Source organism: Pinus tabuliformis, chromosome J (assembly GCF_031772625.1).
Source record: "Pinus tabuliformis cultivar Carrire ecotype Pingquan chromosome J, CPIR1, whole genome shotgun sequence".
Taxonomy (NCBI): Eukaryota; Viridiplantae; Streptophyta; class Pinopsida; order Pinales; family Pinaceae; genus Pinus; species Pinus tabuliformis.
This window is the reverse complement of record NC_142295.1, coordinates 1,455,801,229-1,455,945,407: the sequence shown is the minus strand read 5'-3', so window position 1 is coordinate 1,455,945,407 and position 144,179 is coordinate 1,455,801,229. Positions and strand designations below refer to the sequence as shown.

The 144,179-nt window shown below is 38.7% G+C and overlaps 1 protein-coding gene and 2 pseudogenes across 1 annotated transcript; all 3 read left to right on the top strand.

Moving 5' to 3' along the window:
* The first annotated feature begins 51,569 nt into the window (after nucleotides 1–51,569).
* On the top strand, nucleotides 51,570–52,760 carry LOC149232860 (uncharacterized; annotated as a pseudogene).
* A 23,761-nt stretch (nucleotides 52,761–76,521) lies between these two features.
* LOC149232859 (pectate lyase-like) lies at nucleotides 76,522–106,557 on the top strand. Its single transcript, XM_089382022.1, has 7 exons — nucleotides 76,522–76,686; nucleotides 77,479–77,667; nucleotides 104,835–104,917; nucleotides 105,080–105,725; nucleotides 105,873–105,976; nucleotides 106,103–106,241; nucleotides 106,339–106,557. Exons 1-7 carry the CDS (start codon nucleotides 76,522–76,524, stop codon nucleotides 106,555–106,557), a joined length of 1,545 nt encoding a protein of 514 aa, XP_089238148.1.
* Nucleotides 106,558–114,893: 8,336 nt separating this feature from the next.
* Nucleotides 114,894–128,415, top strand: LOC149232858 (pectate lyase-like; annotated as a pseudogene).
* Nucleotides 128,416–144,179: the final 15,764 nt, after the last annotated feature.

Sequence of the window (144,179 nt, the reverse complement as noted above, 5' to 3'; positions counted from 1 at the left end):
GATCCTGCCACATGGATATTACAGATGGAGCAATTCTTCGATCTGAATAATGTACAAAACACACAAAAGGTACATATGGCAACTTTATATTTGGAACCAAATTAGTTTGTATGGTATCAATGGCTTTGCTCTCATAAACCATTTATCACTTGGGCAATTTTTATGGAAGAATTGATAGCACATTATGAGGATACAAAAAGAACACTTTTTTTAGCCAATTGATAAGTCTCAAACAAAAGGGTTCAATAATGGAGCACATTGAAAAGTTCCAAAAATTGAACATAAGGGTAAAAGATATTCCAGAGGAGCATAGGATTGATGTGTTCATAGGTTCTTTAAAGGATAATATCCAACATGATGTTCGCCTTTGGGAACCTGATTCATTAGAGAAGGCATTCAAGTTAGCAAGAAAAATGGAAAGAAAAATTATGGCAACCAGGAAGCATACCACTCACAACTATAAAGACGGAAGAGTTGTTTCCCCTAGTCTTCCACAACCTATAAGGTTGACACCCCAACAATTGGAAGAAAAAAGAGCAAAAGGGCTTTGTTACAGTTGTGATAACAAATACACTAAAGGTCATAAGTGTGTTGAGAAGAAATTATTCTACATAGATTGTGAAGAGTAAGAAGAACACGAGCAAGAGAGGTCAAAAGAAGAGGATATACTCTAGGAGCAAAGCCTAGATGAAGAACAAATAAATCCGACCATATCTTGTAATGCATTGGTGGGAATTACCACTCCTCAAACCATCAAGATAGAAGGACAAATCAAGAAGAAAAAGGTAATAGTGTTGATTGATTCAGGAAGCACCCACAATTTTATTCATTGTAAGGTAGCAAAAGAATTGAATTGCTTCCTATACCCAGCACCAGAGTGTCAAGTGATGATTGCAAATGGAGGAACAATAAATTTCTCTATAAAGTGCCATAATATCAAGCTATCCATGAGATAATATGTATTGACTAGCCCAATGCTTTCCATTCCAATCGGAGGTGTTGATGTTGTACTAGGAGTCCAATGGCTACAATCCGTGGGTACAATAGCTTTTAATTTTCAAGAACTTTTCATCAAATTTTCTATGGAAGGAAAGGAATTTGAATTAAGGGGTATTGCAGGGAAACCAGGAAAGATAATCAGCTCTAGTAGTATGACAAAGCTTCTAAAAAAGGAGCAAAGAGGTGTAATTGCACAATTATGCTCGCTTGATGTTTCCACATCGGAATCATCTATTTCTCCAGATCTCCAAAAAGTCCTGGATAGTAATTCCAAGGTATTTGAGACTCCCAAAGGTCTCCCACCTATGCGTGATCATGATCATGCTATTCATCTGATTCCAGGAAGTGTTCCTCCAAACATCAGGCCGTACAGATATCCCTATGTCCAAAAGAGTGAAATTGAACGTATGGTTGCAGAAATGCTATAGGCTGGTATAATTCAACCGAGTCAAATTTCTTTCTCTACTCCAGTAGTATTGGTGCACAAGAAGGATGGATCATGGTGCATGTGTCCAGATTATAGGGAGCTCAACAAGCTCACTATTAAAGATAAGTTCCCCATTCCTGTCATTGATGAATTACTGGATGAATTGCATGGATCAATTTACTTCACCCAGTTGGATCTTCGTTCAGGATATCATCAAATCAAAATGAAGACTAAAGACATTTATAAAATAGCATTTAGAACTCATGAGGGTCATTATGAATTTTTGGTCATGCCTTTTGGCCTTAACAATGCACCTTCAACATTTCAAAATTTGATGAATTCAATTTTCAAACCATTCCTTAGAAAATTTGTGTTAGTATTTTTTGATGATATACTAATCTACAGCAAGTATTGGAAGGATCATAGTGAACATGTTGACAAGGTGCTACAACTATTGAAGGAGAAACAATTATATACAAAAAGATCCAAATGTTTTTTTGGAGTCCAGGAGGTGGAATATTTCGGTCATATTGTATCTCATGAAGGAGTTAAGGTAGACCCTAGCAAAATTAAAGCCATTAAGGAATGGAAAATCCCCACATCCATAAAGCATTTGCGAGGATTTCTCAGGTTGACAGGGTATTATCGCAAGTTTTTTAAGAATTATGGGAGAATAGCAGCACCTCTAACAACATTATTGAAGAAAGATGCATTTTCATGGACTCCGGAAGCAGCAAAGGCCTTTGAACATCTTAAAGAGGAAATGTGCCAAGCACCGGTCTTAGCTACACCGGACTTCACAAAAGCCTTTATTGTGGAATGTGATGCTTCAGGAAATGGAATTGGTGTTGTTCTAATGCAAGATGAAAGACCCATTTCTTTTGAAAGTCATCCAATCAAGGGAAAGTTTTTAAGCAAAGCTATTTATGAGAAGGAAATGTTGGCAATACTCCATGCACTTAAGAAATGGCGACCCTACCTAATGGGTAGACACTTCAAGGTAAAAACGGATCATGATAGCCTTAAATACTTTTTACAACAAAGATTATCCTCTGAAGAGCAACAAAAGTGGGTCACAAAGATGTTGGATTATGACTTTGAAATAATCTACAAAAAAGGGAAGGAAAATGTGGTGGCAGATGCACTCTCAAGAAAGGATGACGATGTGGAAGCATTGTTGTGTGCCATTTCTATTATCCAACCAGATTGGATAAACGAAGCAAGGGAGGAATGGAAGAATGACAAAGAAGTGTGGGCACTTATTGAAAGTTACAACAAGATTCCAGTACGTCTGGTACATTTAGCTGGCAAAATGATTCGTTATGGTACAAAGATTGCTTATACCTCTGTAAGAATTCCTAGCTAAAACAAAAGATTCTTATGGAATTGCACACTTCTCCCTTAGGAGGGCACTCAGTATTTTTAAAAACTTACCACAGGGTTAAGAAGGAATTTTTTTGGGATGGCCTTAAAATAGATATTCATAAGTTTGTGGCTGAATGTTTGGTTTGCCAACAAAATAAAGTTGAAACAGTTAAGACACCGGGTCTACTACAACCTTTATCCATTCCAAGCCAACGTTGGGAGGAGGTTTCAATGGATTTTATCACAGGTTTACCCAAGTCTGAGGGAAAGAGTGTCATCATGGTGGTAGTTGACAGGCTTACCAAGTATCCACACTTTTGTGCATTATCACATCCATTTAAAGCCAGTACAGTTTCTACTGCATTTATGGAAACAATTCAAAAGCTGCATGGAAACCCAAAGATTATTGTAAGTGACAAAGATCCCATTTTCACTGGAAATTTTTGGACAGAATTATTTTCTTGTCTTGGTACTCAGTTAGCTCATAGGTCATCTTATCATCCTCAATCTGATGGGCAAACTGAGATAGTAAAAAAGTGTTTGGAAGGATATCTTCGTTGCTTTGTATCTGATAAATAGACACAATGGGTCAAATGGTTGCCTCTGGCTGAATGGTGGTATAAAACTTCCTTCCATACAACAAAAAAAAATGACCCCATTTATGGCACTTTATGGGTATCAACCACCATCCATCACATCATATTTAAGAGAAAATTCTAAGGTTCAGGCAGTGGAACATCACATCGAACATCAACAACAAGTCCTCCAACTCTTAAAGGATAACCTCGTGTTGGCACAGAATAGAATGAAACAACAGGGAGATCAACATCGCAGTGAAAGAAGTTTTGATGTAGGTGATTGGGTATTCCTACGGCTATAACCATATAAGAAAATGTCCCTCAAGCAAGCTAAGAAGGATAATAAATTATCACCAAAGTATTATGGTTCGTACAAGGTGTTACAAAAGATTGGTACTATGGCATACAAATTGGAGCTTCCTGCAGCTTCTCGATTGCACCCAGTTTTCCATGTTTCATGTTTAAATAAGGTTATAGGCAACAAGCTCCCAATTCAAACAATATTTCCAGAACTTGACAAGGAAGGAAAAATTATATTGGAACCGAAAGCAGTCATAGAAACAAGAACTCGATAGCTACGAAATCATTCAATTTCAGAGTATCTTATCAAGTGGAAGAACTTATCCGCTGAAGATTCCACATGGGAGGATGAGAATTTTATGCAGAAGTATCCAGAACTACTCAAGCGTTGAGGACAACACTTTTTTGAAGGTGAGGGGCATGTTGGGTCCCTGTAATACTAGTGATTACCCCATTACTATTGTAGTTATACCCCTTATGAATATTGTTGTGCCCCTATTACCCCCATATTGTTATTACTGTGCCCCATAGAATCCCTCTATTGTTATTTTTGTGGCTTTATATTATTATTGTTAGGTCTTCTGGATTATATTGTGACTCCTTAGACTCCTATATATAGAAAGGAGGTTTTGTCATTTGAATCATCCAAGAATTGTTTATTTATGTAATGTAAAGGAGGTTGCCCCCTCAAAGAGGCTAAATTCTAAGGCGTTGATCTATCTTTTCTATCTTTTCTTGAGCTAGTTTCATAACATTTCTCCATAACTATGAGAGGTAGAGAACATCATGTATAAGAAACTTAGGGGACTAGGCAGTTTGAACCTGATGGTGCCAATCCTAGATGGCATGAGTTTTGACTTGTCTACAAAGTATACTACTCTATCGACATTGTCATTGAATTCTTCAAAGAAATCTCTTTGAAAGGTCATGTTGCAAGTTGATCCTAAATCAAGCAACAATTCATATTTCCACAAAAGAAGTGAAGCATTAAACAAGTCTTTTGTTACTCCAATATTGAAATGTTCCACAATATAATGAGTGGATTTGGGTTCTTTACCTTTCCCTTGATTTGGTGATTTTCCTTTCTCTTCATTCCTTTCTTGTCTAATTCTGTCACAAGAGAGCTTACATGTGGAGGAATCATGTCCATTTATACTTCACCATACACAATGAATATCATGACTTTCTCTTTGGTAATGATCTGATAATAACCCTATGAGTGACCTCAGTTAAAGATTTATCGAATCAAGGTATTACAAACTCATGTGTTGCTGTGTGTTCCATGTTATTTAAGCAACAGATCGATCAGATTTCCAATATAAAGACATTTAAATGGAAAGATAGCAGAGAAATACAATAGGCAAACCTAAAGACACAAGAAATTAATAAGGAGTTCACCTTATTCTCCAGGGCTACATCTCCAGTCAAGATTTCAGCGGTGATCTTGTTTTATTGTGTCTTAAGCAGAGAATTACAATGCAGGGACTCAATGTGAGTTCTCCTAAAGCAGGTTTTGCTTGGTAGGGTGGTTCTTGGATTCACCAAGCCACTGGAGTTCACAGATTTGTTTTGCCTACCAGCTCTGTGACCTTCTGGTCTACAGTGGAAAGAGCCCAATGTGGTGCTTAGTTCGGATAGATCCTCTCTACGATGGCTTGTATCTCTCAAGCCTCTAGTGCTCGATGCTGCCTTTGGTCAGCTCGTCCCTCTATCTTCTACTACTTCTGCTTCACTATCTTTTTCTCTGTGTGTTCCATCCTCCTCTCAGGATTCTGGTCTCTCTGTCTCTCATCCTCCTCTCAGGATTCTCTCTTGACTAACTAACTGTGTATTCTGTCTCTCTTCATGGCTTTTAGCCATTCGTTCCAAGACTATTCAGTTCCTCTGCCACCTCTATCAATTCGCCTTCTGTAGCTTTTCTTGGAGTTCCCTGTTTGGTGTCAACATCAGTGCTCACATATGTTATAACTTCAAATCTCACTCTTATGGTTTGTGATGATGTACTCATGGCCTAGGGCAACCCCTCCTTCCAGACCTGGTCCTAAAATTTAAAAAACAGTGTTTTATCCCTTATACGCGACATTGCCCTGAGTTAAATGCGTGTATACGCGAGTATTTGTATAGCCAACCCACGTGTATGTATTAAAACACTTAAAAAAATATAAAACTCCTCATTTTTGGGTGGAGATCGCGGGTTTTACCTGCTGATCACCTGTTAGTGCCCGTGGGCGAACTGTTCCCAACCAACTCCTAACTAAAAAACTACTTTGGAGATGGTATAAAAAGACCTCAAAGGGAAGGCCTAAAGGAGGAGAGAATAGAGAGAAAGGTTATTCTGCTGAGATTTTTCCCTTGACCAGGTCTGAAGTCCCTTGTGCCTTCTGCACTTCCCCCATTTTGTACAGGAAACCTTTGTTTCCTTGTGTGTTGATGTTCATCCACCATTTATGACATCATGGAGAGAGGCATGGAAGGAGTTTTGTTAGAGGCTTGAGGCTGGAATGGATCCGGAAGGAAGCTTTGCTTGGAGCCTGCTAAAGGTGATTCAGGTGAACATATTCCTTTTTATGTACTTTATTTGTCTATAATAAAAGAAACACATGTCTTGGCTCCCGAAATGAATCTTCTTTATGTTAATGATAGTCATGTTTAGAATTCATATGTAAATGGTTGTTTGGATTTCATAACTAACTACCTTTCTTTATAACATGAAGATGGTTTCTTCATAAGTTTTTTCCATGTACTGTTGTGTTCTTTGAATTGGTTGTTTGCAGGACAAAAGAGAAGAAGGGAACTCCAAGAAGGGTTTGGACCCTAAAGGCCTTCTCAAACGTAGGACCAAAGGTACGTACCCTTATCATAGAATTTGCTTACTATAGCATAATGGTTGTATGAATGTATGTTTCTTTGAATAGATAACTTTCAGTCTGCTAGGGTTTCAACCCAAAAATCCCTAGGGGAGTAATTTCCTCTATCAGAATTGGTGACTCCACTGGGGACAACACTCTTGTTGTTCCTAGTTTGGGTATTTTTCAAGCCAATCAGGGCTCAGCTGCCTTGTCTGCTTGTTGTTACTGTCTGGTCTATTCTTGAACTTTAAGCTTTGCCAGTTTCTTCAGTTTGTTTTTTATTTTTCTTGAAGCTTTTCATACACGCTGTTTTTCTTAGATACAGAGGCGTATATATGCTTGTTTCTTTGAGTGAACCCACGTATACGCAGGTTTCCTCAAACACAGTCGTGTATACACGCAATCTGTACTTAAGTACAGTCGCGTATATATTGCAATTTTTGAGATTTATAAATCTTTTTAGTCTCTGAAGGCTTTTCTAGTGGTTTTAGTCAGTCTGAAACAATCATTTTCCAGTATCAGTTATTTGTTTTACAGCAAGCATCTCATTCTGAATTCTCTCTGATTATAAGGAGTATTGGTCTTGTTTTTTGTTGATTGCAAGCATCATCATTTTTGGCTAAAGCATGCAAGATTTCTTGATAGGAATCTTGGCTGCTCTGTTTCATCAGGGTAGGGAGATTGAATTCAATCTTTGTGTTAATCTTGCTTTTGGTGATTTTTTGTTTGCTTGACAAAACCGCTTTTTGTGACCATCCACTTCTTTGTTTCATGAATGTTGTTGATTGACACTTTCTTGGAATTTGTCTTTTTGATCTTTTGGTTTTTTTTTTTTTGCCAAATCTTTCATTGCTGCTTTTGATTGTTAAGAGCGATTTCAAGCACATTTATTTTTGTTGAATTTTCATCCATTGAGTGGTGTTGATTCGCAAAAGTGTTTAATTGCCTATTCTTCGATCACAAGTTTCAATGTTGTTGAGAGCACTTTTGAAAAGACTTTTTTGTTTGATGCTTTGAAGAAAATCTTTTGAAAATCCTAGTTTTGCTTTCTTGAACTTGCTTTTCATTTGGTTTCCTTTTAGTAAAGTGAAAGTGCTTTATGTTTGTCTTAGAACTTGTTTTTAGTGTTTAGACGAAATGAATGGTAACATCTCATATTCCATCTAGGCATTGTAAGTGGCAAGACAAAGATTGATAAGCAAGCAACTTTCATTTTTTTTTAGAGTAGTTTTAGATCTTGCATCCACATATAGTTGTTGCATTAGGATAGATTTGCATCCCCTTTTAGACATATATAGCTTTGTTAGCTTTTGTGAGTGTGAAGTGTGCATTAACGAAAAGAAAAGGAAAAATTTGTTTTATTAGAAGTACCTCTGAACCCTATAGAAATTGCTCTTCACCGAAAAACGAAAAAGTGCATGTGCATATAGTTAAGTTTTTTATTAATTTCTTTTGCGTCAAAAAACACCACTAGTTTCACTTCCGTTACCTTGTGACTTAAAGAACAGCCTAATAAAATCAAGCGCTAACTAAAATTCACTAGAACATTTTGTTTTAGTCAGTTACACCAACAATATTTGGATTTTAGGGCCTTGGATTAGGCAAGTGGAGAGTTAACTCTCCAAGGCCATATAAACGTCAAACATAGGAGTTTGAATAACGAGAGAAAATCCAATAGCGTTAGGAAGACCAGGAAAGCTCCGGATCTGGGAGTTAAGCACGAGGGTCTGTGAAGATAGGGAAGAGAGATACCCCCTCTCCTACTTGTCTGAACTTACCTCACGACTGTTCCACCTGGCTTCTGCGACGAGTTGGTATCCATAGTTGCTACTCCTTGGGAACTACACAAGTGGCTGCGGAGGGGAATCCCGTGGCACCTGAGGTTGACGTTGCATCACTCTCGACAGTACTACTGGAGGGCACCCTTACGAAGCTTGGGGCCTTGCGAAGCTTGGGGGCTTGCACCGGCGCAGGCTATTGTTAGGAGGTTAGCGTAACTTCCTATGATACCTTCGCTGATAGGACTGGGCCCTCATCATCCCAGACTATCTTCGGAAGGCCCCTTATTTCACTTTCTCGTATTTTGGTGTCCGGTCTTAATCACCCGGAGCGGAAATACTTGGAAGTTGTTTGACTGGCTGTATCTTTAGGGACTTTATAGTGTGTGCTCTGTGCTCCTAGTTGGCCTAGCCTTCATTTTTTTGAGTCTTTAGTTAGATCATAACAAAAGATTCAAAGTGGCTGACCGATCTCCAAGACGGTCTTGAAGACTTCGTGGTCTCTCGCCACCAAGTTTAGAGCCTTCTCCTAGAAGGCGCAGAGGCAATACTACCGGTGGGTTCCGTCCCACGCCGGGTGACGCATCGGGGATTAATCCTCCTCTCGGGGGCATTAGCGGCCAAGCAAGGCCTAGCACTTCTGAACAAGAGAGGGACACTCCAGTCCTTTCTCGAGTTCTCTTTCAAGCGGAGAATAACATGGAGGTAGAAGAACTTTTAGAGTCGTTGGCAGCTCAAAATTCTCCACTACCATCTAGTCATCCAGATGTACTGCAATACGTTGGGACTCTGATGCATAGACCGTCAAGTCCAGGTTATGCTACACGCTTACCATCGATGACCACTACTGGAAGCATGGCTTCTACGAGTGCTACGACTATGCAAACCCCAACATCGGTGCAAGGGGGAGGAACCATTTCCATCTCCTCTGCTTCCTTGTTTTGATCTTTTGCTAGCACATCTATAGTTGGGTCTACCTCCATTCCGTCCACGAGTGGAAATGCCCAAACCAATGCTTTTGGTACTGGATTCTTCCCATTTGGCACCCATTCACAGGGTATTCCATCGGTTCCGTTTAGTGCCACTACGTCCATGATGGGCGGATCGGCTTCATTCCAGGGTTTTCCTTTTGGAAGTGGTCATATACCACATTCCAACCTGATGGTAGGATCCGTGCCTTTTTCTTCTGTGGGACAAAGCAACAATCCTTTCCAAGGTTGGAATAACCCTAGGGTTAGTAGCGCGGGAACTGGGAATCCATTTATCGGCCAACAAGGGAATAGACCGTACTCCACGGTTAGTATGTTTCAAAGTATTCCTCCCCTTGCTTCGGCTTGGAATCCCTATCAGGGGTTGTCAACTCCCTTAAATCCTTTAGGAGGAAACTCTGCTGGTTATGGAGGTTATACGGCTGGAGTTGGTCAAACTTTGAATTTTGCTGGACCACAAGGCTTGCCTTTTGGTTCAGCCGGTTCTACTGGTTACTTCGGGCAGCCTGGTGCCTCCCAAATTCCAGGACAATCTTTTCAGAGCTTTGGGAGTTCTGCCCAGTCTGGGTGGAATCCCCAAGGTCCTCCTAGGCTTCCGTTTCTGGCAACGTTAAACTTGCCAGATCTCACTATGTCAACAAATGACCCAATCAAGTACAATTTGGCCTGGCCTTCGGTCCCAACCAAACTCCCTTCAGACATTCCAAAATTCGAAGGGAAGAGTGGCGAAGACCCAGGCGACCATGTAACCACATTCCATTTGTGGTGCTCATCTAACTCCCTTATCGATGACTCGATTAGGTTGAGACTCTTTCAGTGCACCTTGACTGGTAATGCGGCCAAATGGTATATAGAGTTGCTAGGGGGCAACTTTACATCGTTCGATGACTTAGCCAATATTTTCTTAAATCACTTCCAGTTGCCTGTCCAGTATGATGCCGGAACTGAACTTCTGGCCACCTTTTGTCAGGATAAGGCAACCCACATTTCTGACCATATTCAGGAATGGAGATGGAGAAAGAGGCTCATTAAAGCCGAAATCCCTCCAGAGTACCGTCTCGAGTGGTTTTTGAAGTATTTACAACCCGAGATCTCCAAGGATGTCTCCATGTCTGGGGTCTATTCTGAGGAGCAAGCCATTTTTAGGGCCTAGCAATTAGAATTGATCTACTCTCAGTCTGGGATCCTACAAAAGTACTTGCCAGATGCTCCTGGATCTAAGGTTGATGTAGCTAAGTTGAAGTCAGGTCCGCACGCGGATGGTATTGTCGGGTCAGTAGACACAACTACCGTGAACTTGTTGAATCAATTGCAGTAGTTGTCCTTGCAAACTGCTTCTAACAACCAAGTCACATTGTCTAATCCCCACGCTTCCCAAACTTCTTCAATAAATGCCATCCAATCTGATAACCCCAAAGGAGATCAAAATTCCAATGGGAAAAAGAAAGGACGAGGTAAGAAAAAGCACCAGGACAGGAAGCCTGATGCAAATAAATCTGACAACAACACTGGTGGTGGTAGAAATGAGTCGAGAAAGAAAGTCAAGTTTCGCTGCAAATTGTGCAGTGGAGACCATCTGACCCATCTCTGCCCTAAGATTGAAGACGCTCAGTGCTTGTTAGGAAAGCAAGGGACTTCTAGTTCTCAAGCTGTGTTAACCAACCCGTTTCCCCAAGGGCAGCAACTTCTTGCTGGCGCGAGTTCAAACTCTGGAACCTCCGCTGGGGGTAACCAGGAAGGGGAAAAATCGTCAAATGTTTTCATGATGGGTTCTAACGTCCATGTGGCTACTCGGTCACGTGATTATGGTGAAGCCTAAACTTCCAAGGACAAGACTGTTCCCGGAAGTACTAACCTTCATATTGAGCGACCCCCTGTCGAGACTATACCACGGATACCGAAAGGTTTTGCTAAACACGCGATGATTAATCCTAATGCTAGGGCCACCCAGAATTACTCCATTGTGGAGGATCTGGCTCAGAGTCCGTGCGCCATGTCCGCTTTAGAGGTTCTCCAGTCATGTCTGGCTCAGAGAAGTGCTTTACTCTCTGCAATTGGAGCAGTCGATCCAGCTAACTCTTTAGTGCTCACTTTTGACATGTTAAATGTCAAAAAGCGACTCCCTCATCATATGGCTTTCCAAATAAAGTCTACATACTGAAAAATCAATATTTTTCGCACCGTGATAGATGAAGGAGCTTCCACATGCATTATGTCGATGTCATGCTGGAAGGCTATTGGATCACCCTCGGCTGTTCCTTCACCCACCATTTTGACTGCATTTGATGGTCATTCTCGTAAGCCGCATGGGATTATCCCGGCCTTTCCTATATGTGTTGGGGGAAAGGTCGTCAATATTGAAGTAGAGGTCATAGACGCTAACCTAGACTATAATCTCCTATTAGGAAGGAACTGGGTATACAAGATGGATGCTGTCGTTTCGACTCTGTTTCGTGTCATTTGCTTTCCTCATGAGGGGAGAATAGTTAAGGTTGATCAATTGGACTATTGTCTAGTCGATCCTCAAGCAAGCTCTGACTCTACTGTCCCTTTGGTGGATAACCCTCGCCCGCCAACTGAGAATTTAGGAGCAGGGATGTATTCCTCATTGATGGGTACAATTAATCTTCCCTCTCCTTTCGCTAAAATCAATGCTATTTCATCATCTAAGGAGTCTCCTTGAGAAGAGTTCTTTCGAACTCGTTATTTTTCAAACCCTTGGACCTTGCCTTCACCTACGACCACATTAGTTGAAGCACAAGTGAATGGAATGGCATTCCCTATATCTGTAGCTGAGCTTAGATATCAGTCTATCGTAGACTCTGCAGACAACCACTCTACTCCTTTTTCCGAAGAGGAGTTAGATGGTCATGTGGCCCCGGCTTGGAGCCTTTATTGTACCTCTGCCTTGGACTGCTTAGATTTGGTTCTACCTTTTGAAGAAGCAATCCTTGAATTAATGATGGGTATAGATCGACCTTGGGAAGACTTACACCATCGTTCATACTTTCTTCCTCCATTGCAGGAAATAGAATCTAGATTCTCCGAGCTCTTCACTAGTGATCTTTGTACAGTGTCAAACCCTTTGGCTCCAGCACACATTCGTGTCGAAGGTAATATGTTGGTAATTTCAAAAACGATACCTATAAACATCTCTAGGGACCCTAATGTCATCGAGAATATCTTCATCGGAATTGAGTGTTCCCCTGAAGAAATTCAAATCTACACCGACCTTTTTAAGGAATATCGTGATGTATTTGCTTGGTCTTATGAGGAAATCCCTGGCATTGATCCTTCTATTGTTCAACATGAGATCAAGACGTATGAAAACGCGAAACTGGTTCGTCAAAGGCTTCGGCCGGTTAACCCTGGGAAAGCAGCAGCTATCAAAGCTGAGGTTGAGAAGCTGCTAAGGGCGGTTTTATATACCCTGTTCCTCTTACTGACTGGGTTTCTAATCCAGTCCCTGTGGACAAAAAACAAGGAACAATCCAAGTATGCATCGATTTTAGGGACCTAAACAAGGCTTGTCCGAAAGATAATTACCCCACGCCATTCATTGATCAGATTATCGACGAGTGTACGGGTAATGAAATTTTTTCCTTCATGGATGGTTTTTCGGGTTATAATCAAATCTCTATCTGTCCTGAAGATCAACATAAGACAGCTTTTATATGTCCCTGGGGTACCTTTGCATATATAAAGATGCCTTTTGGTCTTAAAAATGCTGGAGCCATTTTTCAGCGGGCCATGTCATATGATTTCCACGACATCAAACATGTCATCGAGGCATACTTGGATGATCTCGCTGCTCGTTCTCGAAAGAGAACTGATCATCCTAGTCATCTTCGATTGGTTTTTGAACGTTGTCGTTTTTATAAAATCTGGTTGAATCCCAACAAGTGCGTTTTTCGCGGTTACATCCAGTCGGTTGTTAGGGTTCATTGTGTCTAATGAAGGGATTCGGGTTGATCCCTTCAAGGTTGAGGCAATAGTTCAGTTTCCTCCCCCGTCCTCAATTCGACAACTTCAAAGTCTTCAAAGGAAGGCTAATTTCTTAAGACGATTTATAGCAAAATATGCTGAGATCACTAAAGGGTTCATGCATTTGCTACGAAAGGGAGTTCCATTTGTATGGGACGACTTTGCGCAATGGTCGTTTGATGCTTTGAAAAGGGCATTAGTCTCTGCCCCGCTTTTGAGTCCCTCAGATTATGGTAGAGACTTCCTTTTATATCTCGCTGCAGTAGAATCAACCATTGGTATGGTTCTCATTCAGGAAGACGATGCTCTCACCGGGCACGTGATTTATTATTTGAGCCAAGGCTTAATAGGTCCTAAACTTCACTATTCTCCGGTTGAGAAGTTGGCCTTGGCAGCTGTTCACGCTATCCAGAGGCTCCGTCATTATATTTTGCTACACAAAACTTTTGTCTTAGCGGCGGTCAATCCATTTCAATTTGTCCTCAGTAGGCGAGTGATTGGGGGCAAATATAATAGATGGATAGTCATTTTGCAAGAATTCGATCTCGAGTTCTTGTCTGCCAAATCTAAGAAATCCATGGTTTTCGCGGAGCTAATTTCTGAGCTTCCTTGTGGAGAGGATACTGTTTATGAGGAAAGTTTTCCCGACGAACATTTATTCCTCATCTCTTCACTTGACCCTTGGTATGGAGATATCATTGTCTATCTCCAGACTTCGAAGTTTCCCTCTACTTTCTCCAAGGATGAACGTCGAAAATTACGTCACCTGGCTAAAAACTATGTTATCATTGGTGACACATTATATCGTCGAGGGGTTGATTCAATCCTTCGGCGCTGTTTAACCTTAGAGGAAGCAGAGTCTGTGCTCAATGACTGCCACAGTGGAGCTTGTGGTGGTCATCTATCAGGGCTTGCTACAGCCCAGCGCATCTTACGTGCTGGCTATTTTTGGCCTTCACTCTTTAAAGACTATGTAGAAGCGGTCAAACACTGTCACCTGTGTCAAATTTTTACTTGGAAGATGCACGCGCATCCAGCTCCCCTTTTTCCTGTTGTCACCATCGGTCCCTTTACTAAGTGGGGTATTGATTTTACAACTTGTAATCTGCCTTCAGCGGCGAATCACAAGTACATTATCGTGGCTATAGACTAATTTACGAAGTGGGCCGAGGCCATGCCTACTTATAAGAATGATAGTGACATGGCAGCTTTGTTTCTTTTCAATCAGGTTATCTCAAGATTTGGTATCCCAAAAGAGATTGTCACTGACCATGGCAGTCATTTCTAGAATCAACTAATGTCCGAATTGGCTCTTAAATTAGGTTTCCGTCAAGAGCATTCGTCCCCTTATTATCCTCAGGCCAATGGATAGGTCGAGGCAGTCAATAAAACTCTTAAGACGATACTCCAATGGACAATTGATAAAAATCGGTCCAATTGGCACATTATGTTGTATTCGGCTCTTTGGGCATACCGAACCTCCGTCAAAACAGCTACTGGTTTTACTCCTTTTCAGTTGGTTTATGGGATGGAATCTATCTTTCCGGTCGAATGTCAAATTCCATCTCTTAAGTTGGATGTTGAGTTTCTTCCTGAGACTTCGAGTCTCGAAGAACGCCTAGTTCACTTGGAACATCTCGATGAGCAGCGTCGAGATGCCGCCACGATGAATGAGGCCCATAAGAAAAGGGTTAAAACACAGTATGATAAGTATGTTCGTCCTCGAGTCTTTTCTGAAGGTGACCTTGTCCTGGTCTATGACCAAGATAAGGACGCCTTGGGGGCAGGCAAATTTAAGCCTATGTGGTACGATCCTTTCATTATTAAACAAGTTTTAGAAAAAGGATCGTATGAGTTAATTGATTTCGAGGGAAACAAGCTGGCGGAGCCCCGAAATAGGCTCTACCTAAAGAAGTACTTTGCTTAGTTTTGACCAGGCAATCGCTTCTTTGTATTTTATGTATATTTGTACATATATCATCGAGATTTTTTCTGATATCAGCACTTTTTGGTCTGCTTTGGCAGGTGTTGATGAATGATTTGGTCTATTTTGGGTTCGCCGATGGTGCTAGTCGCCACACTCGGAATCTTGCTTCTGTAGCTTGGGTACTCTATTATCCAACTGGTCAATTGTTGGTATCAAGAGGTGTGTGCATCGGTCCTGCTTCAAACAATATGGCCGAGTATACTGCTGTTATTAATTTATTATCCGAGGCAATCTCTCATGGGATCGACTCGTTGGTAGTATATCTTGATTCTCAATTGATAGTGTCTCAATTAAATAACATTTATCAGGTACGGGATCCATCTTTATATCGCTAGTATTTAAGGGTGAGGTTGTTGCAAAGATCATTTACTCATATTAATTATTTGCATATTCCAAGATCTCATAATTGGTTAGCTGATTCTATCGCTAATCAAGCATTAGACTGGCATATTAATCATTCATCACAATAAAATCAAGCATCAAAATGTCAAACTGTATATATATATATATATATATATATAGATATATTGTAAAACATCTCGAGTGTACATATGTATGTCCAAAAAATATAAAAAATTGCGACTAAAATGCCCATAATCATGTCCGGCATATCTCATGCCTCGGCTCGGGATGAACGTCTAAGTATGTCACCATAGCATTGGCCACGCGCCGAAAGATGCGAACCCAGTCACGTGGCATGCCAACCACATGACGCTGCATATCCTCAGGAAGGTCCTCTATGATGGCCATCGGTACTTGGTAGCTCAACCTCGCCAAGTGTCGCTGGACGTTGTTCAGATCCCGTTCTGTATCAGCAGCCGCCTCTTCGGCTCCTCGGCCGCTCCGTCCATGCTGCGAGAATCCATCTGGTCGTACCAGCCCGATGTCTGGAACGTGATCACCATATCAGTCATTTGGATCCCATCAAAAATATTTTTCAAAATTCATTTATTTGAAAAATCCAAAAAATCATAAAATCAAAAAATCTTACCAATCTCGCCCCATGCTGCATTCGGTGGTAACACTAGATCAGGATCTCCTCGGAAATCCAGCCCAGCATAGGGGTATTCCTCCATGGCGATGATCTGCTGATCCCACCAGGTGAAGAAGTCATCATCGAAAGCAGTCCTTGGGACCTCCCCACCCCCCAGACGTTTCATCAGATCAGCCCACCGTCCCATGCGTGGATCGCATGGGGTGCTGATGGAAACAACTACCCTGGGGCGGAGTGCGGGAATATTCTCGAAAAAGAAAGTACACAAGATGCTCCCATATCCAAAGTTTTTAGTCTGACCCCTCCTGATAGAAGTGAGCTGGCTCTTCATGATGTCTGGAAGAGGAGTACACCAATCAAACATAGTAGTGAGACAGTCAACTGCCACGCTCATGTTTTGCCATGACGCCTTATGCAGAGAGGATGATCCGTTCACCCGAGCCATGGTAAACAGGATTATCCGAAGTGATAAACTCGCCACATGTGTGATTGAAATCTAGCTCCCAACCTTTTTGGGATGTCCTGGGCAGTATATTTGTACGTAATCCTCTATCGAGAGGGCACTCCATGTCCTGCCCCGGGACTGTACTACCTCTCCCCTTCGGGAAAGGCCCGTGATAAAATAAATATCCTCCACTTCTACCCTAAGCGGCATCTGATCGATCATAAAAGCTTCCTCATCGACATCCCAATAATCAATGAGCATCTCACGCAGACGCGTGTTCGCTTTCATATTTGGCAATTTGAAAAGTTTAAGCAAACCGCATCCCCGTAGGGCATCTAATGCTTCTAGATTGTTCATAACTTCATTGTCTACCGCTGCGTGCTCTCTTTCACGCCACGTGACAGGAATCTTGAGAAAAAATTGATTCAAAGCCATTAGTTTTCGTTTAAAATGGTTCGCGGCGTATACGCGGGTTCCTGTGCACACAATCGCGTATAGGGCCTGCGTGTATGCGGGTTCGATATTACCAACCCACGTATACGCCGTGAGGAAATTTTGGACAAAAGTTCAATGGTGAAAACTCAATCAAAAATCCTAAAACTTGTCACAATCAATTGCAAGCTAAGTATAAGAGTTACCTAGAGGTTTTCGACGAATTTGAACGGTGGAATCTGGCTGTGGGAAGTTTGCTCCTTTTGCTCCAAATATTTTGCTCTCAAACTCAAATGGTAAAAATGGTGAGTCCAAAATGCTTTTTTTAAGTTTTGAAAATGCAAAATTTTTTCAAAATTTTATTTTGTTTGGCCTCATGTGAATTTTAACTTGGGAGCTTGGAATGTCGAGATTGGTCTGTTTTTCAAGACATTTTGGACGATTTTCAATTTCGAGACGGTTCCATGACTGCTGACCCGTCATGGCAGGTATCGTGTTCCCACTGGCATATAGGTTAGGGACACCATTTTTCCGTTGCATTATGCATACTAGCCTCCATTTTACCGATACATCTGCCAGACGATCGATCCCATCGTGTTATGGTTCGTCAGCCATTTTCACTCGCCGATTCTTTAAATCATGACACGATGGTAAAGCCATCCTTTACATGGGCATCCTAGTTAGCACCTCACTGACGTTTGTTGCCCATGCTGCTCCGTTTTGAGTAGGCTCGGGAGTCCTCTGTAGTCCCGCCATGACTTATGCGTTGAAGACTCATTCCTCTTAGCTTCTCCGCTTTGTTCTGGCCATATACCCTAGAGGCTCCTTTGTGTTGAGTTGTACTACTTCATTGCATGTTGACCACTTGCACCTTTTGGCCTAGAGCCGGCTTCACTTGGACTCGTGTTTAAGCCAACTTTTGACCATGACATCTGCAAAATCAACCTTGCATACCCTTGACTTCTGTAGCTTGACACACCTTGACCCGTGGAAGGAACATACCTTTGAGTGTCACTGACCAATTTTCACCTCCCTGCATTGAGCATAGGAACGTTCCTTTCCCAGGAACTAGATCATCTGTTTCACCGACACTCATTCTTTCCACTGTACCATAGCATTCTTTTATTATTTTTCCGGCTTAACAGAAAAAGACAAAAAAATTAAATATTCCAAAAAGAGCGGGAAGGGAACATTATTTCCATTTATTGTTGGAAGCTAGAGTCAGTTGTGTCGCCCTTGAACAAAGCACTCAAAGCAAAGTCTCCTCCGCATGGGTGGGATTTAGTTTGACTTAGGTACGCCATAACCTTTTTGTTGAGTCAGTTCTCCACCGATTGGTTATCTCTTCCAATCATATGGAGGGTTCGTTCGTGCCTCCTGCATGGCGAACTTATACAGAGTCATCATATGCTGCCACATAGTCACATTGAGTCGTGCTTTTGTTCAAGGGAAGTTAGCCTGAGTCGGCCTCTCTGCGGTGTCTCTTGACTCATTTTTCAGTCGGCCATCCCTGGTTGTCAGTGTCATGTCTATCATCACATCAGTTATATTGGTCCTTTACTCGTGCCGGTTTGAGAAGGTCCCCATTGACTTCTTGCTGGCGGGTCTTGTCCTTATCGACGACGACATCTTGCTCTGAGGACAGGCCTAGAGCTGCACCCTGGCCCTATTTTCATTATTGATAGGTTACCTTGTGCTCAGCATCGATCAACATCATGGGTCTTTGACTGAGTGGTTTCCCTTGTGTTTGACATCAGCTTACATTGTCACACATTGGGATTCGTGCAGTACCTTGGTTTCCATTTGACCCTATTGGTGGATACCTCGCCTCTGTGTCAGCTTTCATTATTGGTTGGTTCAGAGGGTTTCTGCCGTGCGCTAGCCACATCTTGTGTATGCTGGAAACGTACTTCGGTTGGGTTACTACATCTTTTTCGTCCGATTCCTTCCACATTATTGGCCTACGGGTTACACTTGCGCTAGATTGATGAAGGATGCCTTAATGCCTTCCTTCTAGCGGATCTTTCCCTATCGACTCTGACTCATTGCTCTGGGGCCAAGATCTAGAGTCCATTTGGCAATACCTTGGGGTTTGCAGTCATTAGTGGCAGATCCTTCGCTATCGACAGTGGGAAACCATCATTGTCTCCTGATCGGTAGATTCTTACCGGTGTTTGACTCCATCTCATCTATTCACACTTGTTAGATTGTACTGGGTACCTTGATGCTCATTATCATTATCGGTGAGTAGTCTCGCATTTGTTAACGGTATACATTAATGACCGGTAATCAAATGATTTCTCAAATGGTCGACTTCAGATCATTTATTCCCATGCTGTAGAAATGTACCACGGCGGTCGGTGAAGACCTCAGGTTGTATCAGCATTCATTGGTTCACTTGACAGTTGCTCCTGTTGCTGCTTCTTGATACCACTCCACTTTATATGTTGCAGTCAGTCATGGCGACATTCTATATGCTGGCACCTGAGTTTGCAGTGTAGTACCATCCTATTCCATCATGTTCAGTTGGTACCTGTTTGGGATCAGTCTTTGATATCAGTGATCCGTTCCATCTTTCAACATCATTGACAGTCTTATATGTGATATTCAAACATGTACTTGTTCATTATGATCTGATGATCCATTATGTATTTTTCAGTTATTTATACTTGTCTACTTAGTGGATCCGCTTGTACTTGATATGCAGACATGCTTCACTTTTTCTGAGCATGCATATGCCCGCCTTAGACAGTGTTTCTTTCTGATCTCCTTTGGTGGCTTGGCAAGCTGAATTCTGGTGAAGTCCTCCTCGGTTTTTGATAGACTTCCTTTCCATGTACTCGCATAATATATTTCGGCCATCATGTACCCCTTCTGACCTCATATATTAGGGGGCATCTGTTATAGCTCCAAATCTCACTCTTATGGTTTGTGATGCTGTACTCATGGCCTAGGGCAACCCCTCTTTCCAGACCTAGTCCTAAAATTTAAAAAACAGTGTTTTATCCCTTATACGCAACATTGCCCTGAGTTAAACGCGTGTATACGTGGGTATGTGTATAGCCAACCCATGTGTATGTATTAAAACACTTAAAAAAATATAAAACTCCTCATTTTCGGGCGGAGATCGCGGGTTTTACCTGCTGATCACCTGTTAGTGCCCGTGGCCCAATTGTTCCCAACGAACTCCTAACTAAAAAACTACTTTGGAGATGGTATAAAAAGACCTCAAAGGGAAGGCCTAAAGGAGGAGAGAATAGAGAGAAAGGTTATTATGCTGAGATTTTTCCCTTGACCAGGTCTGAAGTCCCTTGTGCCTTCTGCACTTCCCCCATTTTGTACAGGAAACCTTTGTTTCCTTGTGTGTTGATGTTCATCCACCATTTATGACATCATGGAGAGAGGCATGGAAGGAGTTTTGTTAGAGGCTTGAGGCTGGAACAGATCCGGAAGGAAGCTTTGCTTGGAGCCTGCTGAAGGTGGTTCAGGTGAACATATTCCTTTTTATTTACTTTATTTGTCTATAATAAAAGAAACACGTGTCTTGGTTCCCAAAATGAATCTTCTTTATGTTAATGATAGTCATGTTTAGAATTCATATGTAAATGGTTGTTTGGATTTCATAACTAACTACCTTTCTTTATAACATGAAGATGGTTTCTTCATAAGTTTTGTCCATGTACTGTTGTGTTCTTTGAATTGGTTGTTTGCAGGACAAAAGAGAAGAAGGGAACTCCAAGAAGGGTTTGGACCCTAAAGGCCTTCTCAAACGTAGGACCAAAGGTACGTACCCTTATCATAGAATTTGCTTACTATAGCATAATGGTTGTATTAATGTATGTTTCTTTGAATAGATAACTTTCAGTCTACTAGGGTTTCAACCCAAAAAGCCCTAGGGGAGTAATTCCCTCTATCAACAGAGTGGCCACATGTCCTCCTCTAAACAACACCAGCTTGCTTCGTTGGTTCGTTTCTTCAGTTACATTGTGGATGAAGTATTTCCCCACTATGGTGGTCAAATGGACCTTAAATATTTACAAATCATAGCTTATTCCTTCGTCGATTCCACTTCCGCTATCAGGTGCAATCTCAGCCATTATATCTAGGGCCTCCAGATCCGACGCCATACGCATGTTTCACATGGTTGACTTGCTCGACCATTAGTGCGTGATTAGTGGCAGTTTTCTCTCACCTATACTTGCCACACATTGATCATTGAGTGGGATCGCTTCGCTTCCATCCAAAACTGCTTACCATTTGAGGGCGCCCTGATCAATACCATCGGTTTCTAGAGCATGGGTCCCACCTTTTTCCTTTAGCGCTTTTCGCTTTTTTTTCACCCACAGTTCTCTGGCCCCCCTTGCGTCTAAGTGCTTGAGCTTCCCCCGTTTCGGTCCTGTTCACCCAGTGATGCGCGATTAGTGCTAATCGCACATCAAAAATAACCTTTGTTTCCCAATCTGGGGCTAATTTGGCCTCCCGCATTGTCTCCATGGGCCTTGGTCAGTGCGCTTTGACCGAGGTCCTTGTTGTTCCACGTTGGTTGCCATTTCCACTGGTTTAGGGTGTTTGATCTTTGTTTTGGAATTCTTTAGAGATTTATCTTGACCTAATACAGTCATGGTTCTTGGATAGTTATTTATGGATCCAATTTGGATCATGGCCTTCCCACTGAAAAAGCTTTTGGGCCAACAAAAGTTGGTTTTCAAGCATCGACTAAGTGAGGGTATTGATGTCTCACTTGTCCAATCTTAATCGACTTTTCACCACTTGGCTTCGAACCTTTGAGCCCAATCCTAAGGTACTCAACATCTCCCCTGCGCATCGTCGTCACCTTCTTGTCCAACACTATGTGTTTATGCAATTCATTAAGATTTTTAGGTAGCAGGTCATCAATAGAAGGCAAGTGACTCTGCTCTTCAGGGTCCTCAATCATTGAAGGTTCAAACAATCTCAAGCAATCTGCATTTGCAACTGAGTAGATGTGCTTGTAAGTTGGTAAATCAAGGTGAAAAGAATTTTCACCAATCTTCTCAGGTATCCTAAAGTGGACATACCTGATAGGCTTTAGCTTTTTACCTTCACCTTGCATCCTGACCTTACTGATATACAGCCAAACTTGGTCTCCAACTTGAAAACTATGCTCCATCCAATGCTTGTCATGCCTAGCCTTGTACTTGGCTTGGCTCTTTTCCAGCTATTCCTGTACTGCCTAGTGGATCTCCTAGATCTGTTCAATGAACCTAGTTACCTTGTCCACATCACTGTGTCCATCATGGTATCTTTACCAAAAAAAAATCCAAAGGATACCTTGGTGTGAAACAAAAACAGGTCTCAAAAGGAGATATCTATATAGAAGAGTGTTTTTCTTTGTTGTAAGCATGTTGCACATAACACAAGTGTTCATCCTAAAGCTTAGGATGTTTGCTGCAATATCCTCTCAGTAACTGGATCACTGTCCTGTTTACTACTTCTATCTAGCCATCTGTTTGTGGATGAAAAGTTGTGCTTTTCTTCAATTTGGTGTCCATCAGTGCCCACTGACTCGACCAAAACTTCCACACAAATCAGGTGTCTCGATCATATACAATGGAAGTGGGTAATCCAAAATGAACCCATACATGTTCAAAGAATAATTTTGCAGTTTGTTCAGCTGTAATCTGTTTACTACAAGGTATTAAAATACAGATTTTTCTGAACCTATCCACAACAACATATAGATAGTCATGACCTTTCCTAGATTTAGACAGTCCTCCAACAAAATCCATGGAAACACTTTCCCAAGGGTGATAAGGAACGTGCAATGGAGTGTGCAAGCCTATTTTTCTGTTACTGGGCTTACTTTTAGCACACATAGCACACCCTCTTACATATTTAGAAACTATCTCATTCATTTTTGGCTAATAGAAGAATCTTTGTAGCTGTCCAACTGTTTTACTTACCCCAAAGTGACTTTATATTAGAGAAGTGTGTGCTTCCCTAATTATATTTACTCTCTCAGTTTGTGGAATGTAGAGTTTCCCACAATGATATAAGAGTCAGTCCTTCATATGATAGTCTGATACTTCTACCCTTTTGCCTTGACTCAAAGTTTCATATACATCTTCAAAGTCTATATCCTGATCATATTGTTCAATGTAGATTTCATCTAGTACATAATTATGCTTAAGTATGGTAGATGCATTTATAATGGGTCTAGATAACATGTTTGCAACCTTGTTATGTATGCCCTTTTTATATCTGATGACTAAATGAAACTATTGTAGAAAACCCATCCATCTGTAATGTCTTGATTGCTGCAACTTAGTTTGGGAGTGTAGATATTGAAGTGGTTGATGATCAATATGCATTACTCTCTCTTTGCCCATTAAGTAATGTTTCCACTTTTTCACACTCTGAATTAATGCATACAATTCTTTATCATATGTAGGATAGTTAACTACTGCAGGATTAAAAGTCTCGCAATGATAACATATGGGTTTACCATGCTATGTCAACATTGCTCGCATGGCATAGTCACTGGCATCAGTTTGGATCTCAAATGGTCTTTGCAGATCTGGCAATGCTAGTACAGGTGCTGTACTAATCTTTTTTTCTCAAGGTGTCGAAGGATTTTTGATGTTTGCCTCCCCATTGAAACACCTTATTCAATCCTGTTAAAGCATGTAAGAGAGTTGCAATTGAGTAAAAGTTAGAAATGAACTTCCTCCAATATTGTGCTACTCCTAAGAAGATTGTCACTTATATAACAGTCCTGGGTTTAGGCTAGTTCATAATGACTGCTACTTTAGAGGGATCTATTTTCAATTCACCTCCCCCTACTATATGACCCGAGTAGTTTAGAGATGTTTTTCCAAATTCATATTTTGATAGTTTAACATAAATTTTTTCTCTTTTCAAAACATCTAATGTTTGCTTAACATGCTTTAAATTTCTTCCCATGTTTTACTAAAGATCAGAATGTCATCTAGATACACAATAACAAAATCATCAAGAAAAGGTTTGAGTACATCATTCATTAATCTCATGAAATTAGCACGAGCATTAGTTAAGCCAAAATGCATAACCAACCATTCATACAATCCTTGCTTTGTTTTCAAGGCAGTCTTCCATGCATCTTGCTCTGCAGCTTTGACCTGATGGTATCCACTTTGCAAATCCAGCTTGGTGAAATAAACAACTTCCTTTAATTGATCTAAAAGATCATCTATGTGAGGAAGGGAATAACGATTTTGATTGTTGCCTTATTCAGTGCTCGGTAATCAATGCACATTCTCCATGAGCCATCTTTCTTTCTCACCAAAACGATTGGTTACCCACATGGTGATGTGGTAGGCCTGACAAACCCTTTCTTGAGCAACTCCTACACCTGCTTCTTGATTTCATCATTCTCTAAAGAATACAACCTGTACATCCCAACGTTAGGCAATGGAACATCTTGCTGCAAAATAATATCATGTAGTATTCCCTTTTTGGGTGGCAAACCTTTAGGTTCTTGAAACAAGAAATCATACTCTGAAACAACCTTTTCTATATCAGCTTGATGTTCAGCATTACAACCCTCAAATACATTGGTTTTATCAGGTTTCTTTTCCTTTACAACCATCAGTAAGAATTGTTTGCATGAATTTATCATTCTTTTCATCTTCCCCGAGTTTATGATAGTATAATTATTATTGAGCTTATGAGCTCTTACAAAGTATTCGATTCCATCTTTAACAAGTACATACTTGTTCTCATCTCTATAGAAAATAGCCTTTCTATCATACAAGTAAGTACTTCCTAAAACAATTCCACATATATCCAAAGGAATTATGTCTAACTCAACCTCATCTACAAATACTGACCCAAAAGAAAACTTGAGTTTGCACTGTCTAGTCACTTGTAGTTGTGCTTTATCATTCAAACATCCTAATGAGTATGGTTTCTTGTGAGGTGTAGTTGCTAATCCCAATTTCTTTACAATTGCTTCAGAAATTAGATTTACTTGTGAACCACTATCAAACAAAGTATCAATCTTTTGATTTTTGGAAATAACTCGAATATGGAAAAGCTCATGTCTTTTCCTCTCATTCTCTTCATCAATAACAGATTGAGCAGAATTACTAGTAGATGCTTCAAAATTCTTACCTTTTATACCTGTAGCTGCTATAGTTGTTTCATTTCCTGATTCTGATCCCAAATCTTTCTGAATAGCTGTAGCAGCCTTATTCTTCTTGCCCTCGGACTTCTTAGGTCTCAGCTCTGGATGCGGAATCCAAAAATTCTCATCATCATGCACATCCTTTTTATAGTGAGTGCATGAAGCTTTACTTTTCTATGCAGTGTTAGCCTTCCTTTCTTTCCACTTCTGCTTTCTTTTCTCCTTGCTCTTGCTTATAGTGGGTTGGGATGGTCCCCCAATGTCTGGATTTCCATTCTTTCCTCTAACTTCTAGATGAGTAGCTTGTACAGATACCTCATCTATACTAGTGGGATTAAACATGAGGATGGTATGCCTCATGTAGCTGTGTATACCACTAATGTACTTCAAAAGAGTCTCTGGTGAGTCTAGTGAGATACCCAACATCAACGCTTTCTTTATGAATTCTTGAGTATACCCTTGCACACTTTTCCCTTTCAGCTCTCAAAGAGTTTGCCAACTCATCATGGCCTATTGCATGTAGGCCAATGGATAGAACTGCTTTTTAATTGCAGCAACAAATTCACTCCAGACAAAGATGGTCTTACCATTTCTTTTCATATCAGCTTGGGTTCTGCCTTCCCACCAAACCAAGGTAGTGCCTCCTATGCGTAGGCTTTCCAAGTGAATCCTACTCTTGTCTGAGTCTATGTTCTGTACCCTGCAATACACATCAATTTGTCTAATCCAATTGTCCAACTTTTCAACATTTAGCTCTCCATCATACATAGGCAAATCAAATTTAACATCTAGCTTAATCAAAGATGCTTTCTTATTATGCACAGGGCTATTAGGAGATGTGAGAAAGATTTCCTCTTTCCCCTTTCCTTTGGAGTGGTCATGGAAGTGAGACTCATCTTCTTCTTTATCTTGTTTAGAGCCTGATGAATCTTCAACCTTATGCTTTCTGAAGTTCCTATACATTTCTTCTACCATAGACTTTATAGCTAGGAAACTTTCTATGAATTGAGGGTCTAGCCCCACAAAACCTTTCTCTGACATTGCCTTCCGAGGATAGACTCTCCAAATTTCAGGATTAGTTTCCACCAACTCTCCTTCTCCTAATTTGAGCTTTGATCTAGCGAGAATTCACAGCTAAACCAACACAAGCTTGTCTAACCTTACAGCCCTGAGCTCTGATACAACTTGATCTGATAATCACCTTATGAGTGACCTCAGTTAAAGATTTATTGAATAAAGGTATTATAGACTCATGTGCTGATGTGTGTTATATGTTATTTAAGCAACGGATCAATCAGATTGCTAATACACAGACATTTAAATGGAAAGACAGTAGATAAATACAGTAAGAAAACACAACGACACAAGAAATTAATAAGGAGTTCACCCTATTCTCCACGGCTACATCTCCGATCCAACTTTCAGTGGTTGCCTTGTTTTATTGTGTCTTAAGCAGAGAATTATAATGCAAGGACTCAATGTGAGTTCTCCTGAAGCAGGTTTTGCTTGGTAGGGTGGTTCTTGGATTCCCCAAGCCACTAGAGTGCACAAACTTGTTTTTCCTACCAGCTCTGTGACCTTCAAGTCTACACTAGAAAGAGCCCAATGTGGTGCTCAGTCTAGATAGATCCTCTCTGGGATGGCTTGGATCTCTCAAGCCTCTGGTGCTCAACACTACCTTTGGTCAGCTCGGCCCTCTCTCTTCTATTGCTTCTACTTCACTATCTTTTTCTCTGTGTGTTCCGTCCTCCTCTCGGGATTCTCTCTTGACTGACTAACTGTGTATTCTGTCTTTGTTCATGGCTTTTAGCCATTCGTTACAAGACTGTTCGGTTCCTCTGTCGCATCATCGATTCACCTTCTACAACTGCGCTTGGAGTTCCCTGTTCGATGTCATCATTAGCGCTCAGGGAGTGGCCACATGTCCTCCTCTAAATGGTGCCAGCTTGCTTCGTCGATTCATTTCTTCAGTCACATCATGGATGAAGTCTTTCTCCACCATGGTGGTCAAGAGGACCTCAAATATTTACAAATCACGGCTTATTGCTTTGTCAATTCCACTTTCCCCATCGGTCGCAATCTCGGCCATTAGATCTGGGGCCTCTAGATCCGATGCCATACGCACATTTCACATGGTTGACTTGCTCCACTGTTAGCACGCGATTAATGGTAGTTTTATCTCACCTCTGCTTGCCATGCATCGATCATTGAGTGGGATTACTCTGCTTCCATCCAAAACTTCTTACCGTTTGAGGGAACCCCAATCAATGCCATCATTTTCCAGAGCACGGGTCCTGCCTTTGTCCTCTAGCACTTTTGGCCTTTTTTTTTGCCCGTGGTTCTCCAACTCCCCTTGCATCCGAGAGCTTGGGCTTCCCCCATTTCGGCCTCGTTCACCAAGCGATGTGTGATTAGCGCTAATCGTGCATCAAAAATCACCTTTGTTTCCTGATCCGAGGCTCCCAGGGGCTAACTCGGCCTCCCGTGGAGTCTCCAAGGGCCTCGGTCATCATGCTTTGACTATGGTCCTCATCGTTCCACGCTGGCTACCATTGCCACTGGTTCAGGGTGTTTTTGATCACTATTTTTGAATTCTTTAGAGATTTATCCCAACCTGATACAGTCATGGTTCCTGGACAGTTCTTTATGGATCCAATTTGGATTAGGTAATGTCTGCCCCCCTACCTCTATTATTATTCTTTCCAAGTCCTCTTCTACCACCTCTTCCTCTTGAAGAATCTTGTGCTTGATTATTCTATTTCTATGCAAGACACATAGCGTCTTCAGAAGATTAAGTATATTTCTTCTTCTTCCCAAAATATTTCTCTCTTTCAACAATCTTCTCCACAAGAGAGTCAAAAAAATTCTCCTTAAGTTTGTCACTGGCTTGTAATGATTGAAGATAAATAGAATGAGTGGGATATAGTTCCTTGATGAAATTTGTGATAGGAAAATATATTTTAACTATGATAGCCTCTATATAACACATAATATCTATGAATTAAGAGGCTAAGGCAAGGAGATAATAATCTTTTAATTCAATATTGAACAATTTGATCATAAACTGGACCACTTCAAGATTAGAGTGTGATTCATATAAGTACTTCAACTTCTTTAAAGTTTCAAAGGAATTTTTAAATGATGCAATATGATGACTCACCTATTCATTGACTGATGCTACAATTAAGGAACGGGCCTTGATGTTCTTATTCTCCCATATCGAGAGCTCTTTGTTTGAAGTGGGATTTTCAGGAGGATTGCCACCTTCTCCTTCACAAACTCGTTTCCACAGCGCATTGAAAATGAGGGTATTATTTATGATTCTAACCACTCATGGTAGTTCTCTTTTCCGGTGATAACTACTCCAACTATAGAAATAAGAGAATTCATTTTTTACAAAACTTCTAGACTGGACCTTGAATAGATAAAATTCTTGCTAACAAATTCTCTTAACAAAGACTCATCATACATGTATCTCTTCAAAATTTAATCAAAATAAACCAACATATATTCGAATATATATATGAATGGTTTTAATATATAGCAAGGAATTTAAAACCATTTCAACATTGCATATATGTAATTTAACCCCAACACTACATATAATAATATGAATCATTTACCAACCATTTACCATTTACCAATGAATATACAAGAACCATTTACCATCACAACACATATATGATGCCAACCTATTCCTCAACACATATATCATATTCCATCCAATATATAAATTGACCATCAATTACTATATACCATAAAACCTTCAAAAGGAACTCAATGCACATATCGTAATCAATTCTTCAATGAACCATATGTGTTATAAATATGACATACCAAAAATAACTTGTAGGGGTTATGCACCATTGAAGTTCGATTCCATGCTCATCAAATAATTTAACACACAAAGAAATGTACACACCAGCGTACAGACCAAACAAACCAACATACATGTAGTGATGAACCAACACATTTTAATGGACCAATGAACCAACTTACACAACTACACTAGCTCATTTCTTTAATCAATATGATACCACAAGTTCTCTGACCAGCATATGTAGAGACTTCATTTCGATATATGGACTTATTATTCTTCCCTTTAATTCCATATGGTTGTTTTCTTCAACGAACCAAAGATACATCTAAAGCTTGAATGCACAGGACTTTGAAACCTCACAGAGATGAAATGACCATCAAATCTTCAACATATAGAGAAAACAAACCAACATGGGTTGGATTCATGCTTACACTTGTTCATGAAGATTTAATGAAGATGTTATTCAACAAATAATGCTCTATTCAAACATAGAGGGACAAAGGATAATGGTAGGGAAGATAGTAGGGGTTAGGAGTTAGTAGAAAAAAATGCTAAATTAGGACCTGTTGCTATGGTACCATGTTAGGTCAAGCTTGGGTGACTCCAAGAATGAATCATTTGCATTGAGAGAAATTTGATATATACATTGAGAGGGAGACACTTGAAATTCATATTCTAGTGTCTCTTCACCTTCTCATTTTCTTATTTACAATATTTGCAATTTTACCAATCCCAAAGATTAGGTTTCAACACAAAACCTCTTCATTACCTAAATTATTGATAACATAAATTTCATTATTAGAAAAATAAATCATTTAAATGGGTAATGAAGCCGAAGGAGGATGAGATATTATAGAGGTGACTATTTCCTCCTCCGAGGCTTGATATTTTCCTTGCCTTACATTTGAAAAGGAGACAAAATTTGGCATGGTGAAAGTAGAGATAAGATCTGGATGATTTGTGACTTGCAAATTACCAAAATCATTTGATGAGTGATTATCAACACTCATTTTAGATTTAAACTATTCATTAGAAATATGAACCAACCATCGAAAATTTCCACACAAATGACTCTGGTCAATGTCTCTTTGAGGAGATTAATAACAAAGATGGATAAATATATCAACAAAATCTTCCAATAATTCATCAAGTTTCATTTTAAGCTCATTGATCTTTTTAACCAAGCTTTGACAATCATTCTTATCAAACTCATAATGTAACTCCTTAACGAACTATTTAAAAGAATGGTAAAATGTAACTAGTAATGTTTTGCACCATTCTTTAGCACGACCTTCAAACATAAGGGTGACAAGTATGCAAGCAACATATTGATAATGCACTTCACAAATTTGAATAAAATGAAGCACATGTTCCAATGTAGATATTTCACCCTCTCAAATGTTCCAAATGTACTTTCAATAGTAAGGGGGTCTACCCAATGTCAAGTCATAATTAGACCTCACATTGTTTGGGATAGGATCCCCATCTGGTATGTGGGATTAACTACTACGATGTGTGCTTTCTCTTCACTATCAAATGTAGATAACTTAATGCATGAGTGTGGTGCAGGTAAATTCTCGGTGCGGACCCAAACAATTCCTCTAGCCTAAGAGAGCAGGTCTAGACACAAACAAACAATCTGTGGAAAATATCCTTAAGCTAGAAAAAACTAAGATGGCCTACCTCTTAGAACATTGTTCCGCTTGGTGATGATCCTGCTTCCTCACTCTAGCTATCTTCTATTCCTTCCTTCGAATACCTAAAACAAGCAAACAACAACAACAACAAACGTGACATCATGCAATATTGTGTTTAGCCTACTTAATAGGTCAAGGAACATTAAGCCATAAAGATGTAAAATGACGCTTCATGTAGGAAATCAATCAATAGTTTCATTAATATAAATCAAAAAGAGATTATAACCAGTGCCTTGAAGTTGTTGGTCTCCCCCAACGTATATGGGTTCCCACATTTTTGCTAGCACTTCATGGGTAGCCCCAACAAATGGAAGTTTAAGGCCTCTTTCCCTCTAGTCTCAAACCAAACCAAAGTCACACTATTCTCCCTCAAACACACACTAGAAAGCTATAAGCTATAGATGACTTGTTGGTTATTCACACTTTCTCAAAATCTACAAATAGCTTTTGCTTGGGAAAGGGAGAGGCTATATAGCTTAGATGGATGGGAGATGGTTCCTCTCATCATGGGAGAAGGTATTATCTCTTAAGTTTGTTCCATCCTAATATGGGAAAGGATCCCAAACTGATTGCCTTGGCTCTATCCGGACCAACCATCTACCAGACTTCTATTACAAATCTTATAGACATGGAAGCTTCAGCTCCTTATTTAAAAAACCATCCAAAAGAGGATCAGTGCGAGGGTTAGTTTTAACCTCTATAAATTGGCACAAGGAGAAAATTGGTCAGTAGTGTCGATCTTGTAAACTGGGATAGAAGGAAGATTCTTGGGAAATGATGCAAAGGGGAATTATTCTGCTCATGGAGAGGGACATACAGGGAGTTTCTTCATGATGGGAAAGCATGTCAGGTACACTATAGAGGTCCTCCAGGATCATGGATGGGGAGTATAGGGATAGTGACAAAATGGTGTGTAATAGGTGCCACCTAAAGTGTGAAGGCTGATCTAGAGTGAGGGGTGAAATGCTTTATAAGTGGAAGCGGGGAACTGGAGTCCCTCATCGGAAAACCTACAAGCAAGCATAGATACATATACATCATTGAAAACTCTGAATAATGATACATGAATCATGGTATGGATGCAACCATTCAGAGAATGATCATGTAAGTCGATCCAAGGTATGGGCGCAGCCATCCGGTAGAAAGGATCACAATGAAACTAAGGTATGGTCACAACCATCCAATAATGAGAAGGATCACATATAACAACTCATGGTATGGTCACAACCATCCATTTGAAAGAGACATGTATATCAACACAGCGATGTCAAATTGCCTTGCAAGCTGGACTTGCATAATCTTAGCCCAAGGTCTTGCGCTCCAAACGACCTGATCAAAGTACAAATCCTAACATGTGAATGAATGTGTTGAGGTCGAACATGCTATGAAGTCTCTTGATTACCAATCAATTATGTGAATCGTTAACAAGCGTGAGAGAAACCACCAATAATGACAATGGCTCTCAAGGTATTGGTAGTATAGTTCATGGAATGCGAATAAAGGAACTAATGTCGAACACCTGTGAAGTCACTCAATCGAAAGCCAATGATGTGAACTTGTCATCGAGTGCGAAGAACTTTCCATTAGGGTATGCAAGGTCTAAGGTACTTGAAGGGAGTCTCTTGGCTAGCTTCATGGATGACGAGCTGAAGTCAATAAGAAGTGACCATGTCAAAGGATGGCCATGATGTATCCCACATCAATGACAGGAGACAAAGGGATGCAAATGATTTTTGATGATACAGAGAATTGGGAGTAAGTGTAACTACAGAAGGACTAAATATTAAACATATTGGCAACACGATTTTGGAGTTTGGCAGCTATTGGATCCATAGGATCGGTGGTCATGATGACGTGGCATAGATCAAATGGAAGGAAAAAATGAGCGGCGCAACCCAGGAGGTCAAATGAAAAGGAGGATACCCTGTCCTGACACGAAGCAGAAAGTGTCATGTTCAAGAGTGAGCTACCGACACGACTAACCAAATTTCCAAAATTTTCCCCACCATTTCTGGCAGGTACCCCAATTATTTTTTATCATAAGCTTGAAGGGGATAACATATGATTGCACTGTGAGTTCATCCTTCGAACGCATCCGACCTAGTAAGTTTAATGAGTGCTAGGAAGGAGAAGCTCACGTTAGTCATGACGATGAATACAATGTTTTTTCATGTTTTAACAAGTCTGACAAAGGTGTAACTTGGTATCCTTTTCATTTTTAGATAGTTTGGAAAAGACACGGAAAATAAAACTCCACATGGTCCCTTTTCGTACATTTGTGTCTCTTGAGCCTAAAAAGGTAGAAAATTATACTAAAGAGAACCACTTGACCATTTCAGTCAAGGAGTACCATTTTCATAAATCGTGCATCCCAGCCCGAAAATAGGGTAAACATATACTGGGTGCATGACGTTTCGTAGCCTTTTAATAGTTCAAAAAGTTAAGAGATTGGCAATATTTTCATGTTTAAAGAGTCGGAAAAGAGCTTGAAAGTAGACCCCCCCCATTTTATTCTCTTTTATGAGTCAAAAAAAGGAAAAATACCTGGGGATCTTTTCATTTGATATTTACGAGTCGAGAAAAGAGGTGAAACATGACTCTAGTACCATCATTGACAATCCATCACCTGTCATTGCACAAGAAAGGTAAATGCATTATCCAATTCTAAGGCAAAATAGGTCAAAAAACACTCAAAAAACCTAATATTTCATTAAAAAATGAATAAAATGGGGCAAAAGTAATTATGTTTTTACCATTTACCATTTTACCTTTGTCTAAAAAGCTTGTTACCCACTTCTACCCTAATTTCTTCGGAGCAGATTGCGGGAGATCCGAGAGGTCATTCGCCAATTCATCAGTTGCAGGTAAGAGCCAAGACCTTAAGCTCCATTTTAATATTGATTTCATGGGGGGCTTTTGGAAAACTTTTTTACCCTTGGTCGGTGCAATTTCCAAGCACGAAATCATGTCGATCGGGGGTTGCTAAAACTTTCAACCGTGCTGTCAGTGCCATTATTTTTAAAATAGTCATGTTGATGCCATGAGCAAAGAATTTGCATGTTCTTTTTCTCAATTCAGTCATTTGAACCCAAATTTTTCCCGCCAAGGATGTTCATTGACTTGATTATATGGTTTTTTGTAGGAAGAAATTGTGAAAAATGGTGGATTGGAAAGAACGTGAGAATGAGTATATTGATACTGCAATAATGGTTGATCCAAATTGCTTGCAGGCCTCGAGGAACTGTGGTATCTTCAAATTATTTCTTACACTAGGTCTATGGGCCAAACCCAAGTTTCTACGGTACCTGATCAGTCTCTGGGATGTGAATCGAGAAATTTTCATCATCGGTGACCAAGAGCCGGAGTTGGAAACTTCATACATTTATTTCATCACAGGACTATCCCATAGAGGGGAAACAATCAACCTATATGGGTCAAGGCTGATTGGAGCAAGTGTGACTATGCCACTTTCTGAACATTGCCTAGAAGCTCTCAAATCCAAAAGTGGCAAGGTCGAGATTATGATTGTTCAGGATCTTTTGTTGAGAGTCCTACTATTGACCATCAATAGAGTGGCTGGGTCCCAAGCGTTGGATGAGACCAGCAAGTCGAAGTTTGAGTACGCTATCAACTGGATGACACCCACCATCCTTAGCTGGGCAGAAGCTATTAAAATCAACATGAAGCGCCAGCTATCAAAAGCTAAGGTGGGAAAGCTGAACCAATTTTGATTTGGATCTATGCTAGTGACCTTCTTCTTAGAATGGGTGCCACTGTTCCAATAACAGCTAACCAAGGTAGATCTGTTGATGCCATGAGACCCATGGATGGTCTGTTGGAGTGATTTGATGCCCAGGGTTATGGGGGGGCAACAGATGTCCTATAAGCCCACCTTTTTCTCGTGGCTATAAGAATAGCTAATTGTAGTGGAGGATTAGCCTTACAGCGGTACTGAGTTCCGCGAATATCTAGATATGCCGCTTCGAGAAGGGGAGGATTTTGATGATGGAGGTAAAAACAAACAATTTTTAATTTTTTGATGTCTTTTATTGTTTTTGAGATATATGTGTTCATGACTCTTCGATTTTATGAATGAATATTGTTAGGCCCCTATAATACTAGTGATTCCCTCATTACTATTGTCATTGTATCCCTTATTTTTATTATTTTTCTCGTTTGTCCCCATATTGTTATTAGTATGCCCCATAGAAATGCACTATTGTTATTTTTGTGCCCTTTTTTATAGACATTTTTGGGCACTACAACCCCAATCATAAATGTACATACACCAACGGCTCCTAAGTCCCTAAAAGTGTTGTTCCAACCCCTAAAAGAACAAGGTCAACTAATTACATCATCTCCCAGAAGTTCTCCATGAAAAACTACTCAGAACTGGTCAAAATTGGACCATCTCACCTGCTCCATGGTCAAAGTGCACTGCATCCCACCTAAATGCACACGGGAGGTGCGACGCATACTGAAAAGCCCTTCTATGGGGTGCGATGGGAGAGAGTGGACAAATGGCAGGGTCAATCTACAAGGTGGCGGATCATGGAATCTTCCAGAAACTTCTCCTGTGACACTTGCCTCTCTGCATTCACCCAGGGATGAGTAAGAGATCATCAATCTCCAAGTGGAATCAAGAACTATCAAAGAGAGGACACTAATCAAATCTCAAAAGCTGACTCACCCCCCTTGCAAACATCTATATATGGATCCCTCATCCCAAGGATCCAGAGGCTGGAATTTTGTATCTTGTAAGGAAGTGCTGCTGGTTTCTTGGTGTAACATCATAGTGTTGGGTGATCTAAGCTTTTCATGAGGTGAAGAAGGGATTTCTTGCTGAGAGGATGATGCTGGGCCAGAAAAATTGATTGTAATCCTCTTTGCTATTCTTGATTATTAATAAAGCTATTCAAGTTTTCCTCCACATTCTTGTATGATTGATGATATATGCATTTGTGTGGTCAATATATATCTGGTCCTATATTGTTTATGATAGTAGATCTCTGTTCTTGGATAGTGTTATGCTGCTTTGATTCAACAGGTGCTCTTTGAAGCTGGGTAGACGAGGAAGCGAATGGAAAAGATCTATCAGAAGGGAGAAGAATCAAGCAAGGAACCAAGCGCAAGACAGAGGTTGGTCTCGTTTGTTCCCCTCTTATCTACTTCTCGTAAAGGAAAACGAAAGTGGTTTTAGTTTGTTTGTTTCTAAGGTAGCTACCAGCCTTAGTGGGACTAGCAGCTCTGCATAGACAGTAGATTACCCGATAACGAAATGGCGACTCCACTGGGGAGCGAATAGATTGTTTGTTTGTCTATATTAGTTTGCTTTATAAAATTATAGACGGAGCCTGAAGTCAAGCTAGCTAGCCTTCGAACTGCATTTGCTATGCAAGTGAAAAGTAGATCAATGTTGCTTCAGTCCATCTCTAGGTTTTGTTTATAAACTGAACAATTGATTTACAAACTCTCTAATTTCCCTTGTGGTGGCTCTAGTAACCTCCTTAGATCTACCCCTGTGATTTATTTACTGATTACCACTTGCTCGGCCTAAATCCCTGAACTGTGCTGCAAACTGTGATCAATAACTAGATCAAAAGTCTCGCACTGTACCATCGCACCCTCTCTTCAAGGATATCAGTATGCATCACACTTCCCATGTGTTGTAGGTGGGATGCATATTGGAATACCAGTGTAACAGGTGTGTCGATCAGAAAGGGCTAATTTTGCCTCCAAACTTTGGTTTTTTCACTCTTTTCAGCTCTATTCAGGAGTTTTACTTTCTGTAGTCAGTATACCTCTGTTGGAAACCCCCTTCCTTGCCATTATTCTGCCTCCATTGTGCAAAGAACTGTAAATTTTTTTATGTATTGTGAGCCATTTCAGTTCTCTTTTACAAAGAAGTAGCGTAATTGAACTGTCGTTTTTTGATTTGGAAGTGTCGCAAGTGCCATTTTCAGTCATAGAAGAGAATCTGGTTGTTCTTGATAGTCGATTACACTGTTACTCTTGTATTTGATTTGAATGAGTAGTTTTTCAAGTGTTGAAAGCAAGTTTTCAATTCCAAATTGCAAAGTGTCATCATTGTCTTCATTTTGTCTTGAAAAGAAACTTGTTAGTAATGTCACTTTGAAAAATAATTTGGATTTGTGCTTAGCTTTCTTTTTATCATTCACACATTAAGAAGGCTGAAAACAAATACATGCTTGTGCATTTGCATTTAGACTATTTTTTGGTTTGATTTAGGGCAGTGCATATAGTGTGTGCTCTCTGCTCTATGTTGAAAGAATATCATATCTCTTTCTTTAGTAGCTAGGATTTTCATTGCAAAAAGAATATTAAATGATTGTTTATCATATTAGATTGTATTTTAGGAATTGTATATCTACATCACACGGTGAACCTGAAAGGAAAATTTCTTAAGCAAGATCAACTATAAAATAAATTTAATGAATCTAAAAATTCTTTGGAACCTAACGCACAACATTTAGAAGTCTAGGCTAGAGATGTATTTCGGTGTCGTAAAGCCTGGTAACTGTTGTTTTCATTGCTGGTTGGGTGATTCCTCCACTTTGAGACGATAAGTGCCAGTACGGACTTGTGCTCCCACGTACCGTCGAGTATATATTGGGAGACCACAATAGGCTTTATCCTTTATCCATAGGAAGCCATGTCTACCGCCCTATCGATTGCAATGCATTGAACACAACATTCGGGAAGATTGACTGCCGTACCATAAAAACTATTCTGCAGTTTTGTGATTGGTTTGGTAATCCCTCTGTCTAGATTTCCAGAGTAGTATATTTCATTCCTTTTCAGACTCCTTAAAGGAAAAGGTCCATCTGAGCACTTGTCACTTCAAGCTCATTAAAAATCGAAGGCGACTAGAGTCATCTTTTATTTTTTCTTGACTCTTAAAAATTGAAAAAACAAGTTGTATCAAAGCGTCTAAAATTTATTTTAATCGGAATAAACATTACCTTTCCTACGTTGGTCTTAGATTGAGAAAAATGGAGTCCACCAGCCAATGATTTCCCCTCTGAGGAAATCCTAGTCCTTTCTCCTCTTGGGGAGATGTTGGTGCACCCCATATGGCCAAATTGTCTCTTCCAGGATTGACAATCAGCTTGCCCGTATGGATCTTCTCGACCACTGTCGTTCAGAACACCGTGATTCCTGAACAATCAAGTCAGCAATTAAATGACACCAGAGTTAGCCCCAAACCTTCTACTTCGTCCAATTCACCCTCTTCTCCTTCTTCCTCACTTGATGAAGCTGGTAAAGCCAAAAATCAAGTAACTGAGAAGAAGAAGGAGAAGAAGAAGAAGGAGCCAAAGGCGAAAAGGGGCGACCAGGCATCATCTAGTGAAAATCCACACACTGCACCATCCAGGCCTAAATCGCCATGTGTCATTTGCAAAGGAGACCACTATCATCGAGATTGTCCTTGCATCCCTCAGATCTTAAGGGACTAGTCTCCTCATTTTCACAATCCAGTGTCATCAACCTCTGATGATCATGTTAAGAATACACCATCAGATAGTGAAAGTGAAGTCCATGGACAAAAAGGAAAATATAAGTTTCCTTGTAAACTGTGTGAAGGCAATCACACCATCCACTGTTATCCCTTCTTAGATGAGGCTAAAAGTGTTTTGGACGACTGTCCGGTTCCACTGTTACGGCTTCCTCCAGGATATAAGAAACTCTTGCCAAGTCCGTCACTAGTTGAAAATCCAGGTGACACGCCATTGTGGTTAGCTGAAGCATCTATCATTGAAGATGAACCCTCTGAATCCACACCAGATGAAAGTCAAAAGGTCGAGGTGGCAGTTGACCCGGTCTTACCTTCAGAAGGTCCATCTTCAAATGATACAGTCACCGGAGAGAACAAGAACGACACCGTTCAAATTCTCCTCGTAAGCATAGACTCTGATGAACATGGGGGTAGTCTACCTGTTCCTTTTCCGCAGGAAGGAAGTTCGTCAGAGTCATATCTGGCCATCTATTCGGTCCCACCTCCAAGAAACCTAGTTGTTTCCTTCGATTGGAATCTACTAGGCAGACCTCGTTTACCGGCTAGTGTACCATTTCGAATCATTGCTCAAATATATAGAATGGTCATGGCTAGCACCATCATAGATGAAGGGGCTTCTGTGAGTATCCTTTCCTCAACTGCTTGGGAAGCGCTTGGTTTGCCATCACTTTTGCCTGAAATGAGAAATCTAATAGGCTTTGACAAAGGAACCAGTCGACCGTTAGGGATCCTTCCCAATGTGCTGATAACATTGAGAAGGAAAACCGTTCACATGAACGTAATGGTAGTCCAAGGACCGCTGGATTATAATCTACTCCTTTGACGTGACTATATTTATTGCATGGGAGCCATTGTCTCCTCACTCTTTAGAGTAATGTGTTTTTCGCATGAAGGAAGAGTGGTCAAGCTCATAGACCAGCTTTCATTCCCCAGTTCACACATAGCAAATAGTCAAATACCATCCTTGAATGATATTTTCATGCAAGAAATGTCTCATCAATCCCCAGTCCGTCCACCTGATGAGCGCGAGTGATTCAGAGGACATGACTCAAACCCAGGGGGCATGCACCCTGGTCTATTTCGACAGGAAAACCTTGGGTATAGGGTAGGTTTCCGTGAAGGATATATGACTGGTTTATGAGATTAGACTGGAATAACATTCCTTCGTCAAAGTTATGTGAGTGGAGCCCGTTGCGCCACTCACCTTTGTTTATTTCAGTAGACATCGCCGAGGAAGTGTTTTGTCCGTAGTGCGGATAAAACAATCTTTGGTAACATGGAAATTTTTCGCTATACCTGGGTGCATGCAAACCTTTTGGCATGCAAGAAAAGAGTGACCATTTATTTTTTAAATTTGTAGGTCCTCTAACCCTTTAAACTCATAGGATTGATCGTTTCCTAACTTGCATAAAGAAAGGATGTGGGGCAAAGCTTTGAAAAAATGCCGTCTTAGATGAGACATCCTTATTATACGACTGGATCGAGCAGTTTTAATGCAGAATTCAAGCTCGTTAAAAAATAAACATAAGCAATGAGCAAACGTTCCCCCAGAGTTTAAGCTCATTAAAAAATGAACCATTTTCCAGTAAATAACTATCGTGAATGTATTATCATAAACCTTTGAAGCCTTGGTCGTGTTCTCATCATCACCTCCACTCTGTATTGGCCGATCATTCACCTCCATTTGATTGTTTACCCTTTTTGAGGAACAACTGCGAAGAGTGGTCCTGTTAGCCATCCTTGTGACACTGCCGTGATTGGAAAATTCCAAACCTTACCTGGAATTAGTTGCTACCCAAATTTATCACTCGTTCCTCAAAAAATGAGTCTCCTTTAAGCTCTTTTCATCTGACTCATAAAATATGAAAAGATTGCTGAAAAATTGGCCTCTCCAGCTCGTTAAAGTGACCGGAAGTGCCATCCATCCTTTAGATTTTAATCTTTTTGTACCTGAGGGATTATTACAAAAAAACGATCGAGCGCTTGTTTTTTTCAACTCGTTAAAATTATCGAAAATTCATCCCTTTTGTATTATTTTGTACTTTTTCGAACTTAAGGGATTATATGACGAAAAACGATTGTTGGAGTTTTCTTTGCATCCCTTTCATACTTTCTAAAATTTAAGAGGATCGAGTTATCTTTGTCGTTAAACTCGTTAAAACTGAATAGCAACAAACTTGTCCATACAGACAAGAACGAGTTTCACTATCGCTAGGCTCGTTAAAACATAGCGATGGGTTTGCCTGAAGGGAAAATTATAGAACAAGCATATGTTATCCTCCTCAAGCTTGAAAAAAATAAAGAGGTACTGGTCAGCAATGACTGGGGAAAAATTGGGAAGAAAACTTGAAGAAACTTTATTGGTAGCAAGTCGCTCTTGAACATGACACTTTCACTCCACATTCGAGTCGGGTTGGGTTGTTCCATTCACTGGTCATATCACCATTGGTCCATCACACCATCCATATTTCAGGTTAACGCTACCCATCCATCATGTCAGTGTCGCCGATATGTTCAAGAGAAGTCGCTCAAAGAATTCACCTGTGTCTCATCCACTGCAATACATTTACACCCTATTCTTTCATGACCGCCACCTTGAACCTTATGGCATCAGATCGTTTTCACCTCCATTAAAATCATTTTCTCCGTTCTGTGTCATTGATGTGGGATTCACTAAGGCCCTCCTATGATGGATCGCTTCTTGTCGACATCAGCTCATTATCCAGGGAGTCGATCTAGGAACATCCCTTTCACTACTTTGAAGCTTGCATGCCTCAATGGCAAGTTTCTCACTTCTGGCAACAGGTTTACATCAATGGCCTTCGACCGAAATATTTTGTGTGGTGTTCGACACCAAGTCCCTTATTCAAACCATGTGAATTGTATTGTAGTACCTTGAGGGTCATCATCATTATCGGTGATTCCTCTCTCGCCTGTTAACAGCTTACATCATTGGCTGGTAACCAGGCGATGTCTTTCCATGTTCGACTCTAGAACATCTCTCACATGGATCGACTTGTACTTTGAGTGAAGATCAAATGAGATTGAAGACCCCGGATCTAGTTTCATCCATCCGGGATGTGATATATATTCAGGAAAATAAAGACATCAAATGTACATCATTGCTGCACAGATAATCATCCAGCCCAAGGGATGATGGCTCTACCAGAATCATTAGTCTGTACACAGACGATTGTCTGTATTATGTACATGAAAATGAATTTATAAAGCTAAGAATGGGAATTCCTGCCTCATCTAGATCATGAAAATATTATGAAGATAATGTATTGTATTGTATCTTATTACAGGTCGCCTCCCAGCTTGAAAAAACATTGGATCCTCATGATAAAGCATTTCACCCTACATCAAAAGATTAATGACCTCATGCTTTAGGGGGCAACTGTTATAGACATTTTTGGGCACTGCAACCCCAATCATAAATTTCCATAAACTAAGGGCTCCTAAGTCCCTAAAAGTGTTGTTCCAACCCCTAAAAGAACAAGGTCAACTGATTACATCATCTCCTAGAAGTTCTCCATGAAAAACTACTCAGAATTGGTCAAAATTGGACCATCTCACCTGCTCCATGGTCAAAGTGCACTGCATCCCACCTAAATGCACATGGGAGGTGCGATGCATATTGAAAATCCCTTCTATGGGGTGCGATGGGAGAGAGTGGACAAATGGCAGGGTTAATCTGCAAGGTGGAGGATCATGGAATCTTCTAGAAACTTCTCTTGTGACACTTGCCTCTCTGCATTCGCCTAGGGATGAGTAAGAGATCATCAATCTCCAAGTGGAATCAAGAACTATCAAAGAGAGGACACTAATCAAATCTCAAAAGCTGACTCACCCCCCTTGCAAACATCTATATATGGATCCCTCATCCCAGAGATCTAGAGGCTGGAATTTTGTATCTTGTAAGGAAGTGCTGCTGGTTTCTTGGTGTAACATCATAGTGTTGGGTGATATAAGCTTTTCATGAGGTGAAGAAGGGCTTTCTTGCTGAGAGGATGAAGCTGGGTTAGAACAATTGGCTGTAATCCCCTTTTCTATTCTTGATTATTAATAAAGATATTCAAGTTTTCCTCCACATTCTTGTATTATTGATGATATATGCATTTGTGTGGTCAATATATATCTGGTCCTATATTATTTATGATAGTAGATCTCTATTCTTGGATAGTGTTGTGTTGCTTTGATTCCACGGGTGCTCTTTGAAGTTGGGTAGACGAGGAAGTGAGTGGAAAAGATCTATCAGAAGGGAGAGGAATCAAGCAAGGAACCAAGCGCAAGACAGAGGTTGGTCTCCTTTGTTCCCCTCTTATCTACTTCTCATAAAGGAAAATGAAAGTGGTTTTAGTTTGTTTGTTTCTAAGGTAGCTACCAGCCTTAGTGGGACTAGCAGCTCTGCATAGACACTAGATTTCCCGATAACACCCTTATGTTATTACTGTTATGTCAAATTGATTATATTGTGACCCCTTAAACTCTTATATATAGAAGGGAGGTTTAGTCATTTGTATCATCCAAGAATTTTTCATTTCTGTAATGTAAAGGAGGTTGCCCCCTCGAAGAAGTTGAATTCTAAGGCGTTGATCTATCTCTTTTATATTTTTGTGAGCCGGTTTCGTAACATTTGGTATCAGAGCTTTGGATTCTATGGTTTCGCTGCTCCAAACAGGTCATCGTGGCATTTTCCCTATAACATTTTTTTGTGACATTTCAGAAGCTAAAAGAAACGCCCATTTGAGACAAAATCGTTCTGAACTTCAGATCCAAATTTCAGAGCTTGTATCGCTATATTTGCGGAGATATGATCTGAGCAAGTTAGGGTTTTTTCAAACTCCCGAATTACATTACAAACAGGTGAACTGGGAAAAATTATTATAACTTATGTTTTGAGCATCAGATTAAAATTTCATCAAAAGTTGGACAATGTGTAGTTTTTTGTGTATCAATATCAGGTACTAAGGTCGAAATAGTGACATGTGGCATGACATACAAGTTTGCTCTACTAAAATAGTTTATAATTAGGTCACCGTGGGCAATTTGGCATAACTCTTCCTTGGAGAATCCAATCTTGATCAGAATTATGAGGTTAGAAAGAGGACTCAAAGGGCTACCGCACAAAGAGATTTTAGATATTCGAGATCCGTAGTTACAGATATACAACAGATTCAATATCGAGCTCTTACAAAGTGAAAAATAAAGGTGTGTAGTTTTTTTTTAAATTTTATATAAGATTGGTTTGAAAAATTAGTTTGAAGGAATTCAGAGGGAATAGTGAAAAATTATTAGCATTAATTAATGCGTCGAAGAAAGAAAATGGAAACACCTAGTAAGCAACAAGAAAGTTCTAGCATGACTCGTGAAGAAGAGGAAGAAATGAAACATGATATATAAAAAGTACAAGACCAAGTACAACAAATTTCACTCTCACTAAAGGTAAATGAAGCCAAGATGAATAGTGTGGAAGGTAATATGAATGGCATGCAAGTTTATATGGAAGCTAAGATGGATGGTGTGGAAGCTAAGATGGATGGCATGGAAGGTAAGATGAATGGCATGGACGCTAAGATGAATGACATGGACGATAAGATGGAAGAATTGAAGATAAATTTGAATAAGTTTCTACAAGAAATGGTCACTAATGGTGAAAGGGTAGTAAAGGAAACTCATAATGAGAACAAAAGAAATGTTAATCATGATTTCATAGACTCTAATGTTGGATTTAAGACCCACCATGTTCCAAAAATTGATATGAGGAAGTTTGATGGCAAGGATCCCGGAACATGGATACTATAGATGGAGCAATTTTTTGATCTCCATAATGTGAAAAACACACAAAAGGTATGTATTGCAACTTTATATTTGGAACCAAATCAGTTTGTATGGTATCGATGGCTTTGGTCTCGTAAACAAATTGTCACTTGGGCAATTTTTATGGAAGAAATGATAGCACATTACAAGGATACAAAAAGCAACAACGTTTTTAGCCAATTGATAAATCTCAAGCAAAAGGGTTCCATGATGGAGCACATTTAGGACTTCCAAAGATTAAACATAAGGGTAAAAGATATTCCAGAGGATCATAGGCACTTTAAAGGATAATATCCAACACGAGGTTTACCTTTGGGAACCTGATTCATTACAGAAGGCATTCAGGTTAGCAAGAAAAATGGAAAGCAAAACTACGGCAACTAGGAAGCCTACCACTCACAACTATAAAGATGGATGTGTTTGTGCCCCTAGCCTTCCACAACCTACAGGGTTAACACCACAGCAATTGTAATAAAAAAGAGCAAAAGTGCTTTGTTACAGTTGTGATAGCAAATACACTAGAGGTCATAAGTGTGCTGAGAAGAAATTATTCTACATAGATTGTGAAGAGGAGGAAGAAAAAGAACAAGAAATGTCAAAAGAAGAGGATATACTCCAAGAACAAATCCTAGATAAAGAAGAAATGAATCTGACCATATCTTGTAATCCATTGGTTGGAATTACCGCACCTCAAACTATTAACATAGAAGGACATATCAAGAAGAAAAAGGTAATAGTGTTGATTGATTCAAGAAGTACCCATAATTTTATTCATTGTAAGATAACAAAGGATTTGAATTGCTTCCTATATCCAGCACCAGAGTGTCAAGTGATGGTTGTAAGTGGAGGAACCATAAATTGCTTTGCGAAGTGTCATAATATCAAGTTATCCATGGGAGAATATGTATTGAATAGCCCGAGGTTGTCCATTACAATGGGTGGTGCTGATGTTGTACTAGGAGTCCAATGGCTACAATCCTTGGGTACAATAGCTTTTAATTTTCATGAAATTTTCATGAAATTTTGTGCAAAAGGAAAAGAAGTTGAATTAAGGGGTATTGCAGGGAAATTGGGAAAGATAATCAGCTCTAACGGTATGACAAAGCTTCTAAAGAAAGAACAACGAGGTGTAATTTCACAATTATGTTCACTAGAGGTTCCCACATCGAAATCATATATTTGTTCAGATCTCCAAAAAGTATTGGACAATCATTCCAAGGTATTTGAGAATCCCAAATGTCTCCCACCTATTCATGATCATGATCATGCTATTCATTGGATTCCAGGAAGTGTTCCTCCAAACATCAGGTTGTACAGATATCCCTATGCCCGAAAGAGTGAAATTGAACATATCGTTGTAGAAATGCTAGAGGATGGTATAATTCAACTTAGTCAAAGTTTTGTCTCTTCTCCATTGGTATGGGTGCACAATAAAGATGGATCATGACATATGTGTCTGGATTATAGGGAGCTCAACAAACTCACTATTAAAGATAAATTTCCCATTACTGTCATTGATGATTATTGGATGAACTGCATGGATCAATTTACTTCACCAAGTTGGATCTTCATTTAGGATATCATCAAATCAGAATGAAGACTGAAAACATTCCAAGAACAACATTTAGAACTCTTGAGGGGAATTATGAATTTTTGGTCATGCCTTTTGGCCTTACCAATGCACCTTCTACATTTCAAGGTTTGATGAACTCCATTTTCAAACCCTTCCTCAAAAATTTGTGTTAGTATTTTTTAATGATATAATAATCTACATCAAGTCTTGGAAGGATCATTTTCAACATGTTGATGGGGTTCTCAAACTATTGGAGGAGAAACAATTATATGAAAAAAGCTCCAAATGTTTCTTTGGAGTACAAGAGGTAGAATATCTGGGTCATATTGTATCTCATGAAGGTGTTAAGGTAGACCCTAGAAAAATTAAAGCCACTAAGGAATGGAAAATCCCCACATCCATAAAGCAGCTGCGAGGATTTCTCGGGTTGACAAGGTATTATCGTAAATTTGTTAAGAATTATGGGAGAATAGTGGCACCTCTAACAACATTATTGAAGAAATATGCATTTTCATGGACTCCAGAAGCAGCAAAGGCCTTTGAACATCTTAAAGAGGCAATGTGCAAAGCACCAATCTTAGCTATGTTGGACTTCACAAAAACCTATTGTGGAATGTGATGCTTCAAGAAATGGAATTGGTGTTGTTTTAATGCAGGATGAAAGACCCATTGATTTCGAAAGTTGTCTAATCAAGGGAAGGTACTTACACAAAACTATTTATGAGAAGGAAATGTTGGCAATACTACATGCACTTAAGAAATGGCGAACCCACCAAATGAGAAGACACTTCAAGGTAAAAATGGATCATGATAGCCTTAAATAATTTTTAGAACAAAGATTATCCTCTGAAGAGCAACAAAAATGGGTCACAAAGATGTTGGGTTATGACTTTGAAATCATCTACAAAAAAAGGAAGCAAAATGTTGTGGCAGATGCACTCTCAAGAAAGGATGAGGATGTGGAAGCATTGGGCACCATTTATATTATCCAACTAGATTGGATAAATGAAGCAAGGGAGGAATGGAAGAATGGCGAAGAAGTGTGGGCACTCATTTGAAAGGTACAATATCACATTACATCTGATACATTTAGCCGGAAAAATGATTTGTTATGGTACAAAGATCGCTTATACCTATGTAAGAATTCCTACTCAAACAAAATATTCTTATGGAATTGCACACTTCTCCATTAGGAGGGCACTTGGGATTTTTAAAAACTTACCACAGGGTTAAGAAGGACTTTTTTTGGAATGGTCTTAGATCAGATATTCAAAACTTTGTGGTGGAATGTTTGGATTTCCAACAAAATAAGGTTAAAACAATTAAGATCCCAGGTCTATGAAAACCTTTATCCATTCCAAGCCAACGTTGGGAGGAGGTTTCAATGGATTTTATCATGGGTTTACCCAAGTCTAAGGGAAATAGTGTCAACATGGTGGTAGTTGACAAACCTACCAAGTATGCACACTTTTGTGCATTATCACATCCATTTAAAGCCAATATAGTTTCTACTGCATTTATGGAAATAATTAAAAAGCTACATGGAAACCCAAAGTTTACTGTGAGCAACAGAGATCCCATTTTCACTAGAAATTTTTGGACAAAATTATTTTCTTATCTCAATACTCAGTTAGCTCATAGCTCATCTTATCATCCTCAATCTAATGGGAAAACTGATACAGTAAAAAAAAATTTGGAAGGATATCTTTGTTGCTTTGTATCTGATAAACAGAAACAATGGGTGAAATGGTTTCCTCTGGCTAAGTGGTGGTATAACACTTCCTTCCATACTGCAGCAAAAATGAACCCATTTATGGCACTTTATGGATATCATCCACCATCCATCACATCATATTTAAGAAAAAATTCTAAGGTTCAAGTAGTGGAACATCACATCAAGCATCAACAACAAGTTCCCCAACTCTTAAAGGATAACCTCACGTTGGCACAGAATAGAATGAAATAGCAGGCAGATCAACATCGCAGTGAAAGAAGTTTTGATTTAGGTGACTAGGCATTCTTACAGCTACAACCATATAAACAAATGTCCCTCAAGCAAGCTAAGAAGGAAAATAAATTATCACCAAAGTATTATGGTCTGTACAAGGTGTTGCAAAAGATTGGTACTATGGCATACAATTTGGAGCTTCCTGCATCTTCCCAAGTGCACCAAGTCTTTCGTGTTTCATGTTTAAAGAAGGTTATAGGTGACAAGCTCCCAGTTCAAACAATATTTCCAGAACTTGATGAGCAAGGAAAAATCATACTGGGATTGGAAGTAGACACAAAAACAAGAAATCAATAGCTAAGAAATCAATCAATTTCAAAGTACCTCATCAAGTGGAAGAACTTATCCACTGAAGATTCCACATGGGAGGATGAGAATTTTATACAGAAGCATCTAGAACTACTCAGGCATTGAGGAAAATGCTTTTCAAAATTAGAGGGGCATGTTAGGCCCCTATAATACTAGTGATCCCCCGATTACTATTGTCATTGTATCCCTTATTGTTATTATTGTGCCCCTATTGTCCCCATATTGTTATTTGTATGCCCCGTAGAAACCAACTATTGTTATTTTTGCGTCGTTACAACAATGTAAACTTTGAAACGGGAACTGATACTATTACCCATTTCGTAGAGATAGCAAAAAAATGACCCGATTTTCAAAAGTGGTGATGCAGAATACACATGTTTTTTTTAGAACATGGTTTCTGGAACTTTAATTTCTTTTCATGTTCAAGGATGAAATCAAGTTTTAGAATGGTAGTGATTTTCATGCTGATTTTAAAAAGTGAGTATTCTGCATCACACCCTTTTTTTAAAAGACCTATTTTTTGACTTTTAATTTTCTAGTGTGTGAAATGTAAAAAATTATTTTCTAAATTTGATAGTTTTTGAAGTCGTCATTTTATTCATATTTTCTTGTTCTCTATCTTAATTTTTTTTATTTTTTTTTAGGGGGGTTTTTATTTTTTTGCGTTTTTAAATTAGAAAGTCGATAGTTTGAATTTTAGATAATCTACATATTTATACATCCTTAATTAATTTTTCAATCCACATGAAATAATTGTTTCTAAAAAACAACATTTTTTAACAATGGACATAAAAATAACCATTTTTAACATAAATATAACAAAAAAACTAAACGTTTTGATAATTTTTTGCTAGAATTAACATGTCAAAATCACAATTTTTATACAAAAATATTAACTAAAAATGGTCAAATAATAGTTTTTTTTATGAATTTCATGTCAAAAAAATAATAATAACAACTTTATTTTCAAAAAATAATAATTAACTTAAAAATCAATGCGAAAATCACAAATTAGAAATATTGAACACATAACAACTTTAATTCATTGATTATTCTTTTCATGAAATGTCAGAGTCAAAACATTGCAAAGTTCGATTTCCAGGTATAACTTAAATTTAATCAACAATGTCACGTAATCCAAACTCTTCGTCCTCTAGAGTTTCATCATTGTCATCTTCCACAATATTTTCTGCTTCCTTTTGCGCAATTTCATCTTCTAATGGGTCTTTGATGTCTGCAAATCTCCCAATATATGTCTTTTCAAACATTCCATGTAATGGTGGTTGGGGTTCCTTTGCCTTTTTTGCCACACGTGATTCACTAAAGTCCCCTTTCCTCAACCCAATTTCTTGCATTTCATCTGGAAGAAATTGAAGAGCATTAATTCTTTGCTGAATGAAATTGCATTGTAATGGATCTTTCTCAATTGCAATGCAATTTCTTCCTTTTTGAAGGCAGCATGCTAGTGTTGTACCTAATTATCAAGCACAAAAAAATAATGAAGTAAATTAGTACAATGACATATCCCCACACCACGCGCTCCCCCCATCTCCGCGCCCTACCCCTTACCCCCCCAACCCTTATCCCCCCCCCCACACCCTACCCGCGCCCTAACCTTACCCCCCCGCCTACCCCCCCTATTCCCCACCCGCGCCCTACCCCATTCCCCCCCCGCCCCCTACCCTACCCCACCCCCCCTGCCCTACCCCTACCCCCCGCCGCCCCCTACCCTACCCCCCCCACGCCCCCACCCTACCCCCCCACGCCCCCTGTCCTATCCCCCCCCATTCCCCCCCCCACGCCCCCTATCCTACCGCCCCCATCCCCCCACCCTACCCCTAACCCCCCCATTCCCCCCCCACGCCCCCTACCCTACCGCCCCCCCTGCCCTACCCCATTCCGCCCCCCCACCCCCTATCCTACCCCATCCCCACCCCGCCCACCCGGCCCACCCGCCCTACCCCGCCCACCCGACCCACCCACCCCACCAGCCCCACCCCGCCCACCCGGCCCACCGCCCCCACCCCACCCACCCGCCCCACCCGCTCGACCCGGCTCACACGGCCCCCCCACCCACCCGCCCACCCGGCCCACCCTGCCCCGCCCCGCCCACCCCGCGCCCCCCCCCCCCCCCCCCCCCCCACCCCGCCACGCCCCTACCCGGCCCACCCCGCTGCCCCTCCCCCTCCGCCTCCCCCTCCCCCGCCCCTCCCCGGCCCCCTCCGCCCACCCCTCCAGTTTTTCTAGGGTTCACACCAGTTTTTGTTTTTAATTTTTTGGTTTTTGTGGGGTGAGGTGTTGAAGAAATTGAATTTGTGTGTATTCGACAGCTCTGCAACCAATCGACTGATAACTTCAAAGGACCATGCATCGGTGCAATTAAATATCGGGCACCTGGACGAGAACGGAATATACACGGGCCAGTTCACAACCTTTGCTCTCTCTGGCTTTGTCCGAGCACAGGTGTGTATGAATCCCGATTTATTTTATTTTATTTTTTGCTGGGCTAACCTATAAATGCCTAGAAGCCCTCCGAAACTGGCCCTTTTTCCTGTGTTCTTTTGCTGGTCTACTCTATCCTGTAGTGAATGTGACCACAGGTGACCAAGAAGACTAAGTAGCACACCAAACCAACTAGGGCATCCACGATCATAACACGGGCATTTTGTGCTATTTTCTTCTTTCACTATGCACAAGGCAACAATTATGGACATCTGTTTATATTTTGCAGTTTTTGGGCACAAAATAGTTTGATATAAATGAAAATTTATCTGTTTTCATAAAGGCGTTTATTTATTCTTTTATATTTTTGTGCTTTGCTGAAATTTTCACTAGTTTAGTCTAAATCCTGGGTATTCTATCTGGTCGAGTATGTTTCCAAGCGGAGTCCAGTGCTAGTGGTTGAGATTTGTTTTGATGCAAGTATCTAGGAGTGGATGCCACTCAATCTATCCCACTCAAGATATAAATCTGTATTTTCTCGGACTAGGGCTTATTGACCTTTGTTGAGATCAGTGTTATCAGGCTTGAGAGTGCTTGAAATTGACTCCATTTGGCCTGCTAACGAGGCTAATCAACCTATCCAATTCAATGTATAAATATATATTTTCTTGACAAAGGCTTATTTGCCTTTGTTGAGATCAGTGCTATAAGGTTTGCGAGTCCTTGAGTTTGACTCTGCGTGGCCTTCAAACAAGCCGTTTTGACTCTCAGGGCAGTTAAGCTTGGCCTTCTTGACGATGGTCAACACTAACTAAACTTGCAAACCATTGCACATTTTAAAAATTAACCTCTCCTACAATTATATCTTGAAAAGCCTAATAGGTCGGACCCCTCTTAAGAATTTATGGCCATAAATTATTAAACTTTGTGAAGAAGATTCAGTTCATAATCATTGCATGAGGTGGCTATCCTAAAGTAACTTGTCGTAAGATCTGAAAACAAATGTTAGTGTCTCACTATATGTGTAATGTGGAAAATGGCTAGTTTCAAAACGGGATGATGTGTTATAATTTAAGTTTTCTTCATATGATACGATGGGGTGTCATTCTTTTTACATTATAACATCCCTGCAATGATTGAAAAAATCCATGAGATAAAGATTTTTGAGCTAAGACAGTTGAGAGCCGATACTGAATCTTCTGCTAAAATAGACAGTCTTCCTTATTCGATTTGTGTTGTTTCCCACATTCTTGGTGGAGCTGCCATGTTGATGTATTTAGTGACTAGGTTCCTGAAAGGCCTTCCACATCGACTTTCAAGAGTGACTCTTTTATCACCTGCGGGATTTCATGAGGATGCTGCCATGCTCTTCAAATTATTTGAGTATTTTTTTTCCTATTTTTGCTCCAGTTTTAGCTCCCTTGATACCTGGACTATATATACCTACCAAATATTTTCAGATGCTTTTTCACAAATTAGCTCGGGATTTTCATAATTATCCTGCAATAGGAGGACTTGTACAGACCTTGATCAGCTATTTTGTTGGAGGTGATAGCTCAAATTGGGTGGGTGTGATAGGTACACCACACTATAATATGAATGACATGCCAGGGGTCTCCTATCGGGTTGCGGTACACTTAGCACAGATGAAACATGAAAAAAAATTTCTTATGTATGATTTTGGGAGTTCGTCTGCCAATATGGAAGCCTATGGTATGCCTTACCCATTAGACATTGCGGCAAACTATGGTGTCATTGATGTTCCAGTTGATGTAGCTGCTGGTCAAAAGGATAGACTCATACCTCATTCCATGGTGTTGAAGCACTACCGGATGTTGAAGGAAGCTGGAGTCAAAGTATCATATGAAGAGTTTGATTATGCTCACCTTGACTTCACTTTTTCTCACAAGGAGGAGATTCTCACATATGTTATGTCAAGACTCCTGCTTGGGTCATCAGCAACAACAAAATTAAGGAAGTCTGGTTATGGCAGTCAGAAATATCAAGGGAGTAGGGACAAGAGAAAGCCCAGCAAACGTCTATCTCGCAAATCATTTGGCAAGCAAGACAGCATTTCTCTAGTCGAAAAATTGCCTGAAGAACCAACAAGTCCCATTTTAGGCTGCAATTCTTCTGAAGGATCTTCAACGTCAGCCAATGCATAGCTTAGTGGAGGCCCAAATGGAAAAAAAAATTGTTTTCAGTGATATTTGGAAAGGAAGATGCAGACAGATCAGTATTTAATTCCCAAGTTCATTCGACATGGTGGGCTTCAGAAAATATATGATACATGCACCATGACCGTTGATAGACATTTTATGGCGCAATCTATTGATTACATATTATTAATAGTCGTGGTTTTATGGTATGTTTTGACACTCGACGCCAAGGATAATTTTAGGGGCGAATGTTCGCCCTTTGGCGAAATTAAGGGGTTTTAAATTTTTAGTCGGCGAATATTTTGTATCATAGTACATTTTTACAAATCACCTCAAATAGCCCACCTTATTTTAAGGGAGAGGGTAAAAAAGGTAAATTTAGCCCTTGAAATTAGGACTTACAACCTTCCATTCGCCCATTTTCAAGAATAGGTTTTATTTAAGTGAATCCTATGGGCCAAATACCATATTTATAAAAGAGGTATGGTAAATTAATAAAAATATAAATAAATGAGAGGTATGGTAAATAAATAAAACATTTTTTATATTTACTCCATAAGTCACCTTATATACATGTAAGGGTGTAAACAAATAAAAATATAAGTAAAGTGGAGGTATGTTAAATAATTAAAACATCTTTTTATACTTACTCAAAAGGTATGGTAAATAAATAAATATATAAATAAACTAGACGTATCGTAAATAAATAAAACCTCTTTTTATATTTAGTCCATAACCCTCGTTCTATTTATGAAGGCTGAAGAAAGAGGTTTTATTTAAGTGAATCCTATGGGCCAAATACCATATTTGTAAAAGAGGTATGGTAAATTAATAAAAATATAAATAAACGAGAGGTATGGTAAACAAATAAAACATTTTTTTATATTTACTCCATAAGTCACCTTATATTTACGAACACTCAAAAAATGGGTTATATTTAGGTGAAACCTATGGCCAAAATACTATGGGACAAATACCATGGACTAGATTGTTATTAATACCATTGAAAAGACCATTATTAACCTTAATATTAGAATTAATAAAAATAAAAATGGCACATGGTATTGACCCATGGTATTTGTTGAGATTTTCTGTTTGTAATGAAATAGGAAAAAATCTCAGCTGATGACAACAATAGAAATTCAGTTCCTAGATTAGCTCCAGGTTGTTGGGAGGTGATTAATGCCTCCTATATTTGATGTGAGTGAGTTAATGAGGCTGTTAGATTCTCTATGCTATATAACAGGCAACCATTCGGATGTTTGCTATGAGGGTGAGAGTTTTGAGAGGATTTCTTGGTGTAATCTCCTGTTTTGATTAATAAATTCCTGATGCCTATGTTTGGTGGACGTAGCCCAGATTGGTTGGGTGAACCACGTTAAAAGTTGTGTGTACTGTGCTTGATTAAGTTTGCTATGTATTTGTTTTTGAATTTAGCTCTGCATCTGGGACCAACAAGTGGTATCAGAGATCTAGGTGGAGCGCTGGTTATGCTGGAGCGCTGAGGGAGTTTGGTTGCTGTTCGAGCGTAGATTGTTGTTCGAGTGGAGCAGAGGTTGCTGTGCGCGCTGATACCTGGTGCGTTTACTGTGCGGTGCGCCTGAATGGTATGTCTTAATGCGTGGAGCCTGATTTCTTAAATATTACTGTGCATATTTGAATTGCGTGGTGGATTGTATCGATAGCTACCCACTAGAAATTCCAGAATTCGAGAAGATCGGGAATTGAATGTAGGACAGTATAGATCATCCTGGTTATGACTTCTTCCATTGGTCTTCGCTTGGTTGTGTATTTCAGTAATAAATGTATATTTTCAGTGATAAATCTTCGCTGTTATGCACTATAGATTCGGACAGCAAGTGTGTTCTAGCCTTGGTTCAATGATCGGGTTTGATAAACACCTCTGTTTCGGACATTTGGTAATCGTGTAATATTTGTGCTTTGCTTCCTAAGTATAAATGGTGGGCCGCCGTCTTATATATTACGATTAAGTGGCAGCAGTTCTGAGAATTGGAAGTTTTGGGTCGAGGCACAGCGTAATCAAATAAAAGGAGCTCTGTGATTGTTCATTATTCGCGTTTTTTTTTTTGATTCCGGTAGGCGTTTTAATTTCTACTGTTCGTGAATAGCAGAATATGAACACTGTCTTCTATCGTTGCAAGTAACGAATGCATTTGGTGTTGAGATTTTCTGCGAAACTATTTGTGGCAAAACCGTAAATAAAACATTGGTTTATTGGTGTAATTCATTGGTGGATGCTCAGTACCGAAAGCGCTTCTGTAATTTCAGAGTAATTGCTCAGTGGATGCTCAGTTTTTTATACTGCAATTTTTCACAGCAATAAGTCCGTTTTTTTTTGTTGTGTAAAAACAAAGGCATAGGCAGTTTTTTGGTTGTGTAAAAACAAAGGCATAGGCAGTTTGTTTTAAATTGCTAGTATTTAAAGTATTGGTTTTGGAGATTATTGTGTTTTTTGATACAAATGGCGAAAACTCAAAGTGCCCGGTTTGAAATTGAGAAATTTAATGGCAAGAATAATTTTGAGATCTGGAAGGTAAAGATGCACGATCTGCTGGTTCAACAAGGTGTGGCGAAAGCACTGTTGGGGAAAAACAAAAGGCCTCCTTCCATGACGGAGGATGAATGGGATGAGATGGACGATAGAGCTCTGAGCGCAATTCGGTTATGTTTGGCGGACGATGTTCTGTTCAACATTGTGTCAGAGAAAACCGTCGCAGGCTTGTGGTCGAAGCTTGAGAAGCTCTATATGACGAAATCTTTGACAAATCGGATTCTCCTGAAACGGCAGCTTTACAGTTTGCGGATGAAAGAAGGTACCTCAATTGCTGATCACCTGAATGTTTTTAATACCTTATTGGTGCAATTAGACAGTCTAGATGTGAAATTTGATTCAGAGGATAAGGCAATAACTCTATTATGTTCATTGCCCGAATCCTGGGATCACTTTGTTACTTCCATAAGCTTTAGTACATCAGATATCCTTGAGTTTGACGATGTTGTTGGAGCCTTGTTGGCTGAGGAGACGAGGAAGAGGTCGAATGCAGACACCTCTACATCAGAGGTAATGATGGCCAGAGGTCGTTCACGAGAGAGACACTCCGGGGGAAAGCATAGCGACTCTCGCTCAAAGTCCAAAGGAAAGAAGCCAAAGGTGAAGTGCTGGCATTGTGGCAAGGCTGGACATCTGAAAAAGGATTGCTGGAAGCGAAAGCAGGCTGCTAAAGAAGGCTCTTCGACAGAAAAGAAGGAAGCCAACACCACAGATACAGGTTCAGTATCTGGTTCAGGTATGAGTGATGAGGTATTGTCTGTTAATGTTTCAAAACATGATCAACATTGGTTGTTAGATTCCGGGGCATATAACCACATGTGTATTCATAAATATTGGTTTAAAACATATAGATCAGTTGATGATGGAGTCGTGTACATGGGTAATGATGTCACTTGCAGTATTATTGGAATAGGAAGTGTACAACTACAAATGTTTGATGGCACAACCAAAATGTTAACTGATGTGAGACATGTACCAGATCTAAGAAAAAATCTAATTTCATTAGGAGCACTGGATACGAATGGATATAAAACTGTAATTCAAGGTGGAGTTATGAAAATCTATAAAGGTATTTTACTAGTGATGAAGGCTAAGAAGGTAGGAAATCTTTTTCAATTAGAAGGTAGAACTGGGTCAGATCATGTGTCTGTGTCGGAACATGACAATAGTTCCATTCACTTATGGCATCAAAGGTTGGGGCATATGAGTGAAAGAGGATTGAAAATTTTGGCTGACCGAAAGTTACTTCCTAATCTAAGATCTGGAAAATTGGATTTCTGTAAACATTGTCTGTTTGGTAAACAAAGTAAACAAAAGTTTAAAACAGGCAAACATACTAGTAAAGGCATACTTGATTATATCCATTCAGATGTGTGGGGTCCAGCTCCTACAACTTCATATGGTGGTTCGTCTTATTTTGTATCATTCATTGATGACTTTTCTAGAAAAGTGTGGGTCTACATGTTGAAACGGAAGTCTGATGTTTTTACAGTTTTCAAGCAGTTTAGAGCATTGGTAGAAAATAGCACTGGTAGAACTATAAAATGTTTAAGAACTGACAATGGTGGTGAGTTTTCCTCCAAGGAGTTTGACAGCTATTGCAAGGATGCAGGGATCGAGAGACATAAGACCACGGTTTATACTCCTCAGCAGAATGGAGTTGCTGAACGCATGAACAGGACTCTTCTAGAGAGAGCAAGGTGTATGCTGAGTAACGCCGGGTTGCAAAAGGAGTTGTGGACAGAAGTAGTGGCCACAGCTTGTTATGTGATAAACTGATCTCCATCAACGGCGATAGGCTGCAAGGTTCTGCAAGAGGTATGGAAAGGACACCCTTGTGACTATTCTAAACTCAGAGTGTTTGGTTGTGAAGCATATGCTCTAGTGCCTAAACATCAGCGAACTAAATTAGATCCAAAGTCTAAAAGGTATATCTTTGTTGGGTATGGTGATGGAACAAAGGGATATAGATTGTGGGATCCTACTACCCGCAAAATCATCGTCAACAGAGATGTAAAGTTTAATGAATCCTCTCTTGTACAGTTAGATGTAGATAGAAGATTGAAACAGGATGATGTATTTGATTTCCAGCACATTCAGTTTGACAGCATTTCTAATGATAGTCATAATGACCATAGTTCAGATTCTAGTCATGAACAGGTTTCAGAATCAGATTTTGAACAGGCTTCAGATGGAGGTCATGAACAGGTCTCAGATGGCGATCATGAAGAAGTTCCTACAGATGATAGACAACCAATTGTGGAAGCAACAGAAACATTCTTAAGGAGGTCTACAAGGATCAAACGTCCTCCGAGAAGGTATGATGATCATGTTACTTCAGTTGCTTTGACCGCTAATGATGATGAACCTTTGTGTTATCAGGAAGCTGTAGAAGGTTCAAATAGTGACAAGTGGAAAGCAGCCATGAAGGACGAAATGATGGCCTTAAGTAAGAATGGTACATGGGATCTGGTTGAGCTTCTGAAAGGAAGGAAAACTGTGGGGTGTAAATGGGTTTTCAAGCTGAAACAGGGTGTGAATGATATGGAAGACAGGTACAAAGCTCGGCTGGTTGCAAAAGGGTTTTCTCAGAAAGCCGGTATTGACTTTCATGAGATTTTTTCACCAGTGGTTAAAATTGTTTCAATTAGACTTGTGTTAGCATTAGTGGCTTTGCTTGATTTAGAGTTGCAGCAGTTAGATGTTAAGACTGCATTTCTACATGGAGACTTAGATGAGGAAATATATATGGAACAACCGGAAGGGTTTGTTCAGCATCGCAATGAGAAATTTGTCTGCAGGCTCAAGGAGTCATTATATGGCTTGAAGCAGTCGCCTCGGCAGTGGTATAAGAAGTTTGATTCTTTCATGTTGAGTCAGAAATATGTAAGAAGTGAATATGATCATTGTGTTTACTTTAAGCAGTTAAATAATGGCATGTTCATTATCTTAGTGTTGTATGTTGATGATATGCTTTTAGCAAGCAAAAGCATTGAAGAAGTCAACAGGTTGAAGACTCAGATGGCAAGGATGTTTGATATGAAAGATCTAGGAGCGGCAAGACAGATTTTAGGCATGGAGATTTTCAGAGACAGGGGTAATGGTAAGCTGTGGCTATCACAACAAAAGTATATTGAGAAAATACTTTTGAGGTTTGGTATGAATAATGTGAAGCCTGTGTCAGTCCCTTTAGCTTCCCATTTTAAGCTTTCTTCGAGTTTATGTCCTAATACAGATGAAGAAAAGGATTATATGTCTCGAATTCCATATGCCAATGTAGTAGGGTGTTTAATGTATGCGATGGTTTGTACTCGACCAGATATTTCACATGCAGTTGGGGTTGTCAGCAGGTACATGGCAAATCCGGGTAAAGAACACTGGCCAGCATTGAAATGGGTGCTTCGGTACTTTAGAGGCACAAGTAGTTATTGTATTTCTTACAATAAGAGTAGTGAATTTGTTTGCGGATATGTTGATTCCGATTTTGCAGGTGATTTGGATAAGAGAAGATCAACTTCAGGGTACGTCTTTACTCTTGCAGGTGGAGCTATAAGCTGGATGTCAAAGCTACAGAATATTGTTGCTTTATCCACTACTGAAGCAGAATACATTGCCGCTTCTCATGCTTGCAAAGAGGTGGTTTGGTTGAAAGGTTTGCTTGGTGAGTTTGGTAGGTTATAGGACAACATCAGGTTACTTTGTGATAGTCAAAGTGCAATACATTTGGCTAAGAATCTGGCCTATCATAGTAAATCAAAGCATATTCCAATTAAGTACCATTTTGTAAGACAGGTTATCACTGAAAGGGGAGTCTCTCTTGAAAAGGTGCATACAAAGGAGAATTGTGCAGATATGTTCACGAAACCAGTTTTGTTAGAGAAGCTACGTTGGTGTTTGGCTTCTCTTGGCTTGCAGAAAAGATAAAATAATAATAACAGGGCATCAGGCGAATTGTTGTCAAGGTGGAGATTGTTGAGATTTTCTGTTTGTAATGAAATAGGAAAAAATCTCAGCTGATGACAACAATAGAAATTCAGTTCCTAGATTAGCTCCAGGTTGTTGGGAGGTGATTAATGCCTCCTATATTTGATGTGAGTGAGTTAATGAGGCTGTTAGATTCTCTATGCTATATAACAGGCAACCATTCGGATGTTTGCTATGAGGGTGAGAGTTTTGAGAGGATTTCTTGGTGTAATCTCCTGTTTTGATTAATAAATTCCTGATGCCTATGTTTGGTGGACGTAGCCCAGATTGGTTGGGTGAACCACGTTAAAAGCTGTGTGTACTGTGCTTTATTAAGTTTGCTTTGTATTTGTTTTTGAATTTAGCTGTGCATCTGGGACCAACAGTATTCACCAAAATGGCACATGGTATTGACCCATGGTATTCACCTGGAATGTAGCCTATTTAAATGGGGCAATTAAATCAGCATGTAGCCTATGCTAAGATTCACTAGGACTTTACAAAGTTTTATTATTTAGTGAAAGACTCAACAAGATCTTACAAGATTTTATAATTGAGTAAAATATTCACCATGCCTGGTGAGAGATTCGCCAAAAAGTTATATATACATATTATATTATTGATAAAATCGCCTTCCATTTTTCCTATATACCATGGAGATTCGCCCATTTATTATATTTATAAATTTAGGGGGGGTTCTTAAAATTTTCCCTGCTCGACAAATATGTTACGTGGGATTGTTGCACTGATTTGATTTTTGACTAAATTTGAACATTATAACAAAGGTATTCGGCAATTGTTTTAATTGGCATTTCATTTAAATGTTATATTGTATGGTTATGATTCCTCGACCATTGAGTTTGATATGCAGCGCCACCCCCGGGCCGCCCCTGTTGTAGGGAAAAGTATCCAATACGGGATGACCCTATCCCACTCTAAGGGTGATAGTACCTCAGCAACAACTGAATGCAAAGCTATTCAAGATTACTTCTTTATGAGATGTAAGAGAGAGGAGGAAGAGATCCACTAACCGTTATCTTCCGCTAATGGTTGATCCAATCTTCCCTCTTTGCTACTTGCTCCCAGCTCCTTGCTCTTTCACTAGCCCAGCTACACAAAGATCCTGTAAAAGCACAAGAAAAGGAAACTACAAGAAGCATACATCCATAATTGATTCAAGGATTAGAATAAATCAAATATACAAGCATCAATACGCCACAAAGACACATGCATATAGAAGAACCTCAAATGCTTTATTAATGGAAGAAGTAAAGTCCTGAGAGTGTTACAACCATAAGAGGCCCAATCCAGCAACACCTCCCAGTAGAAAGAAATCTCCTCTTCACCTCCTTCAAAGCAATCACCCAATAGTTCTATACACAAACCAACAGCACTTCCTTACATTCACAAAATTCCAGCGTCCTTAGACCTCATGAGAGAGCTCTATATATAGGATATTTGGAGAAAGGATGAGTCAGCTTGAGACTGACAGGAAGTTGACTTGTGTCCTCTCCCTCTTCAGTTATACTCCAGTTCTTGAGTCCACTTGGAGATCCTAGCTTCCACTTGGAGTTTAAGGACCTCTTACTCATCATAGGGCGAATTTGCTGATCCAAGTGTCATTTTAGAAGCTTCCTGGGCACCTGACACCTTGCAGAATGACTGTGCCACTTGGCCAATCTCGCCCAGCGCAAGTAGCCTTCATTAGATTTGACATTCAGCGCAGGTACAGAGTGGAGCAGTTGACATTCAGCGCAGATGCTCAGTGGAGCAGTTGACATGATCCTGAAATTGCTTGTTTTTGAGTGTTTTCAGGTGGAGAACTGATCTGAAGTGCTGTGGTTTGCTGACCTTGTTCCCCTAGGGGTAAGAACAACATGTTTAGGGACTTTGGATTCCTTAGATTATTGACATTTCATGCTTCATGCTGTTAGGCACAAAAATGTCTATAACAGTTGCCCCCTAAAGTATGAGGTCGTTTATCGGGTGAAATGCTTTATCCAGAGGATCCGAAGTTCATTCAATCGCTGAGAGGTGTCCTGTAATAAAATACAATACAATACATTATTTTTCATCTTGTTTTCATGATCTAGCTGAGGCGGGCATTCCCATGCTCAGCTTTATAAATACATTTTGGTACATAGAACAGACGATCGTCTGATGGTAGACTGATAATTCTCTGCTAAAATTATCATCCTTTGAGTAGGATGATCATCTGCTGCAATGATGTACATAACAAATGTCTTTATATCCTGAATGTATATCGCAGCCCGGATGGATGAAACTAGATCCGGGGTCTTCAAACTCGTTCGATCTTCACTCTAAGTACAAGTCGATCCATGTGAGAATTGCGCTGAAGTCGAACATGGAAAGACATCGCTTGATTACCGGTCAATAATGTAAACCGTTAACAAGCGCGAGAGGAATCACCAATAATGACAATGACCCTCAAGGTACTGCAGTACAATTCACATGGTGTGAATAAAGGACTTGGCGTCGAACACCACGCAAAATCTTCTGGTCGAAGGTCATTGATGTATACATGTCGCCAGAAGTGAGAAACTTGCCATTGAGGCATGCAAGCTTCAAAGTACTGACGGGGTTGTTCCTAGATCAACTTCTTGGATAATGAGCTGAAGTCGACAAGAAGCGATCCGTCAAAGGAGGGCCTTAATGAATCCTACATCAATGACACGGAACGGAGCTAATGATTTTAGTGGAGGTGAAAACAAACTGTGACATATGACTCAGGGTGGCGACCATGAATGGATGAAGGATAATGTATGGCAGTGGATGGGACATGGTTGACTCTTTCTGAACGACATCTCTTGAACATATAACGACACTGATGCGATGGATCGGTAGCATTACCCAAAATGTGGATGGTTTGGCGAGGACCATGGTGATGAGACCGGTGAATGAAAACAACCCAACCCGATGTGGTACGGAGGAAAAGTGTCATGTTCAAGAGCGACTTGCTACCATTAAAGCTTTGAGGTTCTCCCAATTTTTCCCCAGTCATTTCTGACCAGTACCTCTTTATTTTTGTCAAGCTTGAGGAGGGTAACATATGCTTGTTCTATAACCTGCCCTTTGGGCAAGCCCATCGCTATGTTTTAACGAGCCTAGCGATAGGGAAACTCGTTCTCGTCTAAGGACAAGTTTGTCGCTATTTAATCATTTTAACGAGTCTAACGACAAGGAAAACTCGGTCCTTTTCAATTTTAGAGAGTCTGAAAAGGTACAGAAAGTTAACTCCAAAATTCCTTTTTCGTCATCTAATCCCTTAAGTCCAAAAAAGTATAAAACAATACAGAAGGGATGAGTGTTCGGTACTTTTAACGAGCCGATCAAAACAAGCGCTCGATCTTTTTGTGCAATAATCCCTCAGGTCCAAAAAGATTAAAATCTAGAGGAGGGATAGCTCTTCCGGTTCCTTTAATGAGCTGGAAGGCCAAAACTCGGCAAACTTTTCATGTTTTATGAGTCAGAAAAGAGCTCAAAGAAGACTCGTCTTTTGAGGAACGAGTGATAAACAGGGATAGCAACTGATTCCAGGTACAGGTTGGAATTTTCCAATCACGGCAGTGTCACAAGGATGGCTAGGTGAAATCACTCTTCGCAGTTGTTCCTCAAAATGGGTAAACAATCATATGGAGGTGAACGATCGACCAAATGACGGTGGAGGTGGCGGGTGCAAACACGACCAAGGCTTTCTATGGCTGATAAAATTACGATCACAAAGGTTATTTACCGGGATAGGTTCTTTTTTAGATAAAAATGAGCTTAAACTCTAGAGGAAACATTGCTCACTGCTTTTATTTATTTTTTAACGAGCATGAAGACCGCGTTAAAACTGCTCGGATCTTGCGTTTATTTTTTAACGAGCATGAAATTTATGCTAAAACTGCTCGATATACCAGTCATAGGATAAGAAATGTCTCCTGCAAGATTCCAATTTTTATAGAGCTTGCACCTCACATAAGCTATGCTCTTTGGCAAATTTTGACCTTTGCCCCACATCCTTTCTTTATGTAAGTTAGGAAACGATCAATGACCGCTCTTTGCTTACACTCCAAAAGGTTTGCATGCCCCCAGGTATAAGGTACAATTTCAAGGCTGCCCCTACTTATCCTTCAAAACATTTGTTTTGATGGGTGAGGCTTGCCTCTTTCAGGTTATCCAAAAAATGGCTTTATTTGCTGCCGCAAATGAAACTCTTTTTCTGGCGATGTCTATCATTAGGTTACTCAACGATGGTTACTATTTGTTGCAGCAAAGGAATCTCTTTCTTTGGAGGCTGCCCCTACTTATCCTCTAAAACATTAGTTTTAATGGGTGAGGCTTGCCTTTTACCCAAAGATGGTTACAATTTGCTGCCGCAAAAGAATCTCTTTCTTTGGTAGCCTACCTGTTTAGACAAAGGTGAATGACTAAAATCATCAAACACATAACTTTGACAAAAGAATCCTATTCCAGAACAACCCCTCTTCCTTCTTTCGGACAGGGTACGGACTAGTCATATTCTTCCGCGGAAATTCTACTTTATACCCAAGGTTTCTTCTGCCCGAAGCAGACCAAGATGCATGCCCCCTGGGTTCCAGTCCCATCTTTCCGAATCACTCGCATTCATCGGGAAGGAGGACTGGGGGTGGAGACATTTCTCGGGTGAAAAGACCATTGAGGGTTGGTATTTGACTATTTGCGATGCGTGATCCCGGAAATGAAAGTTGGTCTACGAGCTTGACCATTCTTCCTTCGCGTGGAAAACACATTACTCTAAAGAGTGAGGAGACTATAGCTCCCATGCAATATATATAGTCTCGTCCAAGGAGTAGGTTATAATCCAAGGGTCCTTGAACGACCATCACGTTCATTTGAACGGTCTTCCCTTTCAATGTAACAGGCACATTGGGGAGGATCCCTAACGGTCGACTGGTTCCTTTATCAAAACCCGAGAGATTTCTTATCTCAGGCAAAAGCTCCGGGGAACCCAGTGCTTTCCAAGCAATAGAGGAAATGATACTCACAGATGCCCCTTCATCAATGATAGTTCCAGCCATTACCATTCTGTAGATTTGGACTATGATTCTGAATGGTATACTGGCTGGTAACCGGGGTCTGCCTAGTTGGTTCCAATCAAAGGACACAACCAGGTTGCTTGGTGGTGGGACCGAATACACGGCCGGATACGATCCTGACGATGTTCCTTCCTGCGATAAAGGAATGGGCACATTGCCCTGATGCTCATCAGAATCTGTGTTGATGAAAAGAATCTGGATGGTGTCATCCTTATTCTCTTCAGTGAGGGTGTCATTTGAAGATGAATCTTCAATGACGGTGTCATTTGAGGATGAAACCTCTGAAGGAAGAACCGGGTCAACTGCCGTATCGACCTTTAGACTTTCGTCTGTTCTGGATTCAGTAGGTTCATTTTCAATGACTGACGCTTCAGCTGACCACTTGAGCAGGCCAGCTGTATTTTCAAACAACGAAGGACTCGGCACGAGTTTTTTGTATCCAGGAGGAAGTATTGCTGGTGAAACCGGACGATCTTCCAAAACTCTCTTCGCTTCGTCTAAGAAGGGACAATGGTGGATGGCATGACCGCCTTCACACAGTCTGCAGGGGGATCTTACTCCCCCTCTTTGTCTTGAACCTTCACTTTCGCTGGTTGACGGTACACAATCAACATGGTTATCAGAGGTTGATGCTCCCGAATTGTGCAAACGAGGTGACCAATCCCTTAGTATCCGGGGAATACAGGGACAATCTCTATGGAAATGGTCTCCTTTACATATGACACATGGCGATTTAGGCCCGGTCTGTGCTGTGTGTGGGTTTTTGTCAGATGTCTTTTGCTTGCCCCCAGTCGCCTTAGGCTCCTTCTTCTTCTTCTCTTTCTTCTTCTTTTCCTTCTTCTCCATGGGAGCTTGGCTTTTGCCAGCCCCACCTTGCGAATATGGAGGATTAGAGGAAGAGTTATAAGAAGTAGAAGGCTGGTGGGCAGCTCTAGACTGATCTAACTGTTGACTCGACTGTTCAGGAACCATGGTGGTCTGAACTACATTAGTTGAGAAAAGCCAAACAGGCAAGCCAATTGTCAATCCTGGAAGCGATAATGTGACCATGTGGGGCGCACCGACTTCTCCCCAAGAGGAGAATGGACTAGGATTTCCATCATGTGGAGTTCCTTGGTTGGGGCGTTCCATGTTCTCAACTTAAGATCAACGCGGGAATGGGAGGTGATTATGTTCCGTTTAAAATAAATTTTATAACGACGCTTAGACACAACTTGCTTTTTCACTTTTTAAGAGTCGAGAAAAAGCTAAAGATGACTCTAGTCTCCTTCGATGTATTAACGAGCCCGAAGTGACAAATGCTCGGTTGGACTTTTTCAGTTATAGAGTTTGAAAAAGGCCAAAAGAAACTGCTCTGGAGTTCTAGGCAGAGGGTGTGCCAAACTTTTCGCAAAACCATAGAATACGTTTTACAGTATGAGTGGTCGATCTTCGTGAATGCTGTGTTCACTGCATTGCGATCAGTAGGGCGGCCGACACGGTTTCCTATTGGATAAAGGCTTTATTCCTATAGGGGTCCCCCAATATATACGCGAAGGTACGTGGGAGCACAAGTCCGTATTGATACTTATCGCTTCACCGTGGAGGAATCACCCAACCACTCAACGCTAAGATATCACGTTTAACGACGCCGGAACACGTCTCTAGCTTAGACCTCTAGATGTTTGCGTTATGTTTCAATGCGTTGTTATGTAAATTCAATTTATTTTAAGGTTGATCTTGTTTAGCAGTTTGCCTTTATGGATCACCACGAGATGTATAGTAACACTCCTAAATGCAGTCTAAGATGATAAGCAAGCTTTTCAATCTTTCAACTTTGAAAACCTTAACTACTGAGGGAAAAGAAAGATAACACCTTTTCACACAGATCATAGAGCACACACTAATGCATTTTTTCCTAAATCGACATGCAAGCTGTCATAATGCACATGCACAATGCAAGTATTTCTTTTCTCTTTCTTAATGTTGGTGAAATGCAAAAAGAAAGCTGTTGTATAATTTTGAATTCAATTTCAAGTGAAAGCAAACAAGCTTGTCCAAAATCAAAAGACACCTTAAGATTTACTTGTTTCGACACTAGAAATATATAAACTCAAACCAAATGACGAAAGCAAAAGCTCAATCAGCTATGAACAGCAAATAAACTAACTCTTAAGATCAAAACGACACTTTATCACAGGTCTAGATCTAAGAGGTCACAGCAAGACTAGTTCACTTTCGTTATGGGAAACTGTAAATGCATAAGAAATACACAAAGAACAAACACAGTTTCTTTATACAACTGAGGCGGAATAGTGACAAGGAAAGTTGGTTTCAGATAGGCCCACTGACTGGTAACAAACAACAAAAACAAGAGTGAAAACAAGGCAAGAAACAGCAGGAAACCCCAGTAGCACAGTGTACCACTGGTTTAGCGCAGGTAAAGGACTGTCAGATTGACATTCAGCGCAGTTCCCGAAGGGGCTACCTGCGCTAAAATGCAGACTGCCTTTGTACAGCCTGCACTGAAGAACGAGACTTGCGTTTTTCACAGTTTCCAGGTCACAGATTGCTCAAAAATTCACAGTTTTTGCTCAAATCAGAAGCTATCAGTCAAGGACACACTAAGGGATGACAAGGAGGATGAAAAGCTATCACTAAGAGCTTATTAGAGTCCTTGTGGATCAGCTCTTCAAATCATAAACTTGCCCAGAAACTGAGCTAGAGTAGCTGCCCTCTACTTTGTATTTGAATGATTCAAACACAGTTCGATTCGGTACTCCCTTTGTTTATGAAATGAATAGCAAAAAACACAAACAACCAACAAGATACGATCCCCAGCGGAGTCACCAATTTGTTGTAGGGAAAAGTATCCAATACGGGATGACCCTATCCCACTCTAAGGGTGATAGTACCTCAGCAACAACTGAATGCAAAGCTATTCAAGATTACTTCTTTATGAGATGTAAGAGAGAGGAGGAAGAGATCCACTAACCGTTATCTTCTGCTAATGGTTGATCCAATCTTCCCTCTTTGCTGCTTGCTCCCAGCTCCTTGCTCTTTCACTGGCCCAGCTACACAAAGATCCTGCAAAAGCACAAGAAAAGGAAACTACAAGAAGCATACATCCATAATTGATTCAAGGATTAGAATAAATCAAATATACAAGCATCAATACGCCACAAAGACACATGCATATAGAAGAACCTCAAATGCTTTATTAATGGAAGAAATAAAGTTCTGAGAGTGTTACAACCATAAGAGGCCCAATCCAACAACACCTCCCAGCAGAAAGAAATCTCCTCTTCACCTCCTTCAAAGCAATCACCCAATAGTTCTATACACAAACCAACAGCATTTCCTTACATTCACAAAATTCCAGCCTCCTTAGACCTCATGAGAGAGCTCTATATATAGGATATTTGGAGAAAGGATGAGTCAGCTTGAGACTGACATGAAGTTGACTTGTGTCCTCTCCCTCTTCTATTATACTCCAGTTCTTGAGTCCACTTGGAGATCCTAGCTTCCACTTGGAGTTTAAGGACCTCTTACTCATCATAGGGCGAATTTGCTGATCCAAGTGTCATTTTAGAAGCTTCCTGGGCACCTGACACCTTGCAGAATGACTGTGCCACTTGGCCAATCTCGCCCAGCGCAGGTAGCCTTCATTAGATTTGACATTCAGCGTAGGTACAGAGTGGAGCAGTTGACATTCAGCGCAGATGCTCAGTGGAGCAGTTGACATGATCCTGAAATTGCTTGTTTTTGAGTGTTTTCAGGTGGAGAACTGATCTGAAGTGCTGTGGTTTGCTGACCTTGTTCCCTTAGGGGTAAGAACAACATGTTTAGGGACTTTGGATCCCTTAGATTATTGACATTTCATGCTTCATGCTGTTAGGCACAAAAATGTCTATAACAGCCCCGCCCCGCCCGACCGGCGGCGGGTCGATTCCGGGAATCGACCCGCCGCTGGTCGGGCGGGGCAGGGCGGCCCGTGGGTGGCGCTGCGCGTTGCAAAACGGGATGATGTGTTATAATTTAAGTTTGCTTCATATGATACGGTGGGGTGTCATTGTTTTTACATTATAACATCCCTGCAATGATTGAAAAAATCCATGAGATAAAGATTTATGAGGTAAGACAGTTGAGAGCCGATACTGAATCTTCTGCTGAAACAGACAGTCTTCCTTATTCGATTTGTGTTGTTTCCCACAGTCTTGGTGGAGCTGCCATGTTGATGTATTTAGTGACTAGGTGCCTAAAAGGCCTTCCACATCGACTTTCAAGAGTGACTCTTTTATCACCTGCGGGATTTCATGAGGATGCTGCCATGCTCTTCAAATTATTTGAGTATTTTTTTCCTATTTTTGCTCCAGTTTGAGTTCCCTTGATACCTGGACTATATATACCTACCAAATTTTTTCGGATGCTTTTTCACAAATTAGCTCGGGATTTTCAGAATTATCCTGCAATAGGAGGACTTGTACAGACCTTGATCAGCTATTTTGATGGAGGTGATAGCTCAAATTGGGTGGGTGTGATAGGTACACCACACTATAATATGAATGACATGCCAGGGGTCTCCTATCGGGTTGCGGTACACTTATCACAGATGAAACATGAAAATAAATTTCTTATGTATGATTTTGGGAGTTCGTCTGCCAATATGGAAGCCTATGGTATGCCTTACCCATTAGACATTGTGGCAAACTATGGTGTCATTGATGTTCTAGTTGATGTAGCTGCTGGTCAAAAGGATAGACTCATACCTCGTTCCATGGTGTTGAAGCACTACCGGATGTTGAAGGAAGCTGGAGTCCAAGTATCATATGAAGAGTTTGATTATGCTCACCTTGACTTCACTTTTTCTCACAAGGAGGAGATTCTCACATATGTTATGTCAAGACTCCTGCTTGGGTCATCACCAACAACAAAATTAAGGAAGTCTGGTTATGGTAGTCAGAAATATCAAGGGAGTAGGGACAAGAGAAAGTCCAGCAAACGTCTATCTCGCAAATCATTTGGCAAGCAAGACAGCATTTCTCCAGTCGACAAATTGCCTGAAGAACCAACAAGTCCCATTTTAGGCTGCAGTTCTTCTGAAGGATCTTCAACGTCAGCCAATGCATAGCTTAGTGGAGGCCCAAATGGAAAAAAAAATTGTTTTCAGTGATATTTGGAAAGGAAGATTCAGACAGATCAGTATTTAATTCCCAAGTTCATTCGACATGGTGGGCTTCAGAAAATATATGATATATGCACCATGACCGTTGATAGACATTTTATGGCGCAATCTATTGATTACATATGATTAATAGTCGTGGTTTTATGGTATGTTTTGACACTCGACGCAATGTTACGTGGGATTGTTGCACTGATTTGATTTTTGACTAATTTTGAACATTATAACAAAGGTATTCGGCAATTGTTTTAATTCACATTTCATTTAAATGTTATATTGTATGGTTATGATTCCTCGACCATTGAGTTTGATATGCAGCGCCACCCCCGGGCCGCCCGACCGGCGGCAGGTCGATTCCAGGAATCGACCCGCCGCCGTCGGGCGGGGCGGGGCGGCCCGGGGGTGGCGCTACGCATTGCAAAACGGGATGATGTGTTATAATTGAAGTTTGCTTCATATGATACGGTGGGGTGTCATTCTTTTTACATTATAACATCCCTGCAATGATTGAAAAAATCCATGAGATAAAGATTTCTGAGCTAAGACAGTTGAGAGCCGATACTGAATCTTCTGCTAAAGCAGACAGTCTTCCTTATTCGATTTGTGTTGTTTCCCACAGTCTTGGTGGAGCTGCCATGTTGATGTATTTAGTGACTAGGTGCCTGAAAGGCCTTCCACATCGACTTTCAAGAGTGAATCTTTTATCACCTGCGGGATTTCATGAGGATGTTGCCATGCTCTTCAAATTATTTGAGTATTTTTTTCCTATTTTTTCTCCAGTTTTAGCTCCCTTGATACCTGGACTATATATACCTACCAAATTTTTTCGGATGCTTTTTGACAAATTAGCTCGGGATTTTCAGAATTATCCTACAATAGGAGGACTTGTACAGACCTTGATTAGCTATTTTGTTGGAGGTGATAGCTCAAATTGGGTGGGTGTGATAGGTACACCACACTATAATATGAATGACATGCCAGGGGTCTCCTATCGGGTTGCGGTACACTTAGCATAGATGAAACATGAAAAGAAATTTCTTATGTATGATTTTGGGAGTTCGTCTGCCAATATGGAAGCCTATGGTATGCCTTACCCATTAGACATTGCGGCAAACTATGGTGTCATTGATGTTCCAGTTGATGTACATGCTGGTCAAAAGGATAGACTCATACCTCGTTCCATGGTGTTGAAGCACTACCGGATGTTGAAGGAAGCTGGAGTCCAAGTATCATATGAAGAGTTTGATTATGCTCACCTTGACTTCACTTTTTCTCACAAGGAGGAGATTCTCACATATGTTATTTCAAGACTCCTTCTCGGGTCATCACCAACAACAAAATTAAGGAAGTCTGGTTATGGCAGTCAGAAATATCAAGGGAGTAGGGACAAGAGAAAGTCCAACAAACGTCTATCTCGCAAATCATTTGGCAAGCAAGACAGCATTTCTCCAGTCGACAAATTGCCTGAAGAACCAACAAGTCCCATTTTAGGCTGCAGTTCTTCTGAAGGATCTTCAACGTCAGCCAATGCATAGCTTAGCGGAGGCCCAAATGGAAAAAAAAATTGTTTTCAATGATATTTGGAAAGGAAGATGCAGACATATCAGTATTGAATTCCCAAGTTCATTCAACATGGTGGGCTTCAGAAAATATATGATATATGCACCATGACCGTTGATAGACATTTTATGGCGCAATCTATTGATTACATATGATTAATAGTCGTGGTTTTATGGTATGTTTTGACACTCGACGCATATGTTATGTGGGATTGTTGCACTGATTTGATTTTTGACTAATTTTGAACATTATAACAAAGGTATTCGGCTATTGTTTTAATTCGCATTTCATTTAAATGTTATATTGTATGGTTATGATTCCTCGACCATTGAGTTTGATATGCAGCGCCACCCCCGGGCTGCCCCGCCCTGCCCGACCGGCGGCGGGTCAATTCCGGGAATCGACCCGTCGCCGGTTGGGCGGGGCGGGGCGGCCCGGGGTGGCGCTACGCGTTGCAAAACGGGATGATGTGTTATAATTTAAGTTTGCTTCATATGATACGGTGGGGTGTCATTCTTTTTACATTATAACATATATATATGCACCATGACCGTTGATAGACATTTTATGGCGCAATCTATTGATTACATATGATTAATAGTCGTGGTTTTATGGTATGTTTTGACACTCAACGCATATGTTACATGGGAATGTTGCACTGAATTGATTTTTGACTAATTTTGAACATTATAACAAAGGTATGCGGCAATTGTTTTAATTAGCATTTCATTTAAATGTTATATTGTATGGTTATGATTCCTCGACCATTGAGTTTGATATTTCGTGGCATTAATATGGCATTAATATATATTTGATGAGTATAGCCAATTTAATTTCATGACATGAGATGTATTGCTGAGCTTCATTCCCACTAGAAAGCTTGTATTGTTATGTGTGATGTGACTATGGCGGTAAAGTTAATGTTGTGTGATCTCCACTTGATTTGGCGTGACCTCTGATCTTTTGCATTGTTGATTTAGAATTGTGTCGATATAATCGGTTGGCAGTTGACTTGGCATTATTACACTTGTTTGATTGGTCGGTTCCATAGTTTTAAAAACTGGGCGGCATGAACCGGAAACCGGTCAAACCATTTGGTTCATTAGGTAACAGGGTTGAACTTGCAAAACCCTACGATATTGCTATTCTTGTCATTTTGAAATTCTCCAATCTCTGCAAGTAAGTTCCGGTGGTCATTGAGTGTTTGTTGTTTTAGTGTCTAACCTTTTGATTTAGAAATCCCAGAACTAGCCTTTAGAAGTCCATCCTCTTGACTCTAATCAACTTGATTAGGAATACAACTAATCTGTTCTTTTAATTTTGGATATTGCCAAAACCACTCGAGGCCTCTTTAAAAAGAGGAGAGATCTATGAAGGCAAGGAAGAAAGAAGAGAGTTCTATCTCTAAAGGAGAAACCAATTAAGGTGACTTCCCTCAATTATACAAGGATTTCTGTAGAAAGCAAGCTACCCATTCACCCAAATTGCTTGAAGGAGCGATATGCTGCCATTTTCATTGGGTTTCTATGACTATTGTATATGAGTCTGTACATTACGGTAGTTTGAGTCTTAGAACTGGTCAATGCTCTTCATAGAGACCTGCTGTTAAAATTTGGCTATTATTTTAATAAAATCAGCTTGTTCTTTTACATAATCTACATCTTTATATACCTCTCACGTTTTGTTAAATTTATTCACTATTTTTCACAGCTTATGCTCTACAAAATTTCAAGGTTTTAACCTAGAATCATGATTTGGATTTTTGCCCTTTTTTTAACCGTTGTTTAACTGCTCATAATGTTGTGAATATCAATTTTCAGTTTTATATATCAGATTTTCTTTCTTTCATTTAAAGTTTATGCAATATAAATATATTAAAAAAACACCAAATTATTTTCCTTTTTACTTTGTACATTCCGAGCAATCTGTCTCATTATCTTGTTGTGATAACACTATTCGAGGAGTTGGCTAGTTTATTTTGTTCAACTTAAACAAAACTATCAACAGGCCTAACCTATAAATTCTCAAAAACCCTTTGAAACTGAAACTGGCCTTTTACTTGTACTTTTTGCTGCTTTGCTTCGTCCTTTAGTGAATGTGACCATAGGTGACCAAGAGGACAAAGTAGCACACCAAAGCTAAGTCACATGGTTTGGGTTTGAGTTCGGGTTCAACAATGATTTTGGTTTGAGTTTGATTTTTGTTGTTAGGTTCGGATGAGTTTTGCCATGGTCTATATGCATTTTCTATATATATAGATAAATTTTAAAATGAAATATAACATAAAATAGTAAGAAATCAACTTCATTAAACATACAAAATGCTATCATGTACTTGTAAATTGCAATGATAGATTACAAGCTTGGTCAATGGTCATGAGGTTTGATGAGGTTCGCCGAACCTCGGTTTTTTTATAGGTTTGTCGAATTTCAAACCTCAAGGTTGAAGTTTGTAATATCCTCAAGGGATTAATTGGCCCAAGTGATGAAGTAGCTGTCAATCCCCGTAGCCTATAGTCTTTGATTAAGGGGAAAACTCCAAAATATCCAATGTTTGGGTAGTAGAGGGCAAGCTTTGGGGCAATTGCAACAAAAAGCCCAAAGTTGGGGTTTGCTATTGACTCCACTCAATTAATTAAGGAGGAGAAGGAAATCTATAAATTCAAGAGAGTTAGAATCATTTGATCATCATTGGATTTGATGAATTTGGAGATCCCAAAGGCTATCCATTTTGGGTTGCTAAAGTTATAAAGGTCTTTACAGAAAATGAGGATGTTACAAGTGTTGAAGTACATTGGTATGCCACAAATACACACCCATTCAATGGTGTGTATAAGCCAGAGATGGTAGTTGACAAAAAAAATGGTGGAAAAAGAAAAAGAAAGGGTACAAATATAAATCGCCGCCGCACACAGATATTACAATCGGAGGATGTTGACATACTTGTTTATGACTTCAATTTAACACAGAGAGGAACTCTTCGCTTCAAGACGATAGAGATTCTGAAAAGGTTGTTACCAGAAGGAATAGTGTTGACATGGGAGTCTGCTGAAACCAGTCGTAGATCTAGAAGACTTTTGAAACCTAGAATGTTGGGCATGCATGTGGACTCAGATGGGGCACTAGTTGATGAAAGAGAAGAATATGGAACATCTTCGCCAGCATCCAGTCACTCATCTGAAGATGTGAATTGTGATGGTGTGCAAGAAAATATGAGTGATTTTGAATAATTGTTTAAGACAGATTATATAACTGATGTATGCATCATATCTTCAAATAAAATTAATGTTTTCCATATGTTGTTAAATGAGAAGTTATAAAGCATTTTTATGTTGTTGGATTATGTCTTAAGTATGATAAATTTTATTGTTTAAATATCTACAATGCAATATCAAATTAGAGATATAATGTCTGTTTTATTCAATATACAAATAAAGACTTTTGATTTCATTCAGTGATATACTTTGTTCATAATGTCATGGTTTTTTAATTTTATAGTTGAAAAAATTTCAATTTCTTTTGTATCTAGCATGGTGTGGTTGAAAACATGTTAAATTTATACTTAGGAAAGAAAAATGATATTCTACCAGAAACATTAATGTGTTTTTTCCTTAAAAATTAACTTTGTTTGAGACATAAAAAATTGGTTTTATTAGCATTTTTTAAAAAGTTTGAAAATTGACCCTAAAAAAAAAAAACGTTATTCTAGTAGCATCACTTTCGTTTTGAAGCTATATTTTGCACGAAAATTTCGTAGTCACCGCCATTTTTAAAACACATTCAAAATTCACACCTAAAAAAAAAAAACATCGTTCCAGTATACACACTTTTTGTTTTTAGCACTGTTTTTGATGTTTTTTTGGGGTTTTTTTGGCCAGAGTTCCCGCTTTGAGTTTATAGTTCCCGTTTCAAATTTTACATTGTTTTACATTATCACTGTTATGTTGGCTTGATTATATTTTGACCCCTTAAGACTCCTATATATAGAAGGGAGGGTTAGTCATTTGTATCATCCAAGAATTGCTCATTTCTGTAATGTAAAGGAGGTTGCCCCTTGAAGAGGCTGAATTCTAAGGCATTGATCTATCTTTTCTATATTTTTGTGAGCTAGATTCCTAACACATATGTTGGACCAAAATTCCCTGTCGGGATGTGCTTTATCACTAGGTGCATCGCTTGGCAGTTAGATGTCGCTTCTTATGAGGAGGGAAGTGACAACAAGGAGGCAATTTCACGGAATCTTGAGGGTTTGACCCGTGGGATCCCATAGTCTGCTTCGGATGGGTGATGTCCCATGCTAGTACTAGAGGCATATGATGGGGGTGTCCGATCAGATCCATCGACTACTGACTTGCGTAGTCCAAGCAGTTACATGCTATCATGAGCATCATGTTGTTTGGTGCATAGGTCTATCATTCCATATCTTTTAGGCCTGTGAGCCACAGATGTATAAGGTCTGCGAGCCACTGATGTATCCGTGAATCAAGGTTGACAACCAATTCCCGGATGCCAAAAGTAATAGCCTCTGACAATAAATCAATAACTGTGCTATACTCAGCGATGTTATTAGTTGTTAGACCTAGACATATACCTTGAAGATCAATCAACTCACCATAGGGGTCATAAATATCCCATGCTGCAAATGATAGATTCTAGATGCTATGACAAGCACCATCAGTGAAACTGGTGTGAGGAGACATTGACATTCGCAAAGTAGGCAAAAATATAATAAGCAAGGAAGTTGCTTACTTGATAATCTTTTGATCTGGTAGCCACATTGATAAGCATATTCATCATGAACACTTGTGAACCTGAGGAAGTGGGTAAATGAAGCTGGTCTACCATTTGGGTGTGATCAGATGGAAAGGGCTCTTTCAGGACAGTGGGGGTCCCTTTGAGCAAACGAATAACTTCAAATTGTCAGGGATGATATTTAGTATGGTGATCCTCCTCACAGATGAGGCATGGATACTTGGCCTTCTGTTGAGAAGCATCACCAGCAGAGGACTTAGGAGGGCCCTATTTCGGGGCATCGGCTTTACCCTTGCCTTTGCCCTTCTTCTTTCCTTTAGAGGATTTGTCCACTGTGGTAGACTAGACAACATGGACCTCTGAGGTTTTACCAGGACCAAGTGAATTTCGAGAGGAATCATTGGGAGCAGTGTTTGAGATAGACTTCTGCTTGGAAGAAGATTTTGCGGGGGTCTAGGACATTGAAAAAATTACTCCATCAATAGGAGGCGTAGTCAGACACTTTGATGTCGTTAGATTAGATCATGGTTTGGGCACATCTGGTAACATATCATATAATGTTCCAAATTATGAATAGACAATGTGTAGATACTAGGCCCATGCAATGGCTTGTACCTCAGCGACACACCCAGCCATAGAAATGTCCTCAACAATTTTACTGATGGATGATTTGGTGAACCATTCGGTCAACAACTGATCAGCAATCTCAAACTTGATCATGCGATGTCAGCGTCTCCATTCATGGATGTGATTGGAGATGTGGGTCACAGTGTCTTTCTTGAGTGATGTTAGAAGATGGGTGCCAGTTTCATAGAGAACTGGCAGCTGGAAATGTGTGGGAAAGGGAATATCGAGAGTGTTAAAGTCATGATAGGTACTTCGAGGCAGTTCGATGTACAACTTAGCTACAACACCTGTGAGAGTTCATTGGAAAAGATGGAGATGAATGGAATCATCAAGGTACGAATTTGAGGAGCACCAGAGGTGATATATCATCACATGGGCTTGTGGATCCTCTTTCTCTTTTCCTTCAAACTTCGGACAATTGCTCGTAATCTTCGACAGAACCAAAGGCCAGTATGGTGAATGAAGAATAGGATCATTCATGAGTCTAGACACATCTAGCAACTCCAATGTGGCTAAGAATGTCATTTGGGTATTGAAAAGCATTTGAGGCATATGAGCATGCCCAGATTGCAGAAACCATCCTTGTTGGTAAGGATTTTGTCCCCATAGTGGAGGGTTTTGCCCATATGGAATTTTATTTTTCCTCCACCATAAGTTACCTTGCCCATAGGGAGGATTCTGACCTTGATATTCTCCTATCCAACCATAGGTTTTTGATAAGTAGCATATGGGTTAAAAGGTTTTTGAGCTTGTTGAACTTGGACATACGGATTTTGCACCTGCTGCCCCTAGGCATAAGGTTTTGAACCTGTTTTCCTTGGACATAAGGGTTTTGCACCTGTTGTCCTTGGACATAAGGAATCTAGACCTGCTGCCCTTGAACATAAGGAATTTTCACCTGTTTCCCTTGGACATAAGGATTCTAAACCTGTTTCCCTTAGACATAAGGATTTTGGGCTTGCTATTGCAGGACTTGACCTTGATCTTGCCCTTGCAAAGGTTGACCCTGTTGATATCAGTACAAGGGTTGCTACTACCTGGGTTGACATTGTTGCTCCAAGGGTTGACCTTGTGGATGTAATGGTTGTCCCTGCAGCTGCAAAGCTTGATCTTGCGATGACATAGGCTGGGAGGATTGAGGAACATACTGCATCTGCGACTACAAGGTTTGTTTCGACTCTTGCAAGGGTTGCCCCTGTGGTTGTTGCAATTGTCCTTGCTCTTGCACTGTCTGCCCTTGTTATTGCAAGAATGGCCCTTGCTGCTGCGAAGGTTTCCCTTGCTACTGCAAAATTTGTCCTTATTGTTGCAAGGGTATTTGGAAAGTTCCCTAAAATTTCCTGAACTGGATCTGGCCATATCCACCAGGTGCACCAGACGAAGTGGGCTGAACATAAGATCTAGCTTGAGGGACGTAAGGTAGATGGACCATCACTTGTGAACCATGTGGAACATAAGGAGCTTGGTATTGAACCTGAGCCACATACAGCTATTGGTACTAGACGTTACTTGACCCAGAAGGACCAACAATGTTTAACTATTGGTGTTGGACATTACTCGATCCAGGAGGACCAATTAGGTTCAAAATAGCACTGGAAGAGGGTTGGTTCATTCAAACCATGTAAGCTTGTGAGACACTCACATTGGCTGTGCCATACATCATAGAAAAATTCATATTCTGCCCCCTAGGCAGTGGCACGACCGGTCTGCTTACTAGAGGGATCGAAGAACTGACAGAGACTTCACTTGAAGTCGTTAGTTGAATCAAATGGGTAACTTGGACCGATAAAACAAGTGTATTCAGAATGGTGGGTTGCACTGGAACTGAAGTGACTATAGAATGCACCATCAGCTAAGAGGTCGAGTTCTAAACGAATGGACCTGAGGTAGGCATAGCGCTAGATGAATGTATAGGGTTGTGATATAATGAAGAGGCACTAGGGGTGGTTGTCACCAACTAAGCTAATGAAGTGTAATCACGAGGTAACTCAGGATAAACACTAGTCAAAATGCTTCTCATGTAAGGGAAACCTTCAGGAGGGAATGGATATCCCTGCTCATCGACAATGTGAGGAGTGTGTGTAGCAGACACCTTCAAGTTACCTGGAGAGGAGACTAGGATGTCGCCTTTTGATTCCATGGGTGGAAACAAATGACGACAGACAATCGAAGATGTTCGAGGGGATAATTCCAAAGGAATACCCGACCAATCATATAGACTGTACTAAGGCTGTGGTGATATCACAACAAGATCAAACAAAAGATTCAGGGGATAAAAAAGCTAGTCCTATTTGACCTTCAGAAGTTGGTGGACTCTCGGGAGTATGGATAGGATTATTTGGAGATTCGCAGCCAGATTCATAAGGTGACCTAGTATCTAAGGGATGATGATGACGTGATGACAAAGGTTGAATACTTAGAATTATTCCAAGTTCAACACTTTGATCCTCAAGTGACTATGAAATTTCAAGGCGAGGCTCCTTAGATGATCTTTCAGATGGAGGAGAGGAAGAGGAACTGGGTGAACTTGATGATTCAGCCACGATGACTTTGTCTCAAGCAACAAGGAAAGAGAGATTAATTTCATGGTTTTTAATGTTTATTTAAAGGTATACTCACAAAGTGGTCCAGAAAAAGACTAACATGAATGTTATATGATTGTCGGCAACAATATTTTAAGGCATTAAAATAAATTTGTTCTTTTTCATGTTTTAAGAGTCGAGAAAAAAGAAAACATGCATCTATCACTTTTGGTTTGAAACAAGCTTGAAAGGACAAGCACTCAATGATCTTTTATATTTAGGGCGTCAAAAAGATAAAAATGACTTCTTAGGATAATCTAGGCAAAAAGGATTACCAGGTAACTGTGATTTGCAGAATTCCTCCTGGCGAATGGAGAAGTACGGGCAAGAAATCTCCTCAAATGATGTGTTTGGTGTATCACATTTACAAGGCAGCAGACTTGGCTTCCAACGGATAAAGGATTGCAAAAGTAGTGGGGTCTCCCTTTATATATGCGATAGTACGGGGAGCACAAGTGTGTACTAGTGCTGTCTAGTGCCGAAGCGAATGACAACTACTAGGTTTAAAGAGGCCAGAACATGTCTCTAGCCTAGACCTTCTAAGTGTGAGTGTTAAGTTTCAAATGCGCCTTAGGTTAATTGAATACATTTTAAAGTTTATCTTGAAATTATGTGTCAGTTTTCAGGCCTTATCGATGTGAATCGAAAAAACTCCTATATGCAGCTAAATGAGACAAAACCCTTTCAATTCAATGAATGTCTATACTAATGAGAGTAGAGAAACCAATAAATAAACAAACAAGCAACTGAAAGCAAGATGACCTTTTCACTACTCTACTTTTGAATACAAAACAATGAAAGTTCTTTCCACTTCCTATCCTTCTTATCAAATGCACTTCAACCTTTCAACAATAAAGAGAATTCATTTCTTTTCCAATGCAAATGATGATGCAACTGTAGTTTTCAATGATGCTAGCTAGTGTAACATATTGATTCAACAAACTAGAATTATGTATTTTCAATGGAATGATAATATTAATTTTTCACATACACTTCGATTAAAATTTTCAAAAAATCAACATCAATCAAATACAAAGCACAAAAAGATATTTTTTTTTCCAATCTAATGACATAAAGAATCAACCAAAACCAAGATGAGCAATGTAATCTATGCCTGAAAAGAGACACTTAATCAAGAGAAGAACAAATGAAACTTTTCAAACTTGTTTAATTGAAATCAAAGCGATAAAAGGACTAAAAAATAAAATGCATGGAGCAGCTAACCAACAACTTGAATTTCTTAGCACACTAGCAACTAAACGAATGATGACCTAGATGCCCTAGGGTCACGTTGATGCCTCGAAAATCCCTGCATCAACATCGGGGAAAACCACTCGGTCCGGACCTTAAAAGTAGCTCCTTTTCCGTTTGGTGTGGTGGCTTTGACTGGATATAATGGTACTAGTTTCCTAATGATTTATAAATGGGATGGATAAGTGATCGATTTTCTAATATCTAATGTGAATGATGGATGATTTATTTTGATATGTAACAATATAAATAACTAATCTATCCCGGGAAGTCTTTCTCTTAGTGCATTTTTTTATGATTCTTATTGACAAGTAGGCATATAGATGACTCTACTTATAAACAAAAATATTCATTCATATGATAATTAATTTGTTCAAGTAGTTGAACAAATTAATAATTAAAATGTTATCACACTAATCTTTATATATTACTGATACATATACATATGAAAAATAATAATTCTCAAACATTCAATAGTTATAAGTGAAAGAATTGTTGTAAGAACATATACATATATCAATAATAGCAAAATTAAATATATGCTGATTCACATAAAAACATGAAACAAAAACATAGATAATAGTACCATATGTGTTTGAGTCTCCTCCAATATGAATTGCATTCAGATCCCACTTTTCAACTGGCAAACACTTTCACAAGAAGCAATAATGCATATCACATAAAAGTGTTCTTCATCAAAACTTAGAATTCAAGTTTGGTTTTCATAAAAATAAATATATTGGAAGTACAATAGTAAAACTTCCAATCCAAGTCTCAATACAAAAATTTGAGGACCCTTTCTAAAAACATGGAAGGGTCTATAAATATTATCTAAACTAACAAACTATGAAATAAAAATGTTATGTGCTAGTATAACCAAATCACAAAAATTGTGATAATCTTCTCAAAATAGGCATGCTGTAGTCAGTCAGAGTGGTTCACTGTTTTGGCTGACTATTTCAGGAATCATATAACCGATTGCATCAATGATCCATTTCATTCCTATTTGTTGACTATGTGGTTTAACAAGGAAGAACCAAAAGGTTTCCCATGTCAAAGTTTGAATGCCTGCGATTAATCTTTCCCTCTTTTCTAGCTCTCGTTTCCATGTTTGTTCTAGTGCTTTCACTGATTGGAGTTTCCCTGGAGTACATTCTGTGATTAAATTTGATAAATAAAGAGTATCATTAATCAATTCAACCAGATTACTTGTTGCCAATCTACATCTTGATGTCACCCTTTCTGCTTTCATTAGTTGAGATTGCCATTCAAGGAATAGGATTTCTTTATGTGATTCCAGAATTTGGGGTAGATTTGCAACTTTTCCTTCTTTGGTTTCTTTCCAAGAGAGAAACTCTGTTAATATTTCATCTGCTTGCTCCAATTTCTATCTTGCATCAACTGACTTATCAATCATAGATGATGAAATTTCACATAGGGGAAGAACGAGAGAGATATTATGACATAATAGGCTCAACTGATTAGACAATGTTTTGGTAATTTGGAGAGCCTCCAATTTGAATTCTCCCACTTGGGGATATCCTTTGAATTTTTCTATTTGCAGTGACAATTGAGTGATCTGTTATTCTTTTGATTTGCTCAACTATTCATTTAATGATCGCAACTTGGCCAATGCTTGGGATAGCTCTTATTGCTTTTGAATTTCATGTTGATCAATCCTTTGTTTTTCTTTGAGCAGTTGCTCATTCAATTGATCATTTGACTGTCTCTGGGCTACTAACTGTTGTTTCAACTGCTTTATCTTCTAATGCTTCTCTTGTACCTATGTTTCCAGTAAAACAATTGCTTGTTCCTTTTCTTTAAGCAAGTTTCTTACCTCTGATGCTTTGTCCATTGTAGCTGTTGTGTATGCTCCAGCATACTGAGAGAGTTTAGTGAGATCTTCAGAAGGGTTGACTTCTTCTCTCCATACCACGTTTGTTATCTCCATTTGTGAAGTTAAAAGAGGAGATTGATCAATTTTCCTCTTTTTCCTTTGTCTCTTGATTACAGCCCTATGCTTAGGGCTGTAGAAGACATCCAAGGGTGGTATTTCTTCTACATGTAAAACAATTTCATCAGTTGGATTCTCAGGAATTATTTCTACATCCTTTTGAGTTATGGGTGGGCCACTAGTTCCCTCAGTCGAAACTGTATTGATTGTTGATTTCTGACCAGTAGTTACCTCAGGTGTGCTGAATCCTTGTAGACTTTTAGTATTTCTGATGATAGAATCAAATTGTTGCCATTCTTTGAGCAGTTTGGGATCAACATAAATGTTTGAATCAATGAGTTCACAACTTTTTTCTTGTCCCTGCTCCTGCTCTAGCGATTTTTCTTTTTCAAGGATTTTCTCCACTACATGAGTCTTGTCGTCAATTTTTTTGTTCACTTTGACTCTTTGACTAATCTGTCAGGGCTGTAACCAATATGTCTAAAGGCAGAGTTTGCAACCTCTCGGCTCTGAGCCTATTGAATGTTTCTAATCCTTCTTCTCCATATCTGATCCTAGCCAATCCTTTAACCTGAAAAAATATTTCGGCTGAAGCAAATAAATCATCAAAGACATCTGCTTCATGATCGAATATGGCAAGTTTAGCTTGAGCGGTGACATTATGAGCTACCTTGTTTGGGTCATATTGTCTATTAGGAATGGTGGCAAGATTCAACATCTGAATCTTTTCTGCCTATTTTTCTGCATGTTAGTAGTCATGTAAAGTGAAAATGCCACATCGTAAGGGGAATATAGGCCACATCTGTTTCTTAGAATCTCTAAGGGTTCTAGATGTCCCTTCAACAATTATCTGATATGCCAATTCCTGTGCTAACAATTTATTAGGTACATACAGAGGGAGAACATGAGGTTCAGTGAGATTGCTGAAAAGCCTTACATAGGTAAATTTCTCCTCTCTGAACCAACTGCCTACTGCTATCAAATTAGTTGTTGCATCCTAGGATATCGTGGGAGCAGGCTTATTGATAATAGAATAATATACAGGTGAAACAAAACCACTGAAAATTCTGTACAAGTGATTTTTATAGTGTGCCTTCCACAACTGCTTGTGATTAATATGAATCGGGTTGAGATCTTTGAAAGTCCACTTCCATCTGAGTATCGAGAATTTAGAATTAAAAGAATAATGTCCATAATATACGCACTATAGTGGGAAGGGGGAATGATCCGGGAAGTTGTATATGCATTCCTTCTGTATTCTAATATCTCTATGGCTAGTCTATCAAACAAAATGTTTGCCCAATCCATAACATAACCATTAATTGTTGCTTCCATTAACGGGACCATCTATATAGAAAATTTGGAAGAATCATGTTGTCCCAACAGTCTACACATCATAGCCCCAGCATAGCAATAAGAAGAAGCTAATGAGTCGACATAATACTTACCCAATGAATCATGCTTATGTTTTCTGGGAAATGCCTCCATTGCTTGATCGGGTCCGATTCCAAATCATTTTCCTTTGTAAATGCTTCCAAGAATGCCTTGTTGTAGCACTTCTCGGGCTCTGGTAGATGGTACATTCACCTGAGGTTTTCAAGCTTGAATGACCCAAATATCCTTCCATTTGCTGTGGAAAATGTTCTATCTGAAGTTGGGATTTTCTCAACCACCCATCTAACCACATCTGTGTATGGCAAGACTTTAGCCCACACTGCTATCCTGTGAAGATAAGAACAAGCCAATTCTTTGAGAGTTCCCTCGGACTTGTTGGTTGAATCGACAGTGGCTTCTTCTGATAATTCTTCAGGCTCCTCTACTTCTATCAAATTATAAATTCTTTCCTAGCTAGTATTTCCCAGACTGAGACATGTTGTATCTGATATTAGTCCTTTCTTGTTCGGTCCTAGTTCTTTGGCTACAGGAGTTGTTGTGGGCTTCTTTGATTTCTTCCCCATTTTCTTTAGATTTACGGATTCGGAGAGACTCGATAAATAATTGTAAACTATAACATAAAGATTTCACCATTGAAAGCCAATATGACAATGAATAGAATTACGATGATTGACATACAATAAATAAAATGCAGTTAAGAATTTACCACAAATGAAATCTTTTTGAAGGATTTATTCTTAACTGTCAAATTTAATATCCATTCGAATCGCCAATCATGATGAAGTAATACCATAAATAGCCATCTCGTTGATTGTATACTGAATGATTATTTCAAGTGTGTTTTAGATTTCCTCGATCATTGATCGGTGATAAATCGTAAATCGCAATCAGGAGTTTCAAAGGGAGAGGCTTAGTGACTTGCAATAAATATCTCCAATTGCCAAAAAGTAATTTTATAATGGAGTGGAGTATTATGCATGCAAACCATTTTATCGTATTTTTACCTTTTGAGATGTGCACCCAATTGATTGATCGCAAATCGGGGTTTGACTTACGCTTTATCCCTTTGTCATTTGATATCGCCGATTGCCGATTGTGATATCGGATCAGAAGATTTGATGAGGCTTTTTGTGTGTGTACCTTTGGCATTTGATTTCTCCGATTTCTGATTGCGATTTATTTATCGGATCGGACGATTGGATGAGGTATTTGTGTATGTACCTTTGATATCTCCGATACTCGAATGTAATTTCCTTTATTGTATCAGAGGATTTATGGAGACCCTTTCTTGTGTATGTCCCTTTGTCATTGTGATATGCGATCTCTGATTGCTTTATCGCAATGTAGAATTATTGATAATGTTTTTTAAAGGAACATTTTGTATTTTTGAAAAGGCTTTACGAAATGAATTATTTACATCGGGCCTTTTACTAGAGATTTTTCTTGTAATGAGGTCAATACCATTTTTATTCATTAATTCACAAATCTAACTAGGTTTATTTAAAAAGGGACCCATTTCTTATTAAAAATTTTGTGTAAAAGTTTTTTAGAAATGGGGGGTTGTTGTACAGCACAACAGGTCACTAACCATCCAGAGATTCAGAAAATCAAGTAAGGAAAAGGAAAACCAAACAAGCACACAAACCAAGCTAATGAAGCTTTCTAGTCAAGGAGGACACATGAAAAACAACCTAAGAGGCATAAATTAAGAGGGCAAGTCACACTGGTTATGATCCAGGAGAAACCCTAATCTTCACCTACAAGAATCGACGCAATTGCCTAACTGACAACAAGAACTACAAGGGGGTACGGTGCGACTGTTTCAAAACAAATCGCACTAGTTGACGCGATTCTCAGAAAATGAAACACGCTAATTTAGGATTTCAAGAAAAAAATAAAAATTTCCAAAGGCCAAAACTAGAACTGCCACTGTAAATTTCAGACTCGGAGCAGTAAACCAGGCCAAGAAAATAAAACGAAAGGGAAAAGGTGATACTACAAAATTTCACACAAACCATGAAATGAAAATAAATCAAACGAGAGGATGGCTTCCCCAGTGGAGTCGCCAATTTGTGGTGTAGGTAAATTCTCGATGTGGACAAAGACAATTCGTCTATCCCAAGAGAGTGGGTCTAGCCACAAACAAACAATCTAGTGAAAACTTCCTCAAGCTACAATCAAATAAGAGGGCGTACCTCTTAGAATGTTATTCTGCTTGGTGATGATCTTGCTTCCTTACTCCAACTAATTTTCATTTCCTTCCTTTAAATACCTGAAACAAGAAAATGAACAACAGCAACAAACATGATACCATACAAATTGCATCCAACCTACTTAAAAGCTCAAGGAATCTTAATCCATCAAATCTAAGATAACACTTAATGTAGGAAATCAATCAATAATTGTATTCATATAAGTTCAGAAAGAGATAACAACCAAAGCCTTGACGTTGCAGGTCTCTTCTGACGTATCTGGGTTACCACACAAGAAAGGCAAACTCCAAGGCAACATCAAACCACTTAGCCTCATAGCTAGCCCTACGGGGCAGGAGAGGGCTCTCTCTGGTATATCTCGGTAAGGATTTTCAAACGGGCAAGATAACCAATAAGGAAACACTGATTTTAGACTAGTAAACTGATAAAAAGGTTTGAATTGTAAGTTTTAAGATTTTGGTGGAAAGTTGGGGAAAGGCAATTTTGGGTGCGGGGATTGGACACAGTTTTTGCAGGGGGTTCTTTGGGGCAAGGTAGGAGACAGTATTGATGCCTTTGATAGAGGTGGATGGATGAGAATGACCGGTGAGGAGTTAAGGAGAGCAAGCAATAACCTTGAATTCCCCTTAAACAGTTGAAAACATTGATATTAAGCAAACTTAAAAGCAGAGCATGACAGTCATGAATTCTACTTTAACACTTCATTTGCCTAATTTGCAGAAAGAAAAGTAAGGAAATGATTCACATAACACACTTACAAGTACAAAGAGAAACACACCATCAATACATGTGACCACAAGAATCCCAAAAAGGACTGCAAAACCCTGGTCTTCCTTTGCCAAAAATTGCAGAGATACAGTGAGTAATACAATAAGAGCTTCTCCCTCAAGAGTCCAACCATGAAAATGACCAAGAAAGTACATAATATAGGCAATCTAACATCTTTCATTGCCTCTAGGGGTCGAGGTCATCCTTCTAGGAGCTGTTTCAACCAATTCTAAACTGAGCACTAAAATCTAGGCAGTCAAAACAACTTGCCTCTATAAGCTAGGAAACCAATTCATTCATTAAATGTTTGCTATTCCATGAATGAATCTTCTAGAATAGGTAAATAAGTGTCATATCAACATGAAAATACATTAATTACATCAAAGAGGGTGAAAAATCCCATCCCAAGTCAAAACTGGACAAGGCTAGGCGAATTCCTGAGCTGTAGGTGAAAATTTGTGAAAATTGCCCAACAGGTCGCGCCCTGATCCTGATAGGTCGCGATTATTTGGAGCTACTTTTGAGGCACTTCTAGGTGTCAAAATGAGGCAAAAGTGGGCTTGTTGGAAAGGTCTGGATGTCTACTTTCCAAGCCAAGTGTAATTTCTGAATTTGGTGGCCATTTTCCCCTCCAAAATTGCAATCTCCCAAGACTGCTTCCTGTTTGTCAAAAAGATGGCAGAAAGTCAATTTTTGCATGTTTTTTGACCTTCTGGAGGCTCAAAACTTGATGAAATCTCTTGGTAATTGCTGAGAAGGTCTATCTTTGCATGACAAATCCAGAAATGCTGAGTTTTCCCAAAATGAAGTTTCCCATCGAATAGGTCGCGCGCGGCACGCGACCTGTCAGGGAGAAAAACCTGTTTTTTGCCCAAAAATTCATAAGTGACCAAAAATGCTCAATTTTTTTTGAAATTTGTGCTGTAGTGAGGTCATTTAATATCATGCTCCTTCAAGGAAGCCTCAGCCAAGATGTGGAGGGGATCGGGCCTTCTCCGTCGTTTTAGTGCCTTGGCCAACCGCCCTTGAATCACCTTCATTTTCGCCTTGCATACGTGCATCCGCGCCCAATAATGATTTTTCATGTTCCTGAGCAAGTCCTTATCTTGGTTGGCCTTAGCCAGCAGCCTCTCCAAATGAGCATTGACCCGAAGAAGCATAGCCTCTCGCTCAACGGGTACCAAATCGCCGGGTCTCTTTCGAGCCAAGTTGCGGTCCTCATGGATCCTCCACAACTCATCTAGAGTGTGCTCCTCCTCAAGTTGCTTGTTGCGCTGCTCCAAGTAGGTGATGGTCCAATTTGCCATGTCCAATCTTTGTTGCAATGAGTCATTTTCAGCTCTAAGGTGCTGAATGATCTCCTTTGACTCTAGGCTAGGAGAAATGATGTCAAGATCAACAACCTCTATGCTTGGAACACCTGATGGCCCCTCATCAATCTTGGGCTGTTTGCCCCTCTCTGGTACCTGTGCTGTTGAAGAAGGCGAGGCCCCTTCCACCTAGTGTGGAGATAACACTCGCTGAGCTGATGAAGATGGCGAGACCCCTTCCACCTGATGTGGAGAAAATACTCACCGAGCTGCTGCAAATAAAGCCCTGTGGCCTCTCTGATAGGTGACCAATGGAGGAGAGCTGACATGTCTAGTCTCAGGGATATCATGCTACTGTGATGGTCCTCCCTCCTCATGAACAATCTCAGGATGTGGTGGTGGTGCTGTGAACAACTCACGAGAGATAAACTCCTCCCATGGGATACCCTGCTGAGCCAACTGATGCATGACCACAAGCTGGATCAAACCATAATGATAAATGCTCCTGTGTTGTTGTGCTGGGCTCCTTCTCTGCACCAAGGGCACCATCCTCTCAATATCCCGGCACATGAACCATGGTATGTTCATCATTCGTACCCATGTGAAATGCATCAACAAGCGAATATGGTACGAATACAAATATGCAAACCTGCCCTCACAGGTGAAATAGAGCATGATGAGCCTCATCAAGGGAGCATACTCATCCCTCAAAAATCTGAAAGGAAACATACCAGTTATGGACCTCATGTAGGCAGGTTTAATGAAGGGCTCATACTGAAATTTGTCCAACACTTTGCGTTTGTTCCACTCTTCTCCCACATTTGGTATTCCTGTTGCTTGAGCAATACTTTCAGATGACAATATAAAATCCACCCCTGCAAGATTTACATGCCCATTATGCAAATGCAAAACAAACAAGTGAGCCAATTCCCTATGATGCTGAATTTGAGAAATCCTCTCGCAAAATTCATAACATGAGAGGTAGCGGAAACATGTGACCACAAGTGGACAAGCCTGCAAATCGGTCAAAGAAGTGGGCTCCTCTCTCTTATGGTGACCACTCTTACCACCCCTGTGAGGCCTCCTTTGTATCTCAATTTCTGGTGTTGACTCATGGTCATCACTTTGCTCATAGTCGGTTTCGGTTTCTGACATGGTTTCAGGAGCAAAGTGGCTGAAATGTACTGCTGCTTCTGCTCAAATGACCTGTTGTTTTTCCCTGTTTGTAATGCTGCAATCTTGAAGAATTTTGGGGTCGTTTGGGAGTTTACTGGCGATTTTTTGTAGATGAATTCCCAACAGGTCGCGCGCAGGTGCTGACAGGTCGCGCGCGCCCAACAGGTCGCGCCAGTGTATTTTCCTAACTGGATGAACCCCCCTGACAGGTCGCGCCGGCCCAACAGGTCGCGCGCAGGTATTGACAGGTCGCGCGCGGGCTCTGCTTGCAAATTTTGCTCAATTTCTTCCCAAATCGCTATTGCTTTGAGGCAAATGATGATCAAATAGAGGGAGAGAGGGGCTTTATAGGCTTGATTTAAATTAATTTCTCCTCAAACCCTCTTTCTAATGTTTTTAACTTGACACTTTTTCAAAATTTAAATGCTGCTGACTTTATGGTTTCCTTTTGTCCTGAAATTGGTTGAACTGATGCTTTTTCTTGAAAATTTTTGCAGGGATAGCTTCTGAGGAATCTTAGCAAAGGGGACCAGGGTTGCATGCTGACTTTCAAAGAATTTTGAATTTTTACAATTTTTTACAAAAATTTGAGAAAATGACCTTGGGCTTTAAAAACAGGGTTTTTAAATCCAAGGTAAAAATTAGCTGTACAAGATGAAATCTTTTAAAGAAACACTTTGATAGTCCTCCCTCTGGCCTGCTGGGCATTTATTGACTTTTAAAGACATGACCTCAAAGACAAATTGGACCTAAACCCTAAACCTAGGACTTTGACCTCACGACAAGACAAGGAACCTTGAAAGAATTTATAGACTGAAACAACTTGATCCAGCAGTGCCAAGAGGGGAATAAAGACACCAGCTCCTCCATCAGGGTTATGGCATGCCTAATGGAATGCAATGAAATGACACTGATGAGACACCTACTTATGCAAATGCAAAGAGTTTTGATCCCTGATGGAGGGCTACTAGACCGACTCTAACACCTTCGTAATTTGATATCGTCGATTGCCGATTGTGATATCGGATCAGAAGATTTGATGAGGCTTTCTGTGTGTGTACCTTTGGCATTTGATTTCTCCAATTTCTGATTGCGATTTATTTATCGGATCGGAGGATTGGATGAGGTATTTGTGTATGTACCTTTGATATCTCCAATACCCGAATGTAATTTCCTTTATTGGATCAGAGGATTTATGGAGACCCTTTCTTGTGTATGTCCCTTTGTCATTGCGATATGCGATCTCTGATCGCTTTATCGCAATGTAGAATTATTGATAATGTTTTTTAAAGGAACATTTTGTATTTTTGAAAAGGCTTTACGAAATGAATTATTTACATCGGGCCTTTTACTAGAGATTTTTCTTGTAATGAGGTCAATACCATTTTTATTCATTAATTCACAAATCTAACTAGGTTTATTTAAAAAGGGACCCATTTCTTATTAAAAAATTTGTGTAAAAGTTTTTTAGAAATGGGGGGTTGTTGTACAGCACAACAGGTCACTAACCATCCAGAGACTCAAAAAATCAAGTAAGGAAAAGGAAAACCAAACAAGCACACAAACCAAGCTAATGAAGCTTTCTAGTCAAGGAGGACACATGAAAAACAACCTAAGAGGCATAAATTAAGAGGGCAAGTCACACTGGTTATGATCTAGGAGAAACCCTAATCTTCACCTACAAGAATCGACGCAATTGCCTAACTGACAACAAGAACCACAAGGGGGTACGGTGCGACTGTTTCAAAACAAATCACACTAGTTGACGCGATTCTCGGAAAATGAAACACGCTAATTTAGGATTTCAAGAAAAAAATAAAAATTTCCAAAGGCCAAAACTAGAACTGCCACTGTAAATTTCAGACTCAGAGCAGTAAACCAGGCCAAGAAAATAAAACGAAAGGGAAAAGGTGATACTACAAAAGTTCACACAAACCATGAAATGAAAATAAATCAAACGAGAGGATGGCTTCCCCAGTGGAGTCGCCAATTTGTGGTGTAGGTAAATTCTCTATGTGGACAAAGACAATTCGTCTATCCCAAGAGAGTGGGTCTAGCCACAAACAAACAATCTAGTGAAAACTTCCTCAAGCTACAATCAAATAAGAGGGAGTACCTCTTAGAATGTTATTCTGCTTGGTGATGATCTTGCTTCCTTACTCCAACTACTTTTCATTTCCTTCCTTTAAATACCTGAAACAAGAAAATGAACAACAACAACAAATATGATACCATACAAATTGCATCCAACCTACTTAAAAGCTCAAGGAATCTTAATCCATCAAATCTAACATAACACTTAATGTAGGAAATCAATCAATAATTGTATTCATATAAGTTCAGAAAGAGATTACAACCAAAGCCTTGACGTTGCAGGTCTCTTCTGACGTATCTGGGTTACCACATCTCTGCTAGCATCTCATGGATATCCCCAACAATGGAAGTTTTAAGGCTTCTTCCCTTTAGTTCGAAACCAATCTAAACACACTATTATCCCTCCATAAACATAAACTAGTAAGCTACAAGCTATAGGTATCTTGCTGGTTATTCAAGCTCCCGAAAAGACAAGGACTAATTTAGCTTGGAAAAGGAGGAGTTTATATAGCTTTTATGGATGGGAGATGGTTCCTCTTATGATGGGAGAGGGATTATCTCTTTGGTTTGTTCCATATTAATAGGGGAAAGGAGCCCAAATTGACTTCCTGGGTTGCATCCAATCCAACCATTTACTAGAATTTTGTTACGAAGCTTCTAGACATGGAAGCTTCGACTCCATATTTAAAAAGCTTGCCAAAAGAGGATATACATGACTAAGAAAAGGCTAATTTGTGTTGTACGACGCTAGGCCAAGTTTTAGACTATGAAAATTGGCGTGAGGAGGAAATGGGTCATTAGCATCAGTCTTGTAAACTGTGATAAAAGGAAAGATTCTTGGGAAACGATGCAAAAGGTAAATTATTTTCTCATGAAGAGGGACATAATGTGAGTCTCTTGATAATGGGAAAGCATGTAGGGTTCAATGTAGAGGTCCTCCAGGATTGAGGAACAAGGAGTATAAGGATAGTGACAAAATGTTGTGTAACATCGAGCCTTGTCTGAGTTGCGCACTGTAATATCAACCCTCATTGATGTGAACTTTCTCCACAAAACTACATAGTGCACAATCACTGTCTTCCAGGGCTATCACTCTGCACGATTCCTGAGTCTGACATCCTTCCTTCACCCCTATAATTTCACAGTTTCCTCTGAATCTACCTTGAACTGCGCATTTCATACTTTTAGTGCTCAAGCTTTTCGCTTGCCTACTAAAACCCTATAATTTGTAGAAAGTCCAACCTCCCTTGGCCTACATAACTATCCAGATGTGTCCTCTAATGAGCCTCCCTTAATTGAAGCTCACTATCCTCAAGAAATACGTAGATTGGTCCTTTAGGCCTCTTTGTTGACCAATCATCCTTGCCTCTGGAATTTTCATAGATATGTCTCCTAGGGTGTCATCCCACATTAGCCACTATATGCATGAACTATGCAATCCTGACTCCCCGTGGCCACTGTGCAATTTTTCTCCCTAGTGAGAACTGTGTTCAAAAGTTCCTTAGTCAAGCCTGAGATATGCTCTATGTAGTCTTACTGATCAAGCACTCCCCCTATCACCTAGAACTGTGCAAGGAATAGTAACTGGACCCTTTCTCCCAGCCTGTCACCTGTCCCACGGTCAATTCATGGATAAGATTGCATCATCTTAAACTAGGGATTTTTCAGATTGATGTCATCCTGTCATGAGTGAATTACAGGAACACATACACTATCAAGTCATGGCGAGATGATGAGGAAGGAGAAGAAGGAAAGAATTCCCAAGACTCACTTGTAGCTGAACGGATGAGTGAATGTATCAAGAGAAAGTAAAGGGACCCAAGTTTGCAACCACCTCTCAAGACCAAAGACCATCAAAGTCCCCACATCATCAAGCTATGTGGAGGAAAAGATAAAGCATATTCAAGAAGACATCTATCACTTAGCATCAATAGTGACCTGACATTTCCACATCATCAATCTTGTTCACATCATCATTGTCATGTCAAGTTGTGTCATGAGCTGTCATATGCCACATCACTATTGTGGGCCATGTATATTGTAAATAAAATGCATTGTAAAGTGAAAGTCCAATGGACACATAAGAATATGAAGAGTCATGTAAGTTGAAAATTCATAAGAAGCTAAAAACTTATGAGGGTAGTCAAATAGACAAGGGGGAAGTACCACCCTTGGTTATATAGACCTCCTCATTGTATGAGGAAATGACTTTTCATCTTGGATCCTCACGCAAGGCATTAGATAGATCAGCTAGCTCTTTGAGGAGCAAGGAGTGGCTCCAATGTCCCACTACTGGGGCTAATGATGTATAATATAAATTTGTGTCTTTGAAATTTTTCTCGATTACATAAACCTTTTAAGGCCAACATGTTCCTCACAAATGACTTATGATTGTTTGTAAGACTACTATGTGAACATTTGTATTTCATGTTTTCTTTCACATGTACTAAGATAATTGAACTATTTCAATTATTTTAGTGCATATCTTGTTGGGAATGCACTATAATGGTTGTCATCGCTATCTCATACTTGTGGACTATTTCGCAGGATACTATACATACCTTTCTTTACTTATCGGTTATAATGACCGTCACATCTGCTATGGACTATTCCACCTGGATTTTAAACAAATATACCATTGTTCATTGGTTGCAATGATTGTCACATCTGTTGTTGACTATTGCGATGGATGTTGGACAAGTCCTTCTGGTTCATGTGTGTCTCTTCCTGGGTGGTATTGTTACCTCTCACTTAAAGGCTCACTTTTCTCCCCCTTTTGCAGTAAGAGAACCTAAACAAAGTTTCGCTGCACACTCACGAGGCGCACTCATCTTGTTGTTTGAAGATACCACTACATCACTCTCTTGTGCTAATAGCTAGAGTCAAGGCAAACCTTCGAGGATTTGGCAATTGGGCCTTTATACTAGATGGGATTCCCACACCAAATGGTGTGAGGTTTGATTGGGACTTGATATCAGGGAGATCCCCATAGTTGATAGATTTCCAACACCATCAACAATCTCCTTATCGTCATCAAAATCATAAAAGAAGACATCTCAACATTTGTATACCCAAACCATAAACAAGTGACTTATGTCTCCAAGAATGTCGATGTCAACATAATCGAGTCTTATGATAACAATTCATCGCAAGTGTTCATCACAATATTCCACATAAAATTAATTTTGGATGGTTAAACAATTTTTACAGTATGACAATTTTATACCACACTCAAAAGTTCATATCATTTTGTATCAATGAAGATGGCAACTCTGAGAATTTGGAAGGATGTGAATATATTACAAATCAAATAAATAGATGACATGCTTTGTCATCAATAAGCTTTGAGGACAAAGATTTTTGAAAGGGACAAGCAATGTTCTGAAGAAAATGTATATAAATAATATAAATAAATAATAATGATAATAATAGTTCATTAAACAATATAAATAAATAATAATGATAATAATAGTTAATTAAATAATAATTATTTACTAAAGAGGCATGACTCTAGGGACAGGACTACTCATGAAGGGGCACCTGCCTAGGTATATAAGTGTGCCCTCATTTGTAATCATCACATCATCTCTTATCTTTTGTAAATTCTAATACAAAAAACAAAAAATACCTATCATGGAGTATTTTGTGTTGTTTATGAACTTTATTCAGAACAGGTTCTATCCGCAATGATACTCTTCATAACAAAAATGAGGAGTTCATTTTGAACACTCACTTGAGTCACACTTGACTCAATACCAAGTTTTTAAGGACATTGGAGCTATAGTGGAATACTAAGCTATTGGTAGTGCGTGTGTTTACTCATCTAAAGATAAAGTGATGAGAACTTGATATCCCAAAAAGTTGGAAAAGAAAGGATAGATACCCCTCACTCTTTGCAAATGGTTGGCCATTGGCCAAGAACCATGGTGGGATCATGGATACAAAATCTATTGTTGGTTCCTAAAACCACCTCTTTGACATCCCAATATTAGACACTCACTTGAGCTTTATTCCTGAATAGGTATAAATTCATGTTTTTCTGCATGGTGTGTAGAGTTACTTTTCTTTTACTACATTCTTTCATGCATTACCTAGTCTTGGGGTTCATGTGGTTTTGGTTCTCATTTTGGTAGAAAACTATGTATATATTAGTGAGTCTTATTTTTTTTCTCTATTTGGTTTCCCTATGGGTAGTTTTCTAAGATATCAACTAGTTCCTTTTTTGTTTAAGGGTATCTCTACTCAAGGTATGCCTTTGTAAAAGTTGTTTTATTCACCTAAAAGCATTGTTGGCTTGAGGGGGCCTGTCCTAGGTTCAACGTTAGTTAGCCAAACAAATCCCTACACCACTGGCCCTTTCGGTATCAGCCCGTGAGCGCTGACTGAAGCCTCACACGAAGCAGTATGGGGGGATGCTAGAACCAAGTTTCCGCACCCTTGAGATGGATGTGATGTCAATTTATTCTAGCTATACTTGCCTTCACGCAGGATGCTTAGACCTCTGCTCCTCCCTTCAATACCTTCATGAAAGGGTACAATTGGTTTTCACGCAACCCTAACCTGTGGCTTAGGGACTTTCACGCTGCTAGGGCAGTGAACTGCGATATCTCCCAAACTAGGCTAAGTGTTTTACTTATCTTATTAACCGATCTTAGTTAGCTTCGCTTAAACAGATGTTCTTACTTGCGTTCACTTAACCAACGCATTTACATAAATTCACGCATCATATAAGCATTATAAGTGAAATTCATACCCAACATAACAAGCTTCATAAACAGGAAATGAAGATGCAGAAATTGTAGAATACTTCTCTTTATTGATAATTCTAGATGATTATATACTCAACCTGTCCTACACACACAGTTTCCCGTGCACTCAGCTACGGACTTCTACCCTAGGCCTCTGCACACTCAGCTGCAGAGCCTCTACCTACACTACAACCCAAGACTTAGACTTATTGCCCTAAGGCTATGACTCTTTTCATCTTCATTCTTTTCATTCAACTACTTAGAGCTTAGCTCTATTTATACAATCCCATCATCTACGGACCATGAGTAGATCTTATACAGCTGACATTACATTTCCAAAATAAGCGCGAACAACCCTATGACTCTTTAACACCTACACACTCATCGACCACAAAATGCAGAGTCTTTACACTTGGATTACAAAATTTGACCAAAATATGGGCTTTTAGCCCCAAAACTACCCTTGGGGGATCTCGCACCCAATAGGCCCTCAACACAAATATCATCACTCGCCCTCAAGTCACTCGGCAGGTGTGGAGATGTTAGTGGGAAGATCTCCCAGCTTCGTTTGGATGACCACAACCTCGGTAGCACACTAAGCGGCTACCTACTGGACTTCTTCCACTCTCTGCTCAATGACTGCCATTGAACTGCTACCTTGAATCTTCTGTTGAGTTTCTTGTAGTGTCGCTAGCTTTCCTTCAATGGAATCTATGATCATATATGCCTCGTCTATCCATGGTTGTAGGCGTGCTTTTAGGACCACTTCTTTGCGCTGAGCGACATCCACCTACTCATTAAGCACCTTGGCCTCCTGCATCCATGCAAGCCTCTGTCTAAGGTCGACCATTTGCATGGTCCCTTTGACCTCATCATATCTTTGTTGTAGCTCGCACGCCTCTGTCTCAAGGTGTTCTATATCGGGTCCTCCTACAGGGTGGTCAGGAACTCGAATGACTATTCAAAAGGTCGCATGCAGACTACTACTACACTCTTGACCACCGCTATTGCTCTTGTAACAGTGGTGGCACACTGTTCCCTGACTTTCGGTGGAGTTGAAGTCTGAGCTCTCAACTACAATTCTGCGATCTACAGGTTTAGCTCCAGCTAAATCCTGGCCATCTCTGTCCGAGCATCGTGCACCCCTATGGCCAACTTGTGGATGCATGCCTCAACTGGTTCTTCTTCCTAAATGTCCAACTCTGGGACCATTCGGTAGGTTTTCTCCACCACCTGTATGTTTTTCTTATTTTGTTCCACTGTCTCGTTGCATTACAGGCCCAACTACCCGGTATTGATGCACTCTCACTCATCACCTGGAGAGCGCGACTCTCCCAGACCCTAAGTTCCGCGGAGACTCCATCCGGCAAGAGGTGGAGCATCTCTCGAGGGAGCATGATTATATTCAATACCACCTCCTTCAAGCTACTGACTCTGGACTTGTCGTCCTCATTTTCTATAGTAAGTTCCACATCTGGTATAGTATCGCGTTCGTCACTCTTTTGCGCAACATCTCTACAGCAGCTGAAGTGCCAATCGCGAGGCCAGTTGACACTATGCCAGCCTGTGGAGTGAGAGCCTACAACTCCTGCAACTCTGCCTGAGAGCCCCTAATACCAATTTCTCCCGCTCTTCAAATAGTTGGAAGGCCTTCACGGTGACATCCCTCACTGTTTCTCCAATTTCGTGCAAATCCCTCTAAGCGAGGATGATTGGGCCGAAGGATGTATTTGAAGACTTGGTTTTCTTCCGTGGCACTGCCTTGTCCTGCAGTCACTGACGCTTGAGTTGGGTGGATGTCATCTGTAGTTTCGCGCCACCTTGTTCTGTTGGCTCGTCTATTTCTTCTTCAGTACCAGGCAAAGGTGACTTCTTTCCTTTGCACTCTTCTCCTCCTATCTTCTGCTATTCGGCCAATTTCGCAACATCACGTGTTGCTTGGGTCTTAGCCTCCACTTCCTCTTTCCTGCGCTTCTTAGCCAGTTGCGTCATTCAGAGTTGTTTTTCTTCCTCCTTACACTGTGCAGCGGACTTTTCCATTTCCATTGGCTTTGCGTTGGGCTTTAACGTGATCTTCATCACTCCTAGATATCTGATTATTCCCTTTAGATCCATAAATTTGGTAGGGAATAAGTCCGGGTATTCAGGAAGAAATTCAACGACATTATCCACCGTCAGGTCATCCCAGTAGTCTCCAATCTTCACGAATTTGGGTTCTGCCTCTGTACCAATGTTCACCTATTTATTTTTCATCATCACAGTTATATTAGGGTTTTTAATCTGTGGTCCTTGAACCTTGTGGTGGCCTTCTGTTTCTCGGATGTTAATCTTCGTGGTTCCTCTTCCTCTTCTTCAATAATTATATTATAACATTCTAGCACATGACTTAGATGAGTAGCCCATTTAGGTTGAATCAGGTCTAAAGGATCTTGTGGTATCCTAAATATGGTTGTTTTCACCTCTTGTAGCGCTTCGACAATACTGTCAAACCTATCCTCAAAACTGAATGTCATCGTGAATCCTTTGCGTAGGATATCCCATTCACCTATCCCATGGCAAAGCTCAGTTTCTATATACCAATTCAATGGGATAACATCTAGGGCATGACAAAACAGGTGCACCCACTCAGGTTCCGGCTTTTCTCCATAAGCCTGCATCCAATTGGCCAGATGCATACGCGGATCAGTCTTCCCATTGTACTTGTCTATCAGTTGCACCTTAGGCTTTCCAAATTGTGTTCTCATCATCCTCATACATTCACACCAATCATCAAAGCTTCCCTTATGCATACCCCACCATATTGCAGGCGTAGTATGCAGTACCCAGTCCAAGGCCTGGAAGTGCTTCTTTTCTGGTATCTCCCTTTCAAATTCATCCAAAAAGATATCTACCTCATCCAGTCCATTATAAGTAGGCAGATTTCTTGCCTCTGATGACATACAATGTAGCGACCGAGTCATCATTTTGCAATTCAGCATAGTTACTTCATGTAACCAATTATGCGAGCGTCTTATTTCTTCATCGAAATCCAAAGTGCAGGAACTCTCGCAATCCCACATAATCTATCCATCTATGGTGGGATTCACCCAACCTTGGTCTTGCGCTGTTACCTTATAGATACAGTCTAGATTGTCATCAGTATCATAATTGCAGACTAGTTCTGTATAGCGCGATCCTTCAGTAGGATCTAGGGGTATTATTATGCGCAATGCTTTCTTCTCAAAGATCATCTTTCACTTATTCAGATTGATTAACCCATTCATATCAGTAGCCTACTCAATTCCCACGATTGCAGGGTAGGGATTGCTGTCATCCACAATATCTATTACTTAAAAATATGCCAACGTGCTCGCTCCCTCAATATTGATGGTCACCCCCTACAGTCGCCCCATGGGTATGATTTTCTGCTGCTTCACCATCCTTTGCTGAATTGGAGACAATTGCAGCGCATGTATCCCCATTTGTTCACAAGTCTACTTTGGTAGGACATTCACATCTGACCCTAGGTCCAAAATAACCTGATCCATTTCATACTCTCCTACTTGTGTGATCAGTCTCATCTCCTATCCTGTCCTGTCCGTATTTCATGCTTTCCAATATTTCGTACTAAGCAAAGCTCACCTGGTGCAGTTCCAGTGCATATATTGATGAGTTCTTCTAGCCCTTTTATAGCTTTACTGTCACGCAGTAACTTCATATAGGTTTCTAGGAAAGTTGTGAGCATAGAGAGGTCCATCTCTGGCTCAGGCTTATCCTTGCTTCCTGAGGTAGAGGCCTCAGCGAAGCTCTTCTTAGCTTCCATGATGGCTTCTCGAGTGCACTCCAAATCAAACTCAGACTCTTTTGTCGGAGCCTTGTGAACCCATGTACTATCTGCCGACTATTTCCCCTTGTCATCTCCCGTCGCGATTCCACTCTAGAGAACTATATTTACCTTCGGATCTTCCTCGCATGGCTCAAACCTCATCATCTATAGGTTCTAATTTTGGGGAGGTGGTAGTGCCCCTTTGTCACGTATCCTAGCTATCAATGTAGGACAATCTTCTATTTCATGATCAAACAGTGTGCAATACTTGCACGACGGACGTGTTGGATTAGTGAAATCATAGGCATAGTGTCCTGGTCCTTCAAAATTGTAGTAAATCAACTGTCCTCAACCTCTACCAGGTCCTCCTCATCCTCGGCCTCGTCCGCGCCATCCCTGTATTCTGGTTAACGGGTCGCATTTTGGCCTTAACACTGTAGGCGAGAGTTCTATCCATCATCAATTCTTAGCTCCTACAAGTACGCTTATCATGTCCTACTGACCTACAAAAGTTGCAGAACAGCTGTTGTGGTGCTTGCACAGACTTCTGTAGCAAGTGATAGTTATCCATGGCATGTTTTCTGGCTACTTGACAGATAGCGCACTATAAAGCAGGCGTCATGCTAAGTCCTAATTGAGCTTTTGGTCTTAAAGGCATTAGTCCCCCTCCTTGAAGGTAATTTGCAAAGACCAGCCAATGGTATTTGTCATGAACCCTACTCTTGCATTTCAAGCACCATACCTCCTCGTGTATCTCTGGCCGAACCGTCCTGTCCTACTTCAGGCTTTACATCTTAAGGCATAGATTCTTCAGCTGCAAATGGATTTGTTGGACTCCTAAATCATGATCTTGCATTAGAGTTTCATGTAGTCTCATGGCAATCTCTAAGGCCTCCGCATGAGTTGTTATCTTCTGCTGTGAAATCACACTCCTTAAATATGGTAGTATCGAAGCCACAAACCACTCACAATGTTGTCCATCTGTCAAGTTCATGTTAGCTTAGCGGGTTGTACATTTCAACCTCTGATCTATTTCCCAAGGCATCTTGCCTGGTTGCATCGCGATATCTTTGAGTCCCACAATTGACTGCGCTTCATATTTAGGCTGGCTAAATTCCCTATTTAGTGCTGCTTGGATGTCTGCTACTCCAGAATTCAGGTTATCGTTAGAGTACTTAATATACGAGGTTAGCGCGTGATATTCCAGAGCACTAACTTGTGTCACTTTCTTTATGTGATCATTTGTAACACCTTGAGCTTCCCATATATCCATCACAACGAACTAGAATTGGTTTGGGTCCTCATTTCCCAAGCCCTTGAACAAAGGCAACTTCACTGTATTTGGCATCCTGAACCGCAGTGGAGGCGGAGGTGGTGCAAGTGAAGTTGGAGGCATTGGCAATGAAGTCATAGGTGGTGTGGGCGGAGGTTGTATTCACGATAATCCTTGTCATATTAACTAAATAGCACTTCACGGAGAGACCTTCACTATTCCTTCTTCGTCTCTTTGCGGAGGTGAAATCAAGGGGCTATACTCCAGACCCTTATTTCCTTCGTTTCTGTAAATTTTTCCACTTCGCGTAGTCTTGAACATCAAGGTAGTTGCATAACCCGTTTTTCGCACAACAACATTTTAATCCAAGTATTCAAAGATTTTACGTACTTACCTTGCGGTCCTTTGAAAAAGCGTCACTCTGCCTCGCTATAGCTAACTGAGGTGTCGACCATGAATTTAATCACAAATCCTCCTATGACGCGATCGAGCCAATGATCGACAACGTAGACGATCTTATCCTCTGATGCTTCCAACCTTCGCACTAGCTCTAGGGTCCACACAATAGGACCATCAAGTTTCCACCTTCCTTGGCTATTTGCTAGTTTTGCAATCCACTCATACAACTCAACTAGAATGGAGGTGAAAAAGATTTCGTGGATCTCCGTATACATGTACCTATCTAGCCATTGTTCTTTTGTTAGTCGTGGATTTCTGTTCTCTTGTGTTGTGAACTCGTGGATCCTTCTATCCAACCAACCTTTGATTTCTTTCTTAGTTGGATTTCAGTGATACGACATCACATATTTGTTATGCAGATTCCAGTCCTGAAAACGGAACCATTTGTTGGCTTGAGGAGGCCTGACCCAGGTAAAGCATTAGTTATCCAAACAAATTGCTACACTGTTGGCCCTTTCGGCATTAGCCCATGGAGCAAGGACTGAAGCCTCACCTTAAGCAATATGGGGGGATGCTGGAACCAAGTTTTCACACCCTTGAGATGGATGTGATGTCAGTTTATTCTGGCTATACCTGTCTTCATGTAGGTTGCTTATCCCTCTATTCCACCCTTCACTACCTTCGCGAAAGGGTACAATTGGTTTTCATGCAACCTTGACCTGCGACTCATGGACTTTCGTGCTACTAGGGAAACGAACTGCGATATCTCCTAATCTACGCTAAGTGTTTTACTTATCTTATTAACGGATCTTAGTTAGCTTCGTGTGAACATATGTTATTACTTGTGTTCACTTAACCAACGCATTTATATATATTCGTGCATCATATAAGCATTATAAGTGAAATTCATACCCAACATAACAAGATGCATAAATAGGAAATCAAGAAACAAAAATTGTAGAATACTTCTCTTTATTGATAATTCTGGACGATTACAGACTCGACCCACCCTGCACACTCAGCAGTGGACTTCTACCCTAGGCCTCTGTGCACTCAGCGGTAGAGCCTCTACCTACACTACAACCCAAGACTTAAACTTCTTGCTCTAAGGCTATGACTCTCTTCGTCTTCATTCTTTTCTTTAAACTACTTAGAACATAACTCTGTTTATACAATCCCATGGTGTGCGGACCATGGGTAGATCTTTGACAGCCCACATTACATTTCCAAAATAAGGGCAGAGAACTCTATGACTCTTTAACACCTACGCGCTTTGTGACCACGAAAGGCAGAGTCTTTACAGATGGATTACAAAATTTGACCAAAATATGGGCTTTTAGCCCCAAAACTGCCCTTGGGGGATCGCGCGCCCAGCAAGCATAGTAGACTATTCTACTTGTCTAAGTGAAATCCCTACAAGGAAAAGAGAAGATATGATTGAACTTGAATGACTAGATTAGTAATAATTTCCCTTAGCCATTTAAGCTAGATCCAATTGGTCATAAATATATAGAAACCAAATTAGTGATTTCATGGATGAATTTATTTTAAAAATATTACTTTATAATTTTTTTAACAAAATTAAGTCTATTTTAATATTTAAAATTTATAACAAATCAAATATTTTAAGAATAATAAATGACACAATTTCAAACTGTCCACATGGGGTAGCTCAAGTGGCGATGGCCGTGGAATGAAGTCTCACCGAACCGGAGATCTTGGGTTCGAATCTTGTGCTACCCTCCCCCACTAGCAGGGTGAATAATGGACATGTAAAAACTCGAAAATGAGAGGGTCCTACCAAGCTTACAAAAAAAAATGACACAATTTCAAACTCAAAAATTTATTTTTGAGAAAATGGATATATATAAATATAAATTAAAAATAACATAAAGTAATATGAGCTATCATAAATACTCAAATGTTTACATATAAATCATCATTGTGTCCTGAAAATGAGTCACAATAGATAGTAAATTCAATGTAATGAATTAAGAAGATGAATTTCATATCAACTATAATCATCGAAGTCTTGGTTCCTGAAATTAAATGTGATGGATTGAGAAGTTGAATTTCATATAAACTATAATTATAGAAATTTTGGTTCAGAAAATACTTAAAAAGTAATATAGTTAAATTTTAATTATACTATTAAATTAATTTATGGGTTTAGAGTAATATGTGATATGTTCTATTAAAATATTTTATGGTGAAATTCTAAATTTGATGGACACACATGTTTCCTTAAATATGAGTTAGTTATGTGAAATTTAACACAATCCCTTAATAATTTTGATATCTTAAATGTTTCTCAAATTACAAGTTTAATAAAAATTTAATTTTATAAATTTATAAAATTATTATAAAACAAATAATTATATTTTATATAAAACCACCTAAATAGAATTAAATAAAAAATCTCTTAGTTAAAAGAAAAAACAAAACTCATCTAAATAAATGAAATTTATACTAAAGATTTTAAATCTATTAAAAAAATCATCTAAATATATTTAAAATTTTACATAAAATAATGTAAAAATGAAATTCATCTAAATCCATGCTAAGTGAACTTCATCGGAAATGAATCCATGTTAATCTAAAATTAGTTCATAAACTTACCTTAAATACTTAAGGATATATTTAATATTAATTTAATTTATTATTGACATTTGAGAGTCAAAATCTGATCTGAATTTTATGCTTATCAAATACTCATTTTCTGTTTTTGTGTGATTCCAATAGTAATGCATGTGGAATGCCTAGAATTTGGAAATTTAAGGGGAAAACACACGATCTCATCCTAAACACATTTATATTTATGTTTTTTGTTTCATCTATGTCATATGCATTGAATGCTGCATCATCTCCATGTGGAAAGCTTTGGTATTGAATAGTTTTGCCAACTAACCGAAGACGACATGCAAAGGAGTTTGTTGGGTACGATCGCCCTCTGAGGCTCATCATTCCCAACTCTTTCGGCCATGGATAAAAGGACATTTGAGTATACAGTTTACAGGTGATACTTGCTTTAATGTCTGGCCAATGTATATGGTCATGTTTTGAGGAGTTCAGTGTTTTGGAAAAGTGTACAGGTAAAAAATGGCCCGGAATTTTATGAAAGTGTGCATTAGGTTCCAGAGGTCCAAAATTTTATAAAAGTCTGTGTCATAGAGGTACGAGATCCGGAGTACAATAAGAAGAGAACGTGTTTGGTGACCAGCCAGTGCTATAAGACGAGAACTGTCTTGGCTAGCCATTGATGAGTTTTCCCTTTCACTCCCAATTCGTTGCACCTCACAGTGGTTCAATGACTTCTTTTCAGGGTTTCTCTTATTTTTTTTTCCATACCGGGAGAATTTAGAGCTGCAGCATCACCCTTTCTTTAATATTTCGAATCATTGTTTACTTGGGAAGACAGCAGCCATATTTGGTGTTGAGTTGTGCAGGATGACCAATGGAAGTAGTATTTCGTTTTGCATGCTTTTGATGGGAATCCTATGGATCTGTGGCCAGGCGCCCCACTGTTTTGCAACAAAGGCGTTTGGAGGAGAAGCGGCGCATGTCAATAGCAGCGCGTTGATCTCTGGTGTGGAAAAGTAAATAAACGACCCTACGTTGATGAACTGAGTTTAATTCACAACATCATTTATCAGCTATCATGGTTGTTCATTATAAATGTTTTGTTTTGTTTGAATTCAGTTGTTTATTTATGACCTGACATATTTGTCTATATTTCACTGATTCCATTTCGAATGCAGAAGCAATATCAACAGCACAAGACGAGAGCTGGCCTTTTTGTCACACGCAACAGGTAACCCTATCGATGACTGTTGGATGGGGGACCCCAATTGGCGCCAAAACAGAAAACGGCTAGCAGATTGTGGCGTTGGATTTGGCAAGGGCGCCATTGGAGGCAGAGAGGGAAGGATTTATGTTGTTAGGGATCCTGGTGATGATCCAGTGAATCCTAGGCGCGGCACCCTACGTTATGGGGTCATTCAGGAAGAGTCCCTGTGGATTATTTTCAAGAGAGACATGGCGATCCAACTGAAGGAGGAACTGATCATGAACAGTTACAAAACAATTGATGGTCGTGGAGTCAATGTCCACATAGCAAACGGACCCTGCATCACCATTCAAGATGTGAATCATATCATCATTCACAACATTCACATTCACGACTGTAAGAAACCAAATCGAGTAGGAGACGCTTTCGTGAGGGATTCTCCATCTCATTATGGGTTGAGAGGGATAGCAGATCAAGATGGGATATCGATTCTTGCCTCATCCAACATTTGGATCGACCATTGTTCCTTGTCCAGATGCGAAGATGGTCTCATTGATGCCGTCAGTGCATCCACAGCAATCACAATTTCAAACAACTACTTCACTGACCATGACAAGGTTCTACATTCAATCTCATCCCATCTCTTCCTGCCTTCGTTAAGCATATCAATTCTCATAATTTTCACTGTTAATTTCTTTCTTCTTCCATGAAGATCTATAACAGTAGTTGCTCTGTTCTTCTCTGTGTGTATTTGAGTACTGCAGGTAATGTTGTTGGGTCATGATGACAATAATATTCAAGACAAAATCATGCAAATAACCATAGCATACAACCATTTTGGGGAAGGTCTAGTAGAACGAATGCCTAGGTAAATGCTTGTATTAATCTCCGCCTCAGCTTTCCAAACGCAATAGATGTACAGTCACCTGAATCTAATGAAGTTAATGAGAAGCAAATTAGAGTTGTTATTGACGAATTGAATGAATGCATGTAGATGTCGACTTGGGCACTTCCATATAGTAAACAATGACTACACTCATTGGCACATGTATGCCATTGGTGGAAGTGGAAACCCTACCATATTGAGTCAAGGCAACCGGTTCTTGGCACCTGAAGATCCTAGAGCTAAAGAGGTGATTACTAATATTCGTGTTTAACAACCATACAACATAATGCGAAGTTCAATGAAGTTAAAATTTAACGTGAGAATATTGATCTGATCTGCCACAGGTAACGAAGCGGTTAAGCCAGAGTAATGAAGGGATGCTATGGAATTGGATATCAAGAGATGATCTGCTACTAAATGGCGCAGTTTTTCAACAATCGGGATCAGTTTCTCAAACCTTGAGTACATTTAGTGTAAATCCTATGCCTGGTAATCTTGTAGGATCTATCACTGGGAACGCAGGCGTACTCGCATGCAGAAAAGGGAAACGAGGTCGTTGTTAACTCTTATTGACTTCAACCTGCTGACTTCAACTCTTCTAGCGAATAAAATCTTATTGACTTCAAGCTGCAAAGAAATGCTTGAGATATGGTACTGAAATATTAGGTCTTTGAGAAGGCTTATTCTATAGTGATGATATAGTGGATGTGAAAATGGAACTAGATTTTTTTTACATTGATTTTCATTGGTTCTTTATATCATTTCTTCATTTGTTGGGGTCTTACTTGGAAATTCTTCTTGATATTGATAGTATCTATGGGTGGTTGGAGTATTTGTACTAAATCTGAACGAATTTGTGATTCAAACGGTTTGTTCATGGATTCAACATCGCATTATATTGCAATTTACTGATGAGATGCATGGACATTATATTCTCATTCATAGATATTCAGAAATTATTTAAAAGAAAAAAAAAAATCACAAATAACACATAAAAACACATACATATAAGTATAAACAAAAAAAAGAGGTGCAATTTTTACCTACATAATCGTGGCCAACTGAGACTACCTAAGAGTATTTTGTTGATAAAATATTTGTCTGATGTCAAATTGGGGTTTTTCCTAACCTAGATGAGAGTCAAAACAATGAAAGATATATATATATATATAGATAGTATACACACTTGCAAAGTTATTCGGAATGATATGTTTGTATACACACTTGCAAAATTATTCGGAATGATATGTTAAACATATTGAAAAAGAGTTTGCTGGCAAAAGTTATTAGCAAGTTTATGATTAGATCAATAAACACTATTTTTAACGCACATCTTTGTTTAATGATAAATTAACACAATTCCAATTGGATAGGTGAGAAATTGTTTTAGTTATAGTTTTAAAATTACTAAGTGTTGATATGTTAAATATGATGATAAATAAGTTGGGAGGAGTTTTCATGGATCTATTTTAGAATATACAATGATTAATTTGGGTGTAAAGTTTTCCATCATCATTGAACTGTGGTGATTTAAGTTGATAGGTAAAGTATATTTGAAGGCATATCTCCTTGGACTTCAAAAATGTAGTTATTTTATTACTCAAATCATGATTGTTCCAATTTTATTTTTTAAAAGGTCTTTTCATCCCTCTGGCTAGGAATCTAATAACATATAATATGTCTTATCATATGCTTTGGATATGAGATATTTTTTTTATAGATATTCTTATGATAATTCAATGAGTTGATTCACAAAAATTATATTCAACCCATGTGATAGATCATGCTATAGAATCTTCGAATATATTATATCAACATTTTATTGATGGGGGATCTCATCTATATGTATATTTGTATGAGAAGGTATTAATTTAATTTTTATTAGAATTTATACAGTGAATAACAAAATATGATTATTATGGAAGAATGCTAATCTAAGAAATTTTGTACACACATATTATCAAATGATAAATAAAATCATGCAAATATAGTTAATAAAATGCCTTATTAAAACATGAGTTTTAAGAAAAGAAATTGAAATTAAGGAAATCATTTAAAAACAAAGTATCATTTAAAAAATTAATTATACAAGTGATCATTTAAAAGAAAATTTCTTCTTAAAAAATTGCATACTACTTCACTAAAACATATATGTTGGAAATTGTGGTCAACAATAAGTTAAGCTCAAGCTACTTGCAAATAGAGTTATAACCCTCCTAGTAGAGCATATCACATTCAAAGGTTTCTAGCTTTCTTCCTTATGAACACTTAAAAAAGGTGAAGAATTATGGCTATAATAGTTTAGCATTCTTTCTCCTTCCTCGGGACTAGAGGAAGAACTACACCCTTAAGATCAGGCTAGCAACTTTGTTTAAACATAAAGAATTTCAAGCATGGAAAGAAAAACAAACTTCTTTCTTTATTTTGGCTAATTTTGCATCAAGGTAAAAGTCAAGGGTGAAATTGTGAAGAGGGGCTATCTATAACCCTAAATGAATAAATTTTAATACTTTCTTATGAAGCCTACAAATTTTTTCCCAACAACCTCATAGAATTCTATCCCAATTTAGATGGCTCAAATATAGGTAAGTCATTAAACATACAAAACATTATAGTGATTGAATATTTTTTTATTTACTATCATGAATATAATTCAAGAATCTTCAAAATCCAACTGCCTCAAGATCATCCATCTAAGGAATATACACTCATTCTCAAACTAAGTATCGTTCAAAATTTAAGAGAAATAAATACATATGCGTAATGATATAAGCTTAGTGTCACCTTGCAAAACTAGAAAAGCTTAACCCTCAACAATATGGCACAATTTGAGAGTTATAAATATAGATGTATAATGCTATATGTTCATTGTCAGTTTACAAAACTGGAGAATCTTAGCCGTGAACAACATGGTCACATATCAAAGTATTACTCAATGTGATGAGATTTCCCACTCAAGATGTATTAATTTGGACCATTGAAGCTCCTGTTGATGGATCTATGTGACTTTTTTATAGCTAAGAGATTGCATTCTTTTGAGATCAAGTTCAAATGATCTTAGCTTGATTAGGTATTTCAAGATTTAGTTTTATGTGGGGAAACTCTACTTCACTATCTTGGCCTTTCAGTGTCTTATATTTCTACGTTTGGAGGTTTCAATCAAAGTTACTTTTGAAATTCAAGGAGAGCCTCCTTAGTTAGTAAGCATATTTTTTTGAATAATTCCTTTAATACCAACCTAACAACCATTATTTTCTCTTTTAGAATTTGATTCCTTTTCACCTCATTTGAGTTACATTCAATAGTCACCTCACCTGGGTCTTGGGCCTAGCTTTTCATTTTTCAAAACTATAATTTTAGTTTTTCATGGTTTTTGAGTCGTATTTTTTTTTCCTTTTAGAATTTTTAGTAGTATCTCCTCTCTAAATGAGACTATTGACAAGTCTCGAGGCTTTCTTTAACACCATGTATTTGGTTGGGGTTGGACCAATTCATATTTTTTTCCTCTTTAGTTTCACTTCAATTCTTAGTTCATGATACATTCCTATAGGTTGGTGGGGCCCAACCTCTTGTGCCTAACTTTGGAATTTAAGACTTATCAATTCATATTTAATCATTTCATATGTAATAAATGAACAATGACACTTTCTATTCTAAAAGATGTGTGCTAGTGTAGACTTATACAACTATTCAATAGTTTGTAACATAAGCTTGATACGGCAATTTGGCATTTATTTACTAAAAGCCTTACCTCTCCTTTGATTATGCTTGCTCCTCCTCTTCATATTCTTGCATGCATTCTCATTAGGAATTTTTAGTATAAATTTGCACCTTTTCATTTTGAAATCGCCATTCATCATTTCTCAGTTTTTTATCTTTTATTTTTATTTTGTACTCATTACTTTTAATATTTTTCCTGCATTCTTAACTTAGTTTATTCTCTTTCAAAAATTATGTGATCCATCCCATTTAATATATATGGTGGTGTTGTAATATAGAAAAATTGTGTACATTCCAACAAATCCACATGTCAAATAGATATTAAGTAAAGGAAGACATGATATACATAAGATAGAGCAGAGAGAGGAGTGAGAGTAGTGGTAGACTATCTGTTATAGACATATTTGGGCAGTGCAAACCAAATCACATATGTCAATAAACCAAGGGCTTTCAAACCCCTAAAAGTGTTTTTTCATACCCTAAAGGATCAAGGTCAACTGATTACATCATTTCCCAGAAGTTCTCATTGAAAAACTCTCACCTGCTCCATGCTGAGAGTGCGATGCATCTCACCTATTACACAAGGGGGGTGTGATGAATACTGAAAATTCCTTCTATAGGGTGTGATGAGTGAGAGTAGACAAATGGCAGAGGTAGTTTGCTAGGTGGAAACTCAGAGAATCTTCTAGAAACTACTCATGTGACACTTGCCTCTCTGAATTCACCTAGGGATGAGTAAGAGATCATGAAATCTCCATGGAGAAGATGAATTTCATATCAACTATAATCATAAAAGTCTTGGTTGTTGGAAGTAATGGTTCCATGTCATGTGTAGTTGTCATTAGGAGTTATGAGGAGTTATGAGGAATCAGTAAGTCATTGTTTCCAATGTGTAGGTTGTAATAGTGATCTAGTTGTGTCAAAGTCAGTGATTTGTGTCATATATATTTGTACCTGTGATGATCAATAAAAGTATTGAAGAGTGGTTTGTATTGTGTGTAACAGCTCTATGCTTCCCATTCTATTTTCTATCATGGTATCAAAGCCCTCAGGCTTATATATGAGAGGAAAAATTTAGATTGTTAAATACCTGCAATCTAGTTTTGTGAGAGTTGGTTTTTTTTTTCCTTGGAAGTAGTTGTGTGTTGTATTATCTGGATCTGTCATAAACAATATAATATTCTTGCTGGAATCCTCACAACTAGCATTGCTTTAATCAGGATCTACAATTAGATCTGCGTGTGGTTGTTGTCACTAGCCGAGGGTGAGGGTGAGAGACGACATTCTGATTCAACGATATGATGACACGTATGCGTATAGCGCGTGCATAAATATCTTTCCTATTCGATCCAGGTATCAATTCCCATTTTCTGCACATTATTATTATTGGAGGCATGTAATATTTCGATCCCAGCGAAACTCCAATATATTGAATGTATGCCGTGATTGCCCTGTCAAAGATTAGAAACCGGAAAGTGCAGCGTTAGCTTTGTCCACAGGGTGTAATAACTCCAAGTTGAATTGGGGTTGAGACCAGGGGTAAAGACCCTACCAGATTGATGAATGTGCAAAGCTTTCAAAGACTCTGGATCACTGTAGCAATATCGGCGAACAAGAAAAAAGGCCTCTATGTAAGATTCATTACAGTCTGTTTTGCAGATTTGGTGCTAAGTTGTGATCATGGAGCACGATATCTAAAATGAGGCTATTATGGAAAGTCGCTGCTAGCAAAAGAGAGAAATCTGGATAAGTAGCCCCTTCAAGCATCGTTGTCTACCTGCATTAAATTCTTTGGCAATTCCTCTCCCCTAGCATGACGACCTCTAGTACACAACAAGTCTATAGTGTCGCCGCCACATCCAGATCTATAGAACTTTCAGAATGCAACAACCAGATCCGACGGCCCAAGGAATATCTTTCAGCACAACTTCCTCTGTGTCAACGTCGCCCACAACCATTAGGAGTGAGACTGTTAATTATGAATCATATTTTAAAAAGCATTGCCGTTGTCAGCTTGTTGAAGGCTGATTAGTATTTTTTTTTTTTTTTTTTTTTTTTTGGGTTTGGGTGTTGTGTAAAAAAAAAAAAAAAAAAAAATTATGAGAGATTGTGATGGTGTTTGTGTGTTTTTTATTGATTATAAAAAGGATTGATGGCATTTAAACTCGAAACCTCAGTGTCCGAAATGTCAATTCTTGTGTGTTAATAATTTTGCTTATAAAAAGGGTTGGTAGTTCTTAAACTAGAAGCCCTGATGTTTCAAATATCAATTCTTGTGTAAGGTTAGGTTGTTTGATCAACTCTCGAGCACATTCAGTACCCAGATCTCCATTCTATCAAATGACAGATCATAGGATGTTTCATTATGTTAAAAGGTGGTAGTTGGTCCATAGGATGGTTCATTACCTGAAGGATCTTGATGAGCTGAGTTGTCAATATTGTTGATCATGCAAAGTTCATCTATGATGGTGAGAGGTGGTTATGTTTTAAATGGAGGTCAAGTAAGAACTCAAAGATATGGTGTTGAAAGTGGTGTTGAAAGAGCGGAGTTTGACTTATTTGTTGTTGTAATATGTTTTCCATGTAAGAATTAAGGGAGGGTTTTGGAAGTAATGCTTCCATGTCATGTGTAGTTGTCATTAGGAGTTAGAGGAGTCATTCTAGAAGTTGTAATGGTGATATGGTTGTGTCTATTTGTGTCGAAGTCAATAATTTGTGTCATATATATTTGTACCTGTAATAATCAATAAAAGTGTTGAAGGGTGATTTGTGTTGCTTGTAATTGTTATCTTCTCTCCCTCCTATTTTTCTATCATTGGTTATGAAAATTCAATGTGATGCATCGAGAACATGAATTTCATATAAACTATTATCATAGAAGTCTTGGTTCTTAAAAAGTAATATAATCAAGTTTTAATTATATTATTAAAATAGTTTATGGATGTAAAGTAATAGATGATAAGTTGTTTTATTAAAATATTTTATGTAACATTGTAAATTTAGTGGGCACAAATGTTGCCATAAGTATGAGTTAGTGATGTGAAATTTGAATACAATCCCTTCATAATTTTAATAGCTTAAATATTTTTTTACGAATTTCTCAAATTACATCTTTAATAATAAGTTAATTTTATAGATTTATAAAATTATTATAAAACAAATAAATTATATTTTATGTAAAACCACATAAATAAAATTAATTGAAAAATCTTTTTAATTTTAAATTAAAAAAGAAAAACAAAAAATCTCATTTTAATAAATCAAATTTATACTTAAAAAATTAAATCTATTAAAAAAATCATCTAGATCATCTAAATATATTTAAAATTTTAGATAAAACAATATAAAAATAAAATTTATTAAAAAAACAAATTTATACTTAAAAAAAAATAAATCTATTAAAAAAATAATCTAAATATATTTAAAATTGTATATAAAACACTATAAAAATGAAATCCTTCTAAAATGAATCCGTGCTAAGCGAAATTCATCAAAAATGGATCCAGCTTAATCTAAGATTGGTTTATAAACTTACATTAAATCCTACTTTACCATAATTTGTTAACCATATATTTAATTCTAATTTAATTTTATAAATTTAAAAATATAATTTATTATTAAATAATACTATTGATTAATTTTAAATTAAAATATATATTAAATTACATCAATATAATTAATTAAAAAATATTTTCAAGTAAGAATTTAAATAAATCAAATTTATACTAAAATTTTATATCTATTAGAAATAGACATGAAATTAGGTTAGTCATGTAGAGCACACATTATATCTCCCTCCTCTTGTGGGTTGGCACTTGAGCTGAGTACGATCTTGGCCGTGACTTGATTGGTGAGTTCGATGCTTATATGCACGTGCGTTGGTGAATTTTAGAAAGGAGTTGTCTATAATGCGATTTTTTTGAAGATTTTGGTGACGGAATCCCGCGGAAGAAATTGAGGTTAAATCTTGATTTCTTGCAGTTAAAATAGTTTTTTAACTGCATATTTGGATTCAGCACCCTGAAAAACCCCTAGGACGCTTTCATTGTGCAGAAACTAGCTATCAAACTTACGATTCCAATAAATTCCTGCGGGATTTTGACCAGAAAAATTACTAGTCCAATTTAAAAAATATAAAAAAAATGAAAATATATTTAAAATTTGATTAAAAACCATGTTTACAATGAAATCAAGGTAGGATGAATCAATGACAGCCCAGATTTGTTAATAAAAATCACCTAAGACTAAGTGTTGAGGCAACTAATTTGTAATATATTTTCCTTAATTATTTTGACATTACTACAAATCACCTACGACTAAGTGTTGAGACAACTAATTTGTAATATATTTTCCTTAATTATTATTGACATTTGAGAGCCAAAATGTGAGCTGAATTTTATGCTTATCAAATACTCATTTTCTGTTTTTGTGTGATTCCAATAGTAAAGCATGTGGAATGCTTAGAGATTGGAAATTTAATGGGAAAACACACGATCTTATACTAAACACATTTATATTTATGTTTTTTGTTTCATCTATGTCATATGCACTGAAAGCTGCGTCATCTCCATGTGGAAAGCTTTGGTATTGAAATTTTTGCCAACTAACTGAAGACCGGCAAAGGAGTTTGTTGGGTATGACCGGGAGAGAAGTTTGTTGGGTAATCGTCTAAATCGCCCTGTGAGGCTCATCATTCCCAACTTCTCGGCCATGGAACAGTGACATTTGAGAATACAGTTTACAGGTGATACCTGCATTAATGTCTGGCCAATGTACATGGTCATGTTTTGAGGAGTTCAGTGTTTTGGGAAAAGTGTACAGGTAAAAAATGGCTCGGAATTCTATGAAAGTATGCATCAGGTTAAAGAGGTCCAAAATTTTATAAAAGTCTGTGTCATACATGTATGTACGAGATCCGAAGTACTATAAGAAGTGAACGTGTTTGGTGACCAGCCAGTGCTATGAGAAGAGAACTGTCTTCGCTAGCCGTTGATGAGTTTTCCCTTTCACTGCCAATTCATTGCACCTCACAGTGGTTGAAGTGATTTCTTTTCAGGGTTTCTCTTATTTTTTCCCATACCGGGAGAATTTAGAGTTGCAGCATCACCCTTGCTTTAATATTTCGAATCATTGTTTAGTTGGGAAGACAGCGGCCATATTTGGTGTTGAGTTGTGCAGGATGACCAATGGAAGTAGTATTACGATTTGCATGCTCTTGGTCGGAATCCTATGGATCTGTGGCCAGGCGCCCCACTGTTTTGCAAGAAAGGCGTTTGGAGGAGAAGCAGAGCATGTCAATAGCAGCGCCTTGATCTCTGCTGTGGAAAAGTAAATAAAAGACCCTACATTGATGAACTGAGTTTAATTCACAACATCATTTATCAACTATCATAGTTGTTCATTATAAATGTTTTCTTTTGTTTGAATTCAGTTGTTTGTTTATGACATGACATATTTGTCTATATTTGACTGATTCCATTTTGAATGCAGAAGCAGTATCAACAGCACAACACGAGAGCTGGCGTTTTTGTCACACGCAACAGGTAACCCTATCGATGACTGTTGGATGGGGGACCCCAATTAGCGCCAAAACAGAAAACGGCTAGCAGATTGTGGCGTTGGATTTGGCAAGGGCGCCATTGGAGGCAGAGAGGGAAGGATTTATATCGTTAGGGATCCCGGTGATGATCCAGTGAATCCTAGGCGCGGCACCCTACGTTATGGGGTCATTCAGGAAGAGCCCCTGTGGATTATTTTCAAGAGAGACATAGCGATCCAACTGAAGGAGGAACTGATCATGAACAGTTACAAAACAATTGATGGACGTGGAGTCAATGTCCACATAGCAAACGGACCCTGCATCACCATTCAAGATGTGAATCATATCATCATTCACAACATTCACATTCACGACTGTAAGAAACCAAATCGAGTAGGAGACTGTTGAAAATGTAATTTCAACGCGCACGTACTACTCCAAAACCACCGAACAAAACCATAAAACCGGCCAGGATCATATCGCACCGCCATCCATGAAAAGTGGTTTCCGTATTGTTGAGCTCCGATGCGATTTGGAGGCGACGCGTGTCACCCGCATGACATCAGCAAACGAAACCCATCGGAAGTTAAAGCTCGGTGAAAATCTGCCTTCCGATATCCTCTCCATCGTCCGATCTCGTTGCGTGTTCTCCGCTGTTGATCAATTGAAGCTGCATACAAACCAAGGTCAAATCATATTTTGCGTGGAGTAAATTAAAAGCATGGTTGACCATACGTTTTAATTAATGAACTGTCATATGCGTAGGTGAAGTTTTAATGTTTCTTTTATGCGGGAGGTATGGGCATAAATTTTATATGTGTTATATTTTAAATCGAGCGTTGACCATATGTAAGGTAAAAAGAAAGGCCACGGTAATATAGAGTTTTTTTTTACGTATTATGTTTTATACATAGCGAGCAAAAACATATATGCTTGAGTCTTGCTCATTGTATTTTTGGCAAGGGGAAACACACTGCAGTGTGTAGAAAAACAAGAACAGGGGCGTGAGTTTTTTTTTGTGATGTAATTTTTTTTTTTTATGTGTTGGCCATCGTAAAACAGAGGAGTAGCTAAAGAAAACCATGTGTGGTTTTGCACAACAGTGCATAAAGAAAATGGTGGAGCCTAAGTTGTTTTTACACCAGTGAATGTAAATTTTGTTTTACAGCAGTAAGATCATGTAAACTTTTGTTACAGCAGTAAGTTGTTTTTCACAGCAGTGAATATGAAAATGATTTTACAGTGGTAAATCTTTGTATCAGGTTTTAATGAATAGAATGTTTTTATGGTGGTGAAATACTTTGTCTCTCAGTGAAATTTTTTTGAGTCTTCCTGTGCACAAAAAGATCCTGGAGTAAAGTAAAACAGAGCATTGTCTCTGTGTGTGTGTTTGAAAATTTGGTTTTGGTATTTCCCCAGCAAAAAAATACCCAACAGTGGTATCAGAGCAGGACCAGGCTCTTTAAAGAAGTTAAAGAAGCTGAAGGAAGAAGGTTTGTAGCTGCAGCAAAACCTCTTAGGCAGTCAGAAGACTCAGACATCAAAGGATTCAGGGATTTCAAAAGTTTTTTTTGTGTTGCTGAAGAAACAGTCAGCTGTTTAAACACACAGTCAAGGATTTAGTGGCATAGATCAGAATACAAGGAATGGCCAGCACAAGCACTGGTATGGGTTTGTTTAACACCCAGCTCCCACAGTTTAATGGGAAGAACTATGATTATTGGTCAATAACTATGACAGCCCTGCTTGCCTCCCAAGACTTATGGGAAATAGTTGAAGATGGCTTTGAAGAACCAGCAGATGAAACTGAGTTCAATGCATTAACTCAGGGAGAGAAGGATCTGCTTAAGAACAATAGGAAGAAGGATTCAAAAGCCCGAGTGTTGTTGTATCTAGCAGTAGACCAGAGTATGTTTCCAAGGTTAGCAGCAGCTAAGACAGCCAATGAAGCATGGCAAACCCTCAAGACAGCCTATCAAGGCATGGAGAGAGTGAAGACAACAAAACTTCAATTGCTGAGAAAGGATTTTGAGAATCTGAACATGAAGGAGTCAGATAACATTGACTCATTCTTCACTCATGTGATTGGTGTAATCACACAAATGAGAACTCATGGAGAAACCATTGAAGACAGAAGGATTGTGGAGAAAATATTGAGGGTCTTACCCTCAAGGTTTGATGCCATAGTCACCACCATTGAAGAGACAAAGGATCTCTCAAACTATTCAGTTGATGAGCTACATGCATCACTGATAACACATGAGCAGAGGTTGAGTAGGAATGAAAACTCATCTCTTGAGCAAGCCTTCAAGACCCAGATGTCCTTTGGAAGAGGAAGAGGTCAAGGCAGAGGAAACAAGAGAGGAAGAGGCAGAAGCCAGAACAGAGGAGGAAGGAACAGCTCAGCAAATGCACAAGGAAGAGGCAGCAATCCAAATCAGAACCAAGGCCAAGGCAGCAGCCAACAAGGAGGACAATATCATGCTCAAGGACAAAGGTATGATAAATCTAATGTTCAATGCTATTATTGCAAAAAGTATGGACATTATGCAAGTGATTGTAGAAAGAAACAACATGATATGAACACTAGACAAAATGCAAATGTTACTAGAGAAAACAGCAGTCAAAGTAATGTGTTGTTAGCCTGTAACATGGCTGAAACAAACAGTGAGGAAATTTGGTTTTTAGACTCAGGTTGCAGCAACCATATGACAGGAAACATAGCCTTCTTTTCTGCTTTAGATCAGAATATGAAATCAGAGGTCACACTAGGAACTGATAGCAAAGTCTCTGTTATGGGAAAAGGGGAGGTAAAAATATTTACAAAGCAAGGAGAAAGGAAAACCATAGCAGATGTCTACTATGTCCCCGGAATGAGATGTAACCTATTGAGTGTTGGACAACTTATCCAAAAGGGTTACAATGTTTACTTTGAAAATGATGTGTGCACCATCATGGATATACCACCCAGCAAAAGATGCATTGTTGAAGTGAAGATGACAAGGAACAGGATGTTCCCTCTCAGGATCCAGGCAGATTTGAAAAACAAAAGAGAAATTGCAGCAGTTACCCAAGAGGCTTTCCAAAGCATGCCAAAGGATGAGAATTGGTTGTGGCACTTGAGATTTGGACATCTCAATTTTGGAGGTCTGAATTTGTTGAGTAGGAAAGGAATGGTGAAAGGATTGCCATTGATAGAGAAGCCGGACAGCCTTTGTGAAGGCTGCATATTGGGAAAACAACATAGAGAAAGTTTTCCATCAGGGAAAAGCATAAGGGCAAAGGCACCCTTAGAAATCATCCACTCAGATTTATGTGGACCAATGCAAGCTCCATCATTAGCAGGCAGCCTATATTTCCTAACATTCATTGATGACTGTACAAGAAAGACTTGGATATATTTCCTTAAAAACAAAAGTGAAGTGTTTGAGAAATTCCAAAATTTCAAAGCACTTGTGGAGAACCAAAGCGGGCTGCACATAAAAGTATTGAGAACTGATAGAGGAGGTGAGTATATCTCCAAGGAATTCCTAAGATTTTGTAGAGAAAATGGAATTCATAAACAGTTTACAGCAAGGTACACTCCGCAGCAAAATGGAGTTGCTGAAAGGAAGAACAGGACCATCATGGATATGGCAAGGAGCATGCTGAAGGCAAAGCATTTGCCAAATGATTATTGGGCTGAAGCTGTAAATTGTGCAGTGTATATTTTGAACAGGTGTCCTACAAAAGCAGTCATGAACAAGGTGCCAGAAGAGGCATGGAGTGGGAGAAAGCAAGGAGTCACCCACATGAGAGTTTTTGGATGTGTGGCCTATGCACACATTCCAGATCAGCTAAGGAGGAAGTTGGACAGCAAAGGGGAGAAATGCATCTTCATTGGATACAGTGAGGAATCCAAGGCATACAGGTTGTATATCCCATCCACCAAGAAGTTTTTTGTCAGCAGAGATGTTCAGTTCATTGAAGAGGAAGCTTGGGATGGAAGCATAGAGAAAACAGTGAATGTTAAAAACTGTTTGTCTCATGATGAAGATGAAGAGGAGGTGGCTGAAATACATCCCCAAACAGCAGCGCCAACACAAGGACAGCAAGGGACACCATTGAGGATAAATGAGAGTGCTTCTCCAAGCACACCACAAGGAGGAAATTCAAGTGCATCTTCAAGCACTTGCACACCAAGTGAACGAGGTAAGAAGTTTAGAAATCTAAGTGACATTTATAATGAAGGAATGAATTCCTTATTTGCCTTGTATTGTCATGTTGATGATCCTATTCATTTCGAAGATGCAATTAAAGATAGGAAATGGATAGAAGCTATGGATGAGGAGATGAATGCCATAGAGAGAAACAAAACATGGGATTTGGTAGAGTTACCAAAAGGCAAAGAAGTCATTGGTGTGAAATGGGTCTACAAGACCAAAAGCAATGCTGAAGGCAAGATTGAAAGGCACAAGGCAAGGCTGGTTGTCAAAGGGTACAAGCAGCAGTATGGGAGAGATTATGAGGAGACTTTCGCACCGGTTGCAAGAATGGAAACCGTGAGAGCAGTGCTGTCCATAGCAGCACAAAACAAATGGAAAGTCTACCAAATGGACGTGAAGTCAGCATTCCTAAATGGAGTGTTAATGGAAGAGGTCTATGTGGAACAGCCTCTCGGATATGAGAAGAAAGGTGAAGAGCACAAAGTGTGCAAATTGAAGAAAGCTCTTTATGGGCTGAAGCAAGTGCCAAGAGCATGGTACAGCAGGATAGACTCATATCTATTGGATAATGAATTTGACAAATGTGAAGGAGAGCCCACAGTCTACATCAAGGAAAAGGATGGTAAAATTTTAATTGTTGTCTTGTATGTAGATGATGTTATTTTCACTGGAAATGATATTTGTCTTATTGAGAATTTTAAATCAGTCATGAAGGATGAATTTGAAATGACTGACATGGGTTTGTTGAGATACTTCTTAGGCATAGAAGTAGATCAAAATGAAAAAGGGATTTTTATATCTCAAGCAAGATATGTAAATCAAGTTTTGGGCAGATTTAAGATGGAAGAATGCAAGGCAGCAATCACTCCCACAGTAATGGGATTAAAGCTCAGCAGAGAGGACAGCAGCAAGGATTTTGATCCTAGCTTGTACAAAAGTATTGTAGGCAGCCTTATGTATTTAACAGCTACTAGGCCTGATTTAATGTATGCTGTTAGTTTGATTTCCAGATTCATGGAGAGGCCAAAGGAGGCACATTGGCAGGCAGCAAAGAGAATTTTGAGGTATGTCAAAGGTACCAAAATGTTTGGCATATTATATAGTGTCTCAGAAAGTTCAGATTTAATTGGTTACACTGATAGCGATTGGGCTGGAAGTGTAGATGATCGGAAGAGCACTTCCGGTTATGTTTTTAATATGGGTTCAGGAGCCATTTCATGGGCTTCTAAGAAGCAGTCCATTGTAGCATTGTCTACAGCAGAGGCTGAATATGTGGCAGCTACAGCAGCAGCATGTCAAGCAGTGTGGATGAGAAGAATGTTGAGAAGCTTAGGCCAAGAGCAGGCAAAAGCGACAGTGATATTTTGTGACAATAGCTCAGCTATTGCATTGTCAAAGAATTCAGTGTTTCACAAGAGAACGAAGCACATTGATACAAGGTTTCACTACATCAGAGAATTGGTGAACAATGGAGAAATTGTCCTAGAACACTGCAGGACTCAAGAACAGGTTGCGGACATCTTGACAAAGCCGCTGGATCAGAAAAGCTTTGAATTTTTGAGGAAGTGTTTGGGTATGACCGAATGCCCAGCAGTTGAAATTAAAGGGGAGTGTTGAAAATGTAATTTCAACGCGCACGTACTACTCCAAAACCACCGAACAAAACCATAAAACCGGCCAGGATCATATCGCACCGCCATCCATGAAAAGTGGTTTCCGTATTGTTGAGCTCCGATGCGATTTGGAGGCGACGCGTGTCACCCGCATGACATCAGCAAACGAAACCCATCGGAAGTTAAAGCTCGGTGAAAATCTGCCTTCCGATATCCTCTCCATCGTCCGATCTGGTTGCGTGTTCTCCGCCGTTGATCGATTGAAGCTGCATACAAACCAAGGTCAAATCATATTTTGCGTGGAGTAAATTAAAAGCATGGTTGACCATACGTTTTAATTAATGAACTGTCATATGCGTAGGTGAAGTTTTAATGTTTCTTTTATGCGGGAGGTATGGGCATAAATTTTATGTGTTATATTTTAAATCGAGCGTTGACCATATGTAAGGTAAAAAGAAAGGCCACGGTAATATAGAGTTTTTTTTTACGTATTATGTTTTATACATAGCGAGCAAAAACATATATGCTCGAGTCTTGCTCATTGTATTTTTGGCAAGGGGAAACACACTGCAGTGTGTAGAAAAACAAGAACAGGGGCGTGAGTTTTTTTTTGTGATGTAATTTTTTTTTTTTATGTGTTGGCCATCGTAAAACAGAGGAGTAGCTAAAGAAAACCATGTGTGGTTTTGCACAGCAGTGCATAAAGAAAATGGTGGAGCCTAAGTTGTTTTTACACCAGTGAATGTAAATTTTGTTTTACAGCAGTAAGATCATGTAAACTTTTGTTACAGCAGTAAGTTGTTTTTCACAGCAGTGAATATGAAAATGATTTTACAGTGGTAAATCTTTGTATCAGGTTTTAATGAATAGAATGTTTTTATGGTGGTGAAATACTTTGTCTCTCAGTGAAATTTTTTTGAGTCTTCCTGTGCACAAAAAGATCCTGGAGTAAAGTAAAACAGAGCATTGTCTCTGTGTGTGTGTTTGAAAATTTGGTTTTGGTATTTCCCCAGCAAAAAAATACCCAACAGAGACGCTTTCGTGAGGGATTGTCCATCTCATTATGGGTTGAGAGGGATAGCAGATCAAGATGGGATATCGATCCTTGCCTCAACCCACATTTGGATCGACCATTGCTCCTTATCCAGATGCGAAGATGGTCTTATTGATGCAGTGAGTGCATCCACAGCAATGACAATTTCAAACAACTACTTCAGTGACCATGACAGGGTTCCACATTCAATCTCATCCCATGTCTTCCTGGCTTTGTTAAGCATATCAATTCTCATAATTTTCACGGTTAATTTCTTTCTTCTTTCTTGAAAATCTATAACAGTAGTTGCTTTGATCTTCTCTGTGTGTATTTGTGTACTGGGGGTAATGTTGTTGGGTCATGATGACAAAAATATTCAAGACAAAATCATGCAAATAACCATAGCATACAACCATTTTGGGGAAGGTCTAGTAGAACGAATGCCTAGGTAAATACTTGTATTAATCTCCGCCTTAGCTTTCCAAAAGTAATAGATGTACAGTCAACTGAATGTAATGAAGTGAATGAGAAGCAAATTAGGGTTGTTAATAGTTATTGATGAATTGAATGAATGCATGTAGATGTCGACTTGGGCACTTCCATATAGTAAACAATGACTACACTCATTGGCACATGTATGCCATTGGTGGAAGTGAAAACCCTACCATATTGAGTCAAGGCAACCGTTTCTTGGCACTTGAAGAACCTAGAGCTAAAGAGGTGATTACTAATATTCATGTTCACAAACAAAGAAAGCATATCAATATAAATTTCTATTTTTTTATCAAATGATCTAACAACCATAGCACATAATGCAATTTCCTTGAAGTTAAAAGTTAACTAGATAATATTGATCTGATCTGCCCCACGTATGTTGGAATGTAATTTCAACTGCAGCAACAGTTGACAAGAAAACGCACTTTCACCTGCAAACAATCCCAGCAGTCCATCTGTCTTTATTCCAACGGGTATTATTTGTTTCGGCTTATTCACGCCACCGCCATAAGTGTCTTTTCGCCCTTTACCTATTTGTATTCCCAAAGGAGGAGGAAGATCAGATCTGGGCTTTGCACAATAACTGCTCACCAAGAGTTGAAGCGGTTGATGGATAAGTTATGACCGCTTCCTGCACTATATATAGAGCCACAGCAGTGTTAATCACTCTGCAATATAGCACAACAACGCTCAAATGTAATTTCTTTGTGTTTAAGAAAGAATGTGTAGCAGCACGAGCTCACATGAATGAAGCGCTCTTGCACAGCAGTGCAGGGACTGAAAAGTAAGAGAGAGGTGCAGCAGCATAAGGTTAGAAGAAGTTGTTTTATGCACAACAGTGCAATGATAAACAACAGTGATAGACAGAGTTGCTGAGATAGAGTTGCTGAAAGAGAGTGATGAGACAGAGATGCTGAAACAGCAGTACTGAGACACAGTGCTGAGACAGCAGTGCTGAGAGAAAGAGTTGCTGAGACAGCAGTGCTGAGACAGATGTATATGTAGCAGCATAAATGTATTGAAAGTTTTACACACAGTAGTGTAAAATATTAGGCAGACACAACAATGTCAATTTGGACAGATTGAAGTGCCTCTGAAGCAGGCATGTTTGAATTCCTCTGTTAAGAGGTAAATGTTATTTGTGTGGAACATAAGCATTCTTTTGGTGAATCCCTCTGTCAAGAGGAAGGTGCTTTTCAAGCACAGTGTTTGGTGAATCCTTCTATCAAGAGGAAGATGCTTTTTAGCATAGACTGGTAAATCCCTCTGTTAAAGAGGAAGATGCTCTTTAGCATAGATTGGTAAATCCCTCTGTTAAGAGGAAGATGTTTTGTAAAGGAGTTGTGGAAATCCCTCTATGTGAGGAAGACTTATTTTTATCAGTTAGTTTATCGTTCATAAATAGAAGTTTCTTTCTGTGCGTTGTTGTTACACCGTAAGTCGAAAAATACTTGATGTCAAAAATCTCCGTTGCTGTTACACCGTAACTCAAAAAATACTTGACGTCAAAAGGTTACGTTGCTGCAACACCAAAAATTTACGTTGCTACAACACCATGAACAACAACTGAAAAAAAACTGTGTTGCTGCAACACCAGTTACAACAAAGCGATTTTTTCTGTTTTCGCTGTATTAAGACAGAGTATTATGTTGATCAGTTTTTGATCCTGAGGCAAAGTAGAGTATTATTTTATGCTCTGTTCTTTTGTTTTTGAATCATCAGAGATTCCGAAAACAGAGTATTACTCTCTGTTCATATTTTTTTTGTTGTTTCGGAATTTATCAGAAAATTCTCAACAGTGGAAACAGAGGATTTTTCCACTGTATTTTGTTTGGAATAACCAGAAATTCCCGACATGGTATCAGAGCTTGTCCAGGCTCTTTGAAGACATCAAAGAAGCTGAAGGAAAGATTTCTTGCAGCAGCAGCTTCTCCAGCAGAGTGAAGACTCAGTCAAGAAAGATCCAGGTATTTGTCAAGTTTTCTGTGTTACTTATGGCTCTTTGAAATCACCAAGAAAATCTAAATTTGCAAACCTACCCCTACAATATGTTGTACAACTACATGTGTCACATGTTTTTACCTTTGTCATACTCACACTTGTGTGTTGATGTTGGGTTTTGTTGCACATGTGGGTTAGATCTGTTAGAAGAAATCATCCCTTGATTAGTAAGGTTTCTTCCTTGCTACAAATCCTCTTGTTGTTTTTCCTCTAGTTACTCTACACACTTGAGTGAATTTCCTTCAACCAATTACTAAGATCTTCACCTATCCCACAGTCAGTTATTTTAATACACAGTCAAGTATTGCAAGAATGGCCAGCACCAGCACTAGCATGGGTATTTTTAATACTCAGCTCCCACTACTTAATGAGAAAAATTATGACTATTGGGCAATAGTTATGAGAGCTTTGCTTTTCTCAGAAGATTTATGGGAATTTGTTGAAGATGGTTTTGAAGAACCAGCAAATGAAAATGAGTTTAATAGCTTAACTCAGGCAGAGAAAGAGTTGTTGAAGAACTATAAGAAGAAAGATGCTTTGGCCCTCTACTTCTTGTATCAAGTAGTGAATGAAAGTGTTTTTCCACAGATAGTAGCAGCCAAGACATCCATAGAAGCATGGCAAACTCTCAAGACAGCCTATCAAGGTATGGAGAAAGTGAAGACAGCAAAACTACAGTTGTTGAGGAAAGATTTTGAGAACCTGCGTATGAAGGAGTCAGACAATATTGACTCATTATTCACACAAGCAATTGGTTTGGTCACAGAGATAAGGTCTCATGGAGAAACTCTTGAAGAAAGAAGGATTATGGAGAAACTATTGAGGTGCCTACCCTCAAAGTTTGATGTAATTGTTACCACCATAGAAGAGACAAAGGATCTATCAAATTTTTCAGTTGATGAACTTCATGCATCACTGATAACACATGAGCAGAGGTTGAGTAGAAATGAAAACTCATCTCTAGAGCAAGCCTTCAAGACCCAGATGTCATTTAGAAGAGGAAGAGGTCAAGGCAGAGGAAACAAGAGAGGAAGAGGCAGAAGCCAATACAGAGGTGGAAGAAACAGTCCAGCAAACGTTCAAGGAAGAGGCAGCAATCCAAATCAGAACCAAGGCCATGGAAGCAGCCAACAAAGTGGACATCATCATGCTCAAGGACAAAGGTATGAAAAATCCAATGTCCAATGTTATTATTGTAAAAAATATGGGCACTATGCAAATGAATGTAGGAAGAAATTGGTCAGCAAAGGGGAGAAATGTATTTTCATTGGATACAGTGAGGAATCCAAAGCTTACAGGTTGTATATCCCATCCACCAAAAAGTTTTTTGTGAGCAGAGATGTTCAATTTATTGAGGAGGAAGCTTAGGATGGAAGCATAGAGAAAACAGTTAATGTTAAAAACTCTTTGTCTCATAATGATGAAGATGAGGAGATGGCTGAAGTACATCCCCAAATAGCAGCGCCAACACAAGGGCAGCAAGTCGCACCCTTGAGGAGAAATGAATGTGCTTCTCCAAGCACACCACAAGAAGCAACAAATGAAGGTACAAATTCTTTGTTTGCTTTATCTAGTCATGTTGATGACCCTGTTTATTTAGAAGATGGAGTTCAAGATAGGAAATGGACAGAACCCATGAATGGGAGAAAGGAATTGAAGTTCCTTGAAGATCTATTTAAAGAATATGGAGTTCGATATGTAACTCTTGCCAAGATGGCTGAGATGGGCTTCACTGCCAAAACCCTTGTCAATATGACAGAGGAAGAGATTGAAGATTTGATGATGACCCTGGAAGAACTCTATCATATGAATCTTCCTATAGGGGAGATATATGGAATTAAATCTGTCATAAGAGCAGAGAAGGAGCAGGTCACTGATATTCTGACCAAACCATTGGATCAGAAAAATTTCGAATTTTTGATGAAGTGTCTGGGTATGACTGATAACCCAGCAGTTGAAATTAAAGGGGAGTGTTGGAATGTAATTTCAACTGCAGCAACAGTTGAAAAGAAATCGCACTTTCACCTGCAAACAATCCCAGCAGTCCATCTGTCTTTATTCCAATGGGTATTATTTGTTTCGGCTTATTCACGCCACCGCCATAAGTGTCTTTTCACCCTTTACCTGTTTGTATTCCCAAAGGAGGAGGAAGATCAGATCTCGGCTTTGCGCAATAACTGCTCACCAACAACATTAAAGAAGAAACATGGCCGAGAAGGAGAGTACCACCCTCGAGCCAGCCGCAGCATTTATCAGTCTTGGGTTTCAACACCACCGACTCAAGAAGCATAGCAGAATGTGAAAAGATCAGATTTGTTCATTATGTGTAGCAGGAACTCTGTCAGAGAGTTGAAGTGGTTGATGGATAAGTTATGACCGCTTCCTGCACTATATATAGAGCCACAGCAGTGTTAATCACTCTGCAATATAGCGCAGCACGCTCAAATGTAATTTTTGTGTGTTTAAGAAAGAATGTGCAGCAGCACGAGCTCACATGAATGAAGCGCTCTTGCACAGTAGTGCAGGGACTGAAAAGTAAGAGAGAGGTGCAGCAGCGTAAGGTTAGAAGAAGTTGTTTTATGCACAACAGTGCAATGATAAACAGCAGTGATAGACAGAGTTGCTGAGATAGAGTTGCTGAAACAGAGTGCTGAGACAGAGATGCCGAATCAGCAGTACTGAGACACAGTGCTGAGAGAAAAAGTTGCTGAGACAGCAGTTCTGCGACAGCTGTATATGTAGCAGCATAAATGTATTGAAAGTTTTACACACAGTAGTGTAAAATATCAGGCAGACACAACAATGTCAATTTGGACAGATTGAAGTGCCTCTGAAGCAGGCATGTTGGAATTCCTCTGTTAAGAGGTAAATGTTATTTGTGTGGAACAGAAGCGTTCCTTTGGTGAATCCCTCTATCAAGAGGAAGGTGCTTTTCAAGCACAGTGTTTGGTGAATCCTTCTATCAAGAGTAAGATGCTTTTCAGCATAGACTGGTAGATCCCTCTGTTAAAGAGGAAGATGCTCTTTAGCATAGATTGGTAAATCCCTCTATTAAGAGGAAGATGTTTTGTAATAGGAGTTGTGGAAATCCCTCTATGTGAGGAAGACTTATTTTTATTAGTTAGTTTATCGTTCATAAATAGAAGTTTCTTTCTGTGCATTGCTGTTACACCGTAAGTCGAAAAATACTTGACGTAAAAAATCTCCGTTGCTGTTACAACGTAACTCAAAAAATACTTGACGTCAAAAGGTTACGTTGCTGCAACACCAAAAATTTACGTTGCTGCAACACCATGAACAACAACTGAAAAAAAACTGCGTTGCTGCAACACCAGTTACAGCAAAGCGATTTTTTCTGTTTTCGCTGTATTAAGACAGAGTATTATGTTGACCAGTTTTTGATATTGAGGCAAAGTAGAGTATTATTTTATGCTCTGTTCTTTTGTTTTTGAATCATCAGAGATTCTGAAAACAAAGTATTACTCTCTGTTCATATTTTTTTTGTTGTTTCGGAATTTATCAAAAAATTCTCAACAATGGAAACAGAGGATTTTTCCACTGTATTTTGTTTGGAATAACGAGAAATTCCCGACAAGGTAACGAAGCGTTTAAGTGCGAGTAATGAAGGGATGCTATGGAATTGGATATCAAGAGATGATCTGCTACTGAATGGCGCAATTTTTCAACAATCGGGATCAGTTTCTCAAACCTTGAGTACATTTAGTGTAAATCCTATGCCTGGTAATCTTGTAGGATCTATCACTGAGAACGCAGGTGCACTCACATGCAGAAAAGGGAAACGAGGTCGTTGTTAACTCTTATTGACTTCAACCTGCTGACTTCAACCCTTATAACAAATAAAATCTTATTGACTTCAAGCTGCAAAGAAATGCTTGAGATATGGTACTGAAATATTAGGTCTTTGAGAAGGCTTATTCTATAGTGATGATATAGTGGATGTGAAAATGGAACTAGATTTTTTCTTTAAATTGATTTTCATTTGTTCTTTATATCATTTCTTCATTCGTTGTGGCCTTACTTGGAAATTCTTCTTGATATTGATAGTATCTATTGGTGGTTGGAGTTTTTGTACTAAATTTGAAGGAACTTGTGCTTCAAACTGTTTGTTCATGGATTCAACATCACATAATATTGTAATTTACTGATGAGACGCATGGACACTATATTCTCATTCATGTATCTTCAGAAAATTTTTTTTTTTTTAAAATAAAAAATCACAAATAACAGATAAAAACAAATACAAATAAGTATAAACAAAAAAATAGGTGCAATTTTTACCTACATAATCGTGGCCAACTGAGACTACCTATGAGTATTTTGTTGATAAAATATTTGTCTGATGTCAAATTGGAGTTCTTCCTAAGCTAGATGAAAGTAAAATCAATGAAAGATATATATAGTATACACACTCTTGCAAAATTATTCGGAATGATATGTTAAACATATTGAAAAAGAGCTTGCTTGAAAAAGTTATTAGTAAGTTTATGACTAGATAAATAAGAACTATTTTTAACCCACATCTTTGTTTAATGATAAATTAACACAATTCCAATTGGATAGGGAGGAAATTGTTTTAGTTATAGTTTTAAAAGTACTCAGAATTGATATGTTAAATATGATGATAAATAAGTTGGGAGGAGTTTTCATAGATTTATTTTTAGAATATACAACAACTAATTTGGGTGTAAAGTTTTCCATCATCATTGAAATGTGGTGATTCAAGTTAATAGGTGAAGTATATTTTAAGGAATATCTCCTCGGACTTCAAAAATATAGTTATTTTATTACTCAAATCATGATTGTTCAAACTTTATTTTTTAAAAGGCTTTCTCATCCATCTTGAATATAATAACATATAATATGTCTTAACATATGCTTTGAATATGTGATATTTTTTTTTTATAGGTAATCATATGATAATTCAATGAGTTGATTCACAAAAATTATTGACAATCCATGTGATAGATCGTGTGATAGAACCTTCAAATAACTTGTAGTAAAATGCTGAATTGTAGTGATATTATATCAACATTTTATTGATGGGGGATTTCATTTATATGTATATTTGTATGAGAAGGTATTCATTTAATTTTTATTAGAATTTATACTATGAATAAGAAAATATGATTATTGTGGAAGAATGATAATCTAAGAAATTTTGTAAACACATATTATCAAATGAGAAAATAATTCATGCAAATATAGTTAATAAAATGCCTTATTAAAGCATGAGTTTTAAGAAAAGAAATTGAAATTCAAGGGATCATTTAAAAACAAAGGATCATTTAAAAACAAAGGATCATTTAAAAAAATAATTATATGGGTGTGTTGGACACCTAATCCTAAATGGTTAGTGTGGAAGTTGAATGTACCAAAGAAATCCAAGAGACCTTGGGATCTGAAACCCAAGAGTCACATAATGTACTATAAATGTATATCTCCTGTTAATAAAAAAATGAACTCACATGATTTATCTTTCCTATTCTATGTTTCCCATGTGTGTTTAACATGGTATCAGAGCGGGCGATTGCTGGTCCTGCTTCAATTTGAGCCATTTGTTTTATGGCCTTTGTGTGCAGTTTATTTCTGCCATCAATTCTGCATCTCAGGAATATTTTCTCACGAATATTTCTTCAGCTAAATGTTAGCTGCTCCTGGCGCTGTCCAGCACTGTCCAAGCGGTTCTTCTGACATGTCTGTCTGCCATATTTTTACCTGCGCTCTCTGTCCATAAGCGTTTCATGCACTCTCATTCATTCATAAACGTTCCTGAGACTGCGCACTGTCCTGAGACTGAGCGCCTCTGTCCTGAGACTGCACATCTGTCCATATCGGTTTAACGCTGTTTCATAACATTTTTTGAATGCGTTTCCATTTGAACGTTGTCCATATCATATTAACGCTGTTCAATTTTAACGCTGCGTTGGTATCATTATTGAATGGCTGTTGAATATTAATGCTCTGCGTTACCTGACCTCTGACTCTGCCTCAGAAACGCCTGTCGACCTCTGCGCATTCCATTTTTACTACACCTCATTACTAAAAGCTGGTGACATTACTGTACACTGTTCTGACATTAATGAAACGTTGTGCTGCTCTTTTCATTCCATTGAAACGCCCCTGCCTGGCCCTGATGGATTATGATGCTCCTCTGATATATCGTGTCTGATGTTTGTACCAATTTTCTGAGTAACTGTCCCTGGCCCTGATGGATTAGGATGATCCCCTGTTAAATTGCGCCTGATGTTTGTGGTAATTTTCTGAGCGCCCTAAAATTTGAGTGGAGGTCCTTGGCCATCGCAGATGTGCTCCCGAGAATTGGTTCTCTCTACTTTTCTTTCTTCCACGCTGTTCACTCTTTGTTTGTGGACTACTAGAGATTTGTTGGTGGAAGAGACTGCGTCTTGAAATCTAACTGGCAGCGGTCCTTCTGAGGAATGCTTGGAGTTCATCAGCTTTCCAGTTATGCTTTGCTTGCATCGCTCTGATGAACCCTCAAAGAGCTCTGATCCCTTGAGAACGAAGTCATTTCCATGAGTTGGGTGTATGATATCATCTTCTGATAAATCATGCCAGACATAGCCATTCTTGTAGCTCCTCTTCGATGACCAGGAGAACGCGTTGGCCATGCCTTTTCCACGCAGAGCATTCAAACGCTGTTTAACATCGCTCAAGTATAGGCCTTCATTTGAAGACAGTGTAACTTCCATGAAATGGGGATGTTCAAGCTGACCATTCCTGCTAAGATAATACAAGACCTGAACTCTTCTGGGCATAAGCTTTGATTTGGGTTCGATCCAGCTGAGCTCTCTGCTCTGCTGCTTCATTCTCAGTTCCAATCGGCCTTTTGGGCTAACCAACATGATCAAGCAAGCGGGTCTGTAACTCAGAATATCAGAAAATGGCATGCGTGCTGGCTACAAGCCTCTCTCAACGTTCATAGATAGGAACGATTGCGGAGTCCTACAATCAGATATATAAGGCTGTTACGCTTTATAGCTTGGCTGAATAAACATTAGATTTGTGTGAAAGATTGATATCGGCGGAGTTTCTGTTATATCTTATAAGAAATTTCTGCATTTGCTCTAGGTTTTCAGGCATCTGAAAGTCTTGAATATTTGTCTGGTTCCCTGTTATATTCTATTTTGGTTTGTTGCAATTTCAATTTCGAGTCGAAGTCCTCATGTGGATGATTGTAGCAGAACTCCTGTATCACCTGGAGGGAATGTGTTTGAAAATGGCGGTGTAAATGGTGCTGATAATGGGCTTGTATCAAATGGTGTTGGAAATAGCATTGTGAATGGTCCTGTTAATGGTGTTACGAAAAGGAATCCACCTCCTAACTGCTCAAATCCGAATGGAAATGGTAACCATGCCTAAATAAGACTGAACCGATTGAGTTTGGATTGTAAATTTTTGGTGCTTTAAGTTTGAGTGATTGTTAGCATCAATTTTTCTTTGATATTGAAATTAATTGTTGCTTGCTCTCAAGCATTACAAAAGAGGTCCAAATCTACAATTTGCGGAACATTCTGTACAGAAGATAGAGTGGGGCTATGTGTTACATCAAAGATAAACTCTGGGCAGACTGCTAGTGTAAAGAAGCCGAGTTTGAAGAGATATAGGGGCTACAAATTAAGCTAAGCAACCAGGTTCCAATATTTTATTCACCTTGTTTATTTGGCCACTATTAGGAAGCAAACGACCTTTGTTGACTGTGTATTCAGATTAAAAAAAAAAAAGGTTTATTTATGGGTGCCACTGCTATATATATCAGTATTCTTATATAACCTCTGCACCGAATTGATTATCTGGCTTCTTCCTCTACATAATTTACACACAAGAAACCAAATGACAAATGCAATGGTAACTGAATCTCCATCTCTAAAGGCTTCTCTGAACTCCTGTTTCCGATTCAAAACTACAGCTCACCTCGCTGAGTTCATCTTCCTGATCTGAGCCGAATTATAAAGTGTTTGTACTTGGAGGAGCTCAAAACATAGTTATCTAGTTACTTAATATATCGCTGCTGGTTGTTGGTATTCTGGGTCAATTTCTACCATACCAGAATGAGTTTGTCACAATTTGGATGCCATTTAGAGACTATTTGTGTGGTTGTATATTCTTCTCATTAGCTGATACTGAAGTGTTGATATACGTTGAAGAGTGAAGGAGTATTTGAAGGATCCAAACAAGTTTGCAGTTGCTGCTGCCCCAATTGTGGCATTGTATTTAAAACTCATTATAGTGCATTGATTCCTTGATTCCACTGCTGCATAAAGATTTTGGTGAACTGATTGTAATCTTTTATATTGCACACTGATCATTTGCTAACATTTATAAAGGATATTGCTGTGTACTATGAGTAGATATTACTTTTCTGCATTGAGTAGTAGTTGTGATCAGTTTTTTAAGGTGTAAATCAGACATTGAAGAAAAATGGCCAGAACCAGTGAAGTATTACAGTTCCTTAAAACTATGATATTATCTACTGTTGATGACACATTACAAATCAGCAAAGGATCTCTTTCAAAAATTCAGACATGTCTACAAAATTCACAGGAAAAGATCGAATTTATGCAACTTGAATCACAGCTACAGCAAGAAGAGCTACATCAAAATAGACACCATTCTGAACCTGTTTTTGTTCAGAATATTGAGACAACCACCCATCAGCAGCATGTTAATAATGTTACCGTTCATTCAAACAAAGCAGCAGTTGTATATGCAGATTCAGAAACTCAGTCTGCACTTCCCAAGCCCATCATCAGACCTTGGGAACAACTTGTCCACAACAAGCACAAAACTGGTCTTGGATATGACAAGGACTTGTCCTTTCATATTCCAGACTATGCCAAGCCCATTCAGTTTCAGAGTGCTGGATTCATTCATGACAGTTCACCTGCTCCTCATGACAGTTCAGCTTCAGCTGTTCCAGACTCTGCCCCTCTTCCACAGCAACAGCAACCACAGCAACAACAACAACAACAACAATAGATCGTGAAATGCCAACACTGTGACCGAGTTGGCCATCTGAAAGATCACTGTTTTGATCTTCATCCATGTAAGAACTATCATAAAACCAGCCATTCTTCACACAGATGCTTCAAAAACAAACATCCTGCAAGAACAAATATTCATCTTGGATGGATCGCTTCTTGGTAATGGGCATCAACAGCCAAGAAGATATTCCAAACACATGTCAGAACTTGTTCCAGAATATTGAACAGTCTTGCAGTTGAGTTTTCTTCGTCTTCTCACCTTGTACCTGACAGGGGGGGAAATGATGGTCATGTACAAGCTTCAAAGTCACATCAAGCGAGCCTGAGCCACAACCTGCCACACCAGTTTCAGAGTTGTATCCAGAGACAAAGATGCCTGAACATGCCTTCAGTTGGCAATCTAGGATCACTTCCTCTAGCAGAAGACTTTAGCTTCTTGCCAGTTTTGGAAGAGTTCCAGGAATTCCAGAGTTGTTGGTCATCCTTAAACCATCACAGATTGAGAACACTTCCTCTAGCAGAAGACTCCAGCTTCTTGCCAGTTTTGGAAGAGTTCCAAGAATTTCATTAAGCATTCCAGAGTTGTTGGTCATCCTTAAACCATCACAGGTTGAGACTTCCCTTTTCAGGTTGAAGTTTTACCTTTTATGCGGGGTGAGACCTCCCTTTTATGGTTGAAGGTTTCCCTCTTTAAAACAATAGGATCACTTCCTCTAGCACAAAACTTCAGTTTCTTGCCAGTTTTGGAAGAGTTTCGGGAACTTCACTAAGCGTTCCAGTGTTGGTGGTCATCCTTAAACCACCGCCCTTTTTACCAACATTTCATAGAGCACATTCAGCCTAGTGCTGCCATGCATTTTTTGCACATGTTGTATTACAGCTCTCTTCTTGGACTCATACATAACCCTTCGGATTAAGGGGGGGAATGTTGGACACCTAATCCTAAATGGTTAGTGTGGAAGTTGAATGGACCAAAGTAGTCCAAGAGACCTTTGGATCTGAAACCCAAGAGTCACATAATGTACTATAAATGTATATCTCCTGTTAATAAAAAAATGAAGTCACATGATTTATCTTTCCTATTCTATGTTTCCCATGTGTGTTTAACAGAGTGATCAATTAAAAAAAAAAATTCTTCTTAAGAAATTGCATACTACTTTACCAAAACATACATGTTGGAAATTGTGGTCAACAATAAATTAAGCTCAAGCTACTTGCAAGTAGAGTTATGACCCTCCTAGTAGAGCATATAAAATTCAAAGGTTTCTATCTTTCTTCGTGATGAACACTTGAAAAAGGTGAAGTATTGTGGCTATAATAGTTTAACATTCTTTCTTATTCCCTAGGACTAGGGGAAGAACTACACTCTTAAGATCAAGCTAAAAACTTTGTTCAAATCATAAAGAATTTCAAGCATGGAAAGCAAAAGAAACTTCTTTATTTTCGGTAATTTTGCATCAAGGTAAAAGTCAAGGGTGGAATTGTGAAGAGGGGCTATCTATAACCATAAATGAATCAATTTTAATACTTGCCCATGAAGCCTAGGCATTTTTTTCCAACAACCTCATAGAATTCTATGCCAATTTAGAAGTCTCAACTATAGGTAATTCATTAAACATACAAAGCATTATATTGATTGATGATTTTTTAATTATTATCATGAATATAATTCAAGAATCTTCAACATCAAACTAGCCTCAAGATCATCCATCTAAGGAATGTATACTCATTCTCAAACTAGGTATCTTTCACAATTTGAGAGAAATAAATATAGATGCATAATGCTATATGTTTCATGTCACTTTGAAAAGCTATATAAGGTTAGCCCTCAACAACATGGCACAATTTGAGAGAAATAAATATAGATATAAAATGCTATATGTTCAGTGTCACTTTACAAAACTACATAATATTAGCGTTAAACAACATGGTCACATATCAAAGAATTACTCACTGTGATGAGATCTACCACTCAAGATGTATTAATTTGGACCATTGAAGCTCATGTTGATGGATCCATGGGAGGCTTTTATGGCTAAGAACTTGCATCCTTTTGAGATCAAGTTCAAATGATCTTAGCTTGATTAGGTCTTTCGGTATTTAGTTTTATGTGGGGAAACTCTACCTCTCTGTCTTGTCCTTTCAATGTCTTATTTTTATATGTTTGGAGTTTTCAATCAAAGTTACTTTTGAAATTCAAGGAGGGCCTCTTCATTTAGTAAGCTGATTTTTTTTATAATTCCTTTAATACCCACCAAACAACTTTTATTTTCTCTTTTGGAATTTGGTTCATTTTTTCCTTATTTGAGTTACATTCAATGGTCACCTCACCTAGGCCTTGGACCTAGCTTTTTATTTTGAAAAACTATAATTTTAGTTTTTCATGGTTTTTGAGTTGTATTTATTTTTCCGTTTAGAATTTTTAGTAGTATCTCCTCTCTAAATGAGACCATTGACAAGTCATGGGGCTTTCTTCAACATCATGTATTTGGTTGGGGTTGGACCAATTCATATTTTTGACCTCTTTAGTTTCACTTCAATTCTTGGTTCATGATACATTGCTATATTTTCCTTCTTATCTTGTGCCTAACTTTGGAATTTAAGACTAATGAATTGATATTTAATCATTTCATATGTAATAAACGAACAATGACACTTTCTATTTGGAAATATGTGTGTTAGTGTAGAATTTTACAACTAGTCAATAACTTGTAACATAAGCTTGATATGGAAATTTGGCATTTATTTATTAAAAGCCTTATCTCTCCTTCTATTGTGCTTGCTCCTCCTCTTCATATTCTTGCATGCATTCTCATTAGGAATTTTTAGTATAAACTTCCACTTTTTGATTTTGAAATCACTATTCCATGATCGTTTCTCAATTTTATTTTTATTTTGTACTCATTGCTTTTAACATTTTTCCTACATTCTTAACTTAGTTTATTCTCTTTCAAAAATTGTGTGATCTATCCCATTTAATATATATGGTGGTATTTTAATATAGAAAAATATATACATTTCAACAAATCCATATGTCAAGTAGATATTAAGTAAAGGAAGAAATGCTACACATAAGATAGAGCAAAGAGAGGAGTTAGAGTAGTGGTAGACTATCCAAAACACTTTTTCGTATTAATCTACAACTATCATTACTTTCATTTTATTTTATACCATATATAAAGTAGAATCTCAATAGTTACAACTAAATAAGCACCTTAACTACTTAGTTGATCTGAGTTATATATTTAATAGAGAGTCTAGTTAGCTATCTACTTATGGGTCTAGTAGGCTAAGCTGGATATCCCTTATAACATATGCCCACTGTTAATTCCTTTTTCGTCTGAAAGAAAGGGAGATGTGGAGTTTTACAATATCAAATTTTTTTTTTCAATAATTATATATAATATGTCACAAAATGTTTTGGGTAATTTGGGCCCCACCATATTTTCAAGAAAAGTTATGAGTTATTCTACATTTGAATATAGCCAATATATTTTGTAAATATAGTTGCTAGAAAAGTTTCCCAAAATTTTATAAATACTATAACAGATTTACATATGTGAGTGATTGATCATCTAGGATTGTAGTATCTTTTGGTGAGGTTGGCCAATTCAGATCTATGAATGATAAGTTGATAGATGAGTGCCAATGGTAAGCTCCTAGGCATCCTTGTTGGCATGCTTCTTGCATGACAACTAGATGTGTCTTCGTTTTATGTAGATTTCCTTAGTCCTTGAATTTTTCCTTTTTTTTCACCTCAGATTTCGAGAATATGGTCCACCTTTTTTAACTTCGAGAATATGGTCCACCTTTTTTAACAAGAGGTCCTATTTTTTGTTTATGGATATTCTCCCAAAACTATGAGTAGGGTCAATTTCCATGTTGTCCAAAGAGAACAACATGGTAACACGAGCAAACTATATGTCAATAACCTATAGAAAGAAGGAAGCAAACTAACAAGGCAGTTCAAGGCTAGAGAGGCGAGAATGGATTGGATATCTGAGCCAATGGCCATAATTCCTATATATAAAACAATGTTTCATATTATATTGATCTGCACTTATATGAAAGGATTGATACAAAAGGTACAGAGTTATCCAACATGAGAGAGAGTTACCATCAGATAGCCAAAAATTTAATGAACTGTTTCCAAGCTTATGTAAATGCAACTAAGGGGAAATAAATAAATTCAACAAATTGAGTGTGAGTAGTTATGTGCGAGGAGACATGGTATGTGAGTAATTGTTATGATAGTTAGAAAGTTGATTCATCCATATCGATTTTTTTTGGTTTTTTTTGGGTTAATCTCTTGTGGGCCATCTCAATTTATCTATCAATCTATGATATAGTCAACTTGGTATTCTATCAACTTATGAATTTTTTATTGCATTCTGTAATCGAATAGTTTTCCTCTTAATGTTTTGATTTGCATTGGTTATGAAGGTCAAATGTCTTCCACGAAAAAGGAGAAAAACCTTGCTCATTCAAGTTTTCAAGGCTTACCTTTAACTTGACTATCATATAAAAGCATGATGTCATATAAAAGCATGAGATCTCCTAGTTTCAGGTTATCGAATCCAAGATTGCTATCATGTCATTCTTGTTGTTGGTTTTTCTGGACCTCTTATAAATGTAGCATAGGTATATAATTTTCTTCTATTATATGTAGTTAATAGATGTGTTCCCTCATTGCATTTTAGCTTTCATACTTAAGGATAGCCAAAACTTTAGTAGTATTCATGGTGAGGTGCAAAGTGATGATAATTTTTTGTCTATAGACTGTACAAATGGGGTGTGTCTTGCCAATTTTTTTATATATATTTCTATAAAGACATATGATGTTTGTTACTTTATCATACCAATCATTTCAATCAAATTTGGATATATTTGTAAGTTTGCTATACAATTTTTTTTAAATATTCGACAAAGAAATTTTCTTGGGGATAATAGGTTATTTCCTTTCTATGTTCAATCATGAATTTTTACAATATGATTTAAATGGTTAAATTTACAAAGTAGGTTCCCCTATCACTGATAATTGTTAGAGGGCACCCAAACCTCGCGATAATATTTTCATAAATAATTTTTTCAACGACTTCTATAGTGCATGATTGGACTAGCTTTGCTTTATCCCATTTGGTGAGATACTCAACTATTGTAATGTTTCACTTAGCACTTGTTAGTTCTGTTCATACAAGGTATGGTCTGACAATGTTGATAGTTCATATTTCAAAAGGAAAAATTGGTTTAATCAATTTTAAGGTAATACCACTCTTCCAAAAGGGTTGGCCCATTATTTGACATATATCACATTACTTAATCCACTCTCAAAAATATGTAAGTAAAATTGGACACCATAATCCCACGTGAAGAATCTTCCTTATTGATGTGTCTAATTGATAATTTCAACCTATTGGGACCTTATTTGACTCATTAACAAAGTTTTCTCATTCATGATTGAGTTTTCATATTCTAAGAATATTTTGAAGTCCCAATTTATAAAGGTAGCCATTCAAATGTGTGAATGGGATAGCCTTCAGTTCTAGTACTTTGTTTTTCTTTTTTGAGATCTTTAGGTGATTTTTTTATGTAAAAATTTCACTCTCTCTTCCAAAACTCATTTGGAGTGGCTTTGGCTATAAACAATTGTGAATCAAGTAAGTCATCATTAATTCCAAATAGTTTTTCTAGTGTTTTAATCCAACTTAAATGGTCATGTTCAACATTTTTTTTCCTAGTTTAACAATAATGTTGAATTTGAATTGTTGGAATAATAAAACCTGTCAACAAATTATTCTGTGTTGAACTAGGTTATGGTGATAGGTAAAGAATGTGAGTAGATTAACTAATAGAAAATGCTTGAATTTCCATACAAAAGATATCATAGCAAGTGCTTCTCTTTCAATTGTCTAGTAGTTTCCCTCTCACTTGTTTAGCTTTCAACTCGCATAACTATTGGGATGGTTTATTGTATTTTCATTAGGTTAGGATAGTACCACCCCAACTGTTACATTCTACACATCAACACATGAACGTGGAATCTTTTCACACAATCTAGGGACATTATAATTGATGCTTCCACCAATATTATTTGAATAATTAAAATGTTTCATTGTACTTCATTGTCCACACTACTAGACATATTTGTTTAAAATATCATTTACTGGAAATCTTATTTGAAATTGTATTTCATTCATGCTTTAATGACCACTGTTCATCTTATTTCATGTTAAATACTTATTTCATCTTCTATTTATTGTTTCAGTTCAAGAAAAAGCTCTCACACATACATAAAGCCCTCACGTATTTCGGCTTGGCTCTCTCTTAAAACCTTCCTCTTATTGTAAAATTTTAGGGCTTTCCCTTATTTTCCCTTATTATTCCTCTTTGAAGCTAAAACACTAATTTAAATTCAAAACCACCCCCTTGATAGAAACATGCAAAAGGCCATTCACAACCATGTTGAAGAATCACTATTATAGCTTCAAACTTATTGAAATTTCTATGAATTCCGAATGACAAAGTACAAGGTCATACATGTAAAAGAAATATTTTTTTCCAATGAAAAGGATAAAATCTTAAAAAAAACAAATGACATGTGCCCAATTAATAGAGGTATTGTTTCTAGAGATTGATAAGGGTATTATTCCCCCTTATTTCATTTATACTTTTTTATTCATTAGAACCCTCATTCGACCTCCTCAATGCCACTTTCCTTTACATGTGGGATTATTGATCTTTGTTTAAATACATATTGACTATAATAGTTTAAAAGAGATACCTGATGATGTATCAACTTACTTTGTTTGTTTGGTTGTTTTTAATATGTTGATTTATTTGCACAAATGAGTTGAAATTCAAGAAGACAACACAAGGATCATAGGGAGATAAACAAATTGGTACCCAACAACCAATAATTTCAATGGAAAAGTTTATTTGTGAAGAAAATCATAATTTTTCTGCCTTTTCATATAGGTTTGGATGAGTTGATCTGTTGATTTAATTGATTGTGGAAAGATTTTGATGGTAGTTTATGGTAATTTTGGTGATCAACGTATGTGGATATTCATGCACTCTTTGGACATTATTATATTTATAGATATTGCAGACTAATTATGAAAATTCAATTTGATAATTGAACTTTAAAGTGATGCATGCCTATGTCCACAACATGTGGGTATATCATGCATTTTGATTCGATTTATTGATTTTATGATATATTATGATACGAATGGAGAAGGGTCCTTCCTCCCCTTTGAGTTGTGTCATAATTCTTATTTTTTTATGGAGGTTGTTGTAACTCTCTTAGAGCGTTCCTAGCTATGGGGGAACTAGTGCTTGAGACATATTAAGATTGAATAAAAATAGTTACTATCAATGGCCAAAGGGACACGCCATGAGGACTTGCAACCAAAACTTCTAATTTTGAAATCTTAGCCTTCTAAACAACCTTCCAAATAGAATGGCCCAAGAAACTCTGAGGATTCTAGGGTCTTAGACTAAAGGAGTGATGGGAGGAAAAGAAAGATAACAGAGTTTATACCTAGGAAATTAAGAATCTGAGCATAAGTATGATAGAAAGAAGCATGGAAGAATGAGCAAGTGTGCATGGATTTTCAGCATGGTGGATCACCCTTTAAGGCCTCTTTAAATATGATTTACATGTACTTTCTGTTGAGAAAACAACATTAGTAAATATGTTAAATAAAAGAAGTCAGGAGCTTCAATACACTAGTGATGATAGAGGAAAAATTTTAATGAAGAATGAAAACATAAAGCGAAAATAAACATGACTACAACTTCCAAAACTAAAATCCAGCTATCATGTATTATTCAAACTTCAAAGAGATTTTCTAATTACAATACCAGTCATCAGAATTAGACTGCAAACCTCCAAACCCTTCCAACGAAATGTTTTCCCAATTTTATTCTCCCCTCCCCACCTAACTAATTGTAAAAAGAGAATCAATGTTGGAACGAACTCCTCGACTTAGTTATCGAACATTTTTTTAAACCATTGTAAAATCCGTTTATTTTGAAAAGCTTCTTTTTCTTTTTTAAATATAAAATACAAGTTATAAAATATTACATATATAAAAACACATACAATATTTTATAATGCTATTTTTACAAAACACATCCTAATTCTTTTCCAAATGCATTCGAATCTTCCAATGTTCAGAACATGTGAAAAGGCATTTGAGCCAAAGTCCTTGTCAATGTTTTGTGGAGGTGTGTTAGGGAACGAATTTCGGTGCGGGTCCCGGTGCCATGCTGATCCACACGTCAGTAAAACCTCACAACTCATGAAAATCAAATACTTACTACCAAAACCACTTATAGTGGTTTATGTCAAGTAGGAGTTGTCATGTCGGGATGGGTATTAACCGTCTATCTCCTTGATGGGTAGTTTGGGCCAAACCACTGTCGGAAGCACTCATTAGTGTAACTTTCGAGCATTTTATGCGACTGTGACTTCATTTATTTAGGGTATTTTCACTATGAGTCATCGATCTGGAAAATTGAACACTGTTGACCATTGACTAAGTCTTACGTTATCTCATGTTATATTTGCAAGTACAATATACTTGAGCCCTTTCTTCCGCTCTATGAGGATCATCTGCACATTTAGTCCATTAAAACCTACTTGCATATAGTTGCAGCCTTGTCTTCGCAGACCTACTGCTTCTTGAACAAACCAGGCTTTGATAATTCTAGAGAATTGGCAATCTTCACCAATACTATTTTGGTATATTCGTATATTTTCCTTCTTATATTATACCTAACTTTCGAACTTAAGACTCATGAATTTATATTTAATCATTTGATAGGTAATAAATGAATAATGAAACTTTCTATTATGAAATATGTTCGCTAATGTAGAATTTTACAACTATTCAATAACTTTTAACATAAGCTTCATATGTCAATTTGACATTTATTTAACAAAAGCCTTACCTCTCTTTCCATTGTGCTTGCTCCCCCTCTTCATATTCTTGCATGTCTTCTCATTAGGAATTTTCCACCTTTCCATTTTTTGAAACTACCATTTAATGATCATTTCTAGGTTAGTTTTTATTTAATTATTTTGTACTCATTAGTTATAATAATTTTCTTGCATTCTTAACTTAATTTATTCGCTGCCAAAATTGTGTGATATATCTCATTTAATATTTATGGTGTTGTTGTAATATAGCAAAATTTATATATACCAACAAATCCATACGTCAAGTGGATATTAAGTAAAGGAAGACATGCTACACATAAGATAGAGCAACGAGAGAAGTGAGAGTAGTGGTAGACTAGTCAAAACACTTATTTGTATTAATCCACAACTATCATTACTTTCATTTTCATTTTATCTCATATATAAACTAAAATCTCAATAGTTACAACTAAATAACCACCTTAACTAATTAGTGATCCCATTTATTTATTTAGTTGAGAGTCTAGCTTGCTATCCACTTATGGGTCTAGTAGACTAAGTTGACTATCCCTTATAACATCTCCCCACCATCAGTTCCTTCTTCGTCTGAAAGAAAGGTAGATGTGGAGTTTTAGAATATCAAGATTTTGTTTTCAATATTTATATATAATATCTTACAAAACCTTCTGGGGAAGTTGGACCATACCATATTTTCAAGAAAAGATAAAAAATATTCTACATTTGAATATAGATAATATATTTTGAAAATAGTTACTAGAAAAGTTTCCCGAAATTTATAAATACGATTCAAAATTAGATGTATGAGTGATTAATCATCTAGGATTGTAATATGTTTCGATGAGGTTGGCCAATTCATGCCTATCAGTGATAAGTTGATAAATGAGTGCCAATGGTAAGCTCTTGGGCATCCTTTTTGGCATGCTTCTTGCATGACACCTAGATGTGTCTTTATTTTATGTATATTTCCTTATCCCTTTCATTTTTCCTTTTTGGTCAGCCAAGATTTCAAGAATATGGTTTGTTTTTTCTAATGAGAGGTCCAATTTGTTGTTAATGGCTATTGTCCTAAAACTATTAGTGAATATTCCAGAATCTTGTTGATTGGATACAAAAATATGCATTGTCTAGTGCTTCTCTTCTGAAAACATGGAAATCGGTTTGAATTGAAAGGAAAAATGGTAATGGGATATATGAGAGTAAAATATATGTCGATAACCTATATAAAGGAGGAAGCAAACAAACAAGGAAGTTCAAGGCTAGCGAGACAAGTGTTATTTGGATATTTGATCCAATGGAAATCATCCCTATATATAAAACAATGTTTCATCTTATATTGATATATACTTGTCTGAAAGAATTGATACACAAGGTATGAAGTTATCTAACATGAGAGAGAGTTGGCATCGAGAAGCCAAAAATTTAATGAACCATATCCAAGCCTATGTAAATGCAATTGAAAATACATTATGAACTGAGGGGAAATAAACAAATTGAAGAAACTGAATGTGAGTAGTTGTGTGCCAGGTGAGAGGGTGTGTCAGTAATTGTTATGATAGCTAGAAAGTTGATTCATCCACATGGAAAATTTTTGTTTTTTTTTCAGTTAATC

Excerpts from the sequence above, each read along its gene's own strand:
- LOC149232859 (XM_089382022.1), top strand. The coding sequence starts at position 76,522 with ATGGGTGCCAGTTTCATAGAGAACTGGCAGCTGGAAATGTGTGGGAAA. Across the intron at positions 105,726-105,872 it reads ACTTCACTGACCATGACAAG|GTAATGTTGTTGGGTCATGA; the intron begins GTTCTACATTCA and ends TGAGTACTGCAG. Across the intron at positions 105,977-106,102 it reads CTAGTAGAACGAATGCCTAG|ATGTCGACTTGGGCACTTCC; the intron begins GTAAATGCTTGT and ends GAATGCATGTAG.